Source organism: Balaenoptera musculus, chromosome 6, assembly GCF_009873245.2.
Source record: "Balaenoptera musculus isolate JJ_BM4_2016_0621 chromosome 6, mBalMus1.pri.v3, whole genome shotgun sequence".
Taxonomy (NCBI): Eukaryota; Metazoa; Chordata; class Mammalia; order Artiodactyla; family Balaenopteridae; genus Balaenoptera; species Balaenoptera musculus.
This window is the reverse complement of record NC_045790.1, coordinates 6,522,502-6,666,680: the sequence shown is the minus strand read 5'-3', so window position 1 is coordinate 6,666,680 and position 144,179 is coordinate 6,522,502. Positions and strand designations below refer to the sequence as shown.

At 38.2% G+C, this 144,179-nt stretch overlaps 2 protein-coding genes across 5 annotated transcripts; one reads left to right on the top strand and one right to left on the bottom strand.

Annotated features, from left to right (window-relative positions):
- Positions 1 to 36,595: 36,595 nt before the first annotated feature.
- Positions 36,596 to 58,409, bottom strand: CEP44 (centrosomal protein 44). 4 transcript variants are annotated; one of them, XM_036855748.1, is made up of 13 exons: positions 58,025 to 58,337; positions 56,710 to 56,818; positions 55,743 to 55,790; positions 50,876 to 51,014; positions 48,139 to 48,286; positions 46,790 to 46,936; positions 46,287 to 46,409; positions 44,142 to 44,303; positions 42,955 to 43,161; positions 42,392 to 42,467; positions 39,850 to 39,974; positions 39,558 to 39,595; positions 36,596 to 38,776 (listed from the first exon to the last, which is right to left on the bottom strand). In XM_036855748.1, exons 4-13 carry the CDS (start codon positions 50,962 to 50,964, stop codon positions 38,734 to 38,736), a joined length of 1,158 nt encoding a protein of 385 aa, XP_036711643.1. In that variant the 5' UTR covers positions 50,965 to 51,014; positions 55,743 to 55,790; positions 56,710 to 56,818; positions 58,025 to 58,337; the 3' UTR covers positions 36,596 to 38,733. The 4 variants fall into 4 exon arrangements, with proteins under 4 accessions (XP_036711643.1, XP_036711642.1, XP_036711645.1 ...); XM_036855747.1 differs by lacking the exon at positions 50,876 to 51,014; XM_036855750.1 differs by lacking the exons at positions 39,850 to 39,974; positions 50,876 to 51,014 and having other exon boundaries at positions 58,025 to 58,404.
- A 93-nt stretch (positions 58,410 to 58,502) lies between these two features.
- FBXO8 (F-box protein 8) lies at positions 58,503 to 95,405 on the top strand. Its single transcript, XM_036855751.1, has 6 exons — positions 58,503 to 58,768; positions 72,906 to 73,242; positions 75,551 to 75,677; positions 92,491 to 92,609; positions 93,259 to 93,455; positions 94,768 to 95,405. Exons 2-6 carry the CDS (start codon positions 72,914 to 72,916, stop codon positions 94,953 to 94,955), a joined length of 960 nt encoding a protein of 319 aa, XP_036711646.1. The 5' UTR covers positions 58,503 to 58,768; positions 72,906 to 72,913; the 3' UTR covers positions 94,956 to 95,405.
- The last annotated feature ends 48,774 nt before the right edge of the window (positions 95,406 to 144,179 follow it).

The following is a 144,179-nucleotide window of genomic DNA, read 5'->3' as shown; positions in this document are numbered from 1 at the left end:
AGCATAGGATCTCTCTCTCTCTCTCTTTTTTTTAAACCTAGAAAGCCTTTAATTAAAGACCAGGATGGACAGCTCAGGGGTCCCCTCTGCCCCCTCCTCCCCACGGCACTCCCCCATGTCTTGAAACTTGATATTAAGTCAATGTTTCAATTTGTCTCTAGCAAGTAAATTTCACAGAAAATCCAGCAAATGATATATTCTCTCAGCTTTATCAAGATGAAAAGATACTGAGTATTTTGAAATGTGATAACACAAAAACAGCAGAATTTTGTTCTTCTGCCTCATATGGCTTTAATCTGTAATCTAAAAAAGGAAGACTTTCCCAGTTTAGAAATGATGGGGCGGCAGGGTGGGGGGGGGTGGATAAATTAGGATTTTAGGATTAGCATACACGCACTGCTATATATAAAATAGATAATCAACAAGGACCTGCTGCAGAGCACAGGGAACTCTACTCAATGTTCTGTATAACCTAAATGGGAAAAGAATCTGAAAAAGAAGAAATGTATATATATGTACAACTGAATCACTTTGCTGTACACCTGAAATTAACACAACATTGTAAATCCACTATACTCCAATATAAAATAAAAATTTTAATGAATTAAATTAAAAAGAAATGAGCAGCTGAATTTTGTGTAGTTATTAGTAGGAAGAGGCAGAAATAAAAGAGTTGCTTAAAATTTCTGAAAGCCATTAAGATTTTGAACCAGGAAATCCCAATTGCCACTACAGAGCTCAATGCCAAACTTTTTTTTCTCTAAAATTGTTCATTTTCATCCAGACTGTTAGCCCAAGATTTATTTTACAAAGTATACTCTGCCCATCGTCTTTCACAGTGTGTGTTATTTATTGAAGGTTTTATTTATCTTACACCAACATTGATTTTTTTTTAAATGATTGTATTTGCAGCTTAAACCTTGCTAATCACCAGTAATGTCTCTCATTACAGATATTTTTTTTATTTGGTTCTGAGAGCAGAACCAAATTTGTCCCTTATTTTCTCAGCCTCCCCCATCCACCTCCCCCCCCCCAAAAAAAAAACAAACACCAAGTGAACAAAAATACGAACCTTTACTGCCATCCAGTGGTGGCTCTGAATTTTTTCAAATAAAACATCTCTGGTGCAGCAAGACATGACTAGCAGTTTAAAAAGATTCTTTCCCTTAAATTGTTAGAATGTTTTAGATATTTTAATCTGAAACAACTAGAGATAAAAACTTTAAAAAGCAAACTCTGCATGTCTATTATATGTACATTATTATCAACAATATCATGTTTACCACTGCAACAAGATAATGAATGCAGTGATGGCCCATTCCCATCTTACTATGTTGAACGTGTGGCTTCTTTAACTTTTTGTCATGGAATAGAGATTCACGTGAAGTTGCAATAATAGCATATAGATTCCCATGGAAAAACTGCCAAATTCTTTTCGGAGTGGTTGTACCATTTTAGATCCCTGCCATCAGTGTGTGAGAAATTCAGGTTCTCGGCATTCTGGCCAGCATTTGGTCTTAGTACTGTGTTTTATTTTACATACTGATAGGTGTATAGTGATGTCTCGTTGTGGCTTTAAGGTGCATTTCCCTAGTAGCTAACGATGCCAAATTTCTTTTCGTGTGCTTACATGCTATCTACATCTTCTCTTTGTGAAATATCTGTTTATATCTTTTGCCCATTTTCTAACTTTTTTTTTTTTTTTGCTGCTGACTTTTGAAAGTTCTTTGTATATTCTAGATGTAATTCCTTTGTCAGATATGCAGTTTGAAAATATTACCTACCAGTGTGTAGCTTGTCTTTTCATTCTGTTAACAGGGTCTTTCACCGAGCAAAAGATTTTTATTTTGATGAAGTCCAATTTCACAAATAGTTTTTATGTATCACGCTTTTGATGTCATGTCCAAGGGCCCTGCCCAGCCCTGTGTCCTGAAGATATTCCCCCTTGCTTTTGTTTCTAAATGTTTTATATTCTTACATTTTATATTTAAATCTCTGATCCATTTTGAGTTCATTTTTGAATAAGGCGTGAGGTTTAGGTTGAGCTTCACTTTTTAGGATGTTCGATTGCTCCAGCACCATTTGCTGAAAAGAATATCCTTCCTCCATGGAATTATTTCTGCACCTTTGTCAAAAGTCAGTCAGAGTGTTTGTGTATAACATAGGACTTTTATTTTGCTTTATAGTTAAATATATTACATGAGGACTCCCAAGCGCAATCTTTTGGTGAAACTAATACGAAAAAAATGAAAAGAGACAATTTGATAAAAATGAAAAGGGAAGCTCAATAACATTAAATGACCTTGGCTAGGAATACACAGAAAATTATTCAAGATGAGGAATGGAATCTTACATAATCTTAACCTCACCAGCTGAATTAAAACCTAATTTTCAATGAGAAGCTGTATAACAAAACAGCAGAGAGCAGGGCTTTGCAATGGCTTCCATAGTTTAAATCCTGGAGAGGCCCTTTATCAGCAACAGGACCCTGAGGCCCCAGCAAATAAACCTTTCAATTTCTGCATTTTTCATCTTTGAAATATAAGTAATAATCCACGTCTCTCCTTGTGCTGCTGTGAGGCTGAATTAATACATGTGAAACACTTAGAACAGCATTTGACATATGAGGAATGCAATCAATGTCAGCTATCATTAATCAGATCTGACATAAAAAGTGATTATTCCAGTGACGGCATGAGTCAAGTCTATCTTTCAGGATGAGCTGTATTAATCTTGAACCTAAAGCAGTTTCCCTACTCCAAGTTCATTTCTTCCTCGTAAAATGGGATGGTTGCAAGGAACAAATGAGCTAAAGTAGCAGGAGGTTGTATTACCATGGTCAGTTACTGCTTTAGTAAAGACTACTCCTAAGATTTAAAATACTGGTTATCACAATGAGGTATCACCTCACACCAGTCAGAATGGCCATCAGCAAAAAATCTACAAACAATAAATGCTGGAGAGGGTGTGGAGAAAAGGGAACCCTCTTGCACTGTTGGTGGGAATGTAAATGGATACAGCCACTATGGAAAACAGTAGAGAGGCTCCTTAAAAAACTAAAAATAGAACTACCATACGACCCAGCAATCCCACTACTGGGCATATACCCTGAGAAAACCATAATTCAAAAAGAGTCACATACCACAGTGTTCATTGCAGCTCTATTTACAATAGCCAGGACATGGAAGCAACCTACGTGTCCATCGATAGATGAATGGATAAAGAAGATGTGGCACATATATACAATGGAATATTACTCAGCCATAAAAAGAAACGAAATTGAGTTATTTGTAGTGAGGCAGACGGACCTAGAGACTGTCATACAGAGTGAAGTAAGTCAGAAATAGAAAAACAAATACCAGATGCTAACGCATATATATGGAATTTAAAAAAAAAAAAAGGTTCTGAAGAACCTGGGGGCAGGGCAGGAATAAAGATGCAGACAAAGAGAATGGACTTGAGGACACGGGGAGGGGGAAGGGTAAGCTGGGACGAAGTGAGAGAGTGGCATGGACATATATACACTACCAAATGTAAAATAGATAGCTAGTGGGAAGCAGCCGCATAGCACAGAGAGATCAGCTCGGTGCTTTGTGACCACCTAGAGGGGTGGGATAGGGAGGGTGGGAGGGAGACGCAAGAGGGAGGGTATATGGCGATATATGTATATGTATAACTGATTCACTTTGTTATACAGCAGAAACTAACACACCATTGTAAAGCAATTATACTCCAATAAAGATATTAAAAAATAAAATAATAAAATAAAATAAAATACTGGTTATCATCATTTACTGTTATCAATAATATCAAGTGTTTCTGGAGCCCTGATGTGTATAGAAAGTACTGTGGTGGCTACTAGGGTTAAAAAGCAATAAAAGCAGTCATTATGCTAGATTGCATCTTACAGTTCACAAGCAAAAGTAGGCCATTCAAAATAGAAAAGGGAGGGAAGCTACAGCTCCCAGAGGCTTATGAGACTGACCAGGTTCAGTATCCATCAAGCCCAAATGTGGCTGGAGGGCTGGGGAATTTCAACTCCAGCAACTCTATTGACCTAGTTTTTAAAGACAGGGCCAACTTTGTGCAAACTCATGCAAATGAAGTTTCTCTGCTCTCCTAAGAGAGAGAAACACAGATTAAGGATATCTCCAGCTACAGAAGCGCAGCAGAGTTTGATCAACTTAATTAGCATACATGAGAATTAATCATCGACAAAGAAAACTCTGTATGGTGCATTCAAGCACCGCGGATAGTTATTTCTCATGAAGATAATGACCTAATACATAATATTATTTTTTAAATATATCATTATTTTGAAAGAAAGGTAGCACAGGCTGCTTGTCTGCAAGTTCCTGGAACCTCTGGTAACATCCTAGGGTGAGCCAAATCACTGTTCCCACCACCGCTGCCTCCTGACAATGCACCAATTTTCAGCAGATAGAGAGTGACATCTTGTTGATTCAGCCCACCTCACTGATGGCAAATACCTCCCTGATGGCAAATACCTCCCTTGTCCAGAGAAGCAAGAGGACTCAGAGAAGCCAACTGAACTCATTGTAAGCAAAGCCATAGCCCGTTCAGGGGAGCAGTCGCTGCAACAAAAGCATAAGTGGCTTAGCAAGTTTAGATTGAAAAAAAAAAAAGTTGTTCATATTCTTGCAATAAGTAAGTAGATTCAACTTGGAAATCAACGTCTCCTCTTGACCTTATAACATCACTCTCTCCATCCTAGTCTATTAACTTTTTTTGAAAAATCATAATAACACTGTACTTTTTCCTATGGATTAATTTGTTGTGTATTTAGTATTTTGAAGACAAGAAGTTTTAGCATTGTTATTTATTTATTTATTTTCAGGATCATGTCCATGTCTTTTCAAAAGAAAGTCCCAGTAACATAGCCAAGACCAGAATGGCTCCCTGAAGCTGAACCATTTTCAGCATGGGAGCAGGAAAGAGAATTCACTCAGTGGTGCAGTGCAAACACTGAACTGTCCTGAAACACTTTGGGAGTGACCTGAAATGCCCGTGCATCTGTTTCCTTTGATCAGTCACAGCCTGTCTCTCTTTTTCCTTTCCACCTAAATATAGTTTATGGACCTGAGGAAGAGTGATCATGACCAATTTGGAGGGAGAAGGGATGTAGGAATTGGATCCAAGATTGCTGTTACCCTGTGGGATGAAGGGGTATTGTTTGTTTTTGGCATTTTGAAAGTAGCTCGTAAAGCCAGAGAAGGGACCAGCTTCAACCAAGGGCGTGTGGGTGTTTTACTGCAATATCATCACAGGACTGTCCACGGGTAAAGGTTGCTCATGACAGTAAGCAACTTACACTCTTGCAGCTGGCTCAGTCTGGAATTGCTCTGAATGTGAGCTTCTCCCACATGTCCAATTCTAATTACAAAGACTGTCAGAGAAGGAATCAGGAGCCTGGAGCAAAATTCAGCAGGGAGATCTCAGAGAAGAAGGGAGGAAAGCAGTTCTGTCTAAATAAAAGACAGAACATCACTGGATTCAGGAAGAAAAGTTTTCGCTGAATAAAATTTTTAAAAATGACAACACTTGACTTTATAGTTGAAGTGGCAAAGAACAGACCAGTGAATTATAACTTTAAAAATACCTGTGTGAGAATGCTGCAAAAATAGTTTTATAAGGCATCTCCATTTAAAGAATATTATATCATCGTGATCCCTGGTACAGCAATTTTACTTTTCTGTTCTGAAGACCATGTAGGCGAGAATCATAGATCCACAGGGATGTATTTGATTTAGGAAAGGTCAAGCTGAGGTAGTGTAGGTGAACAAAGAAGATCTGGAATACGATTGGTTTAGGTGGAAGGTTTTAAATTAGATGTTAAAAATAACTGCCCGGTAATGGAGCCAACTTCGAAACAATGTGAACTCTTTCCTGGTGTCTTTATAAATTGGTGTAAATCATGTGCCATATGGGAGTTCATCTGACGCTTGGTGAGCTGGGTAAACCTGGACTTGAACCCTACATTTCCACTTGTTGCAGAAGTCCAAAGTCATCCTATGACCGTTGGCGAATGTCTGGACATTTGCTCTCTCGTGGCTTCCTCTGTTTCCTGGGCTCTTGTTCCACACAGGCTGACTGGGTGTCCCCTCTTATTGACCTGGATATCAAACTGCTCCTGTATTGTCTGCCTCAAAATTTGAACCAAAGCATTTGTAAACGTGTGATTTTACTGATGATCGGAAAGGCTGGGGGACAAACACACATCACTTATTAGATTGCCCTGTTCTCCAGGTCCATCTTTACCGCTCAGCACCAGAAGTTTCTCTCCTGGCTTTTTCTCTGCAGCACCTGCTCCTCTGTTTTGCTGGCTTGTCTCTCCTCTTCTGCCCACCTCTTTACTCCCTCTCCCCCCGACCCTGTCCTTCTCGGTAGGAAACAGCACATTCTTCCCTTACCTCATGCACAGCGACCTCCCTGGCCTCTGAAGTCACCAGCCGGAGCACTCCCAGCATTTATGAACTTGTTTTCTGAGCAGAAAGGGCTCATAGAGAAGAATTCTGGACCAAATGTTGGGATAATATTTTCTAACTGTATCATGTTATGTCTGTATTTGAATGAAAGACGTTTGGTGTGGTGATGTTGAAAATCATTAGAATGGAACACATGACTTCTCGACAGTTTATCCCATTTAATCCTTAGCAAGTGTAGGGAAGGAAAAACTTTTCCTCTACCTTCCTGGGCTCAGTAACTGAGAACCTGTAGCGCACTTACTGGTTTAGACATATTCCACTACTGGACGGTAATCTTCTCGCACAATTGTTTTTTCAAAAAATATTTGTGGAATAATGAAGTAAGTAGCAATCTTATTTTAGTGAAATTACTACAGAAAGTTCCTCAGTTTTCCTCTATAGGCTTAATATCCAACCAAAGTGGTTGGTTGAATGAATCAGAATGAGTTGACCTTGAGTCCAAATGGGGTAGGATGTCTATCTCACAGTCTTACATTCATGTTTCATTAAGTGTTATCAACTTACCCCCAAGGAATGCGAACCCTCATTATTTAGTAATGATTTTTCCCTAAATTCTGTCATATGCTCCCATAGCCACAAAACCTGTCTGCGTTGGTTGGGTTAGACTAACTTGTTTTCACAATAATTTCCTTGATTGATGTGTAGCTCAGAGAAGTAAAGTGAGCTTCCTAGTTCATCACTATGATTATCAAAATAACGTTCAGCTTTTCTAGAAAGAGCATCCCTGGTGCCAGCTGGGGTACCTGGGACATAGCTGATGATTACTTAAAATGCGTTGAATGAATAAATGAACAAATTAAAGCACAAGGGGTTTAACTCCTAAAAATACAAACACTTTTTCATTCATTTAAGCCAATCTGGCCTCATTCTCCCTGAAACAGTGACAAGAATTAGTCAATCAGCATCAACCCCAAATCTCCAGCTATGCAGGAGAGGAATGGGCAGTTCTCCGAGTAACTTTTTTCTAAAACAAAGGCCAAAACAGACCGATTATCTACCTGGGTCTTTTTTTTTTTGTTTTTTTGGCTGCACCTCACAGCATGTAGGATCTTAGTTCCCTGACCAGGGATGGAGCTTTCAGCCCCCTGTAGTGGAAGCCCGGAGTCTTAACCACTGGCCCGCCAGGGAAGTCCCTAGCTTATCATTTTTAACTGTGGCCAGTTTCCTTAATTGTGACTCCAGACATCTCATCAGTGAACACTTGCCACTAGGTCTCCCTCGTGGGGAGGTTGTCCATCAGCGGAGGACGTGTACTTTCTCCGTCACGCTGCAGGGCACCGAACAACACCCGGGCCACCCCGATGCTTACAAAAAGATCACAAGGAGCTCTCTTATCCTCACCTGACTTTCTGAGCTAAACTGCAAGGGTTGCAGAGCAAGTGATGAAAACGGAGAAAGGCTGTTGATGAGAAACATTCAGCCCCACCTCACACACAGGAGGCAGAGCTCAGCCTGCTGCCAGCGCCACTGCCTTTTCCCCAGGGTGTGCGCTTTGTCTGGGGAGCGCGCCCCTCTCAGAGCACCACTGGGAGGAAACGAGTCAGAGCAGGATTCTGGGCTGACGTTCATCGCTGACTTTCATGACCTCTTTCCAAGGCTGGAAAAGACAGCCATGAACAAGGCTTCTCCGGGAGAAGAGAAGCTGCCGCCTTCTGTGCTTCCCATGCAGACCATCTTAGCCTAATTCCTACCTCTATTTTTTAAGGTTAGGAATGAGGCTGATTTTTCTCCTGCATCAGAATAATCATAACAGATACACCAGGGACTTCCCTGGTGGCACAGTGGTTAAGATTCTGCCTGGGGGCTTCCCTGGTGGCGCAGTGGTTGAGAGTCCGCCTGCCAATGCAGGGGACACGGGTTCGAGCCCTGGTCCCGGAGGCTCCCACGTGCCGCGGAGCGGCTGGGCCCGTGAGCCACAATTACTGAGCCTGCGCATCTGGAGCCTGTCCTCCGCAGCAGGGGAGGCCGCGATGGTGAGAGGCCCGCGCACCGCGATGAAGAGTGGCCCTCACTTGCCACAACTAGAGAAAGCCCTCACACAGGAACTAAGACCCAACACAGCCATAAATAAATAAATAAAAATTAAAAAAAAAAAAAAAAAGATTCTGCCTGCCAATGCAGGGGACACGGGTTCGAGCCCTGGTCTGGGAAGATCCCACATGCCGCGGAGCAACTAAGTCCATGCACCACAACTACTGAGTCTGCACTCTAGAGCCCGCGAGCCACAGCTACTGAGCCCGCATGCCACAACTACTAAAGCCCACGCACCTAGAGCCCGTGCTCCACAACGAGAAGCCACCGCAATGAGAAGCCCGCACACCGCAACGAAGACCCAAATACAGCCAAAAATGAATAAATAGGTAAATAAATTTTAAAAATTAAAAAAAAAAAAGATACACCAACAGAATAGGCAAAATTTGGGGCAAACATTTGGATCTGCTCAGAGAAGTCACATTTCTGATAACTGGTTAACAACTATTGGCCAGTGGGGGAGGCAAGGGACTCAAGTGAAGAGCCCTTGTGGGATGAGGTACTGTCTGCCTTTGCCAGACGGAAGAGGACGCTTCAGAGTCTGCCGGGAAAGAAGTACTGTGCTATCCGGCCTCGGGGGCCACCCTGGCAGGTCCAGACACATGAGCAGCTGACATTTGCTGTGGTGATCAGTACTGATCTTGATCAGTGCCTCCAGCTGTCTCCAAACGCGTCCTCTTCCCAGCTGCTGCGGCTCCAATAGCTTCGGTTTTATGTATTTCTTTATGAACAGATCCCCTGTTATTATCTTGAAACGGAACATCAGAAACACATCAGTTTTATGTCTCTCACTCATCTGGAGTTCAAAGTATTGCAACAGTTCTGTTTCTTTTCTGTAAGAAATCACGGCAGGTGACCCTGAGGTTTCCCAACTTGAAGTAAGTGCATTGAACAGTCAGGGGTTTCGAAGATTTAGCTCATGAATGAAAAGTCCACACTAACCATGTATCGGGTCGGAATGACTTGCTGTTGGAAAATAAACTGCTATAATAGCTCAGAGCGAACACTGAGTTTTGTCAAAAATCTGTCACTTTCAAGGACAGTGAAGATTGCATTTAAGGAGTCACTCTGCTTCTGCCTTTGCAGATGTGGTTTCCTACATATACTATAAAATGAATCTGTGGAAGTAATCAAGGAATATCCACGACCCAATGATGAAATAAAAAGATCACTCAAGAATTATTAGCTTATTTTTTTGTTAGATATTAATCAAAAAATTCCAACCTGCTTTATTGATAATTGATATCATCTATTTTGACTTAATTCTTTAATTTCATTTCTTGGAAACAAGGTACATGATTTTCTCTGTAAAAGTTCAATTACCAGTTGAAACTGCATTAAGTTTTTAAGCTACTGAATTAAATTAGGTGCTTTGATACAGTTATTGACTGAACAGTTTAACATCAAGCTATAAGAACACGGAGACATTTACAATGAATCAATAGTATCGGCAAAGCCACCTGCCAGCTGACCTGCAAATAGCAAATCTCAGCTCCCATTTTGTGAAAACTGATGTATTTTCACACCTAAAGTTGCCTCTTTTTTTTTTCTTTTTTCCCCAAATGTTCATCTTAAGGAATTAAATCTGAGAAAGGGGGGGAGGGTTGTGTTTTAAGGAAAGAGGTCACCAAACAGACTCCAAACCCTGAGGTGAGGCAGTAAGGCCTCCTTTGCTCAATTCCTTCTCTTCACCCACAGTGTCCCCTCACCTGAGAACAGAAATCAGATTTAAAACAAGAGAAAACACACAAACAAACAAAAAAAGCAGGCGAGGGAATTAAAATAGCTGCAGCTAAAGCAATAGGATTTTTGAACAGTAGAGAGAAATCACTGGGAAATATTATTATCCTTGTTGTCAGAAACTTGGTGTCACATAGGAAGTTGTATCAAGGGGCCTCTGGGATCCAGGGATAAAGCAGGACTAGAAAAAAACATTTGGCAAGAATGTGGGAGGAATCAGGCTGCCACTCAAAAAATTACTGTCCTTTTATTACTCAAGTGGCCCAAATAGGAAATGGATTCCTCTGATATGTGATAAAGACCTTTATAAGGTTGTAATAGTGGCCAGGTTTCTTGGTTACCATTACCATACCGAGTAGAAATATTTCATTTCAAAGATATTTTTCCGACTGTCTTAAATCCTGTGTGTAAAGAGGAAGCAAAAAAAGAAGAGAAAAACAGAAAACGGTAAGCTAGGCCACAAGGGTAAAAAAGACAAAAAAATATGGTCTGTGTATGTGTAGAGAACACATAGTCTTTGGAGGAAAATATTATAAAAATAAATTGAAATGTAACATGGTAAATGCTATTACAGAGATGCGGATGGAGGACAGGGAAAGGTCGGAATCCTCACGGCATTTGAGATGGGAATTGAAGAAATAACAGCAGTTTGCCAAGAAGCAAGAAAAATGCAAGTGTGGTACTCCAGTCAGGAAGAACAGTGCTGGAGCCTGGCATTTACAGGATGAGACAGTCAATGAGAGAAGAGTATACAGTGCATGGAAGATACAAACGCAAGAGAGGCTGCAAAGTCTGCGAGGAGCCAGAACAAAAGGCCCTTCTCCCAACCTGCCCAGGCAGTGCTTCTCCAGCTTTCACTTGAACCTGAATCACCTAGAGGAGGCCTTGATCCATCACAGGGCAGGGGAACTAAGAGTTTTGCTTTCAGTAGGTCGGTGGGAGAGGGGGGGGTTAGATGGGGCGTTTGGATTGGAGGTGATGATGGGGGTGAGGCAAGACTTTGCTAATTCTGCAGAGCCAGGGACCACCCTGCCAGGTAACACTGAGATAAGGTGCTCTGATTTCATCCTGAGGGCGATGGAGCGACCACAACGACAGACCATAGAGCACTATGAATGGAGAGACATGCGTATCATTGGCTTTGGTTTACAGAGGGGCGTATTACCCAAGTATGAAAGTCTGGTAATGGGAAAATCAATATGGGATTACTAAATATTCTAATTGAGAGATAAACAAAAATCTCAGTTCCCTGACCAGGGATTGAACCCGGCCATGGCAGCGATTGTGCTGAATCCTAACCACTAGATCACCAGGGAACTCCCGAGAGCTTCCTATCCTGGTAGAAACTGAAATAAAGAGGAATGGCAAAGAAATATGTCTTAGGTAGAAGCAATAGGATTGGGCATCCTCTTGGATTTGAGAGTCACCATAAAGAAAGAAATAAGGAAGGACAAAGTAAGTCTTAGCCCAGGAGAACAGGTGCATAATAGAGGCATTAACGGAAGCATAGAATATAAAACACTGGAGCAGGTCTCAAGAAGGTGGGGTACTGTGACTTCTATTTCCAGCAATATTGCTTTTTTTTAAAAGATATTTTTTGATGTGGACCATTTTTCCAGTCTTTATTGAATTTGTTACAATATTGCTTCTGTTTTGCGTTTTGTTTTTTTGGCTGTGAGGCATGTGGGATCTTAGCTGCCCAACCAGGGTTCAAACCCACACCCCCTGCATTGGAAGGCGAAGTCCCAACCACTGGACCACCAGGGAAGTCCCCCAGCAATATTGCTTTATAGATAATTTAAAAAACATCCTGTACAATGCTGGATTAACAAACAAATCCTTTTTAGGGCAGTGAAAATACCCTATATGATACTATAATGATGGATATGTTTCACTAGACATTTGTGCAACCCATAGAATGTACAACCCCCAGAGTGGATCCTAAGGTCAACTACGGACTTTGGGTGATTACGACATGTCCATGTAGGGTCGTCCTTGGTAAAATGTACCACATGGTGAAGGATGTTGATAACAGGGGAGACCGTGCATGTGTGGGGCAGGGGGTACATGGGAATCTCTGTACTTCCCTCTCAATTTTGCTGTAAGCCTTAAGCTGCTCTAAAAATATATATAAAGTCTTTTGAAAAAAACCAAATCTTTTTGACATTTAGGAAGGCACACAGTGTCTGATGCTGCTCAAAGATTAAATAGGACAAAAAAAAAAAAAAGATTAAATGGAATACAGAACAAATCTTTTCAGATTTGGCAGCCGGAGATCATTCATTATCTTCCTAGTGAAAGTAGTTTCCCTCAACAGGGAGAGAATAAGCCCAAGTGTAATCAGTTGAGGGGCGCGTGGAAGTTCAGAACGTGGGCACACCAAGTGTGACTGCGCTCCTGAGAAACGTGATAGTGAAGAGAAGGGAGGTTACACGAACTTGGTGGAATGTTTGGATCGAGAGAAATTGGTGGTGGTTGTTTAAGGATAAGAGGAATTTTTAGCCTGTTTGGAGGCAGTTGCCAATGGAAAGGAAAGATCCAAAATTCTTGAGATTGGCTATAACTGGTCAAGCAAGGCCCACAAGTAGGCAGGAAGTATTAAGAGATGTCAGCCAGAGGATGTTCCGTTTTCCTCTTTCTTCCATATCAGTAAGAGCTAAATAATTGTCACTGATGACACTTTGTGAGTAAGTATTGGATGTGAATCTCATGTTACCAGCTGAGTTGCACCTGCTCTATTTATTTTCATTATTTTTTTTTTATAAATCAACTTAATTTCAGTTTCCAAGGCCCACTGGGCTACTGTGAAACTTACCGGTCCTTCTGAGAGTCTTTCCCTGCCCCACCCAGAGTATTGCTCTGGTTCTGGGGTCACGTGAAATGATATTACAGGCTCTGGCCATCTGCGACCATCCTCCCAATGACAAGAGGGATCCCCTGAGCCTGTTGGTGTGGCTCCTTCAGCTTTGGCCGATCTTTACTATTCTTCCTTATCCTTAGGAGCCCACTGTGATCCTGTCCAGGCCCCCCTGCCTGAGGCTCTGTGATGACCCTCCTCTTGGGGGTCTTCCCAGCTTTTCAGGCTCTGCCCCAAAGCATGCAGACCCCTCTGCTCTCAGGATTCCCAGCCCCCTCCTCCTCTCCCTCTGCTTGGGGATCTTCTGTGTCCTCTGGAGGAGCATGTGTTCCTTTATGTTTTTTCAAGGCACTCTATCTCTGTCTTCAAATTACAACCTCCCCCCCACCCCACCCCCGACCTCACTTCCTGCTTCCTTCAAAACCTAAATTCTCGGAAGGTTTGAGCCTTTGAAAAATAAAAGAATGATTTTCAAGCCAGTTGCACTTTTCTGTCCTGCTCTAAATTGCTTGAAATGTTGGTGTGGTGGGCGGAGGACAGAAAGAAAGTAGAAGATACGGAGGGGAGATAGTCAAACACACGCAAGCACACACGCACATCATGTGCCAAACATTTACATGTTTGCCAAACACATATGCCAAACATTTTACATGTACTGGCGCATTTAAACCTCATACAACCACACGAGAGAGTATTATCTCCATTTTACAAGTGAGAAAACTGAGCCTTTGGGAGATTAAGTTATTTGTCCAGGTTTTAAAAACTAGTACATAATAAAAGTAAGAATTCAACTAAAAAACCTCAGCCCCAAATCCACCCAATTAATCACTTTACTAACCTCTGCCTAATGATAAGTTTTCTAAAGATAAAATAATATGGACCTTTACATAGATCTACTGAAACAGCAAGAGGCTTCAGAAAGGTCTGCCTTTTATTTATAGTTATGTAGAGTTTAAAGACATGATTAGCCCCATTTCCCAGAGAAATATATGAAAATGAACTTTAACATGGGTATAATAACACCAAATATTTATTTAAGACTTAGCCTTGACTTTAGACTTTTTAAGGACAGGGTAAACACTTCTATCTCCCCTCAAAATGCCTAACACATTCCCTATAAAGAGTAAATAATAAATAGTAATCTATATTCCCACCTATAAATAGATCTGGCAGTTGCTCAGTGAGGCTCATACAGGGCTCAGGGCAGAATAACTGTCCTGGGAAAGCAGATCTTTAGATACTAGATACTTACTGCCAGGAAACCTTGTGTTCATCTTGAGACCCGAGTGCTTTTTTATTTTAGGGGCCCTCTCAATTGTGTTATTGATTCATAGTATCGTAGGGTAGGCAGTCTGGTATCTACCCCAAGAAAATGCAGGGATAGAGTGGCAAGGTATAGAAAATTGTGACCACCCTTTAGAAAAGGGATTTAAATATATGTATCAGATTTTAAAAAAAAAAATTCCATTCCCTTTGACTCAGTCATTCTACTTCTGAAAATTTAACCCTGATCGTCTTTGGATGGGTCAACTTCGCTAAGCTACAGTCCCAGTTATTCATGAGCACTTATCTGCCATGAAGGTATTTTTTTTAGATGTGATTAAAGTAAAAACTCAATCGACTGTGAGTAAGAGATTATCCTAGATATCCTGAGTAGGCCTTATTCAATCAGCTAAAAGGCCTGAAATGCGGCTGAGGCTTCTCAGAAGAAGCCATTCTGCTTGTGGACGGACGGCAGTTTCAGGCCAGCCCAGAGGGCGCCAGCCCGCTCTTCCTAACGTCCTGCCCTGAGATTCCATGCTTGCCTCGCAGGCCTCCACGAGGTGAGCCAGCTCCTTGAACTCTATCTCTTAGCATACATCTCCTACCGCTTCTGCTTCCCTGGGGGAGCCCTGACTGATACTCGAAAAAGAAATAATCTGAAATTTGTGAAAGGTTCATGTAATGAGGTGACCACAAGAGCATTTGTAAAATAGCAAACTTAAACGTGCACTATTGTGAGTTCAACTAATGTAATTATGGCACAGTCACTGGTTAGATGTCTACACATGAAATTTTGGTAATAGTATAAGAAAAGCTTATGTTTAAGTTTAAAATGTAGGATAGATTACTCAGCCATAAAAAGAAACGAAATTGAGTTATTTGTAGTGAGGTGGATGGACCTAGAGTCTGTCATACAGAGTGAAGTACGTCAGAAAGAGAAAAACAAATACCGTATGCTAACGCATATATACGGAATCTAAAAAAAAAAAGAAATGGTCATGAAGAACCTAGGGGCAAGATGGGAATAAAGACACAGACCTGCTAGAGAATGGACTTGAGGACACGGGGAGGGGGAAGGGTAAGCTGGGACAAAGTGAGAGAGTGGCATGGACATATATACACTACCAAACGTAAAATAGATAGCTAGTGGGAAGCGGCCGCATAGCACAGGGAGATCAGCTCGGTGCTCTGTGACCACCTAGAGGGGTGGGATAGGGAGGGTGGGAGGGAGGCAGACGCCAGAGGGAAGAGATATGGGGATATATGTATATGTATACATATACATATGATTCACTTTGTTATAAAGCAGAAACTAACACACCATTGTAAAGCAATTATATTCCAATAAAGATGTTAAAAAAAAAAAAAGGAAGGATAGAAACTATAGAGAGTATGGTCCCAATTATGTAAAAGCGTATCCAAAAAAAAGCTTAGAAGGGAACTTGTATTAAAAGACATTGTCTTTGGGAGGTAGAACTATTTATTATATTTTAAGCTGAGAAAAAGCAAAGTAAATTTTAATACTTAAAAAAAAATCTAGCAGTTTATGTGGCACATTCTTTCAGAATTAAGGATATTTCCAAATATACATAATTTAAAAACTACTGCTTTTAAATTCATGGGCATTTTTCCAAGAAATCTGGTGCTTTAAGATTTTATGCAATGATAATATATTCTTACATAATACCTACACTTGAATAACTTTATTGCAAATCTGGTGAGCTGCTTGATTCTAGGTCCAATGGCATAAATAAGATGAAGCCAGGAATCATTGCGAAGGAAGGAATGAGCACTCTGAAGTTTCAAATACTTTGAATAACAGAGCAAAGCAAGTTTGAATAACTTGTTCTTATTCAAGTCACAAGTTGTGCTACATTCTGTACCGCGCTAGTAAAGGCTTACTATACCTAGCACAACCTGTCAGAAACTATGCACATAAAAAGTACAGATAAGATAGTTATTGTGATCCTGCTTGCTGAATAGTTGCCTGAAATTAGATTTTGAGCTGGACGTCTTTCTATCAAAACGAACTATAATTTTAGCAGTTGTTATAATAGGCATATATTTTAACACTTATATATCTGCTTCTATGCAAAAAAGAAAAATATGACGGATGCTTCTCACAAGCCCACGCTTCCTTCACCACCACCGCCCCCCCTTACCCCACCATCTGCGTGTGCACACGTGTCTGAACACATCTTTCCTGTCCTAAGGCACCTTTGAAAATCAACGGTTTTTGTCAGAAAAGGAGTCAGACAAAAGAGATAGATGGAATCAGGGCTATAGACCCATGAGATATTTTACGTAATTAAATCTGATGTGTGTGCAGAAATGAGGTATAAAGTGAATTTTCTGTCTTCTAGGATTTGTCCAATGAGGATAAAAACTCGGTAATATTCCTTAGTCCTAGCTGCCACATTCAGTAATTGACCGCCTAATCTATTATCACTTCTTTTTTTTTTTTAACATCTTTATTGGAGTAAAATTGCTTTACAATGGTGTGCTAGCTTCTGCTTTATAACAAAGTGAATCAGCTATAAATATACATATATCCCCATATCCCCTCCCTCTTGCGTCTCCCTCCCACCCTCCCTATCCCACCCCTCTAGGTGGACACAAAGCACTGAGCTGATCTCCCTGTGCTATGCAGCTGCTTCCCACTAGCTATCTATTTTACATTTGGTAGTATATGTAAGTCCATGCCACTCTCTCACTTCGTCCTATTATCACTTCTTAAACATATTTTGTACACACATTTAAACAGACTTTAAGTCTAAAGCAAATACCTCTAGAGCAGCAACTATTTTTTTACGTTATTTTGTATTTTATGGTGTGTAAGAACCCATCGTTTCTTATACAGGAGGACTATTGATATTTCAGTAGGTTACATTTGAAAATATATACTTTAAAGGCACAAGAATGTGGATACTAAATAGAGGGTCAGTGGGTTTCCTTTTCTGCTTGCCTTGTGTCTCTAGTTCTGGCGTGACTCCAGATTCTCAGATTTGAAAGAAGTCAAACTTTGGAGATTCTGAGATCATAAAGCAGGCTATAGGTTATGGACATCCTCCAATACCTGTGTGTGCTTCCCTCCCCCAGCACTCCTGGGGGTACCAACTTCTTTGAAAAAAACATCCTGGGGAGGCATGCTCTTTAGCCCAAAGTCCTGAACGCTATGAGATCATAATCATAATTTCATACAGAAATTTTGGAAGACGTCAATAAAGTTTGGCAATGTGCTGTGGGCATATGTGCTTGTTAGAGAAAACATGTAGTGACTGTGAAGAGTTGATGACAATTCTGGATCCTTTTCTTTGAAGCATCTGTTTTCATTTACATTCAGTTGTTCATCTGCTATTCATTCAGGAAGGATTTTTAGTAGCTTAGACATATATAAGCAGTTGAATAGTTGAATCTATATGGAAAGCTAATAATACAGTCAATGATGAGAAAAGGTTAACGCAGAGTTTATTATATGTGTGTGTGTGTGTATACAAATATATATATTTGGCAATTTCTCCTTTTACTTGTAGCCTAATCGCTTTTATTTGTACTAGAACTTATTATGAATGATAATGTTGTTAGTTGCTGAGGCAAGTGGCCATTCAGATCTCTGATTCTCAACCTAGAGTTCTTATGTTCTGAAGATGTGCAATTCTGTGCCACGGAATAAATGTGGGTTTCTATCCTGGAGCATTAGATAAGCCCTCTCTTATGTAAGGCATTATTTTTATGTGAAGGCAAGTAAGATTATTAAGTAGAATGCAAAATCCATTTATTTATTTATTTATTTATGGCTGCGTTGGGTCTTTGTTGCTGCGTGCGGGCTTTTCTCTAGTTGCGGTGAGCAGGGGCTACTCTTCATTGTGGTGCGTGGGCTTCTCGTTGCAGTGGCTTCTCTTGTTGCAGAGCACAGGCTCTAGGCGCGCAGGCTTCAGTAGTTGTGGCGCAAGGGCTTAGTCGCTCCACGGCACGTGGGATCTTCCCGGACCAGGGATCGAACCCGTGTCCCCTGCATTGGCAGGTGCATTCTTAACCACTGTGCCACCAGGGAAGTCCCCAAAATTCGTTTTTAAATAAAACACTTGGACCACCTCAAGCTATACCCTTAGACTTCTAGGGCTACACTTCTCATTCACACATTTTTAAACAGAACACCAAAGGCGCAAGACATGAAAAAAAAAATTAGACTTCATCAAAATGAAAAACGTTTGCTCTTTAAAAAAAAAAAAACAAAACGCCATTAAGAAAATAAAGGAAAGCCAAAAACTGGGAGAAAATATACATGACACATATGTCAGACGAAAAACTTGTATCCAGAATATAGAAAGAACTCTTATAATTTAATAACAAGAAGACAAACAACTCAAAAAATGCCAAACTGTTTCCCAAGGTGGTGTACAATGCCCCCCTGCAGTGTATGAAAGTCAAGTTACTTACTAACTTGTGTGATCTTTGGCAAGTCACGACACCTCTCTCAGACTCAGAAACAGCAGTAGAATGCAAAAATAGTCACAGTAAGCTCCTTCCAAGACGTGGAGTCTTTTCCCCCAAACTTTGAAACCTGGCAGGCCTTGTGACCTGCGCTGACCAACAGAATGCCCTAGAAATGAGGCTGAGCTAGTTCCAAGCCTGGGCCCCAGGAGGTCTTGGAATTTCCACTCTGCAGCTTTTGGAATCTGGAGGGCATCCCATGAACAAGCCTGGGTTTCTAGGCTAGAGAAGAGCCCTGTTGTCTCAGCTAAGGCCCTGCTAGACTAGGAAGCCTCAAAGTGACTTGAGATCTCAAGTTCACAGCTCTGCCAGATCACCTAGACCAGGTCAAGACCAAGAATCAGCCAGTGAAGCCCTGCCTAAATCACTATCCACAGAATCACATTCAGGGTTGATAGTTTCAGCCGATAATTTTGGAGGGAGTTTGTTAATCACAACAGATAATTGATAGAGATAGCTCACCAGTGAAATGGGATAACACAAGTTATCTACCTAATAGGACTATTGGGAGATTTATTTATTTTTATTAATGAATTTTTTTATTGGAGTTTAGTTGATTTACAATGTTGTGTTAGTTTCTGCTGTACAGCAAAGTGTGTCAGGTATACATACACATCTAGCCACTTTTTTAGATTCTATTCCCATACAGGTCATTACAGAGTAGTGAGTAGAGCTCCCCGTGCTATACAGTAAGTCCTTGTTAGTTATCTATTCTTGGGAGATTTAATGAGAAAATATATATAGTCCACTCTGGCCGGTCAGAGTGAGTACTCAGATAGGTTAGCCATGATTAGTTACTCTTATTATCATAATCTTTAGCTTGTGGGAGAGGGGACTTTTTCTAAAGTCTGACACTTCATGTGGCTAATATGTTATTTCATAGCCTATGAAACTTCCCACTTTGAAAAAATATTTACATCATGAGCTACAGTGTAGCCCTCCTACTACACTGGCTGAAAATTACCCTTCCTGACAAGAAAGGTGGAGGCGCTTGTCCAGACCATGGCTGTTAATGCAAATACGTTGCTGGTTCAGAGAGGAAGAAACTTGATGGTTCTTCTCCCTACTAATCTATCAGCTCCTGTTCTTCTATCAAATGACGTGAGCTTTTTGTCTTGTGTGGCGTCACGCTGGACCGATTAGGTGTAAGGGAGGGAGAGAGGAGAGCGTCCAAATACTATCAAAGAGACAGAGGTTCCAAGAGGACCACACAGAGCCACTTGAGTACAATAATCTCATCGACTGTTGCTTTGACATTAGCTGGGACGCTGAGCTCCATTCCATGAATATTACCACAAATGATGACGCTTGTCTGAATATAAGATTTAGGATTTTGTTCCAACGCGTGTTGTCTTCATGTTCCCAAGCCCCCAAGTATAAAAGATGTAAATATTTCTAAAAAACATATTCTAAAAAATATTCCTAAACCTACAGAGGCTGATCAAACACTAATCCTTTTTAATCTTCCCTTTAATTTTTCGGCATAATTTTCAAAAGTTTTACAAAATCTTTCTCAGAAGTATATTAACTGTTACGCTAACAAGTGTTAATGTAGTTCCTGTCTTTCCCCGAAAGGACTATAAAACTGCACGGCTTTTAGGATTTAAGGCACGGGATAGAAATACTCAATCCAGGTGTTTCTAAATCACCTTCCACAATCTCAAACGATGCTGTACTTGAATAACTCTGGCAAAATGTCTTAGGGCGTCGTCTGTGTTACGTAACATCAAGTTATGCCACATCCAGAATAAATGCATAAAATAAAGCAAAGCCTGCTGACATATTTATTTTCAGGACACTCTGTCACATGAATTTTATAATCATATTTGGAAAACCAGCTGTAAAGGTATGTGTACTAGATAAATGGTTATTGGACATTTGACAGACCACAAGATTGAACTGTACATAGTAAAGAAAAATTCTAAACCAATGTTGGAGCAATTCATCCTTTCAAGTTAAAATCTTCAATTAATCACCTAATTTCTGTCAGTAGCAATATAACAATCCTTTTTATGCCTATTAATAATGAAAAAAGATTACATTTTTCTGAAATCTCCCTAAAAGTGATTTCTGGCTTTTAAAAGTCTTGTCTTATCTAAAGTGTTTCTATAAATATAAATGTCCTCTGTGCCCAGTGTAATCAATTTTCCACTTTCAGTAAATTCCAGAGAACTCTGCCCTCTGCAGGAAGTGTTGGCTCGACATCCTGGTGGACTGCTTGTTTCTATTAGCGACCGTGTTCTTTAGAGAGGAATGTCTCCATGTGGGCTAGACTTCAGGTCCAGGAAGGCAACAGGTTCAAGCCTAAGCATTCTTTCTCTCCAATTAGGAACAAACTTGTGTTTATTACCCACAAAATACCTTGCTTGAGCCGGAATTTATGGATCTGCCTAACTGGAAGAATCTTTTTTTTTAGGCCGAGGCACTCTCTGATGGTAGCTCTATGCTTTGAGCAAACATCTGAACACGAACTCCAAGTGGTCGTGATTAACGCATACATCGCGGGAGATCCTTGGCAGTTCAAATGTGAAGCACGTAAAATCTCTGCCACTTTGAAACCCAAGACTGCTTGGGGAGATATTTGCTGTTTTAAAAATGGTCATAAAAATGAAAGTGAATTCTATTTGATGAAAATGATGTGAAAAAAAAATTATATGTTAGCTATTTGAGGAGTCAACAAAGGGGCTGAATGGAACCAAGGCCTATTACATGTGGTCTCTGGAAATGTGTTTACAAGATGCGGTTGATGCAATTAATAGAATGAATCGAGTGTTGCCAACGCTGCAGGCTCACACAACGGGCACATGCCACCCCCATTATTTTCCCTTCTTTCCTTTGCCACTGCTTTCTCCTGCTCCACTGAAACCAGTGACATGGTGCAGCTTAGAACATATAATCAACCCAGGAGTAGGGACCTTAGATACAGGAACCCAACTGTCTTCTCCTTGTTGCCCCAGCTTATGTGAACACTGTGCCCTTAGGCTACCAACCCTACAGAAAACTGTCCTATTTGCCCTGCCCAGCTCTTTCCCTAGTTTTCACTGTTGAGCTACGTCTTAATTCCTACCTCCTCAGCCCATGTTTGTCCCTTTCACTATTCTGGGTACGTAACACTTTACCTCTTTGTGGACTTCATGAGTGATGGGAGGAAAGTAGGGATGGGCTACTTTGGTACTTGGCGACATCTGAATATTTCTCTAGTGATCTTGCACTAATTTTGTACTTTTTTTTTCTAAAGTCAAGGAAAATATTTAAGTGAATGAAGCAGGTCTTCTATTTTCAGAAAGCACGTATTTTTCCACCCTCTATAGCCCCCATTTACCATGACAAAGGGATGTGAACGTTATAAACCCACATGAAGGGTATGGGCGAGGGGCTGTCAGCAGAGGCTTTTACAAACTGCTGGGAAATGGAAATCAGATGGACAAGTGCGATGCAGCAGGAAGGAAAAGCCGTGGATGGAGACCCACCCAGTGAGGGAGCTGCAGCTGGAGAGGAACTCTGGGTTTAGTGGAGGAGCTCCACTAAAACATCCGTGTGCAGCAAGGAAAGGGGGACAAGGGATCCCAGAAATGAAGACGGAACCCAGGAGAGGGGCCCAGGAGAGGCCAGGGCGAATGGGATGGAGCGGCCTAGAGCGCAGCCGGCCCGGGTGGGAACAAGAGGATGGGACACTCCACGTGGGAAGGTTCTAGAAAGAAAACACAACATGATAGAGTACAATAGTATATAAGCAGATTAGTAGGATGGGTACATAGGAGTTAGCGTGCTAGTTCTTCCTCTTTCATGACAGGTGGTCCAGAGATAATGCCTAAAATGGACCAAATAAAAAAAACTAACCATATTATTTAGAAATACACAGACACCGTAGAAACAGTTAAAATGGTCAAGATTTTTTCCTCTGGGGAGTGGGACTCAGGTGAAGAGCGGTGGGGATAAGAAACCTCAGCAATTGTCTTAATCTAACAACAAAAAATTAGTAATAAATACAATGATGAAATAATGTAGGTACAAGTTAGTAGAGATTTACAAAGTGACTATATTCAATTGTGGCAAGTGTATACTTAAAGACTCCTGTAGAAGACATAACTTTTGTGGACATAAAGTCAGAAATAGATACCAATTACCTTAATCACTGCATACCTGAAAAACATATCCTAAGGAAATAATACATATCATCAAAGATTTACATGTAGGAATGTTTATCATTGCGCTTTTTATATTTAGGAACTTTATAAACCAGTAAAATGCACAATAGAGAAATTATTTAAAAGATTATGGTGTTATGCCTGGCACATTGAAGAAGGTCAAATGATTATTAAACTTCTAGGAGAGAATAGTGTGTAGCTATTAAAATCCAGATTTTGCACTCGGAAACGTATATAATGATATGGAAAATGCTCGTGAGTTCCATGAAAAAATTAAAATTATGTCTAAAATATAATCTCCATTTTTTAATAACCCACACAACCCACTTAAATGTGCACGTAGATTGAAAAATAAAAAAGATAACACCAAAATATTAACAAAGTTTATTTCTGGGTGCAATGTGCTCTTTGTACTTTTAAAAAATTTCAAAATGAAACTAAAGTGGGCTTCCCTGGTGGCGCAGTGGTTGAGAGTCTGCCTGCCAATGCAGGGGACACGGGTTCGAGCCCTGGTCTGGGAAGATCCCACATGCCACGGAGCAACTGGGCCCGTGCACCGCAGCTGCTGGGCCTGCGCGTCTGGAGCTTGTGCTCCGCAACAAGAGAGGCCGTGACAGTGAGAGGCCTGTGCACTGCGATGAAGAGTGGCCCCCGCTCGCGGCAACTAGAGAAAGCCCTCGCACAGAAACGAAGACCCAACACAGCCAAAAATAAATAAATAAATAAATTTAAAAAACAAACAAACAAAAAAACCCACCAGCTTAAAAATAATGATAATAATAAAATAAATAAATTAAAAAAAAAATGAAACTAAAATGAACATGTGTTACTTTGAATATGTTAAAAAGGGAGAGTGGTATGTATTCAGAATAAAACCATAAAAGATTGTATATTCTTACACAGTCATTTTAATAGGAAGTATGAAAGTTGAAACTATAATAAGTATTCTTATCTAAAAAATTTGAGTTTACATATTCTTTTTGACCTCAGGGTAAAGGATGTTATTTGTAACTCCTCCAAACTCATCTTTTAAAATTTAACAAGACAGTTCAGTAGTCTATTTTTACCATAAATCTCTCTGGAGCAAGAATGCGGATAACCTGAAGGTTAACATATATTCATTAGCATTTTTTTTACTAAATCAGAGAACAACATAATCCAAACAGTCTTATCCTTTTTCAGAACCTAAAAAAAAAAAAGTCATGGACTACCTTTTGAACTTTTTCCCTTCAGTTTCTCATAACAGCCTTCGTTCCCATGAGTAAAGTACATTCTTAAAGCTATAAAGTGTGAGAACATTATCCTGGAAGCAAAATGTTATTGTTAAACTAACAAATATATTTTAACGCTGACTACTTTATAACTTTTATAGCTTTGAAGATACACCAAAAACAATTTAAAAACACACGGCTCCTTTAACTTTAGCTTTTACAACTTAAAAATCAACTAAAACTGTACTAAGAGGGGAAGAGGTAGCGACTTTTCTGAAAATTCTTATGACCAGCTCTTGTTAAAATGTAATTTTTTTGTGTTTGAGCAAAGTGATTTCCTGTGTATTTTCCTACTCATCCTGATTCACTTTCCTAATAAAACGGGAAAGTATAGTTGCCATTACTCTTTACATCCTAACCATTGGTGAGAATTGGTGGCACAGTGGTTAAGAATCTGCCTGCCAGTGCAGGGGACATGGGTTCGAGCCCTGGTCCGGGAAGATCCCACATGCTGCAGAGCAACTAAGCCTGTGCGCCACAACTACTGAGCCTGCGCTCTAGAGCCTGTGTGCCACAACTACTGAGCCCGCATGCCACAACTACTGAAGCCCACACGCCTAGAGCCTGTGCTTCTCAACAAGAGAAGCTACCGCAATGAGAAGCCCACGCACCGCAACCAAGATTAGCCCCTGCTCGCCACAACTAGAGAAAGCCCACATGCAGCAACGAAGACCCAATGCAGCCAAAAACAAATAAATAAAATAAATAAATTTATTTTTAAAAAAAAGAAATAAGTTTGATTTTTCCTGAGAATTACACACAATTTTCTGGGTACATCATTATACCCATAAAGTCTCTAATAATAATAGCAGTATACTGGGTCATGGAAATGAACAGTCCTCACGGGGACCTGGCTTTGGAAGAAGCTCCCACCAGATCCTAAACGCTGTCTTACCACGTACCTTCCTCCGTGGGTTCCACGAGGCAGCTTTCCACTTAGGCACAAACAAGTGTATCAACTCCGGAGCCACACCTTCACACGGCACTGGAAAGAGTAAGAGTCATTTCTGGTAGCTACAGTGGAAAGGGAAAGAAGCTTGTTTTCCCCAGAAGCTTGTCTGCTCATCTGTCAATCAGTGTCTGGGAATCAGTAGAATGAGTTATGAGTGGGCTCATACCTGAAGTCACTTCACTTGAAGCTACATGGCTCAGAGAGGGAAGGTATTGTTAACCACTAGAAATTTGGGTAAATTCCCCAAAGGGAGTGAAGTGTGAGAGCAGACAGCAAACATGTCTACTATCCCCATCATGATTAAGTAGATTATTCCACATCAATAATTGTTATTGTTCCTCACTTTTCAGAGAAAACAAACCAAACCAAAAAAACAAAAACAAAAACAAACAAAAACCAATTCTGTGATCTTTGATTCCAAAACCAAAATGAACAGTGTAATATGTTTTTGACTTGAAGATAGGCCCCTGTTGATGAATCCACACACAAAGGCTGCTTTTTGATATCATTGGGAGAACAGAGAAAACAGGGATGATCCCAGGCCATATCAGAGATCATCGTAGGTAGTACATATTAAGGAAAAGGGCTGTAGTTGAGTCTTTTAGAACTTCATAAAACTACTGCCAGAAAATTGATTGCTACTACGAAGCAACTAAACCATTGTTTGAGGTCGACGTTATACTAAATTCATATCAACCACATATAAACAAGTCCATCCAACAAGTCAATGTATTTATTTATCTGAAATTCTAGGTTGGAGGTTATTAATCCTGTTGGAACCATTTGAAGCTAGGGCTCTTTAAAGTGACTCCACGGGACTACTGTCAACGTCCTCTGGTGACTATCATCCATCCGAGACAGAAACATCCCTTCTTTCTCCTTTTCTATCCCCCCTTCGTCTCCAATGCTCTTTCTTTACCTTGAGCCTCGTTTCTCTCCTGGACCCTATGAGGTTCCCTAACCAGTCCCCCTCCCTCCAGCTTTGTCCTCTTCTACTTCCCCCTCTAAAACACCACCAGGGTAATCTTCATAAAATGGAATTCTGGTCTCCATGGCTTCCCAGTGTTTCACAAGGTAAAGCTCCTTAGGATGATATACAAGATTCTACCTCTTCAGCCTCAATTCTCACCAATGGTTACTGACAATTTTTGTTGGCAATTTCATGCAATGCTACTATAAACACTATGAATATTCTTGGGGTTTTTTAAAGATTTTTTTTGATGTGGATCATTTTTAAAGTCTTTATTGAATTTGTTCCAATATTGCTTCTACTTTATGTTTTGGGTTTTTTTTTGTTTTTTTTTTGTTTTGTTTGTTTTTAAACATCTTCATTGGAGTATAATTGCTTTACAATGGTGTGTTAGTTTCTGCTTTATAACAAGGTGAATCAGTTATACATATACATATGTTCCCATATCTCTTCCCTCTTGCGTCTCCCTCCCACCCTCCCTATCCCACCCCTCTAGGTGGTCACAAAGCACCGAGCTGATCTCCCTGTGCTATGCGGCTGCTTCCCACTAGCTATCTATTTTACGTTTGGTAGTGTATATATGTCCATGCCACTCTCTCACCCTGTCACATCTTACCCCTCCCTCCCCATATCCTCAAGTCCATTCTCTAGTAGGTCTGTGTCTTTATTCCTGTCTTGCCACTAGGTTCTTCATGACCTTTTTTTTTTTTCTCCTTAGATTCCATATATATGTGTTAGCATACTGTATTTGTTTTTCTCTTTCTGACTTACTTCACTCTGTATGACAGACTCTAACTCCATCCACCTCACTACAAATACCTCCATTTCATTTCTTTTTATGGCTGAGTAATATTCCATTGTATATATGTGCTACATCTTCTTTATCCATTCATCCGATGATGGGCACTTAGGTTGCTTCCATGTCCTGGCTATTGTAAATAGACCTGCAGTGAACATTTTGGTACATGACTCTTTTTGAATTATGGTTTTCTCAGGGTATATGCCCAGTAGTGGGATTGCTGGGTTGTATGGTAGTTCTATTTGTAGTTTTTTAAGGAACCTCCATACTGTTCTCCATAGTGGCTGTATCAATTTACTTTCCCACCAACAGTGCAAGAGTGTTCCCTTTTCTCCACACCCTCTCCAGCATTTATTGTTTGTAGATTTTTTGATGATGGCCATTCTGACTGGTGTGAGATGATATCTCATTGTAGTTTTGATTTGCATTTCTCTAATGATTAATGATGTTGAGCATTCTTTCATGTGTCTGTTGGCAATCTGTATATCTTCTTTGGAGAAATGTCTATTTAGGTCTTCTGCCCATTTTTGGATTGGGTTGTTTGTTTTTTTGTTATTGAGCTGCATGAGATGCTTGTAAATCTTGGAGATTAATCCTTTGTCAGTTGCTTCATTTGCAAATATTTTCTCCCATTCTGAGGGTTGTCTTTTGGTCTTGTTTATGGTTTCCTTTGCTGTGCAAAAGCTTTTAAGTTTCATTAGGTCCCATTTGTTTATTTGCGTTTTTATTTCTATTTCTCTAGGAGCTGGGTCTAAAAGGATCTTGCTGTGATTTATGTCATAGAGTGTTCTGCCTATGTTTTCCTCTAAGAGTTTGATAGTGTCTGGCCTTACACTTAGGTCTTTAATCCATTCTGAGTTTATTTTTGTGTATGGTGTCAGGGAGTGTTCTAATTTCATACTTTTACATGTACCTGTCCAGTTTTCCCAGCACCACGTATTGAAGAGGCTGTCTTTTCTCCACTGTATATGCTTGCCTCCTTTATCAAAGATAAGGTGACCATATGTGCCTGGGTTTATCTCTGGGCTTTCTATCCTGTTCCATTGATCTATGTTTCTGCTTTTGTGCCTATGTTTTGGTTTTTTATTGGCTCCGAGGCACGTGGGATCTTAGCTCTGCCACCAGGGATTGAACCCACACCCTTTGCACCGGAAGACGAAGTCTTAACCACTGGACCGTCGGGGAAGTCCCTATCAGTACTTGTGAGGGAATTTATCTAAGTGTGGCATTGCTACTTCTTAGGATATGCACATCTTACTAGATTTTTGCCAAACTATTTGCAAAGTCGTTGTACCGACTGCACTCCAGTCAGAAGTATTTAAGACTTCCTGTTGACTACAACCTTAACAAAACTTAATATTGACTTTTAAAATTTTGCACATCTAGTGGGTATGTCAACTGTATATTTTCATTGTATATTGCTTACTCAGGATGTCTTTTCTCAGTAACTTATTATCTTTTGTATTCTTTCTATTGGATTATTTATTTATAGATGCTCTTTTTATATTCTGAATACTAACTTGTTGGTTATTCCTATTGAAAAAAATTCTTTGTCTTCTCACATTTTCTTTTGATGGACTGAAATATTTTTTAAGGAATTCTCAAATTTTTATTTCAGAGATGAAATCACATGGGAATAAATCATATAAAAATAAAATTTACAAATGGAGAGTGAGGCATCAGCTGGGAGTCATGGGGGATGAATGCTCAGAGCCCCTAGGGTTCCTCTTAGAACTTCCATGCTTCCTACCTAAGCCCTCCAGTAAGTTCTGGAACCTCCAAAAGTTCCGTGGTGCCAAGTTTGAGGACCAGTGCCCTGGGCCAAACTTCCCTGCACAGGGGAAGAAACTAAGCTTAGAGGTTGAGCTACTTGTCCCCAAGAACCCTGGTGGCGGCCCCCTCCACCACTGCTATCAGGAAGGAAAGGATGGGGAAGTATTCTGGAGTGGCAGGGTGCTTGGATGGTGGCCTCGGTCTCAGAGGACTTGCTCTCCTTCTCCAGCACGGCCACTCCAGTTGTTTGGCTCCCAGATGTGCAAATTGAGGGTTTCAGCCAGTGCTACCCCAGAGCTGACCTTGCACCCTTGGCATCCAGGTGGCCAGCTCACCTTTGCAATCTCATTGGATCCACTGTGGACATTTTAAGTGACATCAAAGAAGAAACATGAGCACTGGAACCATTTACTTCACGTGCTCTGTTGGGGACAATCAGGACTCACAGAGTGGGCGGTGTGGATAAGGACAAAGTAGACAATATAGATGTGAAATGGCCATTCTCCATGACTGGCAGTTTGATCTCTCGCCGGTTGAGGTGGAAGAGGCTTTCCAGGTTGCAGGTGCATCTCCAGTTGGTATAAAGCAGCTGAACAGCTCCCTGGGGATGGAGGTCTGGCTTGACAGTCAAGGAACCACCAGCACTAACTCATGCCTCTTTGAACTCATCCTGTGTTTTGTCCGCATGAACATCGAAATCATCTTCTGAGACACACAGAGGGTGTTGGCTTTGGGGCCGTTAAACCCCTCTAATATTGACAACATTTCCTCAGACAGGTCTAGACAGTTGTTCCTCAGCACACCTACCTGGGCTTCGTGGGCAGACGTCCTGTGGGATGGTGGGGGTGGAGGGGAGGCAGTGAGGCAGTCACGAGCCCCAGCTGCATCTCCTTCTCACACACCGTGGATGCCCACGCTGGCCTGAGCCCCAGTGTCCGATTCTCATCCCCTTCTGGACTGGAATGGCTGCACGGCCACCGCTGTTTCCTCCTCCTTCTTGGTGAGATTTCTGGGCTCTGCCATGTCTACGGTTCCCTTTGCCCATCACACCGACGGGCCAGTAAATGTCTTTTCCTGCTTAAGCCGGTTTAAGTTAAGCCATCTGTGCAGGCGATGCAGGATGCTGGGGCTGTTCTCCAAGCACCTTCCAGCGGACGTATTCGCAGGGAGGGCTACCTTCTGCGTGAACAGCCAACCCTTCAGGAAGCCACCATCTTTCTAGCCAGTGATCCAAGTACGGTATGCCAAATTTATGTTTTCTTTCATGGCTTGTGCATTTTGAGTTGACAACTATTTCCCCAAAGATCATCTCCTTTACCAGTGTTCCCCCAGTGTTCGTATGCGTATTTTTTAATGCAGATTTAGCTCGTGGGTGATGCCGGTGCTGCGGCTCACAGACCTCACTTCCATTTCTATTTCCATATTTATGTCTTTAACCTACCTGTAAATGATTGAGTGGTGTAAAATAAGGCTCTAAGTTAATCCACCGCCCCCCCCCTTGACAGCCAGGTATTCCTAGAACTATTTACTGACTAATCCATCCTTTTCCCACTAGTCAGCAATGCAGTATTTGTCATACTTCTTATTCTATGTAGAGTCCGGTAGGAGGTTCTCTACTCTGCTCCAATAGCCTATTTGTCTGCCCTGCACTATTGCAACTGCTTGACAATTGTAATTACTGTTATATTACTACAGTTTTATAATAATTTCAAATATCTTATAGGAAACCTCTTTAAAAAAATAAAGGAATGTTTAAAGCAAAAATAATGACAATGTTTTGTGGAGCTATAACATACGTAGAAGTAAAATGCTTAACAAAAAAGTACACAGTTAGGGAAATGAATGGGAAGTCAGAGAGTGGGAGAAAATCTTTGCAAAACATGTATTCAACAAGGGACTCTTTCAACTCAGTAGGAAGACAAACAACCCAGATCACAAAAGAGGGAAGAGCACTGAACAAGCCTTCACCAAAGCAGATATACAGATAGCAAATAAGGACATGATGCTCAACATCGTAGAGAAATGTAAACTTACACCGCCATGAGATACCATTACACACTGTCACCTCCTATTCACTATTCACTGGTGAGGGGCAGAGTCCCACCGTCGGGTGATGGGGGTGGCTGAACACAGGACAGGTGAGGTCCTTGAACAGTTTGTAAGTTACGTGTACTCACCACCTGTGGGAGGACAGTGCTGCAGGGCAAGCAGGGCCATGTGGGAGTCGCACTTGGGCACAGTGGCCAGCTGGGGGCTGTAAGAAGCATGCTTTGTAGCAGTATGAGGGTGAGGTGACCCCTGGTTGCTGCAGGAAGATGTGATTGGTTTCTTTGAGTAACTCTGTGGCTGGCATGGAACTAAAAGCAGCCACTCAGGGACAAGCAGGAACTGTGCCTGCCCCCCTGATAAGGAGGCTCGTTTGGCTAGAGAACCTTTTCCGCGGTAGCAGAATGGGGAGGGGAACTTGTGGTGAGGCCGCGTGAGACCCTCCCAGTCTTACCAGGTGTCAAGGCAGCACATAATGTTAAGCCTTAACTTTCCGTCTTTCACCACACACACCCACTCAAAGACTGACAAAACCAAGTGTGGGTGAGCGTGCAGAGCAAGTGGACCTCTCAGATGACTGGTGGGGAAAGTAACAGGGCACAGGCGCTTTGGAAAAGTGTAGCAGCAGCTCCTTGTAGAGTTAAACACAACCTATCACATGACCCAGCCATTCCATTGCTAGGTATTTAATATTCACCCAAGAGAAGCAAAAGCGTCTGTTCAGATAGACTTGCATCCTAATGTCCACGGCAGCTTTCTTCATAACATTCCCAAATCAGAAATAACCCAATGTCCATCAACTGATGAGTCATAAAGAAATTGTGGTATTTCCACATAATGAAATATGGCTCAGCAATATAAAGGGATGAACTAATACAATGTGGGTGAATCTCAAAAGGAAGGTACGGTAGAGATTAAATTTACATGAAATTTTAGAAATGGCAACCTTAAAATGACAGCATGTAAATCAGTGGTTGTTAAGGGGCCAGGGATGGAGGGGGAGGACGGCTGCAGAGGGGCACGTTCTGGATCTTGATTAAGGAGGTCGTTCACATGAACGTATGTATTTGTAAAAACTCACTGAATTATGCACGTTAACTGGCGAATTTATTGTATGTAAATTATTCCACAATAAGGCTGAGGGAAAAGCATGAGGAAAAAACCCTCAAGGCCTTAGGTTCCTACTGTCAGCAAACTACCTCAGGGCAGCTGCAAGCTTAATACTTGGAATTCTGCTTCCTCTTCTTTTGGTCCTTAGGAATTTCTTTTAATTTCTTATGATAAGTATTTATTGTATTTCTTCCAGAATATTTGATGATTTGTTGACGGAGTTCTTAAAATTTTTTAATAGCCTGTCTGCCGTATTGCTGCAAGCAAAAATCTCATTTTCTGTAAAAATTCGCTGGCTTTTAGTGCTTTAAATGAGACCTAGGTAGTTTTGTGCAAACTTTTAAAAACATGGTAGTTCCTAAAAATTGCTCACCTTTTTTATTGGGAGAAACTTACTGTATTAAGGCTCAAAAATTATTGCTTAAAGTATGGGAAATTATGTTAAAAGTTACCAACTTAGAAATTAATGCTACATATTATTTTCCACATTTAAATCTATTACCAGATAGAGCAATGTGATATAACATCTAAATAAAGAGTTGATATTAATGAAATTAATTTAGGATGTCAGATTTAGAAATCAGTAAAAGTTGCCCCCAATTTCAAATTATATAAATATGGGGGAAGCGGTTAGAGGGGGTCTTAAAGTGTTCATCTATCAAACCAGAAAATGAATTGAGAATGTCCTATGTAGCAGGTGTTGTGCTGGGGATGGAGGACACATCAGTAAACAAAACTCACATCCCTTCTCACGTGAAACATAGCAGGGAGGAGAGACTCCATGCAGTAACTGCAAATAAGGGCTTCAATAATGTACAAATTCAAATGCAGGGGAATTACAGGGTGCTTTAACAGTATGTCATAGGGAGTCTAAAATATGCTGGGGGATTAGGGGATGTGACCGGAAGGAAGTTATGTTTGATCTGAAAGCCGTGGGATGAGGAGAAGTAAGCTAGACCTGGTGCAGAGGGCAGGAAACAGAGAGGGGGGTAAGGAGCATTTCAGGTGGACGGAACAGAATGGGTAAGGTCGTGGAAAGCCCAGCACAGTATGTGAAGAGGGAAAGTAGAAGAGAACACAGTGATTCAAGAAAGTTGCAAATTTGAGAAAAGAATAATGGAATACTGAGAAGCTTTCAAATTTTAAACACTCATTAAAGTCTTCAGCTGTGGTGTTCAATTTTCTAGTTTGAACATCAACTGACTTACCACTTAACAGAATTTGAAAACACAAATGAGATCCCAGACTAGTAAGAGGACACGGTAAAGTTGATGAACTCCTAGTGGCTTGCACCTTCCTTTCCTCTCCTCTCCTCAGACCCGATCCATCTATTGACACTGCTTCCTAAACATGTTTCTTAAATCTAAATCTGCACCTTGTTCCTCTCTCATTTTAACACTTCTCAAACTGGGCTGTACTTAATAAATTTTTTCTTTTTTTAAGCATTCGTAAGGGAATTCTCTGGCGTTCCAGTGGTTAGGACTCGGCACTCTCACTGCCAGAGGCCCAGGTTCGATCCCTGGTTGGGGAACTAAGATCCAGCAAGCCACGTGGCGCAGCCAAAAAAAAAAAATTCGTAAGACCATATATCACTGAATATAAATTTACGTGTAAAATATAGATCGCTAATAATCACTTTCCATGATTTCAAAAAGGTGACTCTGTGACATAATACTGAAAAGTTTCTACGTATGCAGAAGAAGATTGCCCATTACACTTTGGGCAACATAATTAAGGTAAAAAACTGGGAATTTCTCAGCATACATGCAGATATTTCAAACAGAAGATACTGGTATGTCTCACACATGCTTAGTGAGGGACCACTGCTGATGAGACACCAAACATTAATTTGTACAAAGTTTACACCTAATTTTAGAGAAAGGATGTCTTAACTCATAGTTATATGTAATTCAGCTGACTTTTAAAAAATCATTTCAATGAATGCGTTCAAAAGCCTAAAGCCATCCATTCAAACGGGAAAATGTCCAAGATACTGAACACGGTCTATAAAAGGTTGTGTTTAGATGAAAGCAACCCAAAAGAATCTGAATTTAAGGCTCAGACCAAATGTTGATTATGATAACGAAGCAAGAGCTTTGTAAATGTAAATTAGTGTTCCTCAAAGTTAAGGTCGCTACAAATTACTTTGGGTTCCCGGTGCAATGCAGAATTTGACTCAGTAGGTCAGAAGAGAGGCTGAAGATTTTGTATTTCTAATAAGATCGTAGATCCAGGACTAATTAGGCAAAGTATTAAGCTAAACATTAGCGTGGTGTCATCCCCCATCCCCCAATGCAGATACCAAATTGGATAGTCCTTAAATTGGACTTATTGAGCTTCTTATTTAAGACAGCCGTCAAGGGAAAAAATACATTCTCTCAAACCCCATTATGTCCCTCCATCTCTTCTGCCATCATAATTTGAGTCACGCTTACCATCTTTCTTAGATTACTGCAGTAGTCTCCTAAATGGTTCCTCTCCCTCTAGCCCTGCCACCTCTCATTCATTCTCCATACCAAAGCGCTAAATCAAATCCTTCAAAAACCCAACTCTGGTTGGTATTCTGCTGGGGCCTGGATAAACTGATCTTCAGCCGCTGTACCGCTGCCTCCCACACCTACGCACGCTCTGCATGTCAGCCCTAGTGAACTTCTTCCCAGTGGCCTTCCTCTCCAGCCTTTGAGTTTTTTCATGCTCGTCTTGCTGCTTACCCCTTCTTCCCTGGCTACCCGCCCCATCACTCATCCTTCAGGACTCAGGTTAACGCCACTTCCTCCACCCCAGATTCCTCAGATGCATGACAGTTCCCCTTTAGAACTTACTAGACACTGTTATTGCTTATCTGTCTCCCCTGCTCAGCTGTTAGTTCAGGAGAACAGGAATCACGCTTATACCTGTGCTCTGCTTATGGCCAGTGCCTGGAACCCTAACTAGCACCTAGTAAACACTTGAAGCGTCATTCTAAATGTATTCATCAGCATACATATAAGGTATGATAACCCTTGTCTAGAACGTGTACTGACTGTATCTCTCCTCTGTCAATACATTCCTTCCATAGAAAGGATGTAGCAGGACTGACCAGACCACAGCTTCAATCTGATAAAATCTTACTTATCAGGAAACCTTGATTATAATTTATAATTTCATTATAATTTGATATTAATTTGGCCACCAGATAAATATTAACTACCACTTTGAACAAATGCTAGGCACTAAGGGAAATAAACATTGGAAGGAAGATTGAAAACCAAAACCCTCAAAAACAGAAGTAATGGATATTAACTTCATATAAACAAGTAAGAGCTATGAAATTGGTGTAAAAATAAGAAATATAAACAAGGTACTATAAAGCAGCAAAGAGAGAGACTATAATAATCTGGCTTCTGTAATTGTGAGAAGTCGTTCCAAGGAAGGTACAGTGTCTTAGAGGATAAGCAGAAATTTTCCAGATGGAAGGGGAAGTCACTCTCAGCAAAAGAAAGTGTGCCAAAGCACAATTTAAGAGAGGCCAGGGCTTCCCTGATGGCGCAGTGGTTGAGAATCTGCCTGCCAATGCAGGGGACACGGGTTCGAGCCCTGGTCTGGGAAGATCCCACATGCCGCGGAGCAACTAGGCCCGTGAGCCACAATTACTGAGCCTGTGCGTCTGCCACAACAAGAGAGGCCGCGATAGTGAGAGGCCCGCGCACAGCGATGAAGAGTGGCCCTCACTTGCCACAACTAGAGAAAGCCCTCGCACAGAAACGAAGACCCAACACAGCAAAAATAAATAAATAAATAAATAAATAAATAAATAAATAAATAAATAAATAAAAAGAGAGGCCAATCCACAGAGACAATCAAGACACATGTCTTTCAGGATTTCAACACCAAACGAATTGAAGAGCTCTGCCCCATGATTTAATAAGTTGATTACACTCCAAGTACATAGCAATTTAAGTGAACTGAAGGATTATATCTACAAATTAGGACTTACTAGGTGCCAGTCAGTGTTCCAAAATATTCAGCCTCCTTATCACTCTAATCCCCGCCTTTCAACCTTCCTGGGTAACTAAAATTATGATTCTCTCCTTTTTCTTAACACCCATCTATAATGTATAACTCAAATAACTTACACATTTGGGATACTTATTGAATAAGTGCTCTGGTTCTTAATTTTAAAATGCTGAGTTGAATACTTTGCATTAAAAAATTTTTTTAATCGAATAATTTCTATTAGTGATTTAGTGGACTTCAGAGAAAAATAAGACATACATACTATACAGTACCCATTCCTACATGTATTAGAAATAAATAAAAACCACGATAAAATGAGTATGGATTTAAAAAAATCCCCTCCCACCCCAATACATCTGCACATTCTCAGTGTCGCTACTGCTTTCTTCACTCTTTGAGTGAGTAGTATAAACAACCTGACATTTTCACTAGGTGAACCTTGGGATTATTAAAAAGTAAAAATTAAATATATAATGTTATTGGAGCTCAAAAAGTGTTGTAGCTTGTAAAACTGACAGGGTTCTTTTGCTCTTTAATGCTTCCCCAAGTGCCTGTCAATGATGTAAAGCTATGAGGAATGAGTAGCGTGAAACGCAGCTCCAAAGGCTTGAAGTTTTATTTTTTAGGGAATGTATTACATGTTAAAACATTACATTACAAAGCGTTAAAGTAAAACAAACAAACAAATATAGAACTACTTTTTCCAACTTAATAGTCCTTGGCTTTGCCTAGAATTTTCATACAGTTGACTTTACTTCTTCTTACTTCACCTTACGCATTCTTAGTGTTTCTATTTGACCTCTGTGCAGTTGTATTCACAGCGCACAGTACAAGTAGGGCCGCACCAGCTGCTGACGCCTTTGTGGGCAGTATAATACATTACCTTTCATCCCACTTATGGGAGAATTAAGGGGATGGAGTTAGTGAAAATTCCAGTTAACTACGGGTTTAATTATGTAGCTCCAAATCTCTCCAGGACCCCCCTCCCTTACTTTCTCAAGACCTTCAAGTTAATCAAAAGGGGCTGGTCTGTGGTTACCAACTACTAATTACCTAAGAGGGATAATTTTTTCTACTATTTCTAAGAGAGTTAGAATAATAAATAATTGCTCTCTCTTCAACAACTTCAGTGAAGTCAAATTTGCTTTCTTTTTCCCCAAAGATTATGTTGTCAAAGTAGTACAGTGAGATTCTTTGTAAGTATAAATGTCTGGTGGTGTTATGTGTTGATGTCATTAGTTCCTGTTTAAGTTGTTAGATAAAAGTATGAAAAAAATTTGGATTCCAAATTTCCACTAGATAATATAAGACATCTTTTACTGTATTTTCAATAGAAACTTATACTTGGCACACTTAATGTATATCAGGAAATTTAAAATGTTTAAAATCATCTAATTGGTATATATGTACACTAACATAAAGGAAAAAGGAGAGGGAGGGGAAAAAGAGACCGTGAGAAAAGAAGATGATCTTTTCTTCTCTCTTGTACAAAAAAGAAAATTTCAAAACCACTTCTTTTTAAAATTGGAATTGAGTTTTTCAAAAGGGAAAATATGATCCTATGTTTTACGGGAAATCACATCTTAATAAAAGGTAAAATACTGGCATGTAAACCACAAGGTGGTGCTACAACTCCATGCTGATGCTGAAGTTTTAGAAGTTTAATTGACAAAGTAGTTTCTTTTGTAATCTCTTGATTTATAATTTTTTACAATTGGAAAAATAAAGCTAATTGGATTCATTAATTCTAGAAATGTTTACTGAAACTACTAAATTCAAAGCTGTATGCTAACTTCAAAAGTTCATAATTTTAAAGTATGACGACTACACATGTACCTGTAGTAGAATATTAAAAATGCCTTCTTAAAAGTTATCTCTACTTAGAATTTTAACTTACTATTAATGTTTCATAATTGACAAATATCAAATTACATTTATATAAACATAGGAATAAATAAAAGAATTTATCTAGTATTTTAAAATGAATTTCATTTTTCTCTTAATGTAACTTCCTCTAAGACTTCTTTCTCTCTCTAGAAAGACATATAACTTCCCATCATTTAAAAAAACAAGAAACAAAAAAACCCTCACGGTGTATCTTGTAACACAGGAATGGCCACCATCTGGGTCTGAGCTGCTGCTCTTCAAATGTGTTACGGAGTAGAGCACTAAAATACTCGGCCCATTTTCACCACTGTCCAGCCTGCTTTCAAATACAAAAGGAGAACCACGCCCTAACTTCCTCAACGTTAACTGCAAACGTGTTGCTGCCTTTTGACTGAGCGTGAAATAGCTGTATTTTCGCTGTATTTCAGTCTCAATGAGCATATTTAACTTTTCACTGCAAGATATTCGTCAGTACAGATGGCAAGATGGTATGTACGAGAGCCTCCTGGGGACAATATGCAAGTCCCAGGTGGAGTGTTTCCAACCGGATGTAAACCACGGTCCTCAAGCCTGTACTTTAAAAAACTACTTAGTACGCTGCCAAAAAATGTCAACACAAAAATACAGTGCTGGAATGACTTCACGCTGCAAAAGAAATGTACTGGCACCTAAGTTTTCCTAAGAACAGGAAAAGAGTAAAGCGGTACAATCACAGCACAAAAATATTTACGTATTTATTCAACACTGAATGAAAAAGCTAATATACCAAATGGAATTCAAACTCTAATAAAAATATTACAGTATACTAAAATTGCAGAGAGAACTCTTTAAGATATACAACATGTACAGGAGCCAAAATCCTAGAGAAGTTCATGCAGAAAATTCTATAATTAGTGATTTGGACATTTCAGTAACTCTGCAGTTTCTTCAAACCTGGAATATAATACGTAAATAATATATTAAGTAAATAACAAATTCATAGTGACGCATAGGAATTAGGTTGCTGCAGTTATGCTTTTGAGCCTTAAATAAATTTCACTGCTTATTTATAGGTAGTTACTGTTAATAAGTATACTATGGCCAGAAGGGGAGGAAAAACAACTAGAGTCAATTATGCGTCTTTAATTCTTGAAGCATAAGTTATTTCAGCACATCTCAAATTTCCAAAAAAAAAAAAATTATAGTCTTTTAAAGTAGCAGGCTGCATGATAATCTTACACAATTTCATTTCACATTTTCTTTCAACTGTTCTTTAAAAAAATCATGTAATTTCATATTTGTACTAGATAAAAGTATCATATTTAGTACTACCATACCAACAATTTTCTGAAAAGGACTAGCAATACTTTCACAATACTTAAAATGTCTCCAAACCATCCATCTACATACACAATTTAATATTTTGATAAAGTAGTTATCAAAAATAGATAACTTCTTGATTAACTATCAACCAAAAATATCACTGCACTCTTTAATCTGCAATTAATTCCATTAACAATGTTTTACATCACTTGCTGGAAACAAAAACAGTGACTCGTCTCACAAACACATAACTGGAGGTGGATTTATTATCCACTGGAGTCCTGAAGGAAATTCCACACCTGATTGAGAGGCCTTCAAGGTTTGAAACACACATGCACGTTCTTTATATATTGTAATCCAACACGATTCCCTATAGAGAAATGAACTTCTGGTGCCCCTTTCTGTTACTTACATTTTTTTCATCCTTTCCATTTTCTGGATTGTTGTTTCCTTTAATTTAAAAAGCAACAAATTTAGGCCATTTCTCAAAGTAAACCATAATCAAAGAAGGACCGTGAACATATAAAACACAGTCTAAAACATTGCATTAAGTACCGTTTATTTATCACAAAGAATTTTTATGAGATTAAGATTTACAGCTTCACTATTTTTCTTGCCCGTGGCTTCTACAACTAAATCTAATGCTTGCTCGTTCTCCTGACCTTACAAAGGAAATCACCTAAGTAGTTGTCAGTTCTTCTTACCTCCGAAATCTCTCTCAAACCACAGTAATTAACAGTTGAGGCTCTGGGAGTTGAATCGGATGATACCATACTATAACCAGAGGACAAAGGAATATTTGCTTGCCTTTCCTCTTTGCTTTTTCTATCTGTGGAGAAATTAATTTTTAGGTTACCATTTCCTTTCATACTAGAGTCAAATATCTAAAATTGTATGTATAGAGGGAAGAAATGTAAACATCTCAATATAAAATGCCTATGGTCTAGATGAGTTTTTAATGTTCTTTTAGGATAATGACCTGCATATGGAGATCTGGATGTTAAAAACTGGTCAATAAAAATCACAAAAAGTAATATTATCTTTATCATGATAGCAATCAATTGAATATGCAGGTTAATGTATTTTTACATAAGCTACTGATCCGTGTATATTCTTTTCTTAAAATGGTGGCAACTATTAGTAAAACTGACTATATGTACTTCCTAAAAATCAGGAAACATTCTACCCTGAGTTGATATGTATGGAAAAAAATTGCTTAAAATTCAGGTTCACAGATTTATTACTCTAAAGAACTGAACAACTTTCCATTTCCAGTATCCTGATGTTATTCAACAAAATGATGGCAAGCCTTTCCTACCATCGAATTGAATACAGAACATCACAGAGAAGACAAGTTCCTGTCCAAACAATCCCAAAAACCCTATGTTTTTAGTCCACAGTACATTTGGCTGCAAAAACAAGGCCAAAAAAAAAAAAAAAATCAGGTACCCATTTAAACTGGTTTACGTAGTTTAACTGTAAGCTTACACAGACAACCTCAGTCAGGGAACAAAGTGTTAGCACATGAGGACTCTGGTCTCTCATGGAGCCACAGTCTCTCCTGTCTCCTTCTCTTGCCTGTTTGGTCCATTCCTCTACTTACTAATGGGCATGAACTTCACCAAAAGCATTCCCAACTTAACATGATCCTCAGATCAGACTGGTGAACTGTTGCTCTCAACATCAAAAGGAATTCAAACCCTCTGCTTCCAGGTAGCATGGAGAGGTAAGGTGTAATGTGTCAGGCTTTATAAATTTGACTCAACTGATCAGGGTCAGATTATACATTTTTTGAGACTAGGTATTCAACTCATTCATAATCTATAATCCATTTCAGACAGTGGTCTATCTGCTCATCACTCTTAAGTCCTAGCATAGGACTAATGTGTTAAAAGTATGTTCTGTAACCTGTTATTTAAAAAGTACTAAGCCCAAACAGGTGAAATCGAACTTGGAAAAGGCAGTGTTTTGCAAATAGCAGGCTTCAGTATTCTTTCAATGCATAAAAACTTGATTTCTACCATATACAGATACATACTGGTGACAGAAGCACAGACATTATGCTAGACAGACCATAAGATAAAGTTCTTGCTCTCAAGGATCTTAGAGTTGAGCTTTGAAATTTGTTGAGTAATGAATGAAGGATAAATGGAAAAAAGTCAACTTTTACCAAATCTGATTTGTAGTCTATAATAAATCTACTGCCAGAGCAGCATCTCAAATAATTATATTTAATAACCTAATTATTGAACTTGTTTTCTGTGCAATGAAACTGGCACGTGCACTGAATATGTAGTGTTGAAGAGAAAACGTCAAAGCTAATTTGCCTCTTTTCAAACATGTCCCATCATTCAACAGCTGTGTGGCCTTTGGCAGTTATTTAATCTCTCTTCCTCATCTGTAAAATATGGATAATAATAGCACTTATCTTGCTTTGAGAAGTAAATGTTTTACTATCGCAGTTGGAACAGTGCAGGCCCGTAGTTACCACTACAATGTGTTGTTGTTAAATTGTTATACACATAGTAGCTGAAAGATTTAATGAGGTTAAACACCCACAGATTTTAAAATTTAGCTTCATTATGAATTCTCAACTGGACAAAATATCTCTTCTGCAAATATGATTTAATTACAAACACGACAAAATTTAGACCTTTGCCTTTTCGAAAAGTATAAGAATCAAAAAAATTAAAGCTTTAACTGAAAAGCAGCTCAGAAATCTTATCCCTGCTGCTCCGTCACAATGAAAATATCAGTAGCCTAGTGAGGTTAAGTGACACAGAGAAGATTTGTCTTAATTTTAGGTCCTTCTCATTTTATTACCATCAGTGAACTGTTGAAATGCAAGAGGTTTGTAACACTTTACAGGTTACTGACAAATGTGTTTTTTTTCTCTTACATATATTATTTACATATGCAAAAGTTACTACTTAAGTCTAAATTAGAAACTTTGGAGGTCCATTTATTATTCTAAAGCACTTTGCAATTAAAAGAGTAAAACATCTCTAAAAGTTTGCAATTTTGTACACTGGAATTTATTCAACTACTACATGTAAGACATGTAAGTTGGCTTTTCTAGCAATCCTTGACTTATAGTCTGTAAGTTTGATATTTTCTTTGTTTTTAGGAGCTTTGCAATTTCTAAAAAAATAAGGTTTGAGGATAATTAAAATGACCAAATACTATAAAACCGTTTTTGTGAAAACTCCTTACCGTATCACCAATTCCAGTACGCCAAGAACTTACCCGGACTGAGACTATCCATGTCGCTACTAGAAGCACAGTCTTCACTCATCTCATTAAACTCTATATATTCATCATTCTGGAATGATACAGTTTAGTATTTAGAATAAAATAAAAAGATATGTTCTCATTTTATGCTCTTACTGCTAAGCATAAAATATATAGATGACATAATAAATACTTACTTTTGATTATTTTATTCACAAGCAAAACATAAATATCCCTACATATAAAAAATGATCTTTTAAATGTGGAAGGAGAGAGAAAACTTGAATCTACTAACTTTCTAGGAAGGAGAGACAGACTAGGACCAGAAATGACGTAACTGTCTCTAAAAGCTCAGCTTACAAGTCTGTCAGACTATCTTATTTGATGAAGAGAAAAGCAATAGTCACAACAACCATCACCAAACAGGGTGTTCCTAAACAGGACTTCATCCCAACTGAGCACTTCCCATTACCTAAGTATTCTCTTATTTAACATTCCAAATAAGAGAATAATAATGAACAAAGGAATTACTTTATTGTATCTTGAGATATTCTATAAATGTAAAGGAAAGAAAATACCTTTTTAGATAAAAGCATTTCTGTTTCAAGAAGAGTGACACGACTTAGAAGATCAGCCCAGGTTTTTTCATTCACCATCACTTTCCCTTTCATTTTTTCTTCCAAAGATTCTAATCTACTTTCTATGCAAGTCAGTTTCTTCAGCTTTTCTTGGCATTCAGCAAGCACAGTCTGTAGTGCAATAATCTCAGGATTGACTTCTGTATCCTAGAATGATTAGAAAGATTAAAAATATTACGCAGATTAAAATTCCCATAATTCAGTGTATTCCCATTTCCACGTGTTGTTTCAATAGTTACAACAGGCAGGACAGCATGAGAGTTAAGAGTGCTACTTCTGGAGCAGGCACCTTGGACACTTAAACTAGCTCATGCAAGATGCCTGATGCCTCAATTTCCTTAAATAAAAAAAAAAAAAGATGACAAGAGTGCCAACTTCATTTGGGTCTTGTAAGATTAAGTGGATTAATTTGCATAAAGCTCTTAGAACAGTATCAGTTTGTACAATAAAACTGTAAGTAACTAGCTTCTTATAACTAGATCTAGCAGAAAGCTAAGAGGAAATGACCGAGAAATGAGATTGTTCCGTTTGCTATAAACAGGAAGTAAGCCTAATGGTCATCTGGTAGTTTTTAAATGCCAACTGTATACCAACATGTATAGAAGTCACAAGACATAGAAGACGGACAGAAAAAGAAGTTTTAACAGAAGCAGTAGAGACGAGACACTATAATGGGGTCTGTGGCAACAAAGTAATAGCAATGATATCCCGAGAGAGAGAGAGAGCAAAGGACAGCAAGGGCCCCAAAAGGAAAATGAAAAGGTGGTAATGCACCATTTTTTTCCATTCATCAATATGGGGAAGAGGTGATAAAGAACCTTCACTAAACAAAGTAGTATATCTCTATCTCTCACCAGACTGCCAATTCCTCGAAGCCAAGTCCTATGTCTTATTCATCTTTGCATTACCCATGACATCTCTCCTAGTACCCTAAACATAAGCAGCAAATAATACCTTTTGAATTATATTCAGTAAGACTTATTGATTCTTAAGTAATGGTAACAAAGGTAACATGTCATGATCAATAATTTAAAAGGCTAGAAATGTTCCAAAGATTAGATCTGAAATAATCGTGTATATCAAAGCAAGAAATATTGGCATCTGTTAAAGAAGTCCCAGATTCTTACTTGCTGCTCACACTTAATTTCAGTAACCTGTAATTCAGGAATCTTTATTTCAGCAGCCTTTAAGTCACAAATATCAAATGCTTCATTAACATCTGTTACTGTATCTTCAGGAATGTTAGCACCATCTTCATTGTACAGATGCCGGATCACCACAGCTTTCTTCTGCACAGAGAAAAACATGTCAGAGATGCTTCCGTGTTCTCCACCATTATTTTAAACATACACGTAGTAATTTTTCAAAAGAAACATCCTATCTTCCATTTAAGATTTACAGAAGTTTAAATTACCACATATGCATATACCAAATATTACAAACTTATTATTTTAGGTGTGATGATACAATTGTGGTCATGATTTTTAAAAAGCATTCTTATATTTTACAAAAATATTGAAATATTTATTCAATGATGTCTGAGACTTGTTTCAAATGGTTTCAGGTTTGGGAGAAAAGATGTTGGGAAAAGTGGTTACAATTAAGATGAAACAAGATTAGCAAAGAGTTGACAAATTGCTGAATCACAGAATGGATACTTTTGTACAGGTTTGAAATGTTCCATAAGAAGAAGTTATTTTTAAAAAGTTAACACACTATTCACAGGTAGATAATCAAGAACTGGCTTTATGAGTAGGACTCATTACAATTTTTTTTTTTTCTGTTAAACAAACCACAAAACATAAGACTGTCAATAACAATTCAAACTAAGGGAAAGTCCTGAGAGTAAAGGCACCAGGTCAAACCGCATTTACGTAGGACTCTTCTGCCTGCTTCCTTTTCTATGGGCAATCTGCGTATGAACATGAACTCAGCACATGTGACAAAGAAGTCACAACTACCACCCCAGAGAAGGCACTGGGGAGGAGACAACTTGCTTCAGTATTGACTCAGTTTTTCATGTAAACAAAGGAATGCACTTACTACTCCAACTTTTCTCAACTGGAATACTTTTAATAACTATTCAGATTTCTGAGAATTAAGAATTTGATGTAATTTACAAAATTTTGATGGATAACAAAGGAAACATTATTTTACGAAAATTAAAAAGTCTAATGTCTTCAAATTTTGTATCTTCCTTTGTTAGGACAATTTAGATCACCCCTCAGTCCCCATACTGAAATAGAAGATTGAAAAATGCATTCAGTTCTATCAACTCATACTTAGTAAGTCCTTACAATGGACCTAATCCTGTGCTAAGCACAAGGAATATAAAAAAAATCAGTATAAGAAAATCCCTGTTTAGATCAATTCTAGTTGGGAAAGGATACAAGACACTTACATTCCTTTTCATATTGCCCTCATCACCTGGAGCAAAACCAGCATATTTTTTTTTAAAGTTACTGACATAAGAGCTTTTTTCTTACAGTTAAATGTCACTACTTTTTATAATGGCATAAAGTATAAATATCTTCACAGATTCTGTTTATATAACTCATATTTTGAATTGGGGAAAAATAATTCCCTAGATTTTACTTCAGCCAAAAAATACTCACATTCCTTTATCTAATGACACATCAGTTATTCATCTGGTAGTCTATCCTTCAATCTCAAAGGGCTTGCCCAAGGTGGAAGACAGCTGAAAGTATATTTACCATTATAAAATAATATTTTGGCTTCATTTTCCCTTGGAGATGGAAAAACTATCCCTAAAGACATTGGACTCATTCAGCCACAGGTGCTTGAAGCAGACAAGAGCAGGGAAGATATCTACCACCAAAGAGAAAATATTCAAAACACTACCCCAAAACCCGATTATAGATTTAAGGAACTATCAATCATTGGATAATTCACGGTCCTGGTATAGAAATATGAATGTATGTAAATCATGACCTATCACTGTAAGTAAAGGGAGGGTCTTTAGGAAGACTAGATACGTAATTCAGTGCAAATGTTCATGACCGCAAGAGGCAGAATTAAAGATTAGAAATATAAAGAGAAAGCCTGTTCAATTGTACGTTTCTACTCTCTTCTCATAACTTTAGGAATGTTCCCAGATAATATATGATATGCACTGTTAAAGATCCTTACACTCTAATGTCTAAGCAGAATGTTTTACCAGATGCTAGTCAGAAAAGTGAACCTTCTACGTTGGATTGGCTAGGTAGGTAACTCTTAACACTACATGACACATTCTCTTTGTATTTTCCCACCTTTCCTGAAGTCATAAACCTGCCAGTGACGTCAATGCCCACAGGTTCAGCTGATGTCTTCTCAGCGCTTGAACAAGGTTCTGACTTAGCAGAACTGATTTTTTTCCTTTGTTGTGATGGAGTCTAAAAAAAAGGTATTAAGATGTCATAAATTGTGTGGGAAAGCATGATGTATATATTAAATTCCTCTATCACTTAAATTTTCATATGAAATGTGACTGCCAAATAATGCCGAGTCTAATGAGACGACACGTCTTTTGAAAATTACAAAGTGATGAAAATGTATTATGTTTGAACCATTAGTTTAGGACTAGTAGCTCCAAGTCACAAGTGTGCAAATACAAGTCACTAGTATTTAAAGCAAACATCAGGCATTGTAAGGTTACCCAAACCTGTGAATAGCGCAGTAATTGCACTATGCATTCATTTGCTGACTAGGGTATTGACTTTATACATTAAAATATAGCAGCTTAGCCTCAGTTAAAATCTATTAATAAAATTACCTTCTCAAGACCACTCAACTCCTTGTGCTTTTTCATCACACAATTCAAAATATCACATATAATTTGGATTTTCCATTCTGCAAATCCACACTGGAGAAACTGCTTTTTCGTCAAGATTGGTTTATAATTAAATTGATTACGAAGAAGCTGTAAAGAGGAAACAGATCAATGTAATAATTGGGAGCAATTTCTTTCAAAAATCCAAAATTATAAACGACCACCTGGTCAGGGATGTACTGCCATTTTTGAGAGGAGAGAGGAGAGGATTAAGCCCTTATATACCGGGCACTAAAGAACCTGTAGGGGTGCTGTGAGTCCTGACCAGGTAGGAGAACAGGTAGGAGACAGTTAGCTAGGGATGTACCAGAGTGTAGATAGCTGTCCAGAGAGACGGAAAAAGATATAAAAAGTTCAGATAGCCTCACAGGTACTAAAAAAAAAAAAAAAAAAAAAAACAACTCCTTAGCTCGCTGAACAAGATTACTATAGCAGATATCAGAAAACCACAGTTCTATTTGTTTATAGAAATCATGACTTGATTTTTAGACAAGCTGGTACGCTACTGAGTTTCGATTTCTCATGTATAAAATGAGAGATACAGATTAAACCAGTAATTTTCAAAACCTACTCTGTGGACCCTGGGATTTCCTAGAAGTGTCTCTCAGGCTTCCATGGAAGCTTTCTGAAGTGAGAGACAAAGAAAGGGAAGATTAAACACAGACTATATTTAAAGGCTACCATTTCATCAAACTCTACCTAAAAAAGACAAAAATCAAGATTTGATTTGATAAATGGACTTTACTATTTTTTTAAAAAGGTTAAGAAAACCACAGTACATGAGCAAAAATTAATGATACAAAGTAGGGTTCTGAAAAATCAAACATGAGATTAAGTTCAGGATACATATAGTACAAGTGCAGGTACTAGAGTAGATAATAAGACATGGTTTCAGACCTCAAGGAACACAAGTTGTTCCAACATAAGTTGTAGTTCCTTCTTATAAACAATTAAATTAACTCACAGTTTTCTGAACCACAAACGTTACTCACTAAAACCACATTTCTCTCTAACTTCTGCCAGTATACCAAATTTTACTAAAATTTGATATAAAAAAGGCAAATGATAACCAATGACAATTACCAGTCCTCATATTTATTAGAGTATGAAACATACAGCAAACTTGAATTGCATCTTGATTGTAACAGGGACTGCATTTACATGAGATAAATGCATCTGAAAATACTCTGTCAACTATGTATGTGGCATATATTTGAGTTATAATAACATTAACCTTAAGAAAACCATTCAGTGACTTCTAAAAGAATTATTGTTTCATAAATTCAAAATACCTTGTAGACGGTATCTATGAAGCGTAAGTCATTCTTTGCTATGAGCTCTACATTGGAGTCCACCAGAAGTTCTGCTACATAAGGTGAATATGAGGTAAGGGAATAGCTGATGATGGGCAGAGAGGCTGCTGTGTCTCCCTTTACCAAACTGTCAGGAAAAACAGAAAAAGATTTTTAATAAGCTTAATTCCACAAAGTTGGATAATCAGGGAAATAAAAGAAATGCTGTCAAAAACTCATAATTTAACACAATAGCCATAATAATTAGGTGATGCACAAGACCCTTTAGATTCCATCCCCTACTCTAAACCAGTGTAGGCAAATTAACTATGAAACAAAAACTCTTTAGTACCAACAGTCTATTTACCACAGTATTCACTGATTTTCCAAAGCTTAGCCTTACTCGATCTTGTCCATTTTCTCCTACTAATAAAGCAAATGTACGGCCTTACAGTACACAAGTAGGCTTTATGGTTTTGCAAACACTTCTCACATTACCTCACTTGCTCTTTATCACAAAGGCAAAGGGAAAATATTAGGAATTCTAAGCTACAGATGAGGAAAACAGGGCTGGAAAAGGTATCAACTGTGACTAAGCTGACCAGTTTACTATCTTCCCCTGACATCAGGCCCATTTGGAATCTACCTTATTAGCTTACGCTAATTCCTCCAGCCTAGAAAGGTATCTTACTCTTCTGTTATCTGTCATTCATTCTTTATGAATCATCAGTCAAATCTCAAGCCTCCCATGAAGCCATCTTTCTGATCCACAAGGATCTCTCTCAGAACGACTCCCCAGGTGTTCAGTATCTGACACCTGATGCTCTGCCTTGTACTGTTGTCTAATTGTCTCCACACACAGATCTTGTTTCTCAAGGAGAAGCGCCTTCACTGATTCTCTCACAAGGCACAGAAAGTATTTGTTCAACTGATGCGATAATGTACTTACTTAAAACATTTGTTTTCCACAAAATTCAAACATATACATAAATCTCCCCATCGCTGCCCAATTTTTTTCAATAAGGCAGGGAACAAATATGATAAGATTATATTTTGTTTTTTGCAGGACAAACATAAATTGTTTCTCTTTTATGTTTATGGGTAAAATTATAATTTACCCAATGAGAAAACTGCTCTAGCAACCTTGTCTCTCTGTAAGACAGTTCAAAACAGGAAATGAAAAAGTACTTTTTTAGAGCAAAATGTGTCCATTTTATCCACATTATGAATAGAAAACAGCCAGGTCTGTATTTAATACCTCTTATGTTAAACAATCTCAAAAATCTTGGTTACCTAGTTTCTAAGGACTTAGACCAGAAACAGTAAGAGAAACAGATATTATAAATTGACAGGCCAACACGAAAAACAGCAGATGTCAGGAAAAAATTTTAAAATGGCAAAAAGTATAAAGAATCAAAATACGCGGAGGGTGTATTTGTATGTGTACGTGTGCGTGTCGGATCGGGGAGAGCAATCTGAAGCAGCAGCAAGTAGCACTGCCCGTCTCAATAAACCCTGCAGACATTACTATCTTATAAGGTAATGTAAACTTGTTCTTAATGATACTCTTGGGTCAATAAGAAAATCAAATGTTTGAATGCTGTATTCAGAAGACAGGAGAATCATCAGTATATTTTAGAATTATTCCTATGCAAAATGTCTTTTAAAACGTTAATACTTAAAGTGGGAAGAAGAAAACTTGGCTACTCAAACTGATTCAGCCGCTGCCTGTCTGGATAGTAGAGATTTCCCTGTTTTGAGGAACCAATACATGACTGGTACACACTGTGGGAGCAGACTAGGGAATGCCTTCTGCTTCTCACATATGATGCTCGTAATAACAGTCATCAGAGCTAAACTTTCCCTAGTCTCCTCACTATCCATTCACTCGCAGCCTTCTCTTGGTTAGCTTTCCCTAGTTGACAAGACTATCTAGGATTCTACTGGGTTAAACCAACCCAGTTTCACTCACTACTTGAACATATGCCTAATCTGGACTTGTCCCTCGACACAGTCATTGAATAAATGTCTAATTAGCTTCTAAGATGTGCCAGGCAGTTCTAGATGTGGGCAGTTCTAGCCGCAGTGAACTAAACAAAAGCCCCAGATGTCAGGCTGCATTCTAGTGGGGGGAACATTTAACCAGTCAGCCATCCCAGGGAGGAAGAAAAAGAGGTATTAAACGATAAGAGGATGATGGGAGTACCGTATTAGGTTGGCAGAATTAGAGAAGAAATGTACCTTGCGACATTCTACAAAGGCGAATAAGTCACACTTGGAAAGTGGAAACTAAAGCGAAAGGTTTATGTGAGATAGCTTAATAACAATCTTCAAGCATGGTATAAATTGTCATAAGAAATCTATTAACTAGAATCTTCCAAATCAAAAAGGAATACCACCCAACTAAATGTGTGAGGGTGGTAAATTACAGAACTAATGAAATCCATTACACTTCCATGAGATTAAACGTTGTACAGAGGCCACACCTGATTCTAACAATATTGTGCTTCTACTTCTAAAAGTTGTTTTAAATCTCTTGAGTTGGAATTTTTCATTAATTCCTACTTAGAAACAAACTCCTTCCTAACTGCTTTCTAAAATACCTTAGTCATTTCAAGGAAAAAATTTAAAGGACCCAGATAAAATCTGGATTTTTATTTAGATACTCCCCTCATGTCAAGCATTACCTCACATCATTACTGAAAACAATACAAAGAAGTTTGATATTGTAGCTCACCCTATACAATCCACCTCTCTAGGATAATTTAGTGAGCGAAGCACTTGTTCTAGGTTCCGTAAGCTTCTTTTTAAGTCACCTGTTGCCATTATTTAACATTCGATTCAGCTCCAGCTTTGGAAATTATCTAATTTTTCACCTAAAAAAAAAAAAAATCCATGAAACACTGTTCAACTCTTTGTATTTTTGAAGCTTCTCTAATCTCTTTTGTTCAATCTCATACACACTTACCATATTTATCTTAGTTATTTCTCCCCTAATTTATCTTCCCTACTGGTCTAGTACTGTCTTGTATCGTCCATATATTCCTGAATGTCAGGTGCACTTTTCCCCTCAATATTTTTTCATTAAAAAAATAAGTTTGCCTTATGTTCATCTTCTAACAATGTGTCTGATATTATATGACACTCTCCCAAACACTTAATGGTACAACAAAGTACAATTCGGGAAGACATATCACCCTAAAATAATCTCCATCAATGGCTATTTTGGATGCTTATAAAGGGTACATAATAAAAATCAGTAAGAAATGGAGACAAAGAAATTTAGCACAGATTTGGTCAGTATTCCCAGGGTTCCGAACTTACATAGTTGTAAATCAGATCGTTTGCTTAAAAAATAAAAATAGATAAGTTAAAAAAAATTCAGAATTCAGCTGGTTAAATATGGCAGCTGGTTAAATGCATGTTACCTTCATTCCCTTTTCTAAACACCACTAAAATGAAAGTAAATGATTAGAAACCATGTATACTCATCAGGGTAAAGAAAACTAGAGGGGATTCCACATGACAAAGGATGTGTCTACAAAATTTTGGAAGATGGAAAACAGATGGATGAGTGATAACCAACCTAGCAGAGCAAAGGTAGGTCAATCCCATCCTCCTATTTAGGAGGAAGCCAACAACAGCAACAGCTTCAGAAATGAGGGGACCTGATACTTCTGAAGGGCTGAAGGGTAAGGCCAGGGCCTTGAAAGAAGAATGATTATTTGAAAGTCTGTATAAGAAGCTGCTGAACCCTGGATTTTCACTTTCCCTCTGCTTCCCCTCCCACCCCCCACCCCCAGACACATATAACTTGCTCAGCTAGGCAACTACCTCTGATTCCCCAGGTTTAGCATGAGTTTTTAGAAAATGTCACCACAACCCATAAAAAATTTGAGTTGGAATTCATTAAGATTAAACTTCTGTTCTACAAAATACACTGTTAAGAAAATGAAAAGACAGGCTGCAGACAGTATATTTATAAAACACATACTGGATAAAAGACTTGTTTCCAAAGTATACAAAGAATTCTTAAATGTTAAGAGTAAGAAAACAAACAACCCAATTTAAAAATGGGCAAAATATCTGAAAATCTCATTAAAGGAGATACACAGATGGCAAATAAGCATATAAGATGCTCAACATCAAATGTCTTTAAGTAATTACAAATTTAAAAAATGATACCACTGCATATCTATTACAATGGTTAGAATCCAAAAAACTGACAGTACCAAATGCTTATGAGCATACGGAGCAACAGGAACTCTCATTTTTGGTGGGTGGGAACGCGAATCGCATAGCCATTTTGGAAGACAGTTTGGCAGACTCTTACAAAGCTAAACACCATACAATCAGCAATCGTGCTTATAGCTATTTACCCAAGTGATTTGAAAATTTAATGTACATACAAGATACTGCACGCAAATGTTTACAGCAGCTCTGTTCCTAATCACCCAAAACTGCAAGCAATCAGGATGTCCTTCAATAGCCAAATGAATTTAAAAAACGAACACATCCATACAACACGACATTATTCAGCAATAAGGAAAGAGCTATAAAGCCACAAAAAGACATGAATGAACCTTAATGCATATTGCTAAGCAAAAGGAACCAGTCTGAAAAGGGTACATATTGTTTGGTTTCCATTTTACGATATTCTGGAAAAGGCAAAACTGTAGAGACAATAAAAACTACAGAGACAATAAAAACTATAGAGATCACGGCTGCAAGGATTCAGAGGTAAGAGGGAGGGTCACATACAGTTAATGTGCAAAGCTACCTCACAGAGGGGGTGGATGGAAAAGCTGCTAAGTAACTTTGGGAATGAGTGGAGCCTGTGAGACTAAAGGCAAAATGAGCTGCACAGAAACACCGTACTCTGGTGTATAAAGTTGTTTCCCATGTACGTATGGGTTAATTCTACATATATGCTGGAATTGAACAATTAAGTAAATGGATGGCTAAATAGTAGAAGCCAGGATTCTCACTGCTGGAGTGGGAATTTACAGACAAGCAAGGGGACGAGACTGGAATGAGCCATGCCTCATGGTTTAGAGTTAGACACGCAAGTATGAACTCATGTTTAGCTTAATATAGATGCAGAATATGTGTAATGCTGGCTCCCTGGAGAAATGGCCAATTCTAGGACTGGGGCAGGAAATATACGAGATGAGCCTGAGGCATTATATAATTCTAGAATGTAAGAAATTACACACAAAATAAACAAACCAATCCCACACGTATGTCATAGGGACACAGGAACCAAATGAAACAGCTTCCAGTGGTCAAAGCTGAAACAATTTGAACAGCAAAAACAAGAAAATCAGGCATTTGATAAAATTCAACATTTAGGATATAATTCTTAGGACATTAGGAACAGAAGGGAACTGCCTGCAGTCATCTACAGGATATCTACAAAAAATTTACTGCAAACATCATATGTAAAGGTGAAGTATTGAAAGCTTTCTTCCTGAGACCGGAAAAAGGCAAGCTTATCCACTCTCACCATTTCTATTCAATACTGTACTAGAGGTCTTAGACAGTACAAAAATACAAGAAAAGAAATAAAAGGAATAAAGACTAAAAAGGAAGAAATAAAAATGTCATTAGTCACAGACAACATAATTGTATTTGAAAAAATCCAAAAGAAATCAAATGAATTTAGCACGGTTGCTGGACAGCAGGCCAATATACAAGTATCAATTGTATTTCTCTGTATTACCCAAATAATTTCTAAATTATGTTTAAATATGTTAAAAAATATGTGTAAATAATTCACTAGCCTCCAATATCATAAACATGTGAATAAATCTAAAACGGATCTGTAAGACCTCAAAACAAAAAAAACAGAAAACTTCATTGAGATAAATTAAAGAAGGCCTAAATAAGAGGTCTACATCCTGAGCAAGGATTTAAAGACTCAGTAAGTCGATTCATAATTCAATGTATTCCCTCCATGCCATGCCTCCCCAAAACTCCCTGCAGTTTTTTAAAGGTGGAAATTGACAAGCTGATTCCAAAATTTGCATAGATATGCAAAAGATAAACAATAAATAACACAATGCTGAAGAAGACCTAAACTGGAAAATTCAACCACTGGATAATGAGACTCATTATAAAGTTAAATTTAGAATTATTGAAAATATCTACAAACAGAACAATGGAATGGAATAACGTACAGAAATAGACCGTGCATACATTGACACTAGACTTATGACAAAGTTGATGCAGAGTAGCCCTGGAAAACGGATGGTCTTTTTCAATAAATGGTACTGTGTCGACTGAATATCCAAATGGGATAAATAAATCTTGACCCCTTGATGTAAAGGGTACCTCACATCCTTCACAATTAATTCCAGGTTTGTTGTTGAAGATCTACATGTAAAATGTAAGACAAATAGGCTTTCTGGAGATCACAGAGTAGAATATCTTTATGATCTTCAGGTAGAAAAAGATTTCTTGTCTTATAACTGATAAAATGAACCACATTAAACTTACTAACTTCTGTTCATCAAAAGATACCCTTAAGAGAGTGGAAAGAAAAGCCACTGAGTGGAAGTTGATACTGTCAATATACATAACCAACAAAAAGATTCATAGCTAAAAGAAAACCCTATAAAGTAATACGAAAAAGAAAGACAACTCAATAGAAAAATGGTAAAGAGATCTGAACAGGAACTTTACAAAAGAGTAAATGTGAAAAGATACGCAACCTCATTAATCATTAGGAAATCACAAAGTAAATCCAAAATGTGAGGTTGCAGAGCATTTGAAACAAACCACAATGCTGTGAAAGGGTAAATTAGTACAATTACTTTGGGAAACTTATTAGTGATATCTACTCACATACTCAGGGCCCATGAAACAGCAATATGATGCCAATGAATACGAATAACAGAATACGTGTGTACATTTATGTGCACCAAAAGACATGAACGGTATTGGGGATTTTAAATTAAATGGTTCATTTTTTTAAATCTCAAAGAAAATGATACCATGGAATTATATTTTTTTTTTTTTTTTTTTGGCAGCAATCTTTTTTTTTTTTTTTTTAATTAATTTATTTATTTATTTATTTTTGGCTGTGTCGGGTCTTCGTTTCTGTGCGAGGGCTTTCTCTAGTTGTGGCAAGCGGGGGCCACTCTTCATCGCGGTGCGCGGGCCTCTCACTATCGCGGCCTCTCTCGTTGCGGAGCACAGGCTCCAGACGCGCAGGCTCAGCAACTGTGGCTCACGGGCCTAATCGCTCCGCGGCATGTGGGATCCTCCCAGACCAGGGCTCGAACCCGTGTCCCCTGCATTGGCAGGCAGAGTCCCAACCACTGCGCCACCAGGGAAGCCCCGGAATTATATTTTTAAATGACTCATTTTATTGCATCGGGTAGGGCTTTCACTAGATTCTCAAAGGAGGTTATTCCCAAGGGAGCTTCCTAAACTAAACAGGTAAATAAATGGTTAAGAACTTTTGCTAGAAAGAGACAAAGGGCGTCTAAACTGTAAGTCAATCAGCCAGTGAGGCAAAGCTCAATAACACACTTAAAAACAGCTAGTATTTGTAACTGTCCACGGACACTTCATAGACGGAGAATAATACATAACAATACCTTGAGTACTGAATCCTCTGGGAATGAAGCTCCTCTAAAATGAAGTCACTGACATTAAAAACAAAACAGAACAACCCATAAATCAGGTGAAGTAGTTAGTACGGTCATTTCCCCCTAGTCAACACCCCAGCAGCTGCCTAGGATACAAATCACCTTCTTACACACCTTCCTTATATCTATACATAACCAGAGGTGGGCTAGCAATTTGCAAAATTCTAAATTTAGTAAGCTTTCTATTTTAAGCCACTGGCCACCCAGCTCTGTACCCTTTCCTCCTCTTAAAGAACATAGAATCTTCCTGTTCCAAGCTTCCTCTCCTTTATCAACACGGTAAAGAACACGTTCTTGAATATACTTTTAAATGCTCACGCGTGGGTTTTAGTCAATATTTTTCAGCCAATCAATTACTTCAACTAAACACATTTTTAGGCAGAGGGAATTTCAAGTAGTGTCAAATGGGAGGGAACTAGAAAAAAGAGGAAGTGATGCTAAAAATCACATTCTACAATATACTGGCCAAGAAGGGTAAACCTTCTTTAACATCTTTTAGGATGACTGGGGGATTTATGTGCATATGGAAGCAGTTAAAGATGACTTCCCGAGACCAGCCTTTGAGACCAGCCTTTATTTTCCTGGGAAAGACTAAGTGGGAACTAATCTGGCTGTTGAATGCAAAAAACATATATTCTTGGGTGTTGCCCACGGCCAATATAGTAGGTGTTAGCTTCTTTTAAGTTCCAGACCCACGTATCGTAACAATTCTTCTAAGGGGACCTTTTCTCCTAAGACATTCTATAACTTTAATATAAATTTTATCTCTTCCCACAGACTTCCTTTAATCCTTTCAGATATATGTTCCATCTTTGTGGTACATGGAATTTTTGTTTTATTTAACACTTTACGGTATCTTTCCATCCTTCCTTTCTCTGAAGTCCTGTAACATATACCAATGTCTCATTATTTCTACCTTTGGTAACGGAATTTCTGACAACAAAGTATGTCCCTGGAACACATCCTCTTCAGTACCAGCAGAATAAATATTTTGAAGAAGAGTAAGATACAAGTACAGCTGGGATCTGTAGGTGAAGGAGATAAGTGATAAACAGGATAGAAAAAATAAAGGGGTTAAAAAATTTTTGAGTATTATAGAAAAAAATTACACCTACTGCTCTACATTTTTATAAAAGGCTTTACTGTTCTATTATAAAACTGAAAAAAACACTAGAAATTAAGACATTAAAAAAAAACAATTTAGGACTTGTGCACATTTTAACATAGTAGTTTCAGACATGAAAAGTAACTTTTTAAGAAATCGCTTAACATTTTTGCTTTATAACCCTTATAAAAAGAAATTAAAAGACAAAAGCATATATCACTCAGCTTGTAGCAGATTCAACCATTAAGATGGTCTCAATATTGCTTCCTAGCTTCCTCCAGAGAGTTCTCTGCTACTAGTTAGGTCTGCCCCACTTAATTTATTACAGGAGACATCGTGGAAATGGTATAAAATAGCATTTTTAAGATTTTTAATCTAGTTGAATCTCACTGCTGTTAGAGGTCATTAAATGATGCCTCCCAATAGAATGCAATTGAACTCAGTGATTTTTGTTCAGAATGAAGCAACTACACCGACTGGCGTAATGATGACGGTCGATGGCTAAGAGTTTGCGACAGCTCATAACGCTAAATATTATCTATCAAAAATAGAGGAGAAAACTGGGGAAAACGGGGAGTAAGGGTCAAGTATATAACTCTGTAGGATTGTTGTGTTTACATATAAAACCGTTAAAAGGTTTGTGGATAATTTTAGAAAAATAGTCTACTACAGCCCTAATTCCGGAATCCAAATTTCAAGATTGATTTTTTTTTTACAGTAAGGGAAAAATCTATAGTCCTGTAGGAAAGTGGAGAAACACTGAAACACTAGGGAAATGTAAAGCAAGGGAAACATCAACTATTCTCAGCTCTTCCTTCTCATCAGCCGGATTGCTCCTCAGCTCAGAGGCTCCAACAGCAGGAATCGGTCCGTCTAGGACTTCCCCACCCTAAGTCACAACCTGATCTGAGAAGATGAGCTCTTCCCACTTCGTCGTTATCAAAAGGATATCCCAGTCGGGTTCATGGGCAAGGCACGTCTAGCGCTCTCCTCCCCTGCACTTGATTTAAAAGGATGAAAAGGCAGCCCTGGTCACTCGCCCCAGCCGGGGCCTCGGTTACGGCAGCGGAGAGAGGCGACCCCGGCCTATCCCGGGGCGCAGCCCCGCCTGCTCCCTCGCGCTCACCTAGCAGCGGCCGAGCAAAGAACGGGCTCCAAAGGCCTCCGGCCCCGCACAAGGGGCAGAGGAGGTGGTAGCATGTGCAATCCGAGAGCCCCGGGAGCCCAGCCTCCAGCAACGACTCCCTGCGGCCCGACGCCGATGCCGGGGCGCGCTTCTCCCGCCGACCGTTTGTATTCGGAGCAGCGGGTGGAAGCCCGCCACGCACCGCGGCAGGACCTTCCAAGCTGCCGGCTCCCCTGCGCTCCTGAATTCCCCGCTGCAGATTCCACAGCACGTTCGTACAGAGCCCTAGGAAGACTGACCCTGCCGAGAGTCTTTTCTACGTCCAGTCCGATTCCAAGGTACAGATTCGAAGTCTGCCCGGTTCTGAGGCTCAGAGGGGCTCCGACTGCGAAGTGAGAGACCGGGACTCTGTAGCGAATCGTAGATCAAGGGGATTAAAAATACTTCTTCTTGAAGCACCCCCGAATCCGGACGTCACTTCCGGCAACAATAGGAAACGTCAAAACTCGGAGAGTCGGCCGCTCAGGCTGCTGCAGCCTGAGGCACGCTGAGTTCGGAGGGATCAGGTGCTGTTTCTGGGATTCTCCCCGACCTCACCTCCACCGGCGTGAACAAATAAAGTTTGAACCGGCTTCTCCATGGCCTGGGCACCCCTTCCCGGCTGAGCCATTTTCTTTTTGGCTGAAAGCCCCCGCCCAGAGGCCGATTCGTCGCGGCGGCGGTGGGGAATCGCAGGTCGCTCAGGTAAGGGTGTCACCCTAGATATTTCAGAGTTCTTGCCTCTCTTCCCTGTACACCCCTACTTTTCTTCTCGGGAATGATGACCACCGGTGCTCCAGTTGGCAGAAACTTGCCAACCAGCGAGACTTTGGGGCCAATGACTGTGCGAAGCACCTTGAGTGACAGCGGTACTGGCTAATTAAAATGAGGAATCCGTGTCAGGAGGCGGGAGTAGGTGTGCTTCTTGTGTTCCTGGGTCACTGGGGACCCCTAGGTCAGCTTGGGACCCCAAGTAGGACCCGGCTTCACTCTGAAATAAAGCCGGGAAACAGCAGAGGTTACGCTCTTCTAGCCCAGGTGTTGCTTTTCAAGTAGAGAGTGTTTTTGGTGCGTAGGCAGAGTTTTTGGCTCTTAACATACTTTTTACAGTAACATGAATGCAAACACATCCAGTTAAGGTCACGATGGACTGACAGTTGCTTCAGCTGTTAAACTTTGGTTATAAACTCGGCAGATTCTTAACTTGTCTCTTGCTTGTTTCTCTGTGACTAGGCTCCAGTTTCTTATATGGTGGGTGCTCACTTAATTATTATTAAAATTGGGAGAAATCAGAAATGGATCCCAATCCTCAGTCGTTTAAGGGTTTTATTTTTAGGTTCTGTAGGTATTTAGTAATTTAATAATTGAATCTACTTCTTTTAACAAGTGGAATCTTCATTTTCAAGGATCCCAGGTATTTCCATATCCTTATATTATGACCTTTATTACTGCAAAGTGAAGCTAATTTACGTTTTCCATTTCAGCTTTCCATATTTTTTCTTAATGTTGCAGCTGGTGACCATATTTCTGGGATAGGGAGGATTTTTACCCCCTAAGAAAATGGTTCACAAACTTGAGCAGATATCAGAATTAAGAATAAATTTTATTCTCTTTTCAGGTTGAGTAGGAAACTCGCCATTTTTATCCAGTTAACTTGACAGTTTGTCTGAGATACTGTATACAGTATGGCAGCTGACTTTCGCTCAAGTGAGCAATCCAAGAGAGAGCACCCAAGACTCTCTCTAGTCTTCTGTAAGCTAATCTCAGAAGTGGCATCCCATCACTACTGCCATATTCTGTTGATAGGAGTCAATAAATCCAACTCAATCACTGTGGAGAGGATTACACAAGGACGTGAATCCCAAGACGCAAGGGCCTATGGGAGCCATCTTAGAGGAGGCCTAACACAGACACCCTGGCAGATAACTTTTAGGAGTTAGTAGATAGAAATAACTGAGCAAAAATATGCCTGATTGTAATGAAATAGACAAACTTATACAAGGATTTTCTTTCTTGGAAAGTTTTTTGGTTTTTTTTTTCTGGGTGGTGGGGGGTCTTTTTTTTCTACTAAATACCTGAAGAGAGGCTTATTATTTTTCTTAGAAAGCTTTGCTTGAGGAATGACATGTGTGAGAGGAAGGTTTGTGTTTTTAAGGTGTACATGAACAGAGCATATCACAACTGGAGACTGTATTCCTTACCCATTGCCATTTTATATGGTTGAAATGGTTTCAAAATAAACATGAGCAAAGATAGCTTTTAAGGTGGAAAGAAGTTAGGAAAGGCTAGAGGTAAGCCTTTCTAGTGTAGAAAGAATGTGGCAGTCTCTACGTTGGTATGAGAGCAAACAGGGATGGGAGAGGCCTGTCTGAGAACAGAAATGTGTTTGTGTGTTTGTTTTTAAGCATTATTAGATGCCAGGTACCACCTTCTGTCAGGTACCTGATGTGCTGACGCACGTCACCAGCACAGCTTTTGTCAGTGAACCAAATGAACTTATTGGAAATGAAAGGTACGGGCTTCAGGGTTTATTGTGACACTGTTTTGGCCTTGACCCACTGTAAAATTGCCTGTGCTTCTTCCAGGTTTGAAAGATGTTGTCATCTTTTATACCTCAGGTGCTTAACGCCAGCCCGACTGTGTCAATCCTCAAATTGTAGATTTGGCTTTTAAATCGGTACTCCCTATCAGGTTAACATAGTTCATTTAGAGTAGGTTACAGCCAATTAACTAGTGTAGTTTTGGGCCCTTAGATGTCTGCTAAATTTAGTTTTGGCCCCTTAGATGTCTGCCAGATTTTAAACAGGTGCTTGCTAAAATAACACAATTGAAATACTTCATTCACAAAATATCTTATGGTAATAACTAGATAAGCTAAACCATGCCTTGTAATTTATTACACTTATTATCAGTTTAATAGGGAATGTTTTGTGTGTTTATTGTGCTTAGAATTGCATAAATTAAAAGATAGTTATTTTCCTTATTTCACAATATAAAAACATGAATTACCAAGAAATTACCTTTTCTTTGATCACAAAGCATTGAAATTAGTCATTCAAATTTATGATTTTATCGTTCATTACTTAACCAACTGCTATGTATTGATACAACTCTCTTTTTTTCCTACATTTTGATTCAGATTTGGAAACTGAGGCTAATCCATTGGCTGACCTATGATAATGTGTCAAAATCATTAACATGAAGTCTATGAATTATACATCTAACTCATGTTGCATTTCCATTGAACTATTTTACTTACTATTTTAAAACAACTTTAATGAAATACATCCACTTCTAGAAATTTATGTTCCCCATTTCTTTATTTTTTTCGCGTGGTTTTGTTTTTCTGACATTTATTGACATAGATTCTCCAGTGAAACTTGAATGAGTTTATATTCTATTTAGGGCAAGTGCTTTTGTGATGTAGATAGAGATGAGAAAAGATATTTGCTTTCAAGTTTAGGCTGTTTGGGAGTTTAGCTCTGTGATCAGCAGTTTGTGTATTCTGCAAGAACAGATTGCAGGGGATTTCATAAGCTATTTGAAAGAAGGAACAAGATTTTAGCAAGTGAGCCATGCTTGGAGAGCCCCTATCTGCTCATCCTGAGCAGTGATTTGTAGAAGTCATGGGCATGGGGGGAAAGAGATGGAAAGGACAGATGCTAAATACACATACACAGGCACACACACGTCCATCTCCATCATCTCTTCCTTTTACTTTAATTTTTTAGGATTTTCTCATTTTTATAGGATCATAGAATTTTATAGCAAAAAGAGAACTTGGGGATCATCAAGTTCAAAACCCGCTTTTTACCAGTGAGGACAGTGAGGCTTTGCGTGTTGTGCCCTCTACTCACAGCTAGTTGAAGGAGCCTGAACCAAGCGCATGTTTTGTGTCAGTCTGTTTTCATTGTTAGATGTTTTCTCACCTCACTTCTGACTTTCCTATTGGCTGCTGTCAATATTTATTTTATGTTAATACCTTGTCTTATTTGTGTAAAAGCAATTCAGTGAGAATTACAGTTTTTGTTTTGGTTTTTTTCCCCCATTTTTTTTTATTATGGTGAAATATGCATAACATAAAATCTACCATCTTAGCCATTTTTAAGTGTACAGTTCAGTGGCATTAATAAACACATCGTTCTGTTTTTTAATTCCACAGCTCTCATAGGAATGGCCTTGCAGTCAGTGGGCGTGGAGTGTGGTGTGCCCTGAGGAGGTGGGTTGGGATGTGCTGCCGTGACCACTGCTGACTGCAGTTGGGTTGAGTAAAGAGTGCAGTTAAAGGATCAGTGTAATTAAAAATAATGCCAGTGAGAAATTGAGTAAATTTATTTTATTTGAAGGTTAAAACAGACAGTGGAACATCTCTTGCAAAAGAAGCTGAAGAAATAAGTGAAATGAAATAAGCCCCCAATTCTCTGCTTTTTGGTTACATTTTAAATGACATCTTAATGTTTACATTTGTTTAGATGCCATTTGGTAACACTCATTACAGCATCAAATTAAAGAACAGGAAAAAAACCTTCAGAAAACAAAGTAATATTGTAAATCTTTTTTGAGTTAAAAAAAAAACCTACAAATGGTATGCTTTTTAGTAGCAAAAACTGCTCTTGCAGGACCAGATCTTTAAATTTAATGACTGGTTTTTTTGTTTGTTTGTTTGTTTTGTTTTTTTATGTGTTTAATGTACCTCTTAGTACTTAGCTATTTCCCTTTTCTCCTGAAAAAGACCTCCTTGTGGACTTACCCTTCCTTCATTTCTCTACAGTTGTTGCCTTTCAATGTTAGAAGTGTGATTGGTTATCAGGTTTTTTTCTTTTCATTTTTTCCCCTCTACTCAGTCTGTTCTAAACTACTTTGGTGGTCTGCTCTTTTGGAAGTAGAGAAGTAAATGTTGGGCTGCCAATTTGGTTATAAATGTATAAAATATTTTCTCACAGAATCTCCCATGTTCTTATGCCTTTGAGTAATATCACATGATAACACTTAAAAAGATTTTTAAAACCTAAAGTAACCAAAAATCTAGTTGTTACTTTCTCATTGGAAAAAAATTGAAAATCTCCAAGAAGATATAAATGAGTGAATTTCCTCATCTTTAAGGCAGTAGAATTTGCGTGTTAGAGATAACTCTTTTGGTACACATTTTAGATCTTTATCTGAGATAGGAAATTTCTTATTTGTAAACCCCACTATTTAGACACTTATGAAATATTGATGAAAACTAACCATTTATAATGAGTATTTAAAGTAGCTCATTCATGTCACTCATCACAAACCCGTGATTTAACACTGCTTGCTCAGGAAGAGACTTCATGGAATCTTGTTTGCTTCAAACAAAAGTGTCTAAAGCAGAATGCTTTCCTGAGACCTCCAGGCTACTTTGTGTTCTTCCCATCTTCCACTGCGTGTCATCCATCCATCTAAATGGTGCATAATCCACTCTTTATTACATATATTTGTTTCCACAGCATGTGCTATTTGAATGCTTAGTGCCATAAAATTGCTAAAAGCAGTGGTACAGTGTGTTCTTTTAGAATAGTACTTTATTTGATGTTTAACTTGTTACATAGGGATGTTTTGATTAAAGCTGCTTAATATATTTTAAAGATAATTTTATATTAGATATACCAACAGGTATTAGTGAAGTAATCTCTATCATTCTTTTGTGGAAATACTCTACTCTTGAAAAGAGAACAAGACATTACAGTAACAGAAAAGTATTGTTCTCATAAACGTTAATAATTAACTTGATAGAGTTCTTGGTAGTTAATCTAATCTATGCTGCGTCCTAAGTGGAAGTGCCTTTGTGTTATGTTACAACAGATTTGTTTAGACTACCACTGTATTTCTTTTTTAAAAAATGAGAAAAGTACATCCAAAATATGTCAGAAAAATATAGCTGTTTCTCAGATTTTTGCATTAGAAAAAAGGAAATGAGTCAGGGCGTGCATACTGCTTTGCCAATTAAAAGATGCTTTGATATGTTATCTCAATTAAGGCTCATAGCAATCCTGTAAAATAGATAGGAGCGATTTCCCCTATTTTGTAGGTAACCGAAGATCAGAAACCTCGTTTGAAATATCTGAGGTCATACAGCATATGGCATAACTGGAACTCCAACTTTAAATTCAGTCTCCAAAGTAGCAGTGTCAGGAAAACCTACACATTTCTCTCAAGCACACATCATAGAGCCCACATTCTCTAGTCTCAGCATAATAAAGCTAGATATTAATTTTAAAAACCAAAAGGCCTAAATACTTAGATTAAAAAAAACAGACTTCTACATTATCCAGTCAATGTGTAAAAAAAGTACTATTATTATTGTCACTGTTATTTTCATAGAAACAAGGATATCTAAGTAGTAAGGAGATTAAACAACTTACTGATTTTTAAAATATTTTTACCAAATTAGATCATTATTCCCACAAATCAGAAATATTATAAAATTTGAATTGAAGCAATCCAAATTAAATCACATTAGTTTATGTACTTTGATTTTTAATGAGTAGTTAAACCAATTTTGTTTAATGTATTTTGCATTTATGCTGGGTTTTGTTTTATTAGACCAAGTAACAGGCACACATCAGTCCTTTTGCATTTATACTGTTACTCAATTATTGATACTTCCTAGGTAAAGAGTCAGAACATTATTATAGATCTGTATCCTTAAGGATTCGTATTCCTTGATTCTGTGTTCTTTTAATCTATACAGTACATTCCACGAAGTCAGAGATGATTCATAGGTCATAGATTTTTAATAATTAGTTGGATAGCCTTAAATCTAAAATAGTTAACTATTTGTCATAGACACTAGACTTGCTGCATCCTTGGTCACCCTCTTTAGAGTGTTTATTAGAGTCTCTAGTTCTTTGAAGAACTATATTGTGGTATCATTTACATACCGTAAAATTCACCCATTTTAAGTGTACAATACTCTGTCCTTTTTTTTTTCCAGTTAATTGTAGATACACATGCAGTTGCAAGAAATATACCAAGAGATCTCTTGTACACTTTGCCTGGTTTCCCTAGGCAGTGACATATTGCATAACCATTATGTACTAGCACAACCAGGATATTGACATTAATACATTGCACCTATCTTATTCAGAATTCCCCAGTTTATTTTTGCTCAAATGTGTATCTGTGTGTATGAGATTCTGTGCAGATTCACATATCCAGCACCACAGTCAAGACACTGAACCGTTCAAACATCACCGGGATCCCTGGTGCTGCCCTTTTATAACTACACCCACCTCCCTCCTGGGTAATGATGCTGAACGTCTATCGTGATTGTGTACCATTTGTATGTCCTCTTTGGCGAAATATCTGTTCATGTCTTATGTTCATTTTTTCTTTTTTAACATCTTTATTGGAGTATAATTGCTTTACAATGGTGTGTTAGTTTCTGCTTTATAACAAAGTGAATCAGCTATACGTATACATATATCCGCATATCTCCTCCCTCTTGCATCTCCCTCCCACCCTCCCTATCCCACCCCTCTAGGTGGACACAAAGCACAGAGCTCATCTCCCTGTGCTATGCGGGTGCTTCCCACTATCTATTTTACATTTGGTAGTATATATAAGTCCATCCACTCTCTTACTTCGTCCCAGCTTACCCTTCCCCCCCCAACCCGTGTCCTCAAGTCCATTCTCTATGTCTTCATCTTTATTCCTGTCCTGCCCCTAGGTTCTTCAGAACCATTTTTTTTTTTTAGATTCCATATATGTGTTAGCATATGGTATTTGTTTTTCTCTTTCTGACTTACTTCACTCTGTATGACAGACTCTAGGTCCATCCACCTCACCACAAATAACTCAATTTCGTTTCTTTATATGGCTGAGTAATATTTCATTGTATATATGTGCCACATCTTCTTTATCCATTCATCTGTTGATGGACATTTAGGTTGCTTCCATGTCCTGGCTATTTTAAATATTATATTCATTTTTTAATTGAATTGTTTGATTTTTTTGCTGTTGAGTTCGAAAGTTGTTTATATATTCTTGATACTAGTCCTTTGTCAGATATGTGGTTTGGAAATATTTTCTCTCAGTCTGTAGCTTGTGTTTTTGTCTTCTTCACATGGGCTTTCAAAGAGCAAAAGTTTTAATATTGATGAGGTCGACTTTATCAACTTTTACTTTTATGGATCGTACTTTTGATGAACTCTCTTTGCCTAGACATAGATCCCTAAGATTTCCTTCTCTGTATTTTTCTAAAAGTTTTATTCTTTTATGCTTTACATTTAAGTCTATGATCCATTCTGATGATTTTTTGAAAGATGTGAAATTTAGGTCGAGGTTCATCTAATTCAGTTTTTCTTATTGTTTACCATTCATCCATTCTTGCAGTCAACAAATATTTACTGAGTGCTTTGTAGGTCTGAGGCACTGTGTTTGGCATTGGATTTTTCCATGTAGCCTATTGTGTTGAATCAGTCCCCCATCTCAGTACTTACAGGCAGTGCTTACTCTGCACAGTACCATGTAAACTGAAATGCATGAGTGTTAGGACTGTGACCTTGCTGTGCACAGTCCCATGGAACTGTCATCCAGTAGTTAGCCTGGTACTGTACAAGGCAAGGACTACCCGTATATATTTGTAAATTTTTATTGCTTTTAATAAACAATAATAAAGCACAGTATGATAGGTGAGTTCCAAAATTATTGTCATCTTAAGGAACATATGTAATTCGTATTTTATTTTATTTTTATTTTTTAAATTAATTAATTTATTTATTATTTATCTTTGGCTGCATTGGGTCTTTGTTGCTGTGCGTGGGCTTTCTCTAGTTGCGGCGAGTGGGGGCTACTCTTTGTTGTGGTGCGCGGGCTTCTCATTGTGATGGCTTCTCTTGTTGCGGAGCACAGGCTCTAGGCGCGCGGGCTTCAGTAGTTGTGGCACGCAGGCTCAGTAGTTGCGGCTGGTGGGCTCTAGAGCGCAGTCTCAGTAGTTGTGGCGCACAGGCTTAGTTGCTCCATGGCATGTGGGATCTTCCCAGACCAGGGCTCGAACCCGTGTCCCCTGCATTGGCAGGCAGATTCTTAACCACTGCGCCACCAGGGAAGCCCCTAATTCGTATTTTATAATCAAGAAATATGCTTTCAAAATATAGATCTCAACAGTTGTAACATTGATTTCAAAGATCCAAGAAATTGACACTCTATCCATAAAGCTCTTTATAATTCAAGTTCCTGGGGATGTGAAGATGTCATAAAGATCTAGAGTAGAACTTTCTTATTAATCGATTTATTTTGTGATACCGCCATAAGGACTCTTGATATGTTGAATCTTCCCATGAAGTCTTAACGTTTTCATTTCTAGAAACATGTCTATAGTGATTAAAGGTGATGGTAGTACTTACCTGCCAAAAAGGTATCTCTGTTATCACTGACTGATAACTAAATACTTGACCTTATTTGCCAAGCTAAGAGTGTCAGTCTAAGCAAAGTTAGTTTCTTCTAACTTTATATATTTACTAGTTGTTATTTTTTTCTCCTAGCAAAGGTAAATGGCATCTCCGAATTCACAGATCCTCAATTAATGGAATTTGGAACCACGATTATAACTACTCAGATCATTAGGTCCAGAATAATCAGGTGCACTCTGAAGTGGGAGAACCAAAATAAATAAGAGTTATCATTTAAAGGGGACTGAGTGGTGACTACAAAACCACCTGTTATGATAAATTCCCTATGGCTTAGGTTCTCTTAACCCCTCTAAGTTCCATGGGATAAGACTTATTCACTGTTTATCTGGTGAGGAAAATGAGTACCACAGACTATAAGCTAAACAGATTCTGTGTGGGAGTTTGAACTTTTTTCACATCCAAGTGTATGTGCTTTCCACAAGAACAGTAGCCTAAAGAGAGGCTGCAGCTGGGAGCAGCGTGGAGGTAATAAGCAGTGACAGAGGGAGAAGAGATGAGAGCTAGTGATGAAGAAGCAGGTGGTGGATCGTCTTTGCCAGTTCTGGGCATAAGGTTTGGTGGTTAAGACTAACCTTTGGACTCAGACAGACCTGAGATGGAATCCTAAGTTTTCCATTTGCCAGCTCTGAGATCTTGAGCAAAGTTGCTTAATCTCTCTGAGTCACTATTTCTTCAGCTATAAAATTAGAATACTATCTACCTATGAAGGTTGTTTTGAGGACAAAAATGAGATAATGTATTAAAACTTCCACAGTGCTTAGCATAGAGTAAGTACTAAATAAATTGTGGTTTAGAGTACAAAAACAGTATTATGGTTTAATATTTATTAAATATTATGTTAAAAAATACTGTGCACATAATATTATGTATGAAAGGAGGGAACACAGCCAGGAATTCCAAGCCTTAAATCTGCACACGCAAAGTTAAAGGGGTATTTTTTTTCCCCTACTTTCTTTAAAAATACTTCTTCAGCCTTTAAAAGAAAATTTTCTATCACAACTAGCAAGAATAATTCTTAGTATTTTGATGTTTGCCTTGACAGGGGTCTCCTACTACTCTTAAACTGTGATGCTGAGCATTTATCTCCTTAGTGATGGTTTTCAGTCTGTAAGACGCTAAGCTCGTAGAGCAGTAATTCTTATACTTAGAGCACATCAAACTCAGTTATTCTCAAATTTAACATGCTTGGATTCCTCAATCAGGAGATTTCTGTTTACAGAAAGGTTGTACGATTAATAAAAACAACTGGTGTGTACCTTTTACCCAGATTCACCAATTTTAAACATTTTGCAACATTGTGTTAACATTCTCTCTGTATAGAGACAGATGTTTCTGTTTTTCTGAACCATTTGAGACTAAGTTGTATACATTATGCCTTAATAATTCAATGTTTTTCCTAAAGAACAAGAATATACTCTGACAAAACCGCTGTACAGTTATCAAATTCAGAAAAGTTGACATTCATATAAGTATCTTTATCCAATCTACAGCCCGTATGTCTAGTTTTTCAGTTATCCCAATAATGTCCTTTCTAGCACTTTCTTTTCACTGTAAGATCCAGTCCACACACTGCATTTAGATGTCATGCTTTTCAGTCTCCTTTAATCTGGAATGATTCCTTTCTTTATCTTCACAGCATTGAAAATTTTGAAGGAAAAAAAAGATTATTTATAGACTCTTGGGTTTCTCTGATGTTCCTCATGATTAGATAAATGTTATACATTTTTGGCCGGAGTACTGTATAATTGTTATATACTTCTCAGGGTGTCATGTCCAGAGAGGCATATATGTCCATTTGTCTCTTATTGGTAAATGTTAAGTTTGAACACTTGGTTAAATATTGTCTGATTTCTTAATTTCTTTTTGTAATTAATGAGTAATATATGTGGGGAGGTACTTTGAGACTCTGTAAATCTTCCATTCTTTATCAAACTCCAGATTCAGCACCCACTGATAATTCTTGCCTTAAGAATTAGTTTTTCTACGATGGTAGTTAAATGATGATTTTTCTAACTCATTATTCAGAATTTTACTATAAGGAAGAGCTTTCCTTTCTTTATGTAATATTTAGTGATCACCAGTGTAGACTCACTCATGGATTTGTTTTTTTATGTGATAATTGAAGAATCATTCAATAAGTTTTACTGAAATGCTCATCATTTTCACTCTATGAAAATATGGTTTTGTCAAAACAAGTGAGCTAACATTTTATTATTAGCTGTGAAGTGCACTTTATATGTAATATTTAATACAACAGCCCTCTGAGCTATGTGTATTACCACTATATTATGTGCAAATTATCACCTTAAACATGAGGAAAGCAAAGCTTAGACTAGTCAAGTAAATTCCCTCATCAGTGAAGTCAGGACTTGAACTCAAGTCTGTTCAACTTCAGAGTCCACAGCACTATGCTCCCTCTGTGACTCGCTTCACAACTTCTGTAGTGGATCTCATGTCTTTTTGAGAGTTTTATCACTTTTCTGACAGTTCTATCCACATTCCACACCACTATTACCCTAAGGAAGACTGGGAGTGGGGTGGAACACTGTAGACGCCCTTTCCTTTCTCCGAAGGATAAATATATGATAGCAATCCTTCTCAAGTGATTTATCATACTGTGTTCTTGCTCCGTATCAAGAACTGCTTTAAAGGGAAAAAGACATCCCACAAGGGTAATTTGCAGTATTATTTAGCAGTAGAAGAATAGAGAATGCAGTTTTCTTTGTCTGAATCACGTGTAGATGAGCCTCAAACCTCCACCCTCCCCATCAACTTTTTTTAATCCTAAGAACCAGCTGTTGGCTTAACCTCTTTTCTACCTGCTGGATGCTTTCCGAATCACTTTATCCAGTGCTCTATTTAAGTGATCCCCATTAAAGTCCAGAGCCTGGGGAAATCACCCTGGTTCTGTGTTCCCTAGCAACATCCCTGAGAGTAATAACAGCTGCCTAACCATATGCCACTAGAAAGATGTTGTAGGGAAAGTACATACAAAATTGATGTTAAATGCCCTAAATCTTGAGGCTTCAGACATCACAGTCACCATGTTTGATTATTTACCTTTAGTGCTGCAAATGCAAAAGGGAAGAATAAATATAATTATCTAAAATGACAACAGATATACTGGATGAGCTTAGCAATCAGTTCAATTGCTAGATATTTTCTTGCTAAGATAAACAGAGAAATGGCTATGATAAAAATTTTTAAATGTTTATCAGTCTTTTGTGTCAAAATTAAGTTGTACTTATGTTGTAACATGACATAGCATATTTAAACATTAAGGAAACTTATAGCTCCTTACAAATTTTTGTTGATATTCTGTATTTTTTTCTGTGTTAATTTACTGTCTGTAGTTTTGCCTTTTCTGGAATGTCTTATAATTGGAATCACATATTACATAGCATTTTCAGATCAGCTGCTTTCACTTAGTAATATGCATTTAAGTTTCTTCCATATCTTTTCATGGCTTGATAGCTCATTTCTTTCTAGCACTAAACATTCCATTGTCTGGATGTACCACAGTAAATTATCCATTCACCTGCTGAAGGACAGCTTGATTGCTTATAAGTTTTGGTAATTATGACTAAAGCTGCAGGTTTGTGTGCAGGTTTTTGTGTGGACATGAGTTCCCAACTTATTTGGGTAGATACCAAGGAGCATAAATGCTGGACCATATGGTAAAAGTATGTTTATTTTTGTAAGAAACTGTCAAACTGTCTTCCAAAGTGACTGTACCATTTTGAATTCACTCATCCTTGCCAGCATTTGGTGTTGTCAGTTTGGGATTTCAATCATTCTAATAGAAAATAAGAATTTAATTATTAATAGCTTAACCACTACTTCAGGAACTGCTACCATTATGGTAGTATGTGTCGTAGGGAGGAAAACTTACTACCTTTTGTGGTTTCTTTGCAAAAACAAATTTCCCCACATTTAAAAATTATTAATATGTTCCTTCTCTCTGTATCCTCCCTCCCACATCTCTTTATAGCTTAAGCTTTTGGATTTCCAAGCAGTTCACAGTAAGGACAAAGAGTGAAAAATTATCCTGGACTGTTTTTTCTGTTTTAATCAACAAGTAGCCTGTTACAGTGGCCATTATCCAACTAATAGACAATAATTCAATAAATATACATGCCTTTTTAAATACTGAAAAAATAATCTGTGACATTCTTTGAAATTCTACTCAACTTTCAAATTATTCCTAATAATTTTCAGAATTTCTGGTCACCAGTGGGCTTGGGGAGGGGTTGCTTTTTTATTTTTTGATTATTACTCCTTATTGTAAGCAGCCGATTAAAACAATACCATATTTTAAGGTTAGGTCATGCTATGAAATTTATTTTAATGATTTTTGAACAAAAATCCATTTCTTCCTCCAAATTTTTAAAACACCCACGTCCCAGTAGTCAAGTTGGGCTTTTAAAACAAGAATATTTTGTTTGTAAAAGAGATCATGAAAATAATTATTTGTGTTAGTTAAAAGCTCTTCCTGATTTCATTTTTCTCAGTGAATTTATTTGCCCAGGAAAAGTTACTTATTTGCAAAACCAAGTGACATAGAAAGTCTAGGCCAATAGTCTTCTAAATATTTGTATATGAGGAAGTCTGATACTGTAAGAGATAACTGTAGAGCTACCTTGGTTGGAGGTCAAGTGGAGAGAGAAGAGACTACAGCACTCGCATCCCTTCTCCTGCCTTCTCCCAGGTACCTCTGAGGAGTCCATAGGGCTCCTGGAGAAGAACTGGAAAATTAGTCTAAATTATGATTTGTATTTAAAGCAGCAACAGAACCAAATAGTCACTACTGAGCTCTTTATCATGGAGTCCTACGTGTCTAATTTATAAGGTTTCTGAAGTAGACTTCAGGGCCTATGTTACATTTTATTACAGCCTACAACTTAAGAGCAGACTGGCAAGAATTAAACGAAAAGCCTGTTTCACAGCTGTTATGCATCTGGGAATTTGGTTAAAAGGGCCTAGCTTAGCTTAGCCTGGGTTGTGATAAAAAGCAGGGTGTACAGGTCTTTTAAGTGAAGTCCTGTGCTCTGATCAGAGTTGTATTTAATACTGGCCCATAAGTCCACATAATTATAATTTGTAAGAGTCTTTAAGACGTCAGTAACTTTTAAATCTTACCTTGTGAAAAATGATTATGTCACCTGTGGACTTTAAAAGTGGTTAGCAAACTGAGATAAAGGTGATAATCAAACTAAATAGTTCTCCATCCAAGTTTCATACTTACTGTGTTCCAACTATTCGTAATTTCCTACTCCATTTAATATGCTTTAATGAGCAGTGTTAATTCTGATAAATGAATGCTCCATGTAGACGTGTTGTACCGCAGGGAAAGGTGGATTACTTTTCTAATGTCGCCTTCTTACTCCATTCTGGCTTTCTCCCAGGCTCGCAGATGGGTCAGGGGCTGTGGAGAGTGGCCAGAAACCAGCAGCTACAGCAGCAAGGCTACAGTGAGCAAGGCTACCTCAGCAGAGAGCAGGGCAGGAGGATGGCTGCCAGCAGCATTGCCAACACCAGTCATCGCAAACAAGTCCAAGGGGGCATTGATATATATCATCTTTTGAAGACAAGGAAATCGAAAGAACAGGAAGGGTTCATTAATTTGGAAATGCTGCCTCCCGAGCTAAGCCTTACCATCTTGTCCTACCTGAATGCAACTGATCTCTGCTTAGCTTCCTGTGTTTGGCAGGACCTGGCCAATGACGAGCTTCTCTGGCAAGGGTAAGTTCAGCCCACCGTGTTTGATCCAGATAGCTCTAAGTAGAATCTTGCCTACAGGTTGTGGGTTTTTTGTTTTTTGTGTTTGTTTGTTTGTTTGTTTTGGGGGGGGGGTTGGTGCTGCTTGTTAGCATAAACTTTACCTGGTGAATATTTCATCTACTTTTTATATTTTCTAACCACTATTTGTTCAATGAATTAGGCAAATATTAGAAAGCAAAGAGATAATCTACTTGCTGAAGTGAAAGGAGACTGTAGAAATTTCAGCAGCTCTTTTACCAGTTTAAATTTAAGCTATAAATCTAAGAACTTTTGGTGCAATAGAATCTATGGAACCTAAGTTACTCCTTAATAGATAGTATACATGAGTCATGAAAATGAAAGAATCTTTGAATCTTGGGTTTTCCAGCATTCTTTACCAAAGTTTATTTGTCTCATTATTTTAAAATGAAACTTCTGAACAGAGTAAAACATGTCTAAAAACAAGTTTTCTGAGACTTTAAAACCATTTTTTTCAATGAAAATCTATGGAGAGAATCAATTATCTAAATAGCCAAACTTTAGTAAAAATGTATTACCAACAACGACATTTTTAACTCAGGCTTCCCGATGCTACAGAATTATAGTATTAATTATGTAGTTCATTTCTCAACCTTCAAATAACTAAAAATCATCAATATCATCTTGTTATTCTTCCCTTGTCTTGTCATAATGAAGTTACTGTGGAAGTGAGAGGAAATTCTATTAGTAATGTTTAAAGTGTAGTTATTAATTTTTAATTGTTCAGTGTAAGAGGAAAGAAAAGTACTTTAAAACTGGCTCACTTTTATTTATAACCTCTTTTCTACACTTCAGTATTCCCATCAAACTTAATTTATGATCCTATATTTGAATTTTGTAGAAGAGTTTATTTCTATGCTTATATGAACTCACTCAGAATGTAGTTTTCATTTGGGATTTAAATTTGGATTGTTCATTTTTAAAAGAAATGCTTCCTTTAGTGTTTACCACATAATTATGCCTATATATCTGACGCTTGGATTTTTTTTTTTTTCTTAGTGATATATTAAAGGCTAGCTTAGTTTTTTGTTTTTTTAATTTGGATGTTGAGAGGTTCTGTTGCTTTCATGTAGCTTAGTAATAAAATCAAAAGCTATGGGACTAGATTAAAGAGACTGCTAAAATAGTGATAATTTTCTAAACAAGTTACTGAACTCATTGTTATGAAATCAGTGATTTCATTTGGATGATAAAAATAATGCAAGGATATAAATTAACTATTAAGAAGATATTCCCATATAAAATTAGATATTTTACCCACTATCCTCAGAAATTTTGATGTTACAGGCTGAGTCGGTAACTTTCTGGTTTTCTTGTAAGCTGTGTGTGTGAGAAAAGAAGGAAGTTTGAGCCAGAAATCAATGATGAATATCAGAAAGTGAAAATATGGTGTACATCCAGAATTTCCAGGCATTGTAATAAGATGAAATGTTAGCTTTCAAATAACAACCAGGAGCTAATGCCTCAAACAGAGTTGGAAACAGGTATACCAATGTGTAGAAACAGTGTGTTTTGAGGTATGAACCATTAGCATTTTAAGTGTTACAGATTTTGTAAACAATCATATATAGCTGTGATAGTAAACAACCAGCGTTTTGAAGCAGTATCTTAAAAACTGCTAAGCTTAATGTTGCAACTTTTCATTTAAGTATTGAAGTTATAGCATTACAATTTCTCCCTCTGCCCAGCAACCTTCCTCCTTCCACCAATTCAGTTATATTTCTCAATAGAGCACATAGTTGCTTAATTCTGTTTAAACTCTTGGTTAAGATTGCAAACTCAGGAGTAAGCTCCTTGGATTCAGATCAAGCTGTGTTTCCCTGGGCAGCTTTTTTATGGTGTCTGTTTCTTTATCTGTAGCACCAAATCATGGGATTGTTGTAAAGACTGAGCAAGTTAATACTATTACAATTCTTTAAATAGTGCCTGGCATCTAGTAAGCACTTGGTAAATGTTGGCTATCATCATCATCATCATTATTTATGTTTAACTTCAGTAGGACTCACGAATATTACTAATCTTTGTAACTCACATTTGTTAAGTGCTGTCAAAATTGCTAAATTGAAGGCATTTGTCTATCTTACTCTGGTAAACAAGTAAAACAAGTATAAAAGTAAACATTTTATACTTTAGAGCTGTAAAATCCAATTTTATGTTATTTCATATCACTATTTTATCATACATATACACGTTTAACTTAGAAGAATCCAATATGGTCATGTTTTCTCATCCGATTTTATCTTACTTACAGGTTGTGTAAATCCACTTGGGGTCACTGTTCCATATACAATAAGAACCCACCTCTAGGATTTTCTTTTAGAAAATTGTACATGCAGCTGGATGAAGGCAGCCTCACCTTTAATGCCAACCCAGATGAGGTAAGTGAAGAATTTGAATATTTGTGACAGTTGAACTTTATTGTTATCTTGCGGCAGCTTTCCAACATAATAAACTTGCAAGTAAATTACAAGTCACTGAACATGACTTTTCAATCACTGCAAAGCCCGGTATTTGAAGTTATTGCTGTGTGACTTAGTCGTTTCTTTTTACCTTACCATGTCATGTTCTAACCTTGCTACCGGCTCACTTTGTATGGCAGCTTCCATGACATATATGCAGCCCTCCACTGGACTTGGTTGAGATACTACTACATCATAAGTCGAGAGCACAAAATGTGTTCATCAGACTTTGTCTGCAGCATTTACTTTGTTTCATCATGTCCATTTAGTAACAATGCTATTTTTATCAGAGATAATCACAAAGGACATTTTTCTAGCTTGTGACACATCAAAATGTCTTTAAATAATGCCTTTAACAATCTAATACATGATGGCATAGAAACAACTTATAGATTCTGTTATAAAACTGAATAATTTTGCCTTAATTCTTTAATTCTTTTTTTCTTAAGACAATAAGCAAACACAAATAGAGAGCAGAGAGAGTGGGAGAAGCAAAAAGAACTGTTTGAAATTAACTAATTATTTAATTATTTCTTAACATAACATATGAGTGATCAAAATGTGAAGACAGTTCTTTCTCTGATTCCCCCTCACCCCTGTTCTTATTTTAATATATTCTGGAAAGGTTCAGAGTTTCAGAAATGTTTAAGTATCTACTAGACGTATTCTTAGAAATCTAATAGAAATTATGTAACACTCAGAACTAATACTTATGGGTCGATCATTTTCTATGGAAAAATTTATCTGGCAGTTATTTTAATTTATTTAATTTTCAAAAACCAACTTTCTTCATTTGTTGTAGAGGTATTAAGGACTCCCTAGTTACCTTAATATTAATATTCTTTTATTAATATTAATTAATATTAAAGAGCTACTGATCTTATAAATATGCACATAATAATACAAATGACATTTTGAAATTAAATTGACTTTTGCTTATTATATATGATTTCTCTGTTAAATTTTTCTTGTACATGAATAAAAATATAACACTGCTACAAAGGTTTACTAATACATATACATCATCAGTTAAGTCTTAGCCCAAATACAGCAAAGTATATATGTTATAAAGCAAATATGTTATAAGTAACAAATATGTTATATTTGTTCTCTTTCACCAGTTTTTACTTTCAGTGAATAGAAGACTGATACTTTTAATGAAAGTAGAATGATTTATAAGAAGTTAAAGTTCAAATTACAGATTTGAAACCAATATAATATGGATGTTGCTAATTAAAACAGTTCATATGACTAGCAGTATAATAAGAAATATTTTGCATCAGTATCTTGAGTTAATTGAATGATGATTACTGGAGAAGAACTGGTGCAGGGTAATACAGTGTTTTACTCCAGATACGCAGGAATCAGGAAAGGCAGCTATTACATGCCCTGTCTTATGCCCAGTTTATCAAGGCATACTGGCTCCAGTCATGAATTAACACCAGTGTTGAGTAAAACTGTCATCTTCAATTCATATCACTTGCAAATGTTACGTTCTAAGGAAAGTGTAACTTGGTAAGTACTGAGTTATAGATTTTCAAAGTCAGACAAGTTGGATGTGATTGCTCATATTGATTATGGTAAGTAGTCATTCCTCACTAAAAGAGTACCAATTATTAAACAAGTTATAAAACATCCTTATTATGCAAAGATGAAACTGTAGATAGGCCCTTCTATACTAGAATATGATATGGGTAGTTTTAAATATCTAAATTGGAAAAGCTAGATGTCAAAATATGTTTCCATCTTTGCAGCTACATATATCAGACTATAGAGTTCTTGTTACACATCCTCGAGAGTGTTTGGGCGGGGGGGCCAGAAAAAAGAGGCAAAATTAAAGTCCTCTTTTTATCTGACAAAAAAATATTTAAAAATTTAAGTCAAATATTTACTTAAAGAGGGGATTCAAATTACTAATTAAAATAAGATTTTTAGATCTTCAGATTTTTACTTATCCATCCTACCTACCATTGTTATTGAGAGTTGGCTGTATTTTTTTCTTTACTCCCTGGCCTGATTCAGGGATATCCTGGAGCATTCCAGAAGTATTGAATTTACTGTTCTGAAAGGGGCACATACTGCTGCCAGGCGGCATGGAACTGAACCATTCAAAGTGACTTTTGGTTCCAGAATTCTGCTTCTATGCTTTTATGGACATAAGTAACTCAGCAAGCAGCTGTCGCCTAATAACAAAATAGAATTCTCTCTTTACCAGAATATACTTAGGACATAAATAAGCATGGAAGGACATTGAAGTACACGTGTAGGTGCAGGGAAATGAGGAGAAGTATTTTGATAACTATTCCACACTTGCTCTCATTGACTAATAAATAATCAGTATCAATTTGGTTGTTTACCCAACCAAAATATCATTGAAAGATTATTCTAATAGGTGTTTTTATATAGAACTTACCTACAATGAGTCATACTTTAGCCAGGTCTTAGAATGACTCTTGCCATGACTTTTTAGTGCTAGCAATCAGGAAGTACTTTATGGAGGTTGATTTTTTTTTCCCCCTTCACTGGAGCACTGTCATCAGATGTGTTATTTGGGTTCATTTAAGCCTGAGAAGTAAATTATTTTTGATGATATGTTTAAATGTAAGTGGTGTTTATTGTAAGTACCTGAGATTAAGATGTATATAATTGTTCAGCATTGTAACAAGTCTACTTTTCCATAATTTCTAGTTCTGTACTTAACATTTTGATAGCAAGCATCATTAAAATATTATAAAAATAAGAATACTTACAGCCACAGGGAACGAGATTCTCCAAAGGACATCGTTCATGTCACGGATATGGGTAACCAAACTCCACAGCAGCTGCTGGCAGTGGCTTATGGGGTGGGGGAGAACTTCCGCACAGTTTGTGGTACGATTGTCTAGCACGCTGCTGTTATATGCATGACATTGTGATCTCAGCTGTATGTAAAGTCTTGATCTTATGCATGAGCTTGTGTACTTGTGGCAGGTGACCACATTCTAGTAAAGGAATGTGCTAAAAACCATCTGTTTACATTAGGCTGTATTTCCCCTGCATGTACAAGTTACGTGTGTGATTTTATTCCACAGCAGTATTATAATAAAGTAATTTTACTTATCAGCCAGTAAGCTATATTCCCTGTGCTCCATTTAGTATTAAACTTTTTCTTGACATAGTTATTTTTAAAACTAGAGCTTCTGAAATTGGTAGTGAATGTGGTTTAACTTTATATTATAGGTTTATTTTTATTCATATTTCTATAAATATGTTTATAAATTTTAAAAATGATATCCTCATTGGGGTCAGGTAAAAGAAGTCTTTTTTAAAACTATGTAAGCACATTTTTCCTGTGTTCATATAGAAAGACCCGTATGCATTCTATTAGATTGATCTGGAATAGAATCTATTAGAAGAAACATTTTAAATTTGACCTAAACATATGTTTTAGATGGAAATGTATGCACGAACTATTTTTGAGTTATCATCTTCTTTTTGTTGTTGGACCAGCTAAAATATAAACAGGAAATTTGGAGTTCTCCATTATAGAAAAGAACTCAGGTGTTTATACTCAGATTTTACAATATCTCGTATATTAAATCTTACTTTTTGCTCCAGTATACAGCAGAAAAATGTTCATTGCCATTACTTCATAGCATAGAAACAATGATGAAAAATAACTTTCGTTCCTGGAGATACAAAACCCTGATATCATCAGAATTTACACATTTCCCAAATGTATTCTTTGTAATAATTATTCCACAGGATAATGGACCTAGTCAAAGGATTTCCCAAGTCTAATAAATTTGACCATGATAGGTTGTGATTAGTTGGCTTATTTACAGAGTAACTTGTCAAAGCCTGTAATATACTGATGCACATTGTGAATATCTAAGAGGAGGGTATTGTATGCAGTATTATGCAGTTTTATTTGACATAGTGTCTTTTTGGCAGGTGGGCGGGGTGGGGGGAGTATAAAGTAACATTCCAGGGAACACATTCTGAGATACACTAGTGTAGATTATCTGCAGTCTTTCTATGTGTAAATGAATATGTGTTCTTAAATGAATAGATACCTGGCTTGAATGATTGAAATATCCTGTTGTTCACTGACAGCTATCTGATGTTTATTTTACCTGTAATCTTCTTTTTATTGAAAGTCTATGGATCTATAATTATTTGTTCTCTTTCCTTTGGTCTGAGAGTATCAATTACAAAAAAATAAAATAAAACAGAGTTGAGTCTTGACAACCAAGACTCTTCTGTCTGTATTCTGTCTGTTCTGTATTTTGATTGTAGTCTAACATGTTAAGGAAAACGTTAGTTCGGAAAGTAAGAGTAGGATGACAAACCTGATAACAATATTGTATTCAAGTAACTACATGTAGACATTGATTAAGTATCTGTGTCAAATAACTTGGAACAGATCATTCATCATTATATCCTTGGTATCTCGTTCTCTACACTAACTCTATTAAGTCTCCTGCAACACAGGAGTATTCCCAGGGAAGGTTGACAGGCCGCTAGATGCTTTTTAGTTCGGCAAACGTACTGCCTTTTGAGGTTTTATCCTTAGTTCTACAGGTCTAGAAATTTGACTTTATCTTTCCACTGAAATTAGATCAGTCTCTCAGGAATAAACTTCAGCTGTAGATAGTAGAACCTGAGCCAGGTTGACAATAAAATGGGTATACTTTGAACAGTGCCTCATAGCATGAAGAAAGAGAGAATGCCTAAGTTCTTAGCTAATATTATAAACTAAAATATATCTAGGACCTAAATGTAAGGCCAGACATTATAAACTCCTGGAGGAAAACATAGGCAGAACACTCTATGACATAAATCACAGCAAGATCCTTTTTGACTCACCTCCTAGAGAAGTGGAAATAAAACCAAAAATAAACAAATGGGACCTAATCAAGCTTAAAAGCTTTTACACAGCAAAGGAAACCATAAACAAGATGAAAAGACAACACGCACAATGGGAGAAAATATTTGCAAATGAAGCAACTGACAAAGGATTAATCTCCAAAATATACAAGCAGCTCATGCAGCTCAATATCAAAAAAACAAACAACCCAATCCAAAAATGGGTAGAAGACCTAACTAGACATTTCTCCAAAGAAGATAAACAGATTGCCAACAAACACATGAAAGGATGCTCAACATCACTAATCATTAGAGAAATGCAAATCAAAACTACAATGAGGTATCACCTCACACCGGTCAGAATGGCCATCATCAAAAAATCTACAAACAATAAATGCTGGAAAGGGTGTGGAGAAAAGGGAACCCTCTTGGCACTGTTGGTGGGAATGTAAATTGATACAGCCACTATGGAGAACAGTATGGAGGTTCCTTACAAAACTAAAAATAGAACTACCATACGACCCAGCAATCCCACTACTGGGCATATACCCTGAGAAAACCATAATTCAAAAAGAGTCATGCACCACAGTGTTCATTGCAGCACTATTTACAATAGCCAGGACATAGAAGCAACCTAAGTGTCCATCGACAGATGAATGGATAAAGAAGATGTGGCACATATATACAATGGAATATTACTCAGCCATAAAAAGAAACGAAATTGAGTTATTTGTAGCAAGGTGGATGGACCTAGGGACTGTCATACAGAGTGAAGTAAATCAGAAAGAGAAAAACAAATACCATATGCTAAGACATATATATGGAATCTAAAAAAAAAAAGGTTCTGAAGAACTTAGGGACAGGACAAGAATAAAGACACAGACATAGAGAATGGACTTGAGGACACGGGGAGGGGGAAGGGTAAGCTGGAACGAAGTGAGAGAGTAGCAAGGACTTATTATATACACTACCAAATGTAAAATAGCTAGCTAGTGGGAAGCAGCCGCATAGCACAGGGAGATCAGCTTGGTGCTTTGTGTCCACCTAGAGGGGTGGGAGGGAGAGGCAAGAAGGAGATGTGGGGATGTATGTATATGTATATAACTGATTCACTTCGTTATACAGCAGAAACTAACACACCATTGTAAAGCAATTATACTCCAATAAAGATGTTTAAAAAATAAAAAGAAAATAAAGTACATATAGGAATAATTGGGTCCTCAGTGCCCTGCACTAGGTTGCTCCTTTCAGTATGATCTGCTGCTTATAGTGCCCACCTTCCCTGTATGTCTCATCTAGGGTGTTTTTGGCTTGAAAGAACAATGAACCTAATAATGGCTTAAACCATATAAATTTATTTACTTCAGAAGACACCCAGAATGGGTATCCCAGAGTTATTTCAGTGATACAGTGATCTCATCATGGGACCTCAGTGTGTTGACTTTTGCCCTCTCTTGATAACAAAGTAGCTGCCACTACTCAAGATATCACATTGTCATATGAAAGTACCCTCAGCACAAAGAAAGGGGGCAAACTCCCTCCTCAAATTCCTTATGCTTATTAGAGAGAAAAAATTCTTTTCGAGAGCCTTCAGTTCACGAGAACTGAATCACATGAACACCCGTAGACCAGTAGAGAACAGAATAGAAAGGGTTATGTGATTGGCTTAGACTTAACATGATTTAGCAACTGTGGCTGAGATGCTAGAAGCAGTAAAGGAGCTAAACGGCCTTTGGGAAGGCATCCAAGCATCTGCACCACTATTTTCACTAGTGAGCCACTTGAAAAATTTGTGATTTTGCTTCGCTTATTTCTGGGGCTCTGCTGGTGTAGAGACCTTAATACTCAAGGCAGGAATACTGACACCAGTCACAACAATTCAAACTGCTTGCGGAGGCTACCTTCTTGCCATTTTAGTCCTCCTGCCACTGAGGAAACAGACCAAAAGGAAAAAATTAAAAAGGTATGAGGGTAGATAATTATGTTGTGGTTGAAGTGACCGAGCCTGATTACCAGAAGGAAATAGTTACTGCTACCCAGTGTGGAAAAACAAAAGGATATAAGTGGAAATCAGGAGATGTCTAGAGTTCTTCTAATTCCATTATATTCAGTTGTGAAAGTTATTTTTGAAAAATCACAGTAGTCCTGTAGGGGCAGTGTTTAAATCCCATCACTTAACACTCCTCACTAGATAAAGAACCTCGACCAGCTGAGAGGCTGGCTTCATTCCTCAGGAGCTAAATATAGATTATCCCAAGCTAATCATGTTACTTCCATTCCCCTTGGCTTCCATGACATCCATGTAATCCAGTTCTGACCTATGACACAGACCCTGTGACAAAAGAGTACTGTATATGCACACGCACAGTTCTGGACATCGGTATATAAGGATGCGGTGACAGGAACACCTGCGGCCACCTTGAAGCCATGCAGGTTGTTAACAACACACCAAGAATAGCACATTGGAAGGAAAGAATTGGGTCCCGTGATGCCATGTGTGAACCTAAAAACCTGGAGCCTTAGTAGTTTGGGATTCCTTATACAAGGTAATAAATCCCTGTACTTTTTGTGAATGGAGGTTCCTATGTTTGTAATCAAGACATCCTAACGCTGCATCATCATATCATATCATCATCACTGCTGTTACCCAAACTCATAGGAGTTTGATGTGAAATCCTGAACAAAAATTTGTTCATAAAAATAAGCATTGCTAATTCTCATTAGCAAGTTAATTTTATCTCCAGTTTGTTGATGAGAGTTTAGAGTAAAAAGAGCTAGTTGACAATGAGAGGAGTCCCTCACCAAATATAGCTTCTCCTCTATAAAGATGATTTACCCCGAAGACCTAAAACACTCACGTTCATTGGCAAAGTCCCTTTACCTTGATCATCCTTAGCGTCAAAGGGCAAAATTATGCCTCTTAGACACTGAATATTGTACTCTCAATGAGTTAATAACCTTCAGCCAGGTACAGCTGGTCAAGTCATACTAAACTAGAGGCCATTAACTCTCTTCAGGGCAACATGATGTATGTGTGGGTATATATGGATGTATGTTTCTGTCTGTTTCAATCTGATCTGTCATGTGTTGGTTTTATGATTAAGAAGAAAACTTTCTCCTGTGTCTATGGGGTCAACTTTATTTTACACTCTGCCCTGACCATACTATATCTGTGGTCACCCTCCCTTACCCTTCCTTGTCTGCAAGAGGCATTCCAGCATGTGGTTTAGAATCAGTCCATAGAAAGACATTAGTAGACTCAGTATAAACCTTTCAGAAGCTTCAAAGAGAATCAGTTTCCCAGGCTGCTTGCTAGTCTGTATCGAATTGAAAAAGATTCAGGCCTGGAGTATTCCATAGTTTATTCATCACTCAAACCACCTGATGGGTTTTGGTTTTGTTTTCCTAAGTATGTTATAGGAAATACGAATCTGCTACCTCATTTAAGTGTAAATTGTCTGGGGTAAAAGCATAATGAAATTAGTGCACAATGTACTGATCTAGGACTTTGGACTAGAGGAAAGAATAAAATTAGAATATTTTAATTGTAATATCTTAGCACCACAACACTCATACTACAAATTTAAAAATGTGAAATGCTAAAATGAGCAAGATTTTTTCTTGTATGAATTTTGTTACAAATTTAGATAAGTGTACCTAGAGACTTTGCAGTATTGTATTAATATTTTAAGTACATTTCAAAGAAAAATCTGTTTGCCTTTTGTTTCCTTACCTTACCCTCTCTGACCACCTTGACACCTCTACCATGTTCTTCTTTATCTGATGTGACCACATTTTCAGTGAAACTTGACATCACTTTCTAGATTTAAGTTCTCAGCTTTAATGTCCAAGGTAGTTGTCTCTCCTACATCTCTTTCCTGAATTTGAAATTGCTGCTACCAGCGTCACAATGAGTGCTTTTTCAGTAATTGAAAAGACAATATTTCCTCAATTATTGGATGTCATCACTTGTACAGCATCCATCAATTTAATTACAGCTTTGAAATATGGAAGTTAGAAGGAAACACTACATTAAATGCAACTTTTTGACCAACTAATTGTAGTGTACATTTATCCATAAGGTTATGTAACCTTTTTTTCTTTCATATCAAAGTTTTTAGAGATGCCTTCTTTATAATCAAAGTCTTAACATCTTTCTGAATCACTTATTAGCAGTTAAATATATCATTAGAATGACATGTTGCTTTTTATTTTTGGAATGGTTACTTCGACCTTTGGGGGTTTATAATTTGAGGCATTTACAGTGTACTGGTCCAACTTATAGGTTTTTATGTTATTTTTTTCCTATGTTATTATTTTCTTTTTTTTCCCTTTTTGAATTATATAATCCTTACAAATTTACAGCTTCTCTTGAAAGTCATCTGGAAGCTTTATACAGAGAGATTCAAATATTCATTCAACAAATACTTATTAAGTATCTCTCCACTTGCTAGTTATATGACTTTGACCTTGGGCAAATTATTTACGCTCTCCGTGCTTCAGTTTCCCCATCTCTAAAATGGGGACAATAGGGGAATTCCCCGGCAGTCCAGTGGTTAGGACTCTGAGCTCTCACTGCCAAGAGCCCAGGTTCAATCCCTGGTCGGGAACTAAGATCCCACAAGCTGCACGGCGTGACCAAAAAAAAAAAAGGGGGGACAATAATAGTACCTATATCATGGTAGTGTTGTGAAAATTTAATGAAATTATATGTGTTAAATGCTTAGTGCTTCTAAGTGCTCACTAAAATGTAGTCTTATATTTATACTAGAAGTAGAGTTACACACACCACACACAGGAGAAGGCACTGCTCTAGGCTTGGAGGTTCTTCCTCTCCTGGAACTTTTGGATTGTAGTAAATAAATATTTGACACCTGAGTAATGGTCCTTCATGAAGTATGTATCAGTCACACCAATGTCTTCTAGCTTTAGATGGTGATACACTTTGCCTTGAATTTCATTTTCTGACATGTGATGAGCAATCTTTGCATATACAATAACTTTTTGGTTCAGTGGTACTGCTTGGTTTAATCTTTTTGAAGACATTTTAAGCAATAAATCGAGGTCCAAAATTATGTTCAAGTTAAAATGTGTCTTGGCTGAAATGGTGGTAGGATGAACAGATACTTTAATTACATGAAGAAGTATGCACATGTGTTGGCAGTGAAACTACCATTTAAATCCCAACTTCTCTGCTTGTCTACTCTTAAGGTTTGGGCTGTTAAAAATTTTTTTAATTTTAACCTCCTTTTGAAAGTATATGTTCTCAGGAGAACATTTAAAAAGTATTTTGTTTATTTAAAAATTGATTCAGAGCTGTTAAAACATACTTATAAATGTGCATTCTAGAATTTAGGTAATATGATAAAATTGTAATTTTTATTTATTTATCAAAGTAGAGTCAGTCATTTAAATAGCCATATATGTATGTATGTACGTGTATATCTATAAATGCACATATTGCAAATGCAATATTTGTGTGTGATTTTTATAAAGTGGGAATTCTAAACTAACATTAGTGCTCAAATGTGTCACTTTATCATTAGTTTGAAGTGTTATTTATCATACCTTAACCTAATAGAGTTTCATCTCCATATTTTGATTAGGATGCTGTGTTTTTCTAATTTACAGACAGATTAGAGATGGGGCTTTTTCTGGAAGCTTACATCACCTACCAGCAATTGTCAATACTAATTGCAGTAATGACTGCTATATTTAATTATTAGTAGTAATTTATCACAAGTAACATCATCTTCATGCAGTGATCTAGCCCAGTTATGGGTGTGACTTCTTGGAGACTGTTAGAACTCACAGACATGGCTCGTTTTCTGTTTGAGGCTATTAGAACCAATTAATAGGGACTTTTTATTGTTATTTGAAACCTTAGATTATGAAGTTCATGTTATTTTGTCTGATGTCGTTGCTTTCTCTCCTATGAAAAAGAAGCAGAAAGATCTGTCCCACGCCTCTCCTCCATTTTTCCTGGACTCCATTAGAGATGATTTTCCATTTTTCTTTTGATTTTTTATTTTTGAACTATCCCTCCTTTTTGTGAGTTTCCTGTTGACATCTTCTAGCTACAAATAATTTGGGGCGTATGTGTGACTGTTCTCAGCAATTCCTCAGCATTGTGCACTTTCACGTACGGACAGCCTTCCATAAATTGTTCTTGGAAGCTGAAAGCCTTGCCAATTCAAACAGGTCCATGAATAAGCTGACTTCAGTCCATACTCATGACTTTTCATTATCCTCCAGATAGAATGTGGTGTTCTGACCAATTTCAGTAACTGAACCAGAGGGAACTGGCCACATGGGCCCTCTCTCTTCTCTCCACAACTGTCACTTCTCCATGTAAGTGTGGACAGCGTGTGTGCGCTCTGTTCTTCCCAGGGAACTGACAAGACTGAAATCTGCAGCTCAGATTTGAAGCTGACATCAACATTATCTTTACGTATCTTTCCCAACGTTTATTACCCCCCTTTTCCTCTTAGTTATAAGTCACATAGAACCTTCCAGTGAATAGCCTAGTTGTGGGTACCTCAGTCAGAGGAAAGCATTACTTACTACTCTTATAAAATAATCTTTCTGTGTAGACAACTTAAAAAACTTGGGCATAGTTTTTGCTTTAGTTTTTTCAATCTAGTGACTAGATTAGGAATAATTAGAGTAAATTACCATGAATAAAATTACCACGAATAAAAGTATTGTGTGACATTTCTGAAGTTGTGTGCTGAAGGTCAGTGTTATATACATAGGAGAGTTGCATGGTAAAACTTAGTGGGCAGAATGAAATGAAATGACAGTGTAAAAACATAGATACCTAGTCTTAAACTTTCTCATTAAGTAATCTTCTGCATTTATTTCACTTCAGCTAAAAGGCAAGGTGTTGATTTTTTTTTAATTTGCAGAATACGTATCCCTAGGAGAATTTCATCTATTCAAGGTCTATGGGTTTTTTCCTTTAACTGTAGAGCACATGTTCTCTAATTACATAGGAAGAGTGAGAACTGCTGGACTGGATAAAAATTGATAGATTTTACATTTTCATTAGCAATTCTGCTAGCAGTATAAAAAGGAGAAATAGTATCTGAGATGTCATCTTAACCACTGCTGCTGCTATTTTCAGACAAGACAATGGGAATACTGACCTGTAGAGGCTGCACTCTGATGTGCTAACTTTTTAGAAATAATGAAGATTTTAAAATAAAAGCTTTCACAATATATATTGTATCTTATTTTTATAGTATTTTTAGTACAAAAATGTTACATTTCAATTGTTCATTTCACTGTGGTTAAAATATATACTTGAATATTAATAGATTGGAAATCTAGGTTGAAGTATTTTGTTTTATCAGTATTTATTGTTAAAATTTAAGGATAGTTATTCTAAAAGTTTTCAAATGTCCTTTTAAAAAGAAAATTAAGTGCAGTGTCCAGTTCGCTTTCTATTGTATAATGTTCAAAGGACAGATTTATTACCTGAACAGCAGTAGCCATGGTACTTAATGTTTACATTTTATACAACTGCAAATTTGAACAAAACCAGCTAAAGAAGAATTTTTTTTTAACTAAATTTCTTTCCTAAGTTGTTCTTTAGGGAAACAAATTAAGGGTACTCCCTAGCATGTCAGTTTTGTTTTATTAGTGATTTCTTTTATTGATACCAACTGTTACACAGTGTGTCTGCCAAGTGTCTGGGCCAGTTGCCAGTACTTTCAGTACTAGTAGTCAGCACTTTAAAAAAAAAAAAATTAAGACTTTTTTATTAAGAGCAGTTTTAACTTCACAGCAGAAGTCAGTACTTTGCATGCCTAGTTTACTAGAATTCACTTTGTCCCCAGATACATATTTTTTGGTTCTGAACATATATATGGTAGATTTTACTTTTGAAGCACACTGTGGATAATAATGATTTGATTCCAAAAAATAGGCTTTATTAAAAGATGAGAGAAAAACATGGGTATTTATATAATAAAAGAAAAGAAAGTAGATATATCTTAAAACCGGAATTGCTGTGTGAAAGGAGCCATTCTTATCGTAGTAAGCAAATGGAGAGATACATTAGGTAGGGGGCTAAGCTCCAACACATCCTTTTCTTCACTCTGAATTCCTTCTTAATATTGGCTTTAGCTATTTGCATATGTTTTCTTGAATTATTTGTGTTTGCCACCTAAATAAACATTGTGTCTAAACAGCTTACCACTCTAATTGGAGTGTTTAAGTCTTGGTGCTGTCATTTGCATAACAAATTTTAGTGACATAATCCATGGAGAATGCTTTACAGAATTTCTTGATTTTTTTTTTGTCTTTGAATCACTGACAGCATGTGTTCTATTAAAGAAAACCTTAGCATGAGATGAGATGAATTCACCTTAACTTCTCCTGGGTTTTCATTGCCGCTTGGCCCTCCTTTTCTTTATTCCTAGTGGATTCCCTGTTGTACCCTGCACCACTGTTGGTAGAAATCTTTACCATTTTGCCCAAGGAGCCAAGTCAGCTCTCTTTTTCAACTCTCTCCAGATGGCTTGTCCTCCATAAAAAGAAAACCAACAGGCACTCTGTTTTTGTCTTTTAACATTTTCTTCATGCACCTGTCTCCAAACCAGTACCGCTATCCTGTCTTCCAGGCTGAGAAAGCAGGTTAGACCCCACCTGTGTTTTCATTCCTTTCCCCTGCTCTCCTCTTCTCTACTTGCAGCTCCAATTATCTTCTCTTTCTTATCTTTTTGCCCTTTAATTTTGCCATTTTTTTCCTTCTATATACTAATACATTTTTCAAGTGAGTAGGCTGTGCTCAGTTTCCTTACCTTGCTCATCCCCTAGCTTTCTACTTGGACTTGAGTTCCCATAACTCTGTGGAAAGGGACCTCTTGAAAGACACTATTTTAAAATTTTCTTAAGGCAAAACTCTTATACTTGTGTCTATCACTGTAAACCTGGCAGTGTGCATTATTTGGGGAAGAAGTTCTATAGCTTTCATCAGCTTAAGGTCTTCACTCAAACCACACACAGTGTTTATTCCTTTTTCCTTGTGACACAGATGTCATAAGTCTTCATCTTTTCAGATGTCTTAATGCCTTAATCTTTTCTTCTTTTCTAAATAGCTTCATCTTTGGACCTAATATCCCTGTATCCCTCAACTCTTCCTTACATAACATGAAGTCTAGACCCTCCAATAATCCAATCAGGCCCTGGTTTCCTTTATTCAGATAGTTCTAATTTGTCAATATGCCCCACAAAATGTGACATCCAGCATTGGGCACTTTTTAGTGAATCATGTAGATGATAATGAGCTACAACCTTCCGTTTTCTGGAAACTATGTTAATATAGGCTAATATTAATTTTCATGATTTCCTCTCTGCCTGTGAGACACACGCGCGTGCACACACGTACACACACAGAAACACACACATATACTGCTGAGAGTTTCAGTCCTGATTAATAACTATAATTAATGCTATATGATCTAGGGATTCCTCTGTACCATTCTTGTAAAACATTATTAAAAATCAAAAATACTCATACATGTATTAAACAAATATGTAGTTATTCAACAGATCCCATGCTATGGTTTCTTTCGTACTTTATTGCTTACAAAACAAGATAGGAATTCGGATGGTTGCCAGCTTGCTTATTGAAGACAATTATAATCTGGTCCCATGTCCTTTTCTGTTTTGTCATCCCTTACTCTTCACTCTGAAAGCCCTGCTAAAGTAATCTTCCTTTCCAAAGGAATCCCGGGCTTGAAACTGGTGCTGTCTTTCCTCAAAACCAGCAGTGTTGGCTGATTTCAAGCCTGTGTAGCCGGTTTTCAGGACTGGGTTGAAAACCATCTGCTTACTCCTCTGCATCTGATTGATTTTGGAGAACTCAAGTGAGGTTACATATGAAATTCTCAAACATGTATTCCGTAAAAAAAAGGAAATGACCAACAATTGTATGATGCTTGCATAAGGCAAATGCCAGTGTTAATTTACAACTAAGGAGCATCAAACAACATTAACAATGGCATATATCATATAATTAGAGAATTACATGCTATTTAACAGATCACATTAGTGTTTTTTACATTTTGTAAATTTTTAAAAAGTAAATTAGAATTAGTTTTGTGTCTCTTAAATGCTGATTTACAAGTAAACATGAATAAAGAACCTATTAATTACTACTTAATTGACATTCCTTTGTCTTTGAATCACTTGGATTAAAATTAAGCACTGGAAATACTTCTAATATGTTGTTATGCTTTTTAAATGGAGGAGTTTTAGAAAAAAAAAATCAAAACCTGGCTTAATTTTGCAGAGTAGATCAATTAAATATACAGTCAACTCTCGATTGTTCAAACGAATGGAGGAAAGGATGGAACAAGCATTCCTGTTTCTCTCGTTCCTGCCCCCGCAGACAGTTGCTGAGAGCCTCATTCCAAACAAGTTCTTTGGCTTTCCATCTTGATCATGTTACGTGCTCTAGCCTTGTGTCCAGGGTGCAGTCTGAAATATGGCTTACCACTGAGTTGGCAAAGTTTGACGTTCTCACATTCTGCTCTTTATATGCTTTTTAAAATCAGTGCTTTAGGATTGTTTTTATCCTTTTCAAATTCTTATGAAAATTTGATAACGTTGCTAATAATTGCCTGTTATCCTCATAAAATTAGTTTTATATAAAAATCTTATCTTTGAATTACATTTTATAGATAATTATAACCTTTCAAAAGCATAACCTCATGGTACCAAATTGCTTAAAAAATGTAATATAAAAATTTTATGAGAGTTTTTCTCCTGAGAGTTTTTATAAAAATTCTTCCAATTTTTTGAATTCCTAATGTGTGCAATATTTCTGATCGCTATGTAAGTGTTTGTAAAGGGAAGAAATGCGGAAGGAATTTACGTGTGAAAACAGTATGTTGTGTGTATATGTCATTTTCTCTACCAATTAACTGCACACAGTGTGCTATTATCCAGACATGAGCATTCATGGGAATGCGTGTATCTGGATAACTGTGAGTTGAAATAAACACACCTGCTTTTATTTCAATAACTGCACATTCAAATCCACATAAGGCATTTATTTGAATGTGACCTTCATATACATGAGAGAACATTGGTTTCAGTGTTTGATATTTTTGTTGCTATTTTGTTGTTGGTGGTTTAAATCTAAAGTAGGGTACAACCTTACAGGTAATGCTTCTCTGGAAAACTTTGCATGCAGAGAAAAGGAAATTCAAAGGTAAACCCTATGAAAAACACTGAAATTGTTTTGTCTTATTATGTTTAACCTCAGTGTGTATTGGAGCTAAATTCTTACGGAATGTATCAATAGCAATGCTTGAAGCCAAACTGTATACAACCCATAAACCAGTCTGGAACTCTGCTCCTTTTACTTTAAGTAAATTTAATGATTACTCTTTCCAGAAAAAACCTGTTAGTCTTTGATTTGGAGAATCCTTTTTTCTCAAGAAGCTATTTCCTTGAAAAGTGTGTTAGAATATGTGTCTGAGCTTTAGGAAATCATGTTTTCCATTAGGCAATTGAAGTGTTTGTTGTAAGGCTTATTCTTAAAGTCTGTGTAATTGTTCTTCCCCACGCCCCCCACCCCCAATTTAGGTCATATTTCTGGATAGTTAGTTTTAACTGACCTGAGCCAGAAAATTGAATTAGGATGTCTTTAGAAGCCTTAACTTTGAATTTCCTACTTTTCATTGCATGTAAACTATCAACCACAAATAACAGTTTCAGTTCAAGTTCTAGCTTGTATTTTGCATGTTAAAGCTATAAACAGTCTATTAATGCTGGAAAGAATCTATAGCTATTGTTCTGCTATTGCCTAATTGTTAAATTTATGAAGGAAGACTGATTTTATTTATGTAGACTTGTCTTTCTGTCTTAGGGAGTGAACTACTTTATGTCCAAGGGCATCCTAGATGATTCACCAAAGGAAATAGCAAAGTTTATCTTCTGTACAAGAACACTAAATTGGAAAAAACTCAGAATATATCTTGATGAAAGGTAAAAAAAAAATTAATTTTTCATCAGACATGAGTTAAATAATGCTTTTAATGAGTTAAGTTTTACCTTAAAAACTGTATATCCATAAGATACGCTACTGTGGAGCCATTTAAATGAAAGAGTTAGATCTTTGTGTAAAGACACAGAAAGCTGCTCACAATATACTATATGAAACAAGCAAAAGCAAATTCTAGAACAATATAGGGTATATGTAGACACTTAAAAAAAGTCTACATAAACAATTGTTACCTCTGGTGATGTGGATTAGTATGGAAGGTGAAGATTCTCCTTATTTTCATGATTAAAAAAATAAAGAATTCTGTTTTTCATTTGTTTTTAGAAGATACTTGAAAAAAGTTGCCATTTTTAATACTGAAAAATTCATTTTTCCTTCATTTTATAGTTAGAATTTCTAGTTTCACCTTGTTTTGTTATTCTATTCATGAAAGATTTTTAAACTGCTTAATTTTATAAATAATCATACTTTGATGTTTTAAAATTTTAAGACACATATACTTTATAGGATTGCTGATGTGGTAATCAACAATAAAGTATTTTCATCCAAAAAATGAATAATCTGTGATTTTTCCCATCATTTTTTTAATAGAGAAAAGTTAACTAAAGCTGTACCTTCTTCTTTTTCTACTAGGAGAGATGTCTTGGATGACCTTGTAACACTGCATAATTTTAGAAATCAGTTCTTGCCCAATGCACTGAGAGAATTTTTTCGTCACATCCATGCCCCTGAAGAGCGCGGAGAGTATCTTGAAACACTTATAACAAAGTTCTCACATAGATTTTGTGCTTGTAACCCTGATTTAATGAGAGAACTTGGCCTTAGTCCTGGTAAGAATGTATATAGTGAATTCCTTCCTTCTCCCATTCCCATCTCTAGGTAAAAATAGTAGTAGATGAGACATTTTTCTCACTATGGGGAAAAATGCTTCCTGTAATTACAAATACTTGTCTTATTGCTTCTAGCAATAACTAGTTTGTCATAGCTATTACTTACATATAGTAAATATACTGTTTTAGGAGGAAAGTTAGACTTAGGTATATAAATTCTTTAAAATTCTTGTTTAAGCATTGGATATTTTTACTAGTCTAATCAAAAACTTGAGAAATTATTTTTAAAGCTTTTAATAATACACATATTACATAGGTAACACCTAGAATTTTTCTACTAAAATTTGTTTTTAATACAACTAGTTTTCACTGTTTGTGTGTATGTATATATGGGCATGGTATAGCCTGAGTCACCTATGTATTTTTTTCATGTGATAGAGATTTATTTCTCTCTTCATATCAAAAAAATCTTGTTGTGCTTATCTTACTACAGAGATTACAAAGCCTTTTCCTATCATATGAAATTTGTTGAGCATGCTTGTGCAAGACAATCTTTATTAAGATTAAGACTGCAATATTCTGAAAAATAAACACCATAGTAGTAGCAAGTAGTAGTAGCAAGTATCATGCGGTTTGCTACTGTTTTAACAGTAAACATCAACTATTGCCCTGAACAATATAAAGAAGAAAATTTTTTGTTGCGTGGGCTCAAGTTTAGCAATTTTTTCCCTAAAGATTTACTTTTGAGATTAATATGTAAATTCCATAGACCTTTTAAATACATATCTTAAATGACAAGGGTAATTTAATAGTCTTGTGAGATGTTTACGTTTTATTTTCTAGTACCAAGTTAATACATTTTCTTGTCATTAAAAATGCTTTCTAATTAAATTAGGTTTTTGTAAAAGCGTTTGAAAATAAATATCCGACTTTTTTTTAAATGGGAAGATATACTGACAGTACAAATGTATTTAATGGGTAGTTGAATGGGAATATCACATTTGAAAGCAAGAGGCAAATAAAGCCAACTCTGAAATTTTTAAATTTAGAATGACTTTTCACTATAAAGTCCTAAACTATTTGAAGAAAATACTCACTGAATTGGTGTTCATTTAGGATGATCGACATCCCTATTTGCCCAGGAGAGGAGTTTCCTAGGACACAAGACTTTCATCACCAAACTGGGGAAGGCCCAGGCGATTATGTTTAATTATAATCTAATCTTGAGCTTTAGAAATTGTGAACAGTTTTGCCTTTGAGACCACAGTTTAAAAACCAGCCAGTAATTCAAGGTGTTTCTTTTTCCTACCAGATGCTGTCTATGTACTGTGCTACTCTTTGATTCTACTTTCCATTGACCTCACTAGCCCTCATGTGAAGAATAAAATGTCAAAAAGAGAATTTATTCGAAATACCCGCCGTGCTGCTCAGAACATTAGTGAAGATTTTGTGGGGCACCTTTATGACAACATCTACCTTATTGGCCATGTGGCTGCGTAAGAGCACAGTTGCTAGGACTTCCACTTTTAACTTCAAACTAAAACTACCCAAGGACTTATTCAGCAGATATGGGGGTTACATTAGTGCTGGTCCTTCTAGCCTCTGCATACAATCAAGCTTGAGTGTACAACCTTTTTTTCTTTTACTCTTTTCTTTTTTAGTAATTTCCTTGGGGAACTAAAGAATTTTGCAGAATTTTTCTTAATTTTGCTTATCATGTTTTGCACAAAGCAGAGCCATTGTCTGACACAGCTGTTTAAGAATGTTAAACTGACATTATACTCTAAAAAAGATGGTATATTTGTGCATTAGATTTGCCTGAAAAACTTTATTCATTTCCATTCTTTTTTAAAATACCATGTAATGTGTACATATTTAACTAAAAAGATTTATAATCATAATTATTTTATTGTAAAGATTTTAACTAAAGCCTTTCCTTTTTCTCTCAAACTGAGTTCTGAAATTTATTTGATTCTGATATGAAATTATTACTGTCTTCATAAAAGTTGGATCTGACTTCAGTAGAAACCAATACCAGCTTCTCTTTCCTTTGAACTTTGAAAAGAGGATTGATTTGTTACTATGCAAAACAGGCACTTATTTTTATAACAGAAATTAATCACTTGACTTCATTTTTTAAATTTCTGCGTTAGTTAAGTCTCAAGTCCTTCAAACCATAGCAAAACACGTTAAAATCTGTTTCCACACATAAGAACAAATTGGCATTAGAACTTATATCTGAAGTAGTCAAACCTTACTATTCTCCTAATCTTTTTTCTTTTTTTTATAAATGTATTTTATTTATTTATTTTTGGCTGTGTTGGGTCTTTGTTGCTGTGCACAGGCTTTCTCCAGTTGCGGCAAGCGGGGGCTATTCTTCCTTGTGGTGCGCGGGCTTCTCACTGTGGTGGCCTCTCTTGTTGCAGAGCATGGGCTCTAGGCACACGGGCTTCAGTAGTTGCAGCACGCGGTCTCAGTAGTTGTGGCTCGCGGCCTCTAGAGCACAGGCTCAGTAGTTGTGGCACATGGGCTTAGTCGCTCCGCGGCATGTGGGATCTTCCCGGACCAGGGCTCGAACCCACGTCCCCTGCATTGACAGGCGGATTCTCAACCACTGCGCCACCAGGGAAGCCCTCTCCTAATCTTGATGATTTCTGTTCAGAATCAGTTGGGAAAAGAATATTGTGAATGATAGTAAACAGTCTGTATTCATTCATTCAGTTTATATTTATCAAGGGCCTTCCATGTGCTAAGCATTGTGCCAGGTACTAGTGATACCTGGACATGGGCCCTGCCTTCACAGAAGTTACATGGTTGGGTAATGAGAGGAAAACTACTGCTTAATGGAGAGCAAATGTATGATGTGTATCTTAACAGTTATTTAATCATTAAAACACTTAACATTGGAATGATAAAGAACAGTGTATTTATATGGTAAGTCACAAGTTCCTGGAAATGCCTCTAAGTGAAAAGCATCAGCTTTGGAATGATACACTAAGTGATGAGTGGAGCTGCTAGTTTAGGGGAAGGGAACTGGGGGAGGGGGAAGTCCTTGCTAGAGGTGTAGAATCCTGACTTCCAGATCTGGCCCTAATATTACAACTGAACGATGTACTACAGAATTTTCAAAGACAAGACATAAGATAACCAAAACAACTTTTGAAAGTCAAAGGGACTTTCAGACTGGTAGTAAACAATTTCTAAGATTCTGAAGCAGATATCTAAATATATTTCACATGTGCATAATTTTGAATTCTATGACAAAATAATTCTAATAAGTGTACTAATCATTGAGTCTTCATAAATGCATACACCTGTGTAAACCGAACCCATATCAAGATATGCAACCTTACACAATGTATATGCAGTTAACACTGTACCCCTTAATATAAAATATAAACTTTATAACCATAGAGGTGTATTTACCCTGTTGGTTATCTTACAGTTGTCATCTGTCTTATATATAGCCTATGTTATAAACTCCACAATATAATGGTACAATTTGCTTTGGACAGTCATATATATTTTAAATAAATTAAGAAAAAATGCTCTTTTGCATTTACCCACATTATCATTATATCTTAGATGATCAGTAGGGAGAGTTTAGAGAAAGTCAATGTCTCATTTCTCACTACAAAATTAAGTGTAGCCTCCCTAGTGTGGCATGTAAGACCCTTCACGAACTGGCCTCTGCTTACCTTTAAAGCCTCATCTCCAGCAACATTCCTCAAATGTGGTCTGGTCTGTCTTTGCCTTTTACACGCTGTTCTTTCTGTAGCATCCTCCTCTCCCTCCTGTATCTAAAGTCCCCCTGGGACTTCTCTGGTGGCGCAGTGGTTAAGACTCGCACTCCTGGAGGCTTAGGAGGCAGGGGGCCCCCCCAGGCAGGGGGCCCAGGTTCGATCCCTGGCCAGGGAACTAGATCCCACATGCATGCCACAACTAAGGAGCCAGTGAACTGCAACTAAGGAGCCCACCTGCCTCAACTAAGACCTGGTGGAACCAAATAAATATTTAAAGTCCCCCTACTAATCACCTAAGATCCACCTCAAATATAATTTCTTGGTCAAAGCTCTCAAAGACTGTCTCTATCATACATACCACTGGTGTTAATTAATTTTCTACATGTCCAACTTCTTTATCAAAATGTGATCTTTTTAAGGTCAAGGATTGCTCCCAGCCTGTCAGATTCTATTGTAAGGCCTGAACTAGGCAAGTGGCAGAGGATTTACAGAGGAGGAATGAATTTTTAAAAACAACTGAAAATTGATAGGATTTAGTGATTTGGGAGAAGGGTTTCTAATATGAGGATCTGGTTGTCCTATCATCAAAGGTAGCTACTAGGAGAAGCAACCAATGGGATGAAATAGAAAAGATGATGTTTCCAATTTTTGGATGTTTTGAATTTGAAAGAATCAACAGAACATTGCAGCTACAGAATAAGACTAGATATGTAAGTTTGGGGGTCATTAGAATTGGAGTACGTTATATGAGGTAAAGCATGGGAAAAGACACCTCCTCTAGGGAATATGTTGAGTAAAAAGAAATACTTGGGAAACACAGCATTTCAGGTTTGGTAGAGAAAAAGAAGAAAGAAAATGAGGGTTCGTTAAAACTGTAGAAGGACCAGAGAAGAATGGCATCCCGAGAGCTAGGGAAGGGGAGTTTCAAGAAGGATGCTGAGCTTTGCATGTGCCGCAGCCCAAGTAGATTGTTCCTTTCCCGTCTACACTCAGACCTTTTCGAGTCTACCTTTTCCACTTGGGGCTGAGTTCTTTGAGGCTAGAAAATCATAGTAGCGCTAACGGCTTTTATATCGTCTCTGCCCAAATACCTCCTTATTCAATGTGTAATCTGAGCTCTGCGGAAACCCACAAGAGTACTTATGGTCCACTGCAACACAGACCTGTCTACACCTTCCTTCCCGGTAAGGGCCGTGTTGTTTCAAGCCCAGAACACACCATACCAACTGCATGCTGCTAGTGCATCCTTTCTATACTTCATCATTACTTATGTTTTCAAAATACAGTACAGATTATATTTTTTTAAGAAAAGGAAAAGAGAAAATTCTCGAAAACTTTTACGAGTCCTCCAAATTGATCGTCAACAGGATTTTTTCTAAGCGCACTCTGTTCAAACTAACACTCTCTAATCTCATCTGTGGTGCTTTCTCTCTGGAAAGCTTGTAACCCCTCCGCCTCTTTACCTGTTGGAATGTTATTTGTCCTTCAAAGTCCCCTCAGACTCTTTCCCCTCCAGGGCAACTTTCTCAATTCTTGCAGGTGGAAATTTATGTCTCCCTCAGTACCTAACACAGACCTTGGCCCAAAGCAGTTTCTCAGTAAACCTAACTGAATTATTTTAGCCCTGGTTTAGTTTCTAATATATAAGTATATAGAAAGATGACTTTACTATTTGCATTTCAAAAAAATATAACCAGACTTTTCAAGTGTACACAATTTACAAATCAGAATGTTTAGAGTTAACTTAAAAAAACGAATACAGATTCAACCTATGTATTATTCTAGATGTAAATTCATTTCTCTGGGTCTTCTAATTTCAAATATTTGCATAAATTACTGCTACTTTGATTGTCTTTTTTTAATTTTGAGAGTTTAAGCCATTGATCTTGTTACGTCTCTAAACTGATCTTTTACATGATTGGCAATATTATTAATATGGTGCTCAATGAGAGCTTGTTCAGAAGTCTATATATTTAAAATAATAACCCATTTATTCTAATTGGAGTCTGTTTTACTGTGTTTAAAGTGAACTTTTTCTTAATTTATCACTATTAATAGCTGAACTGCCTACAGCTGTTTACAAGCATTTGTAAGTGAATTATGTCCACTTTGGGAAGCCATCCTAAGGAAACAATCCAAAATAGAGGAAAGGCAGTACGTACACTCTTAGTCACGTCATTGTTTTTAATTTCAAAAAAAGAAAAAGATAGAAACAACCAGAATGCCCAAAACCTGGGGCTCTTCTAAAAAATAACCAATATTTGAGTACACACGGGGTACCAGACAGCACGCTAAGCACTGGTCAAGTAGACCAGAACCCATCCTCATGACCTGTTATTATGATGCCATGATGTTTATGAATAATGTGAGTTAACAGTTATAAATAATGAAAAATATTAAAAAGAAGATTAAATTGCATATATACACACATTACGGTTACTATGTAAAACAAAGCAAAAACCTATGAATGGAAAGAACAGACTGGGATACAATATACCAAGATATTATGGATAATGGATTTTTTTTTTCTTATTTCTTCTTTCAAATGTTATTAAGGATGATGTATTTTAGAGAGAACAAAATAAATTCATTGAAGTACTCAGAAAATAAAGATAAATAGTGTTCCTAATTTAACTAGTATTGCTTCCCCTCAGAATGTTTCCAGGTATTTTTATTCAAAATTTGTTTCATTTTTAAAAGACACTTGGCTGATCTGTTAAATCATATCTGGACAAATGTTTTGTTTTCAGGCTTAGAGAAGTGGATTGTTTTATTTTATTTTTGTCTAATCAAATTAAAGACCAACAAGAGAAAGATACCAAATCTTTACAGAGGAAATTTTCATTTGTTTAAAAAAAAAAAATTGGCTTTCTTCTCGGCCTGGTTGTACAGGAGGGTTGGATTTAATTTAAAATGATTAATGAGATTTTGTCAGGCCCCTTGACTTTACTCCACTGCAGTTTGTCAATGCAACAACCTGGGAAGCCAGGACGCCACTCTGTCGCCCAAAAGTACTCTCTGGGGAAAAAATTTACTGGCAGAACTAGTGCCAGGTACATGTCAATGGCATTGTCTCTCGGGTATCGACAGTTTAAAAGTCTCAATCGGAAAATGTATGTTTTGGGAACGCACATACCTAGGATGTTTTCAGTCTCTTGCAAGTGGTTAATCACTTTTAAAATATTTAAGTTGTTGATGTTTTCCAAAAGAAACTATTTCAAGACAAAATCTTTACCAGTATGTCCCTTCTCCCTAAATTATTTTAAAAATTAAACAAGAAAGGAATTCTAAGATCTCCGCTCACTTGCTGTTTTTCTTTTTCTTTTTTTATTTAAAGATTTAAGGTGGAGCTTTTTTAAAAAAGTAAAATTATTTTTCACTTTCGAAAATACTTTTTTTTAACCATTAGCATGACCTAATTTTGTCATCAAGTTTTTAAAATAAGCTATAAATTTGTGATCTGACATAATACACTCTTCCGTACTTATGTACTTATATTTTAAAATGTTCAATATGATTAGCTAAAACAAAATTACTGAATGTAGCCAGTTGTCAGGTGTAAATATAATATGTATTTTTGCTTTGTTGCTTAATTAACCACATAAGGAAACAATACTAATGTAGGACTATCTTTGGAGAAATTTAACATAATGTATATTTGCCAATTTTTTTTTATCAAAGCAAAAAATTAGCAAAGAGTGCTTTCCTGTTAAACAATATCAGGATGGTGGTCTCTTCTGAGCTGTGTGCATGTACACAACCTGAAGAGAAAGACCCTCAGCCAGAGCCGGGCTTCCATTGACTGTCGGCTTCGTTCCTGTGGTAGGAAATCTGAGAAAAGCACAGAAAAGTGGAGAGGCCTAGAACAGTTGATCGAGGCTGCAGCTCTTACCGAGAAGACAACACAAGAAACAAAATAAGTCCCTGTGTGTATATACCAGCACCACTGTCACCGATCACATTGCCCTGCAGTGAGTTTCTTCCAGAGTATTTGCAATCTTGAGGCCAGCGAATAGTTTATTGCATTTCTAAAATTCTCAGAAACTATAGACACTATTTTCAAAGTGTGTGAATTTTCGTGTTATTGCAGTTTGGGTGCTGCATTGCATATGTCTTCCCTAATGTAGACAATTGCGTTTATGAAGGAATTCACAGTTATTTATTTTAGTTAACTTTGGAGATTTTTGTTCTTACTGACTTCATAAATCAAAAAAATATATATTTCTCTCCCTCCCTCAATTAATCTCCTTCCTTTTTTCTGGAACAAAGAAAATAATACATCCAAAAAAGATCATGGCCATTGTCAATAATGAAGCAGAGAAATGAGAAACTCTTGCGTGAGGCCCAGTTCCTGTTGCGTTAGGTGAAGCCCATGCAAACAGCTCTCGCAGGTGACGTTTATTACCAGGTTGAATTTGTATGTGTTCTTGGTCTGGTTACCCCCTCAGAAATCTGGTTTTATCGACTCACCTCAAGCAAATATATTTTTCATGGCATTGATTTTTTGTTTGTGTGATTTATTTTTTTCTCTCTCTCTTTTTCTTTTAATTTGGTTATTTGTGGCTTTGATTTTTAAATCCAGAACTAAAGGGAATGTTACTGTGCTGACTTACCAAATGTGATCAGTACATTCTCTGTACCAGCCTACAGAAAGCTGATTGATGATCATGGAATCAGAGCAAGGAAAGTCACCAGAATCAAATGCTTTGTGTTTTGCAACAGACCAAAATAGCCAACAGCATCTCTCTCTCTCAACAGAGATGATTTTTGCACAGTTGAAAGTTGAAAAAAAAATTAAATTAAAATTTAAAAATGAAAAATTGTAAGAAAGGTATAAAGGACATGACGGGGGGACCCTGTCGCCCCCATCCCCTCCCACTTCCGGGCCCCCATCATTAGCTGTTTGGAGCTAGTGGCCCTGCCTTTTTCAATGTGTGTATGTGTATAAATGCATGTATTTGTTCAAAGACTGGGACGCGGATATCATGGAGATGGCACACCAGGTAAACAGCAGCAGTTTCCTCCACTTTATACAAATACACTAATAAAATAATACACACGCATTATAATACCCCCAAAAGAAGTACCTCTCAGGCAGCTGGCAACCTGAGACGGGTATCATTGAAACTGAAACACAACTCCAACCCGTATCAGAATTGCATTTTGAATACCGTGGGTTTTGGGATAAGAATGGGATGGAGGGGGCCACAGGTGTTTTGGGAAGGGCAGCGAAGAGCAAGCTACACTAGTTCAGGTCAAACTTCCTTGGCTAGTGCTATAGACGGAGTGTGTCCCCCCCAAATTCACATGTTGAAACCTAATCCCCAGTGGGATGGTATTCAGAGGTAAGGTCTTTGGCAGGTGATTAGGTGTGAGGGTGGAGCCCTCCTGAATGGGATTACTGCCATAAATAAATAAATAGACACAAATACATAAATGCATAAATAAAATTTGATAACTGAAGTCAACTGGCTACCAGATATTGTCAATATTTGCTGCTGTGTGTCTCTTTATTTTATGCTGTTAAGTGGAACAGTGTTTTGACCTTCTCAGCAATTTCCCTTGTCATCGACTCAGAATGTCTCTAATTCTTTTGTTATTATTACATCAACTTATTTAAAACCTTACTACAGCCAATCACATTTCGGGCATGGCCTGCTCTCCTAAAGTTATTCTGATGCATTCTGTGCTTTTCTATTTCAGAGAAATCTCATTTCTCACATATTCAAGATCACTATAGCCGCCAAGTACCTATAATATGACATAAATTTAGGGCATTACATTTTACATGACAGTGAAGTTTTAACATAAATATCTAACTAAGCGTTCAAAGATGGCTCACTTTGTGCAAGGAAGGAGTTAACCAGGTGTGGTGAAAGAGAACAAAAATGAAAAAAACTGTGCCCTGTCCTCCAAGACTTCAGTGGGAGGAAGGCAACCGTAATCACATACAGTTCTATAATACTTTATATCTACCACGGCAACTTTGCAGAGGTCTGGAGATGCTATGTGAGCTTTAGAGGTTCACATGACCATTTATAGGGATGAGGGGAGGCAGACCCCCAAGTACATTTGGTGTATTACTAACCGTAATGTACAGCAGAAGAAGTGTGTTCAAAGAGCTTAAAACAAAACCAAACCTAGTATTTTAGGAAGAGAAGAGTGAGCAATTAGTACCAACCAGCTGAGTATAAAGGGGAGGAATGTGATTTCAGTAGGTGTCCTCCCGGGTAGGGCAATAGCATAATCAAAAGCCTGGAGACATACAAGTGTCTGAGGTCATGGAAGTGAATAATCTGCTGGAATTGGAGGGTAAGGTCTGAGCAATGATATAGTGGAAGAAAGGGCTGGAAAATATAGATTGGACAAAGAAGAAGCTAAAATGGAGAATTGGGACTTTTTATTTTTGTAGGCAATTGGAAATGTTCATGAACAAAGATGTCATTTCTGATCTGTGGTTTGGGAAGAACTTTCTAAAGCCAATCTAAAATGTCAAACAGAAATGCAACAGATTGTAGGATAAGGAAACCAGTGAAGAGGCTACTGGAATTATGCAAGTGAAATAAGGTGGAAATCTGAATTTTAGTATTGCTATTGGAGTGGAAACGATAGAGGAAAGATTTGAGAGGCATTTTGGAAGTAAACCCTCTTGGGGGAAGACTGAATGTTGGCCATAAAGATGTAACATAACTCCAGTTAAGTGTGATAAATTGGGAGATTGGGATTGACATATATACACTAATATGTATAAAATGGATAACTAATAAGAACCTGCTGTATAAAAAAATAGATAAAATAAAATTTAAAACACAAATGACTCCAAATGGTCTGAAGAAGGCGTTGCTGTTATAAACAGAGAGAACACAAGTGCAGGGCAAACTGACTTGGGTTGGAGGTAAGGTGGTGATGAGAGGGAGAGGCTGAATCTCCTTTAGGTCAGTAGATTTAAAGTGCAGACAGGACAGTTATGAGAAGGAATTCAGCAGGTAGTTTGAAATGTAATCTAGCGCAGAGATTGGAGATAAATGCTAAGTTTACATTTCGGGAGAGTCCTCTGCATACACATGACAGAAGAAACCACAGGAATAGATACATATACTGAGGTTGTCATGATCACTTCACACAGTGCATGGAAAATAGTATGGTCTAAATAACTATTTGTTGAATGAGCAAGTTGATATTGATAAGTGTTCTCAAATATCCAAAAATCTCAAAGTACTTTAATAACAAGCCTTGGATAGAGAAAGATAGCATCCTGTTGCAATGCAAAGAACCTTTCACTAAATCACCAAGGTCCTATCTATTCAGAAAAGTTTCCTCTTGCCAATCCATGTCCCTGCCAGGATATGAAGGGCTCTATTTATCAAATAGCCTTTTTTTTTTTTTTAATGGATAGACTGCAATTGGCCCTATAAATGGAGGACTCAAAACTAAAATGATACTAAACCAAGTTAAATCTTGCACTGATGATTAAGACCCATGCAAATCCATTACCCCACCCCCAACCTGAATATTTCTCAGAATCCTTAGAAACTCAGGTTGAGTTGCTTTCACAGCTCTCTGAGGTTCAGCGTTGCAAAGTACCTTCGGGTGATGTCTCATTGCCCTCACTTTCTTTGCCAGGGTGCTGTTCCTGATACAAGTGTAACTAAGCTCTAAAACAGCCAAAATGGGGACTTCCCTGGAGATCCAGTGGTTAAGCCTTCGCCTTCCAATGCAGGGGGTGCAGGTTTGATCCCCGGTCGGGAAGCTGAGATCCCACATGCCTCGAGGCCAAAAAACCAAAACATAAAACAAAAGCAATATTGTAACAAATTCAATAAAGACTTTAAAAAATGGTCCTCTTTAAAAATAAATAAATAAATAGCCAAAATGGTGCTCTTCCCTGCAGTTTCCTTGTCTTAGATTATGACGTGTTCTTAGCAGAAACAGGAAGAGAAACTCTCTCCTCACAGGCTTAGACATAATCTCTGAGGCCCTCCTGACTCTCCTCCACTGATTCTGCCTTCAGCCTCCAGCGTGTCAGTTTCCCCTCAAAGCCATTCTCTGCATGCAAATCGGCCAGACATCCCTGGGTCACCAGCCTCACCAATTTCTCCAACAGACCCACACTCGGCTTAGGACCACCCAGCACTGCTCAGCTTCTCCAGCCAGGCACCTGCCTCATAACCTGGGGGACTAGAGTTTATTGTCTACACCAGGACACTTCTGAGAGTGCTAAAATGCTAAACCAGATGGTACTCAAGACAACAGGTGTAAACTAGGAATTGTGGTCGCCCTACCCATGACTATAATACAATGTGATAAATGCAAAAATAAAAGTTTAAACACTTTGCAGGGGAACCATTTTAAATGTAATGCACCAATGGGTCCAAATTTGTTTCCAATCAAAAACACCTTTAAATTATTTTCCGGTCAGCATCCATGATAAAAACCATACCGTTAAGCCGGGGGTATTTGCACCAGGCTGCAGAGCAGAGCTCTGGCTCTGGAGGGAAATAATCTTTCAGCTTGTTGGAAATGCATTTTGTAACTTAGAATCCCTGTAGAGGAGCGCATTTTGTAGTTTGGTCAAAACCCTAAGGAACTGAGTCTCAGAAATCTCTGGAAAGATTATGGAGATATTTATTTGGCAATGATCTTAATAAAATCAAAATTACAGATAACGTTTCTCTGACTCCTTTAATCTTCACAAGTGCATGCTGAGAACATAAACGTGACTTTACTTAGAGGTCACAGGCTAGTGAGTTCTGGATATTGGCTATAGTGACATATTTGCATATCTGTATCTATCCAAATATATCCATCCATCCCTGAGCAGGTCTGGAAAAGGGTATGCCAAAGCAGAGGGAGCAGCAAATGCAAAGGCTGTGAGGCAAAAACAAGGTTGGTCCCTGTACCGTAGAATGGAAGCTTCAGGAAGGAAGATGACGTTTTATTCACTTTTCTATTCCAAGCACCTAAAAAAGTCACTGAAGCATAAGAAAAAGTCAGTAAACATTTAAGGAATGTATGAATGAATGAATGAATGAATAGGAGACCCCTTGGAGGGAAATGGTCTTAGGGATGAAGGCAGAGGTCATAGCTTGTGGATCTTGGTAGGCGGTAGTAAGACAATGGGGTTCTGTTCAAGTGCAGCGGGATGTTACAGCAGGATTTAGAAAGAGGAGTGATGTGATGTGATTTATGTTTTTAAAACAATCATTCTGACTGTTGTGTGAAGAATGGACAATAGGGTGGAAGAAGAACAAAAGTAAGGAGGCCAGTTATCAGGCTTTTGAGGTTGTTCAGATGGAAAGTCACAGAGGCTTGGAAAAGGGCAGTGGCCACAGAGATACAAAAAATTGAATGCTCCGAGATTTTTGGCTTTAAAAACTGGGTAGATGATGGTGCCATTTAGTATGATGAAGAATATGTTTAGGAAAGAAATTCAAGGGTGTTTAGCTACTAACCTAGAAAAATATAAAAACTAGTTAAGAATAGAGGGGACTGTTTATAATAAAATATTAAGTAAAAAAAAAAAAAACCTAGTCGGAATGTATACAATAATTACAATTATGAAGAGGATATATTTGTATATTGAAAAAGATAAGTTTAAAATATGGTTACATAAAGACGTTGATTTGTTGAGAATTTTGTGTTTTAAACATTTTCATTTGAAGTTTTACTCTTCGTGTTATAATATTGTTGGTGAAATATAAAAAGCAAAATTCTAGTAAAAGGCCGTAAGTCTATGAGAAAAGTCTAAAATGATTGCAATGCAGAATAAAATTTCATTCTAATAAATTCATTAAAGAATGTTGTAATGGAATTATTATGAAACCATTAAAAGCTGTATTCCCAGGTCTTGAGATCCAAAGCAGAATTAATGTGGACAGTTGGGGAGAGTGAGAAACAAAAGCAAAACAAAACAAAAAAGTCAAACCCAGATTATTGACATAAAATTTTACTGATAAAGTCCGCAAGAGAAGGAGAGTCTGTGAGCTCCCATCATAATCCATTCCATGACTTATAACCTTAATTTCTTTCTTTTTTTTTAAAAAAATTATTTTATTGAAGTATAGTTGATTTCCAATGTTGCATTAATTTCTGCCGTACAGTAAAGTGATTCAGTTATACATATATATACATTATAACCTTAATTTCTTTAGAATTTTTCCACCTTTTTCTAACATAAGGGCCCCAATCTCCCTATGTTTCACTTCGAGGCCTTTTCTTGTTTTGCGGTCAGTGGGAATGGATAACAACTCACCGTCAGCTTCAGTGAGGAGCACTTCATATACTTGAACACCTTTTAATTATTCCTTCTTTTGTTCAGACAGGTAAATCCTGTTACCATGCTAAGGCACGTTAAGAATAGATTGTTCAGTAGTAATACCACCCCACATCCTTGGCTTGGCTATATTGAGAGCTACAAATGGATTTTATACAAATGATTTCTGCATGAAATTATCATGATCAATAATGAACTTGTTTGGGCTTCCCTGGTGGCGCAGTGGTTGAGAATCTGCCTGCCAATGCAGGGCACACGGGTTCGAGCCCTGGTCTGGGAGGATCCCACATGCCGCGGAGCAACTAGGCCCGTGAGCCACAATTACTGAGCCTGCGCGTCTGGAGCCTGTGCTCCGCAACAAGAGAGGCCGCGATAGTGAGAGGCCCGCGCATCGTGATGAAGAGTGGCCCCCGCTCGCCGCAACTAGAGAAAGCCCTCGCACAGAAACGAAGACCCAACACAGCCAAAATAAATAAATAAATTAATTAAGTAATTAAAAATATAATAATAATAATGAAGTTGTTACAGTTCAACTTTCTGTGGGACCCCCAGGGAAGCAGAGCAGGTATAAATCGGTGCCTGGTGCGTATTGAAAGCCCTGAGCTTCACATACATGTTTTCACTTCCCTTTAAACAGCAGCTACCCTAGAACTCCACGAACTCAAAAACAACCACATCTGCCAGAAAACTTACCCACACTTCCAATTTCTGTATAAAATAAGATTTCCTTCTTATTCACAGCTGTTATCCAACCCGATGACCAGACTGATAAATTCTGCTGTGATCCATGCATTTCAAATGCATGAAGAACTCCCAAGGCCAAAGTGAAAATGCAAGGAGAAAATTTTCCGCAACACTTACTAAAATGTGAATGTTTTACTAATTCTGTCCTTAGGAAAAGAACACACAGACTTGTTGGAGAGAGCATTTTTCCACATAGACATGTTTATCTCTAACATTTCATTTTTAGATTGAAAGAACACTCATCTGGAAACAAAGATCCTGACTTCACCTAAGTACAAAAGCAGAGAAAAATCTCAAATTCTTCATTCAAACCCCTCTGCAAGTGTTTCTACATCCTGTATAAACCATTTTTTTAAGAACGGAAGATTCTTTAAACATGTCTTTGGAAGATCTAAAAATGAATGTAGATCTGATTTTATTTGGAACTAATACCTTCATTCTATCCCAAAGAAGAGATCTGATTAAATGAAGTAATTGTATTTCTTTAACGGAAGTGTGAGGTCTTACTTAAGGGGTCTCTGAATACAAAATCTATGCATGATTGCATGCGTATATGTATTAGCAAATGTGTTTGGTACTTGCCAGCATGAATGTTACGCTAAGATGTTAGTGTTTTCGACAGTAACTCCCCAAGTTAGCAAACTGAAGTCTAATGCCTGAATTTATCTATGTAAATTTGAATGAACTTGACCCAAGCTTTCGTGGGGCCCTAGGCAAAGCCAGATGTTCATGTCCTTAGGCACATTTCCATACCCCACACACCTGAAGGCACAGAGAAATATGGGAAGGAAAAGAGTAAAATTTCTTAAGACAAGCTTCGGGATCTTGCAGACGGGAGTCTGGGGAAAGCAGCTGGCAATGCTTTGTAAACTGAACACAAGATGTATTCTGACCATTAGCCGTTAACCGTGGTGCTCAAAACGAGACATTTTAAACAAAATATGAATGAGATTTTCAGAGAAATACTCTCTTCTTTGCACCAAATTTTGCTGCACGTTGCGGTCAGTTTCTCACATTTTGCCACCTAGTGGACAACCTGAAAACTACAAGATTCCCCTCCCCCCACCCAATGATTAATTTCCATACTCTCCAGGAAGAATTGCCCTGAGTCAACCTAGGGCAAGGATTTTGTTTGTTTTGTGCATTGGTGCTCCTGGAACAGTGCCTGGCACTTAGTAAGCCATCAGTAGTTAGCTGTTTAATGAAGGATCAGTTACCACTGGAGGTACACTCCACTTAAGGATTATTAGTATGGAGAATGTCATCGAAAATATAGCTACAGTATGGTATTGGCGAAATATGTTTCCTAACTGAAATAAAAGTTCCAAATTATTTCAAAAGTAAAGGGTGGTCTGTAGTCTCAGGTTAGAGAAATATCTACATAGCTCAGTAGGAACAGGAGATGTCTTCATTGCTCTGTGTAGACAGATCATCCAGATGTTTCAATCTGATATGAGCACCTACCTCTCCTTCACCCCAACTGCTCCAAATAAAACTAAGTTTACCCTGGAAAATGCCCTTTCTCCTTGGACTAAAAACCATGACTGGCTTTCTTCGTGCTTTAGGCTGTGATACTTCTCATTCCCTTTTTCTGTTACCAAAAATTATTAAATCCATTTAGCCCTCTTTTTATAAAAAGAATACATATGCATATGTATAAATATATGTTTTTCTTTTTCAAAATAACATTCCATGCTTCTACTTCAATGAGCCTAAAGTGTTAATGATTCTTAGACATATTTCTCCTGGCATAAAGATTGGTAATTTTAAAAAGCAGAATAATGATCATAACTTTTAGATTCAGTATTCCTCTAATGTCTTTTTGGTTTTTCAGACTGTCTTTTGAAAATATTTTAAAAAGCAAAACATATGACTATGTTTTAGTACCTCAACATTTAGGCTAAAAGAATTCATAGGTAATCCACCTCAAATTTCTTTCTCAGGAGAATTAATTTCCATTCTGAAATCAGCAAAATAAGTATACATATAACATATGCTAGTAGTTCATTAAAAGAACTTATTCTTTTTGTTTTCAAATCAGGCTGATCTTAGGTTGACAATATCCTAACATGTTTTCATAATATATTGTTGAGATACAAAGCTTGTTTCCTTTTTTAACTGAAAGCATGTATATTCATTATATAAAACTCATTTATGTTACATACTTTAAAAGTGGACGTTGCAATGCAACTGCTTCCTAAGGTGATTTTTGCCCCTCTGAAAACAAAAGGTTTAAGTAGTATTTTTATAAGTAAAATCATTTCTTACATATTTGGGTGACTGAGTATAACATTCAGATGTACATACAAAATAACATATGCAAGAAAAACAAAGTTTAGAATACCATTTTAATTATTTTTTAGTGTATGTGAAATAATTTGTTTTTCTCAACTCTGTCCCAGGGTCAAGGTCTATAGCATTTATTGGAACCAGCTATTTCTCTCATTTTCATAAGGTCCCAGGAGGCAATAGTCATACATTGTTACTTCAGCCTTCAAAGAGGCAAAGCAGTACAGAGCCCTGTACTGTAATAGACAACACAAAACAGTCCCAATTTCAGTTCCTGTTATACTGACAAGTCTCCTTCAGGTAAGAGATGGAAACATTCTTTTATCATTATAAGGTTAGTGACAATTTTAATGGAATAAAAAGATTATTCTTACTGCATCGGGGATAGAAGTTCGGGGTGTGGGTATGGGGGGGAAGATGTCTTTTCCCTTTTATGTTTGTGTTGTTCAGAAGTTCTCTTTAATTGGTTTAAAGCTAGCTCATAATCTCAACATTAATACTGACAATGAAAGCTATTGAGGACACATTATTTATAGAGCCTGACCAAAGAATTCAATGTACATATTTTTTTTCATTAAAAGAAGATAAGTAGTTGATTTTCTACCTGAGAGGTTTTGTCTCTTAACATCAATAATATAGTATTCCTTGCATTTGCTCCATCATTGTGACTAGAAATATTCTAAATTTAGTTTATTCGCCTCAAACACACAATGTGTAACATTTTTAAAACAAATAAGAGTTTCAAAATTAACTTTTCCTGACTGATATGCATGACTTATGTGGGAAAAGATAGTGAAGATCACACAAACACATATTCACATAGAGAAGTTATGGAAATTAGAGAGAAAGAGGGGAAAAAAACCCAACAAATACCTCTAAAGTTGTTGAAAGACTTTCAAATAGACAATTCCTTCAGATTTTATATTTTGATATAATTTGCTGTTTAAACAAAAAGACCTCTCATTTGGGAGAGGGTTTTTTTAAAGATAAAAATAAATCAAGGAAAGTAATAATACAACATGTGTTTAAACTAAACGGCTTCTGTTTTGTTGTAAAATACATATAACATAAGTGAATTATGTTTCATAAGAGTGTAAAATTTATAAATGACAGTTTCATATGGGCAGAGATGAAATGTATGTAAATTATGTTTTAATATGTTAATGTTTTATAATCTAGGAAGATTATACACCATTTTAATCTTGCTTTTTAATGATTTCTTACAAATATTCATTTATTACTTTTCAATCCACACCTAGGAATTAAGAAGAAAAACCTGTTGAAAGCAAAGAGTTAGTTGTTGTTTCTTGGTTTAAATGGGGCAAATTCTGATTTCATAGAGGAGAACTTATTATGACAATTTCTAAAACACAGTGACCGTGTTTTTAGTGTTTCATGTACGTGCCAGATAGTTAAAAAACATTTTGTTTCAAAATAACTGTGTATGTTTAAAAAGCCAAAGGTACTATTTTTTTTGCAAAGTCAAGTTTTATAATCGAAGAGCATCAGCTTAGAATGACTGTGGAAACGACTAAAAGAACTACATTTTACTAAATCAGAGATGTATTTTCTTCATTGTAACTGTTCTCATAAGAATTATGTGAGCATTTTGTATGCAGTTATCTTAAAATGTTACGTGCATCTTTTTAAACACTCTTTTAGTTCCCTTTCTCCTTTCACTTTAACTGTGTTCTGGCGCTTGAGGAGCATAAACCGTACCAGGTCCCTTTCAGCGGAGGCTCCAAACAGAATAAAAACCATTTAGGGCCTTTAATACATTTAGCGTAATCTTTATGAATGAAGGAGGGTTGTGTCCTTCTGAGCTTTGTCGCGTCGGACCATTCCCGAATCTTCTTATTAACAACTTCTGTGACCTCCACCAGAACTGGGCAAATCCTGTGGCCTTAGGAGAGTCTGATCGCCTGGGGGTGGCGGCGGTGGGGTGTGGGTGGGGATGGGGGAGGGAGTGTCTCTCCAGCCCCCTCTCCATCCACTTCTAGGTGTGTGTGTCGTGTGTGTGTGTGTGTGTGTGTGTGTGTGTGCGTGTGCTATAAACAAGAGGCACAGCAGGGAAGCAGGGCGCAACTCCTCCAAGATTTCAAACCTGATCCCGGAAGAGCCTTAAGGCCTGACTGTCGCATCCTGGTCTCTCCGTCTTCCCACCGGTGCCCGGAGATGCGCGCTTCTCCCGCATCCCTGCTTCCGGGGCGGGGTGGGGGTGGGGGATGGGGGTGGGTTCGAGATTCCACACCTGACCGAGGGACAGGAGCCGCACTTTCCGCCCTGTCTGGCTCCGGACCGTGTCCACGTCCCTCTCTGGAACCAAGTGGACCACAGAGCTGGAAGAAATAGGGCGACTCGTAAAGGAGGACGGCCCCTTGCCCCAGTCTCAAGGGAAAATCTCCCCGAAACGTGGGTGCCTGACTTCAGTTGAACTCTTGGCAACCTTAGTCGCACGCTTTTGTCCGGAGATGGTTATAAAATGAATTTTCGAACCCCTGGGTTGATAAAGGAACCGGGAAGGGTCAGGCCAGCATCCAAAGAAGTCATCAGGTGTCCCGCGGCCCCGCCGGAGGCCTGCCCGGCAGAGGCGTTCGCTTCGTGGTCCCGGGAGGCCGCCACCAGCCTCGGCGCTGCAGCTGCTGTGGACGGTGGACCGCGAGGGAAGCGCCGCCGTGTCCGGTGGCTGTAAAAAAAGAAAAAAACAAAAGCAGTATATTTGCAACCGGATGGAACAGTCTCGCTGCTTCACAGAGAGCGAGGTTTGGCCGCTTGCCTGGCGCTGGGGCTAAGGCCACAGCTGCTGCTGGGTTCCGCAGGAGTTCACATCTTAAAATGAATGATCAGGGATAGTTCTTCCCCTAGGCAAACGCTCCCCACTCGCCCTCCCCGCCCGCCATCATCAAGGCAATTGGCGTTGAACTCTAGGGCGACTGGTTCCCACCACCGGCGCGGGACCTGCATCCCGAGCTGGGTCCAGAGCCACGGGGCCCGCGGGCGACACGTCCAGAAGTGGAAATGCCTTCAGTTGACCGAGGGCTTTGACACTGAATCGAACGGAGCAGGAAGAGCTGCCGTCTCCGCGCCCTGGAGCTGTGAGCACGGGCGGGAAGGCCTGGGAGAGGCGTGCGGGTTGCAGGATCTCCGTCCGCGCTGCGCTGCGCGGTCCTGCCTTAACTCCGCGCATCCCCCAAGTACCGTCCAACCATCCACGTTCACGGCCAGCTTGTGTCACCGGCGCATATATCACTGTCAGCCCGGACAGAGCGGGCAGAGCGATCTCACTCGTCCTGGCCACGCCGGCTCTAGGCTGGTTCACTGCCCGGGCTCAGCGCGAAATGCCCCGACCCGCGGTATTTGCCCCCAGACTTCTCATCCGAGTCTCCTGGGCTGCAAATACGCGCTTGCACTTTATCGGACACGCAAAGGGCGCGGGGGAGATGGTTCTAGCAACCGACCGCCTCAGCACGCCAGGGCCTGACTGCTGTCCAGCAGAGAGTGCGAAAGCGCATCATCAGATATCGTTTTGTGCACGGGGAAGCCTGAGCCCATCAAGGTTAAAGTGACATTCTCAAGGTCACATAAAGCCCTAGGAAAACTGCTGCTTGGTCCTAAGTCCCTTGATTCCCGCTATCACTGCCTGGTCCCTCCACCGTCCAGCCTCTCAAGTTCATTGTTTCAGAGATAGCAGGATGTAAGGATGCTTGTAAGAGGGGAATCACTATTTGCTGTCATTGCAATGGATCAGTATAATTTTCAGTGTGACATTTCCAGTTACCGTCCCAGGAATGTACTTCAGATCTTTCCTCATTCTACGTCACAAATTCAGATACGAGGAATCTCCGGCGATCTTAGATATCAGGGTGCTAGACACCCAATTCACCTCCGCACCGCTTTGGCCCCCGGGCAGTGGGTTCCGGGCGCCCATCCAGGTCACGAAGAGGAATTCCGAGCAGAGCCAGAGGACTGGGGAGGTGGGCGACCAGGGGTGGGCGCGGGCGCAGAGAAATGCCGAGCGAGGCGAGTGGTCAGGCAGTCAGCTTTCACCTTCCCACAAGCTATTACGGAAGGGACTGGTTTTCGTCCAGCAAACTCTGCCCTTAGACGTTCTGGGCTTGACGCTCTCGTGACTATTTCTCCCTATTCGCATTAATTGTTTTAGCAAAGTACACATACACCCCTCCACACTTTGAGAAAGGCGAGCCATTTCAGATTCTTTGTCCCTGTGGCTTTATTTATTTATTCATCCATCCATTCATTCATTCATTTAAATCTGGGTTGAAAAGTTGGTAGTCCCCCAAAGCATTTATTTCTGAAGAGGCCACAGTGATGATCTCTTCCCTTTTATTCTCATTCAAATGACTCTCTCTCTCTCTCTCTCTCTCTCTCTCTCTCTGTTTTAGTCCAACAGTAGAAGAGAGAGAACCCCCAACCTTCAACTGTCAACTGTTTTCCAAACACGAGATTAATGTTCCCCAGGACTCAGTGGTAACGTGACCTTTCTGTTTTCAGATGTGTTTTTCAACATGTAATCGTTTGTTTGTTATGTCTCCCGGTGTGGACTCAGGAAAGCTGGGGGAAGGGCTGTGGCTCGCCAGGGGGGAAAATGGATTTGGAGCCTGTTTTTGTTCCCTCCTCAACACAGGAAAGTGCAGAGTATTTTATTTTTATTTTCCAGAAGATAATCCCCTAGAAAAAAAGAATCCACAATACTGGTACTGAAAAGAAATCTGAGCACGTGATGAGCAACTATTTAAAAATAGCATATCTCCAAACAAAAAGCTAAAATATTTTTCTTTTAAGTGAGGGAGACTTCTGGGATTTCCAGTAATCCTTTTCTTGATCTAGGTAGTTACATGAGGTGTATTGTTTTTAATAATTTATCAAGCTTTTTGCATATGACTCATGGCCCTTTTTGGATAGTTATACTTCAATTAAGTTTTAAACATCTAAGAAGTAGGAAACCTCTGGTATATGTGTATGTCACTAGACCTTCTAAAACTTATTTCTAATAAATTTCCAAACCAATATATTTGTTAAACTGTATTAAGACATTTACCAGTGACTTGATTTCTAAGTAACAGGTTCTAAATCAGATTGAGAACAATGTACTTGAATTAGTTATTGGAAAACCAGCATAAAAATTGGATGACTTTCTAATATAGTAAAATATCAAATAAGCAATGAGAGTTTAAAGCTTGTCTTAAGAAAATTCCTAAAGAAACAATATAGCTATTTGGTTTTAAAAAAACGACAACAACCAGACTTCATACTTTAAAACGGTATTTAATTGTTTGAGACCAACTCTTATTAGAAAATGCTTTATCCCAAAGGAGAATTTTAAGAAGCATCTCAGCTATACTCAAAAGTGAACTTCTGTCACTAGAGAGATGCCAGTTTGAAACGTATTTTCCCTCCATAAAATATTATTAGGCTGCTTTCATGGTGGGCGACTATTTCACCGAGAACCAAAGACTAAATTGCTCTCCCCACTTAATCAATAGCTGTTACTTCTGGCATCAACCCCACTTATGACCCAATGCTGCCCTCCACGCCTTATTTCTTCCTTACTCTCGTCATCCCTTTCCTACTCACCCTAAACTTTCTGCTACCCCGTTCAGTCAAAGAAAAAATCGTGATTCCCAATCTAGGAAGTGATTTTCCGACAAATGGCTTTGTTGCTGACTCCACGCCCCTCAAACCCCTTCTCTCTCTCTCTGTCTCTCTTTCTCTCTCTCTCTCTAATCGACCCTTCGTTTCCAGGAACGATGGCTGAGCCCGCCCTGCCCACACCGAGGCTTGCTGCTGCCTTACTTTACAGGCCCTTCCGCAGTTTTATGATTGGTTGCTGTGGTTAGAATGTTTATAGATAATAAGCAACGAATCCGTTTCTTGCCTAATGAATTGCCCCAACCGCGCACCAGCTGATCGCCCCTAACTAGCTCCAGGACCGAAACTACCCAACTTCGCCGCCGCTCAAAATCAGAGCCGAGTACCCCAAGGTCCGCAGAGGCGTGGTTCCCACTTCCCAGGTCCCCTGCCCCGCAGCCCCCCCTCCACGAGGGCTCTGCGCCACCCGTTCGTCTCCCCACCGGTGGACGGGATGAATTCCAATGAACGGAGGCTTTCTTGGCGTCTGAAAAGCTGGCCGCAGATCCAGGGCCTGGGCGCACGCACTCCGGGGACAGTGGCGCTGGGTCCGCAGCAGCTCTAACGTGGCCGCACCGGCCCCTCTGTCTTCGGGCGGCGCACAACCCACGGGCACTTCGAATCGTCCTGGGTCTGAAGGAGGTTGTGCCCGTGGGAGATGCAAAAGGCTGGCGTCGGCCGGGGCGCGCGCCCCCGCGCCCCCGCGCGACCGCGGCTGGAAGGAGGAGAGGGAGGGAGTAGGAAGGGCGCAAGCTAGTTAACACTTTGCGATCTAGTCTGAAGTCAAGAAAATGTCTGTTCAGACTCCCAAGAGACGCGGAAACCGTGGATGATCTGCCAAAAGCATCACAAGAACAGAGGAAACCAACCTCTGGGGTGAGATTCTTGTATACACGTTACGGCAGCTGCACGCGGCCTCGGTCAGCAGCTGGGGGCAGGGGCTGTGACGATGGCGACGGGGGGCCGGGAACCGAATCTGGCATCTCCGTTGGCCTTGCGTCGAGGGAGTAGACTGTCTAGTTTGGTCTCTGAGCGGCCGACAGGACACTGGTGTTGGCCACGGAGGATCCCCTTTCCGTAAGGACCCACGGGAGGGAAGCCGAGAAAGAGTCTAAACCGGAAGGTCCAAGATCAACAATTCTCTTACCAGAGCCGTTTCCAAAAGGCGGTTACCAGTTAGCTGTATTTTGAATGAATACACTTCCTTTACGTAGTAGTCTGAAAGGTCTGCAGTTTTGCGTTTATGCATTTGATGTTTATGCTGCCTTCCATCTGGGCCACCCTGTTCCCGGGATCGCTTTTCTCCAAGCATCCCCGGAAGCGTCGTTAGGAGCGCTCACTTCCCTCCCCACGCCACAGCCCCCAACCCACGTGTGATTTTGCTTCCCTTTATTGTAAAGAGTAGGCGAAGGTGTTGTTGAGTGGGGACCGCATCTTCCTGGGTGGCCGGTGCGTCCCCAAACTGTGGGTAGAGGGCACTTCAGTCCCAGTGTCTTCCTTCTTTCACTGGTTGTGCTTTGTAAATCCCATTGTTTCATGGCGGTGGGGAGGGAGGGGCACTTCTGCTGTTCTACCACTCAGTGAACAAATATGTATTGGAGGCCTACTGGTCCAGGTGTTCCGGACGCAGCAATTAAAAAGCAAAACAACAACAACAACAAAACCCTTTTCTAGAGCTTCCACTCTAGCGGGGAGGATCAGGTTTACATTAGGACTCACTTTGGGTTGGACACGGAGAGGATGTGCTTTTGAATAGCAGCATAAGGCACAGTCCTAGCCATCTGGTTGGAACCTCTCTCCTTGTCACCTAAGAGGTTTCTTTATTGTGTGCAGTCCTATTACATAATAAATCAAGTCACACTGCCTTTCTTTCCCCAGCCTTCCCACAACACGTACCTGCCGTGTTACAGAGCAGATAACAACACCCTCTACCCTTTTCCCCTCGGTAAGCCCACTTCCATCTGTGAGGCAGTGGGAGAAGGGTGTTGCTTCTCAACTAGTGTTGGTCTTGACTCGAGCCATGGAGTCAACAGTTCAATATTTTTAGTGACGTCTATGGAATCTTGGCCCCATGGACCTTCAGTGACGCCAGGCCAACTCCAAGACAAAAAGCAGGTCATGTCCCTCAGTGACAGAGGGGGTTTTCTCCCTCTACCTACCTGGGATCTCACTGCCTCTTCCTCTCTGGGGACAGAGGTGTTGCCTGGGGAAGACTTAGCATCTCCTCAAGGACAGCCAGGACTGACCAAGTTTCCAGGCAGTGTCTGATTTTGCTGGAAAGTCTTTCAATCCCTCTCTCTTTCTCCACTGAAAGCCTCCCCTGGGAAGTTGCCCATTTAGTACCAAGGCAAGGCAGCCTTCAGGGCCTGAGGGATTTTGCCTGAGCCTGGGGCTATGGCCTGCCCCCCTTCTGGGGGCAGGGATGCTGATTTAATTGCCCCTTGATGAAGAAGAGAGTTGAAAATGATCCACAAAGGAGAAGACTAAAAACAAAGGCAAAAAACCCTCCTCGAGCTGTGTGATTATTTTCTCTGTCTTTGCTGTTTGATTTGAACTTGCCTCATTAGAAATAAAAATAAATAAGAACACAAAACGTTGATTGGTTCTCCAGCACTGAATGTGTGTGTGCATGGTTGATACAGAGAGAAGAGAACATAAATCCTGGTTGCTTAATAAAAGGAAGAAGTAACTTATGTAAGTAGAGCTTTAGAAAAAGACACCCAGGACGTTCAGGAAGAGCCTGCCGGGAGCATCCTACCAACGGTCCCTGCACAGATGCCAGGGGACTGGGAGGCTGGGCACGAATGACCGGCAGGGCTCCTGGGATGTAGCCGCACATCAAACAGCGGCGAGGAACAGGACTTGATTTTATCTGATCATCAAAGGACTGGGTAAATCAACAAGGCATCACTGTCTGCGTCGTAGGTAACGCTGAGAGCTTTAGAGGGGTGTTTGGACTTCGGTGTGGCTTCTGAATGTGATGGACAGTAGACTTTGCAGAAGAGAGGGCTCTTACCTGCAGGAAGGTACAGCTGTTCCTTGGATCTTGACCATGCTACCTGCCGTAGAGACGGTGTGCACGCCAACACACGCACAGTCCTGGGCCCCGCGGACCTTGGGGCACTCCGGGTGGGTGTCCCTTCCCACAGGTGGTGCCTGAAGAAAGTTGAGGTCCGGAGGGCTCTTCTTTAGCCTCAAGTAGCATCCTGGATGACTCTTTGATGACAGCCTGCAGAAAAGGGAAAATGCATGTGAAAGCACTTCTTCAACTGTAAAGGACTAGGTGGCGATACTACTAGGTGTATCTGAAAATTTCATGTACAAATAATGGGGACAATTGGTAAGAAAATTCTCGGTAGAGTTCTGGTTCCATTTCATTCAAGTTCTTTGCAACCTCTCCTTCACTTCCACTCTCATCTGAAGTTGACTTTTACTGAAACTTTACACAGTCTTTGCAAAATACAATCCTGTTACCTTCTTCTTCCATTGTACAGTTAAGCTGCCTGCAAACTCGGCATTAGAATTAACCACAGCTCACCCTCAATTCAGAAGCACAACATTACTGTGTGTACAGGGGTATGCTTCAGGGAAACGTCCTCCAGTGCAGGCATGGAGATGTGGGATAGCAATTTGCAGGGAGTGAGTCATGGCTATAACTCAATTTTACTTATCACTTTAACGTAATGTAAAAACTAGACCCAGTAGGCTTTTCCTTCCTTCATTTTACAAATTGTGCAAGTTAAGTAAAGACTCTGCCCATACCTTGCTACAGGGAGAATGTAATTTAGGGAATTTATGGCATTACGTCTTACCTTTGTACCCTAGATGAGCATTTATCAGTCTCTTCCTGTGCAAAAATAGGGGCACTAAACATCAGTGTGTATAACAAACCTTGTGCATAGATCTGAGAACTTTTCTTGCCTGAATTTGGAGAAGAATAGACAAGCTTTATGAAAGTAACAGAATTCAAGGTGAATATGTATTAAGCATTATTATTGGTATTGGTGACAACAGAAGCCTTTTAGAATAAAATTCAATTAAAACAAAAATTTTTATAGTTGACACGATCAGAAGAATAAAGTACTTTTATCAGAGAAGAAAGGCTCTATTGATTTGGAGACAGGAGCTCCACTGACCAAGGCAGGGGTGGGGAGGTGGGGAAAGGAGGGGCAGGTGAAGACCACCCCCTTCCCTTACTAGCCATCAGCCTTCCACTCTCCTTGGCTCACAGATGTCAACTTTCACAGCCTAGGTTTCCTATCATAGTCCTCTATTGCTCAGGGTTCCAATCCTTTCCTTCTTTTCCCCTCCACCGAAACTTACCAGGTTTTCTCCAGACCCCATTAGGTCCCACGAATTAAGAAACAACCCTATACATATGAAAGTGCTAATGGATGACTTAATGTGTTCTCCTGGCCAATCTAGTCTAGTTCCCCTAAAACTGATGTTTTCGATGCCTTAAAAAAAAGGGTGGGCCTAGAAGTAGAGATTCTAATCAGTTTTGTCACAAGGGGAGATGTTCTGGGGGAGGTTGCTAATAAAGACCCTTTCAACGACAATGATATCTTGTCCATCTGCGGGCTGAACTGGCCCAAGGACACCTGTGGTAGTGAGTAAATTCAGTTACCTTCTAATTTAGTAGGGAAACCCCTTCTCCAAATGGAATTTTACTTAGAAGCTCAATACGTGAAATACATTCAAAAAGAACTGCCCTGGTTGACAGGGTGGTGCTGGACCCATAATCTGACAACTAGACTGGTAGCAGCCCATCACTCACAACTCTTCCACTTCTTCTCCCTGGGCTCTTGGGGAGTACAGTTTGAAAATGATTACTTTGCCTGAGGTGGATATGGAAGCTATAGACATAAGAAACAACTGGTTGGAAGGAGAGAGAAATCGTATAGTCAGAAGGATTATCAGCGACCATGAATGAGAACAATCCTATATGTGTACGTACTATGTATAGAATGAATAGGTTCCATAGTCATAGAGTCATAAATATACTTATAAACAACAATTACCGGAAAGGGTTCCCCTTTTTTTTTTTTAATTTTATTTTTAACATCTTTATTGGAGTATAATTGCTTTACAATGGTGTGTTAGTTTCTGCTTTATAACAAAGTGAATCAGTTATACATATACATATGTCCCCATATCTCTTCCCTCTTGCGTCTCCCTCCCTCCCACCCTCTCTATCCCACCCCTCTAGGTGGTCACAAAGCACCGAGCTGATCTCCCTGTGCTATGCGGCTGCTTCCCACTAGCTATCTATTTTACGTTTGGTAGTCTATATATGTACATGCCACTCTCTCACTTTGTCCCAGCTTACCCTTCCTCCTCCCCATGTCCTCAAGTCCATTCTCTAGTAGGTCTGTGTCTTTATTCCCATCTTGCCCCTAGGGTCTTCATGACCTTTTTTTTTTTTTTTCTTAGATTCCATATATATGTGTTAGCAAACGGTATTTGTTTTTCTCTTTCTGACTTACTTCACTCTGTATGACAGACTCTATGTCCATCCATCTCACTACAAATAACTCAATTTCGTTTCTTTTTATGGCTGAGTAATATTCCATTGTATATATGTGCCACATCTTCTTTATCCATTCATCTGTCAATGGACACTTAGGTTGTTTCCATGTCCTGGCTATTGTAAATAGAGCTGCAATGAACATTTTGGTACATGACTCTTTTTGAATTATGGTTTTCTCAGGGTATATGCCCAGTAGTGGGATTGCTGGGTCGTATGGTAATTCTATTTTTAGTTTTTTAAGGAACCTCCATGCTGTTCTCCATAGTGGCTGCACCAATTTACATTCCCACCAACAGTGCCAGAGGGTTCCCTTTTCTCCACACCCTCTCCAGCATTTATTGTTTGTAGAGTTTTTGATGATGGCCATTCTGACCAGTGTGAGATGATATCTCATTGTAGTTTTGATTTGTATTTCTCTAATGATTAATGATGTTGAGCATTCTTTCATGTGTTTGTTGGCAATCTGTATGTCTTCTTTGGAGAAATGTCTATTTAGGTCTTCTGCTCATTTTAGGGTTCAGTTTTATATTTTCCTTGAACCCAGGGTCTAGTATTGTCACCATCTGTGGTGAGGAATGAACATGAGAAAAGCACAACGCGCAGTCTGAGAAGAGAGCCACGGGAATGAAACGCTGTGAGAGTCACGGAGATGCTTTTCTCTGTTATCCCCATTCACAGCAGGTCAGACTGCACAGATGGCAGCTGCAGAAACAATTGGGGACCTTATTCATAAAATCAAAGGCATAATGCCGATGGCAAGCCACCAAAGGAAGGGAGGATGGAGAAGATTACAAAATGCTGGTGAAACAGGCAACGAGTCCTTTGAGAAATAAACATCCCTGTGTTTTCTGCTAAATGTAGAAATCAAATTTTTTGTGTGAGCAAAATCATGATAGAGTATCAAATAAAAACTGGAAGTGTTTGTTAATTACAAAGTTTATCTGGGGAGGAAAACAATTTTCTTAGTAGAAAGTTTGATGGGCTGTTTAGGGTCCTCTGTCGTTTTTCTTGTCTGTCTTCATAATCTCTATGTAATCCAGAAACAGCCAGTAAAAGAAGAGAATCTCTGCTCCTTTAATTACTTCCTGTAAATTTGACAACTACTACCTCAGTTTCATTGGCTATTTGACTTATAAATAGGCCACTCTTTCAAAGACAGCGTAATTATTTGGGGACACTCACTTCCCTAGCTATATATCATGCCTATCAAAGCTAAGTACTTCCAACTTACCTTCAGAGTGTCTTAACATCTCACTTGAGCATTATGTTCAATTGTTAAATGTTACTTCATTTCTTAGCTGGCAAAAGTCCTAAAATAAAACCCAAAACAAAATTTATCCAAGTTGAGGATAAAAAATAAACTCAATCTTTTTGAGGATGAATCAGAATTATTGAATCCCACTTAATCTCACTCACACCTGAGTATTTCATAACTTACTATGAATTTTATACTTAGGAGACTCTCCTAGGTAGAAGGTCCATAGGAATAAAAGCAAACTTATGAATATCTGTATGTATTTAGTTGGGAAGGACATATGCCATTAAGAAAAAAAACATGAACCAGAACTGTTACAATTAGGGTGATTTAATGTGATTTAATGAGTTACTAAAATTCTTAAGCCTGAGATGCTAGTGTTTTCCATAGAGTTCTGAGGAAAACAATTTCAAATTTTTCAAAGCATCAGTACTAGTATAGATAAAAATAATCTAGATTAATTTTTTAAACCTAGAATTTTGTTTATTGGTTCAAGGCACTTTTTTTCTAAGAAAAATTAGGACTTTATAATTAACACTTAAACCTTGGATATTGATTTAAATACAAGATTAATCAGAAAGAAATATCGTAATTCAAGGGACATGCGTGGGGTATACGTTAAGTTTCTGTTTGGTATGATGTGAACTAAAGTGAGTATCTGAAACTATCTATTCAGTTTGATCCATTAAAAGCAGCCAATTCCATAGTTAAAGACTCTTTACCTAATGGATTCTGAGGGATTCTGGCTTATCTGCTTTGTCTCCGTATTGACCAAACAAACCATTTGATTACAAACATGTACTTTCTTGTGTACCAGGTAATGCTTTAAATTAGTACTGCTAGGTACAATGTTTAGCTATGAATGAAACTTACTTTGATTCCAATGCTTGTCTCCTAGGTATTATTTTATAACTGTATTTTAAAAATTTGGGGGCTTTATCATTTCACAGTTTGGTGTAAATGTTTAGTATAATTATAGGAAACTGTAGGGCACTTAAGAAGCAGTAACAAGGTGGGTGGGCTTTCATGTCATTTCTCATATGTGCAACGTGAAATGGAGATGGACGCAATTCTGAAACAAAAATGTCAATGCAAACATACCTTTGGTGAACTCGGAATGCTGCAGGAATGAAAGATTTCTAAAATGAAACAGAATCACCCATTGCAAATCAGTGATTTTGTTAATCTTTGTATCAGCAGATGTATCAGAACCAAAGGAAATATGATAATATGTGCTTGTATCTGGAATGCATTAAACTATCGCAGTAAAACAATGCACATCTGCATATGTGATTAGTCATGCTTTAATTTTCCTTTAATGGCGGCAGATGGGGAGGAAGTGTTTAAAAAAACCCTACTGCTTACATTTTTATCCCTAATTGAGGAGGAGGTGGTGGAGATTCAGTCTTACCATTGAATACTCTACCCCAAACTTGAAAGAAAGAATTGCACAATCAAGGAATATTTGTGTGACAGATTTTTTTGTATAAAGACGCCAAGACACACAGTCTCCATAAGCGGGAAGATAATACGTAAGTAAATAAAATGTTAAATATCTATAAAAGGAGATAAGTAGATACATATTGTTTGGTACAAAATGCAAAACGTATTAAAAGGCAGTGAATTTTATTTGCTTCTAACAAAATATCTCGAGAAGGACACACAAGAAGCTGACAACACTGGTTACTTCCAGGAGGGAGCCTTGCTGGTTGAAGGTTGGGGATGAGAGAGAGAGGCATTTTGTTTTTTTTTTTTTTTTTTGGTATATGCTTGTGCACCTCTTGATTTTTGAACACCGAGAATGTATTACAAAAGTATTCCAAAACTAACAAAATAAAAGAAAATCAATATTTAAGTACATGGTTGGTTTCCAAAACAATGGTGCAAATGGACACCATTATACTTGAAATTTTTAAATTATGAACTCTTCTTAATGAAGAAATAGTAATCTGGACCGAATATTAAAAGATGGGTACTATTTGGATAGTCTGAAAGGAGGGGGAAGCATTCTGGATTCAACTGACATTAAGGGAAAGTCCTACAGAGGAAAATATAAGATATCTGTGGTCTTAGTAAGTAGACCCGGGTGACTATAAGTAATTTGGGTTGGAGAGATTAAGATACAGATTGTGAAGGGCCTTGAATGCCAGGATAAGGAATTTAGACTTAATAATACAAGCAGAGAGAAGCTTTGAAAATTTTGAACAGGGGAAATGTCTCCTAATAATGTTCAGTGTGGATTGACACGAGAGAGATTGGGGTCTAAGGCAACATCCCAGGCAAGGAGGTTGTGGTGGAAACGGTGGGGTGAGTTTGTAAAGTTCACTTTTTGAATTTTTTTGGCTGCGCCATGCGGTTTATGGGATCTTAGGTCCCTGACCAGGGATTGAACCTGGACCCTCAGCAGTGAAAGCGTGGATTCCTAACCACTGGACCGCCAGGGAATTCCCAGGGTTTGTAAAGTTTAGATGAAGGAGACAGAGATGAAGTCCCAGCGATTGGAATGCAAGGAGAGCCAGTGCACTGGAGGGTCCCCAGAGAGAATGCTCATCAGCCTCCGATTCTTGAGGGTCATAAAGAGTGAGGGCTGAGACAATGCTATTGTTTTTATTGATTTGTAAGTAACTGTTGAGAAAGTATAAACCATGTATTTTTTTTTTTAAACATGATTGCAACTTTTTTTTAAATTTTTTTTATTTTTGGCTGTGTTGGGTCTTCGTTTCTATGCCAGGGCTTTCTCTAATTGCGGCAAGCGGGGCCCACTCTTCATCGCGGTGCGCGGGCCTCTCACTATCGTGGCCTCTCTTATTGCGGAGCACAGGCTCCAGACGCGCAGGCTCAGCAGTTGTGGCGCACGGGCCTAGTTGCTCCGCGGCATGTGGGATCTTCTCAGACCAGGGCTCGAACCCGTGTCCCCTGCATTGGCAGGCAGATTCCCAACCACTGCGCCACCAGGGAAGCCCTAAACCATGTATTTTTGATGAGTGTACATTTTCATGTGAGTGGAGGGGTGGAAACCAGATTTTCAGGATTTACGGTGAAATTGGTAAGAGAAAAAAGAAGCACTTATTAAAATTAAATAATCCAAAATAATCAATGGTTTTTGAATGCTTACTATGTGCCAGAATCTGTATTAGGCATTGAGGGTATAGCCTGGAACAAGACAACTTAATCTCTGCCTTTACGGAGTTTCTAGATCTCTTGTGAAGATAGACAGGAAACCAGTCATTAATGACGTATAGATTATGTGCCATAGAAGAAGAATGAGTGCTTGGGAAGTTTATAGCAATGAAAAGGATAGAAATGGAAAAATTACTGGAGGAATGTGGTAGAAACACATGAAATAATTTTGTTTTTCCAGTTGGATCCATGTGTCTTGGAAGGCATGTTGGGAGGAGTCCGTGGGGAGGTCAAGGGCAGATAATTGATGGTGCAAAGTCCTCGGGGAGAAAAGAGAAGATGGAATTAAGCCCCGGTGGAGAGGTTTACTTGTGGAGAAGACGGACATTGATTTTTTGAGGCAAGGGGAAGAAAGCTATAGCATAGAGATAATGCTGTTCAGAGCTGGCAGGCCTCAAGACTGTGTGCCTCAGCCTTGGGGTAAAGTTGGGGCTTCGAGAATATGGGTTTGGAAAGCCCTTGGGGGAGCATGCTGGGACTAACTGGCCTTATTCTGATGCAAGGGTAAAGGCTGCACCGTCAAGCCCATGTCAGCTCGAGGTAGTGGGGAGACGAATGGTTCACAGAGCCTGGCGTGTGAAACACTCTGACATCCACCAGCACAAATCTCCCACAAAGCATGCCCTAAATGGAAACCGTTAAAATCCATAGAATGGAATCAAAGGCATTTTCTTTCTTTTTCATATTGTATGAAAATAGGATGCATTATTTACTGGTGTATGCAAAGGTCTCACATCGTCAGCAGTCCTTGCGTAGGAACGAAAAGGTAATAATTTTAAAATGGGTCGGTGAAATCAATAAAGAGATTTTCAGCTAGCTTAGGCATCTCCCTCCACGTGTGATATTAATATAATCCTCAGCTACCGGTGGCGTGACTCTCCTGATGAAAGGATATGATTAAGAGTGCATTCCGTGGCTTCTGTCTGAGGTGTTCTGGAAGGAAAAGAACACAGAAGATGGAGTAGTTTGGGGGCCTGAGTCCACAGGTCTCTATGCCCAACCCCAGGTTCAGATAAGAGCAACTGGAAAATGGGAAAAGTCTTTGTGACTGACGTTTCCCAGTGATGGACAAGGCGGAGGTGTCTGGAAGGGCCGTGCTCAGGAAGGAAAAGGGCAGAAAGCGGCCCGGTTACCCCGCTGTCTGCTGTTGGGGGCACCCCCTTCCTGAGCAGGGGAGCCCCCCTTCCTCTCCCCTGCAGCCAGAGAAGACAGCCCACCCCTCCACGGGCCTGGGAGGATGCAGCGTGCAATCCTCAAGCTGTGCAGCTGATAATCGGCATTTATACTAGTACACTGAACGCATTGAATAGTTCGGGGAGTGTAATCCAGATCTGAGTATCCAGCAAAAGGATAACGTCTGGCTGGAGACCGGACAGTATAAATCAAGCAGTTCACTGGAAATACAGTGTTGATAAGGTCGCGATAATTCATGAGTAGATACGCTAATGAGAAAAAACTACACGTTATGTTGTCATAACACTCCCTGCAAAAAATCTCTCTTTGCCATTTAGTCGTGAATGCATTTCCATTTTACCAAAATGTGTTGCCTATCATTTTATATCATGTGATAAATTGCAGCTAAGTTTAAAGCGTTATTGCCGTTTAAAAATAGATATAATTCCATTATTGCCACATTTTATAGGGCATCAGAAGTCAGTCTGCCCTTGTTTTTTTTTTTTTTTTAAATTAAATCTGTTTATCAGATAACCTAAGGCTTTAAAGCCATATATCCTATTTTAATTAAAAAAATTCTGGTTGTGATCATTGCATAGAATTAAAATCCCATGTAAAATATGGGAAGAAGGGAGGTAAGGGGAGGTCATATAGTGTTACCTGATAAAAGGAGACAGTAATATTTAAAATGAGGTAAGTGTTGCACGGATTTATGATGTATTTTATCTTCAGGAGAAACCATAGTTTATCGTGCTGTCATTCAGCTTGAATCGTCAGCTGTATATCTTTGACTTTTTGAATGTAACTGTTGAAAGGAAAAGACTTTCAGCCATGTGAGCTATGAGACAGATCAAAAGCTTAAAGCAATTTTGCTTTGCTCGTTCAAATATATTTTTATTGAAACATATTTTGTTGTCATGCACGCATAAATATTCCATGGCACCAGTTAAAGAAGGTGAGTCCCAGAGTTTCTGGGTGTTGTTAACAGAAAGGAAAGTAAGAATTAAAATATCCTTCTAACTTCTATCATCTCAGACTCCTTGCTCTATTTTTCTTTTTTTCTTAACATCTAATTTTTCAGTAGCCACACTTATCCACAGGGAATTCCTACTGAAGAAAAGAGAAATAAATTCATGACGTTAGATTCACAGACTCAATGTGACAGTAAATTTAAGGAACATAAATCCTTACGAAATAACAGTAAACGCTAATTAGAGTGTCTTAGGAAGTTGATTACAGTTCCACATTCTACATGAGCCCATAAACAAATCTGTTAGTTGTTGTTTATTAAATTTATTTTTTCTGTCATTATGTTTATATTTCTTTGTTGTTTTCAACTAGTAACACTGTAAATAGCCATGAAACAGTGAAAGCTTGTTAATAATCAATACTTTGATAATAACTTGTTCACTGGAGTTAGGTCCAGTTTTTTAGCTTCAGATTTTCTTACAATATTAACAATGCCTTCCCTAGGTATTTTTAGAAACCAAGAAAAATATTTTTTTCTTCAATTAGTGGACTAGATTTTTATAATTTTTAACGTTTTCTTTTTTAGGAGTTGGTTTTAGTTTGGAAGTGAATGATAAGAATAAGCTGTGAAAGAGTCATTAGGAATAGGGCTGAACTATTACTACAGTCTGAAGACAGGAAGGGGAATAAGTTCTTCAAACAGTCTTTGTGGGAATTAATCCCAAAGGATTTAAGTGATTTGATTCAGAAATATTCAGTAGAAAAGACAGGTGAGAACAAGAGGAGACAGTCTACTGTTTGTTCTGAGCTTTTAAAATCTAGTGTCTTTTCATTTTAGTTTTGGAAGACTACGGTTAATAAAGTAATCAGAGGTTAACTGGCTTTTCTGTGTCCCCTTAGGCACCTCTTTCTTAAGAATAAATGCCTAGAATGTGCTTGTGCCCATGCCATCTCCCTCAATAGAGCTTAAGACTTGAGGTTTTAGGAGGAAAAAAAAGAGAAAGAAATAGGGCTCATAAATTAAATGTACTGACCACCTTTCTCCAAAAAGCATCTTATAAAATGTAGATTCTTCACTGCTGTGTTCTCACCTCTCTGTAAAGTGGAAGAATAACAGGTTTCTTAAAAGGATTTTAAAAATGATAAAGCAGGCTAGTGTTTTGAGTTGGTGTAGCAATTTATACAAAGAACTTGGAGACTCTCGTATAATTCTTAGTATTATTTAAAGAACAGCAGCTTGAAGGGTTCTGATGCCTTGTATATCTTACCCAGAGTTTATTAGAATGTTTACAAAAGGACTCACTTCATAACTCACATCCTTTCTTAAAGCAGTAACTATAAAGCAGCAAACGTATGACAGATGTGTGTCTGTGTGTCTTTTCTGCCTTGTTCAGGCTTTATAGAAAGTTTCTTTTTTTTTTAAAGAAAATCATTAGTGAAGGATCATTTCACATTAACATGCACTTTTTGTATTCTTTTTAAAATCTTGCTTAAAAACTGTATTTTCATTAGGTCCATCAGAGAATATATTGTATAAGTTTCTGTATTTAATTTAGGTCACTCTATGCTAAATTCACATTTACTACACTCTATGGTAATAAAATACCTTTCAACATTTTCACCATATTTTATACTTTGCTTGTTCAAAGACTTTTTTTTTCAAAGTTTCTTTCCTTTTTTGTTGTGGGGGGGGTGTAGGTGGGGATACTTCAACTAGGTGAACATCTGATTGTATAGCTTTTTTAAAAATAAAAAAAATCTTATAAAAACTTTTGAACAGGAATTATCATAACTGATGCATATATCCAATATATATACTGAATGAAAACAATACATGAGGGAAGAGTAAGTGGCTCAACAAGTCCTGAATACTAGACTTTGTAAACAAACAAAAACCCATTTATTAAGAACAGATTTATTTATTTGTGATATTTTGTAAATAGTTGTTATGTGGCAGATGTTGCATTATGTATTTTAATTTTACAACCTAAACAACACTATCAAACTATTTTGATTTTTTGTTTTTCAGAAAGGAATTGAATATGCCACATATGATAAAATAGCGCTAATTCATATTCTACTCGTTTATCCAATGATTGGCAATTAGTTCGTTCCACTAATTAACACTTCTAGTGAAATTAGTAACAATTCAGAGCAAAATAAGTTTATTAAAATGATTAAAATAGTAAGAAAAAAACCCTTTATTTTATGAAAATGTTTGATTCCTAGTGCAAAGAAGGAAATAGAAATTTTTAAATGAGATGTTTCTACAGTGTGTTCTTGATGTTGGGCTATAGCACATATTCTTTCCCTGTAAAAGCTTTTCTGTTAGATTGGTTATGTGTTAAATTCTAATGGACTAAAATGTTTTATTATAGAATAATTATAGCATAGTATCATTATAATATTTCATTATATATTTCTAATTTTAATCTAATTAGATTTATTATATTTTGATATATCCTGTATTTTTGAATCATAAACAACCATTACTTAGAACATGGTATAATTTTGACTTAAGACATTTCAACTAGTGATTTTTGCTCTGCCTTTTTCTTCACCAACCCAATCATCTCCTTTTTATTTCTACATTCTCCATTTTCTATGAAATACAGTTTTCATCATCATGGTTTCATTTATGTCTTTTGCTTTTCAGATATATTTTAAAGTTTTCTTTCAGTAAATTCTTCCTGGATATAACAAGAAGAGTCAGTTCATATTTTTGGAGTTGCTTGATGGTTTAGGAGGGAGTTTTTCTAAATTTTTCCTAACAAGTTAATTAAGCACCTTCCAACTAACTGAGGCCTTCAGACTTTTGATAACCCTTTAGTAAAAGGGAATAGCATTTCCTGGATGAGCTCATTTAAAACAAACAAACAACACTTTAAATAGTGAACTTTGTTAATAAAAATAATAAGATGGTTACAATGATTGTAATGATCACAGTAATGTATTTCCTTGCTAATTTATAATTATTGCGTGAAGTATTTTTCTGAGAAATTTCCATTGCAGTTACTTGAGACATATAACTTAGCTATAGCATATGCACGAATACTGTAATTTGCTGAGGGTTTATGTGTAATTAAAGAAAAAAAATTCTATCAGCAAGTGATTTTTCATTTTCCCCGGGTGGATTATTTGTGAGTAATCAAAATTTTTAAAATCACAATAATATTATGAAACTGAAACAAAATGATGAATCTCCAAAGAATGTTTTTAAGCACATCTGATTCTGGAGAATATCCTCCAATACTTCTTTTGTTTAACAGTTTTAAAGTTTGTAGTCATTATATTCTAAAAATACAAAAAACAAACAAACAGACAAAAAACCCAACACTCCCATCTTTATCTATGGCTCTCACTTACTTATGTCTGTCTACTAATTCATCCATTCATCCATCTATCACCTGCCTTGCTATCTATCAAAATCAATCATTTGCTGATATGAAAAAACAATTCAAGTCTTTCAAATGTTATGAAACCTGACTATTATTTGCATTTTACTTCAGTAGTGCTACATTGGAGAGAAATGTCACTAGGCCCTCATAATTCAAACACATTAAAAAAAGTAAAAATTCTTCTATTTTAAATCATGTTAAAAAGATTGTTTTAAAATAATCATTATAAAAATACTCCAATTTAATTATTATTAAATGTATAGGTAGTACCAGATGTCAAAGTAAAATTTCAAGTCTAGATGGCATAAAAAGAAAAGTTGCCTAAAGCTAGCCAATTGATTATTATGGGACTTACTGTCTTTTCCTAGAAGCAGAAAGTCACCATGTTGACTGCATTATTTTCTTATTATGTATATTTTTCTAATCATTAAACATAGATGCTTTATAAGGAATGGCATTTTATGAATTGAAATAGGTCATTGGTAAAAGTGAAAGTTATCGTCAACTGTCAGTCTATTTAATAGCTGAGAACAATCGTAAAAAATGTATTACAATTTTGAAGTTTGATCATGGGCCTTTTGATCGCTATGAAAAAACTAAGCCTTTCTGCCTGTTACACTGTTACAATTCTTCCGAAGGAAGACAGGGCTGTGAAAATCTGCAATAGCCTTCAATGTGACTTGATGAATAGCAAGAGAGCTTAGTGGAGATGCTGAACTCCTTCATGATTAAAAAGCAAACCTTTAATGTAGTTTTTGTTTACCATGTCATAAGTGCAGCGTTGGAAGTTACTGCCAAAGAGTCATTGGAACAGGCATCAGTGAGACAATGTCAGCCAGCCAATGCTTTGAAAATGATTCAGTTCCTCTACCCTTATGACTAAAATAATATCCAGTGGCTCCAGCCCCAAGCCTGGTTAATGCATCTGTCCAGAACACATAATTACTCGGTCATAACATTCCCCCGGCCACCAGCCAACAAACCAATCAGCATTTCTTCCTAACTTACCAGAATTTTTGCAGTGTCAAACTGTTTGATCTCTAGGTAGTAAAAATGCAAAAAATGGAAGGACACTGCACTGGAAGGTTTTAATTTAGAATAGTTTCTCATGGAAATTAAATTTGAAGAGAAACATGTTTTTGTTGTCATGACTGAAGTTGAGATTTTAATTTGGGGTCCCTTTGCATACTGCGCCATTTATTTTTTCATCATAAGCTCACATTTTTAGTCCTTTTAGTGAGGAAATTTTCTAACAACAAAAGAAGAGCAAATGTATCTCCAGTGACTATTAAATATGATTTTGTTTCCAAAACATTAACAAATACAGTGGCAAAATTTTCTTTTTGGTTAACATTAATATTGTATGTGCCTATATTTATGTACATGTGCGTATACTGAATTCCTCATATCATCTTCAGAGAGAAATTATGAAAGTATATATATATTAATAGATGTGTGTGTGCATAGTCTAGGGGTTTTTTTGTTTTGTTTTGTTTTTGTTTTGCATTTGAATAAATGTTAATGGAATTGTTATAATTATTCTGGGGGGAGGGATAAATTGGGAGATTGGCACTGACATATACACACTACTATATATAAAATAGATAACTAATAAGAACCTGCTGTATAGCACAGGGAACTCTACTCAATACTCTGTAATGACCTATATGGGAAAAGAATCTAAAAAGAAAAAGAGTGGATCTTTGCATATGTATAACTGATTCACTTTGCTGTACAGCAGAAACTAACACAACATTGTAAATCAACTGTACCCCAATAAAAATTTTAAAAATAGATTAAATTAAATTTAAAAAATTATTCTGGATTGAAAGACATTATTTCTCCCTGTTTTCCACAGCCCTGTTTTGTTTTTTGTTTTCTTTTTTTTTTTTATAATCACTGGTTTGGGTAGACTCTTCCCTATCTGGTCAGATTTACTGAGAATATCAACATCTATTAGGGATCCTGGCAAGGGGGATTCTTTTTTTTTTTTAAGTAGTAATCTTTTTATTTATTTATTTATTTATTTATTTATGGCTGTGTTGGGTCTTCGTTTCTGTGCGAGGGCTTTCTCCAGTTGCGGCGAGCGGGGGCCACTCTTCATCGCCGTGCGCGGGCCTCTCACTATCGCGGCCTCTCTTGTTGCGGAGCACAGGCTCCAGACGCGCAGGCTCAGAAGTTGTGGCTCACGGGCCTAGTTGCTCCGCGGCACGTGGGATCTTCCCAGACCAGGGCTCGAACCCGTGTCCCCTGCATTGGCAGGCAGATTCTCAACCACTGCGCCACCAGGGAAGCCCCCCACAGCCCTGTTTTAAAATGGATTTCAAAAATCATTTTTTTATGAGGTGAAGGTTTACTGAGCCGTGAAGTTTGAGCTTCCTTATATGGAATAAATAGATGTAAGCCACCAGAGGAAGTGAGGAAGAACATTCCAGGTAGAGGGGAAAGCATGTGGGCAGGAGCTTCAGTGTGAAAGAAAATGGCACGCCCAGGAAAGTAGAAGAAAGTTGGCCTTTCTGGAGCTCAAAGGCGCGGGGGAGGGCGATGTGCGGTGAGGTCACCACAGCAGGAGTCAGGTTGTGAAGGACCTTAACATGCAAAGTAGAAGCACAGATATTAGGACTCGTAATCTGAAGCAATGACATTGGAATACTTCCAGGGGTTAATTTATGGGCACATGAAAATGTTTTCTCAATGACTTCTCTCCCTTCAACTTCTTCCTCTACCAGGTTTAGATGACGATGTGCCCATTGCATCGTCTCCCTGGCTTCAGGTTTGGTATGAATTGAAAGAAGCGCGGAACTACTTTGTTCCCACAAAGAGCTGGTAATAGCATCACTGCTTTATCTCGAGCACACACTGACCTCCGAGGGAACAGAGTCTGGAATGTAGATAAAAAAGATAACGTCAGCGTGACCGAGCTGCCTTTCAGACAGCTGATCACTGAGCACTCTGTGAGGAAGAACACATTCAACGTGCTTTCAAATTCAGGACGGGAGACTTGTGCATATACGTAATATACATACCCTTACGTATATATACGCACCTGGGGCTGCGTGCCTGGTTTCTCTGCGCAGGGCACACGCACAGTCACAGTTTATGGGCTGGTCTTCGTTTCTCATTTCATTTCCCATGTGCTGTTCACATGTCAAAACCTTGAAGTATTTACCAAGAGGCTGTAATAAATAAGAAACATGAACCATCCCTAAGTCATAACTGCTTTCCTTTTTTAGTGGTTGAATGTTTTATAATTCCAAAGGCGACTGGAGCTTCCACCAGTGTGGATATGGTTAACTCCCCCCAGGCACAGCGATTCAAGGGAGAGATTCTGTGGTGCTGGCGATGCACCGACCCCTGCAAATCTGCGTATTTGTGTACAACTATATCCTTACAAGCAAGCAGATCTAGTCTGTGAAGGACTCTTGTTTGAAGGACGGATGTAGCCCTTAAAGTGATAAATAAGTTTAAGAAACGACTTTATCTTAGAGAGGAGAAGTCATAGTGTTCATGAATTACTATGTCTCTGCTATGAATAAACTCCATACAGGGACTTCAGAGAGTAGATATCAGATAGGAAACTTTCCATTTGGAGGTAATGGAATTCATGCCCTCAGGCAGCATGGACCAACAAAAACACAATGAGAGTCATATATATCATTTTGAAATTTGTAGTGGTTTAATAGTCACATTAGAATAAGCAAAAAAAAAAACAAACAGTGAAATTAATTTCAATAACATTGTATTTAACCGAATAGATCCATAATATTATCCCAACGTTTAATCAATGTCAAATATTAATGATATATATATTTGAAAAAATTAAGTTCTCTAAATCCAGTGTGCATTTGATATTTACAACCTATCTGAATTTAGACTAACCATACGTGGCTAGTGGCCACTGTATTAGCAGTGTACTCAAGTGAGAGAGCAGAACTCATGATCACGTGTGCCAGCTTAGGCGCACAATGGAAACTGATATATGCTTCTAGCTTTTAGTTCTTGGAGAGCAGCAGCATAAAGACATTCACCGCAGAAGTCTTTGTTTTTTCTCTTGCATTTTTTAAAAATGTTTATTGGAGTATAGTTGATTTACAATGTTGTGTTAGTTTCTGCTGTACAACAAAGTGTATCAGTTATACATATACATATATCCACTCTTTTTTAGATTCTTTTCCCATATAGGTCATTGAGTATTGAGAAGAGCTCCCTGTGCAATACAGCAGGTCCTTATTAGTTATCTATTTTATATATAGTTGTGTGTATTTGTCAATCCCAGTCTCCCAGTTTATCTCTCCCCCATCCCTGCTTTCCCCCTTGATAACCATAAGTTTGTTTTCTACATCTGTGACTCTATTTCTGTTTTGTAAATAAGTTCATTTGTACCATTTTTTAAGATTCCACATATAAGCGATATCATATGATATTTGTCTTTCTCTGTCTGACTTATTTCACTCAGTATGACAATTGCTAGGTCCATCCATGTTACTGCAAAGGGCATTATTTCATTCTTTCTTATGGCTGAGTATCAGATGCTAAATTCATTTAGATTTATCCTTATATTTATTGGGTTGTAGTCTTTATTTCTTCTTGAATTTCTGAGTTTCCCTCAGAGATAAATTGTATTCAGCCTGAAAAAGATTTTAAATGTAAGTCTGCTGAAGATAAATTTTCTCAGTTTTTTTTTCTGAAAAATGTCCTAATTTCATCTTTATTTTTGGAAGGTATTTTTGTTATGCATATAATTTTAATTTAAACTAATTTTATCTAAATACTTTATAGCATTCTGGATTTTTGTTTATTTGTTTGCTTTTTTGTTTTTGCTTATATTGCTTCTGCTGAGAAGGCAGTTGTCAGATGTCAGTCCAATTGTTGCTTCCTTTTTCTTTTAATTGCTTTTAGGATTTCTCTTTGGATTGGTTCTCAACATCAGTTTTATCATGCTGTGAACAGATACTGATTTCTTTTCAGCTTTTTCTACTTGAGCTTTGTATGGCTTCTTGAATATGGGCTTGATTTATTCCATTAGTTTGGAAACATTCTCAGTCATTTTCTCTTTATATATAACTGCTGTTCCATTCTCGTTCTGTTCTTATTTGGGGACTTCCATTACATTTATGTTAGGCTTTTATACTATATCCCTTTATAATTCTTATTTTCTTTTTCTTATTTTTCATTCTTTAGTTTCTCCATGCTTCACTCTGAAAATTTTCTTCTGACCTACATCTCAGTTCACAAATTCTCTCTTCAATATCTTTAGTTTACTGTTTATAAAACCTGCCCACTGAAATTTTAACATTGGTAATTGTTTTGCTGTTGTTGTTTTGGAACTTCTATCTTAAAAAATTGATTTCAGTTTTCTGCTAAAATTCAAAGTCTTAATCTTTTATGTCTTTGAACAGAGTAAGCTTAACTCCAAATTTGGAGTTCCTGTGGGACTGTTTCTATTGTTTATTTTTGTTATTTTTCAGTAAAGTCACTTTTCTGTGTCTGTTCCCTGCATAACCTCTGCCCATAATGTTTATAGATTGCTTTTAAAATATTCTGGAAATGGGACTTCCCTGGTGATCCAGTGGTTAAGATTCCGTGCTTCCACTCCAGGGGAGCAGGTTTGGTCCCTGGTTAGGGAAGTTCCACATGCCTTGAGGTGCAGCCAAAAAAAAAAAAAAAAAAAAAAAATTCTGGAAAAGAAGATAATGTAATTTCCAGAGAGGATTTACTTTTCCCTCCAACAGGCATCCGGGATCACTGGTGAGGTGGGGATCATGTTAATCCAATTTCATGTATTGAGATGATTTTAAGCTGAGCTGTAGATCCAGCAAGTGCCACACCCCACACCTCACTCTTATCTTATTCTTCACCCTTATCACCTGAAGGTGTGGTCCTTCCAAACAAAAGGGACTGGATTCAACTGGGAACTCCCGTTGGCAGGCTCTGGACTGTCTCTGTTCTCTCTGTCAAAAGCACCTCTCACTCTCTCATTCTTCCTCTTTCAAATTAAGAAAAAAAAGGTGAAAAGTGGTCACAGAGCTGTGCTCACTTTTCTGATTCCCTTTTATACCTCAAGATCCTGAAGCAGTAACTTTTCACTAACATGTTAGCTCTCCCATGCCTTAAAGCAGATGTTTTGTATGTTTGGCCCAGCTTTCCTAATACATAGCAGAGAACTCCTCTAAATTATCTAGTCTACCACTTTCCCTTTAATCCTTTATAATTCCTAAAACTGATGTTATTTTTGTCCATTTTATGATCAAACTTACCTCGATAGAGTGGCAACTTATCTACCTTTGGTTGAAGCTGATCTAACAGAGTAAAGCAGAATCCCTCTGGGCTAAACATCATCTTTTAAAAATCTTCATGTTTTTCACCCTCCAGCTTCTCCTTGCATTCACATTTTAAAAACTTTTTAAATTTTTATTTTTTATTTATTTATTTTTACTGAAGTATAGTTGATTTACAATGTTGTGTTAATTTCTGCTGTACAGCAAAGTGATTCAGTTATATTTATATATATATGTATATATATATATACACACACACATATGTACGTTCTTTTTTTAGATTCTTTTCCATTATGGTGTATCATAGGATATTTAAAATAGTTCCCTGTGCTACACAGTAGGACCTTGTTATTGGCCCATTCTATATATGATAACTTACATCTGCTAGCCCCAAACTCCCACTCCATCCCTCCCCCATCCTTCCATTCAAATTTAACCAGAATACACCTCAAAATGTTCCCATCGTTTTACATTTTCTTTGTGGTAAAGTAGATATTCTTCAGTTATATGATACACCCCCAAATAGTTCTGGTTTACATCTTGGGATCATAGTATCTCAGTAAAATATGTGTCAAATATTAACTTGTATGGAAGGCTTAAATATACTTTTCTCTCTACACTTGATTTAATAGGAACAATTTTTAGCATCACTCTTGAAAAGAATAATTGACATGGTTTTTGTTCTTCACGTGTAACATATTTTCTAGCTGCGCGGCTATAGACCGTTTCAGCTAATTTGGTTTTGGTTTGTGTTTGACTTTTGGTTATTTTGCTCATTCACATGCCAGAGAATGAAGTGGCGTTTGAAAAGACTGAAGCTCAATTACAGTAGCAGATTTTTTTGGAGCCTAATGGAGATGCGCATATAGAGTCCACTGGTGTGTGCTTTAGATATTCAGAGAAAGCTGATCTACCCCAGGCCCAGACAATTTAGAAGAGAAAGAGACATGATTTGATTCATTTAGGAATTTTCAGCCCTAGCCCCTTAACTCTGAGCTGCCTGAGCTAGTTTGTGTATCAGTCAGCTTGTGCACGACTCTTGACAGGAGGGGCCCTGCTTTTCAGGCAAATAGACCTACAGTGGCAGCGGCTCCCTGCTTCCCCGTGTTGTTCATGGATGTGCCCCTAAAGCATCAGCTTGCCCTCCTTCCTCGTCTCCTCTTGCTCTATCCCTGTGGCTTCCCTGTTACTCAGAAGCAAGACACCAGTGCATCACTGGGAGCCCATGTATGTGCTACACATAAGTATCAATGACCTTGGGCAAATTTTGAACCATGGGAAGGTTAGTGGATACATGCTACTCTCTTCCTCCATCATAAAAAGACTGTGTAGACAAATGAACTTATCTACGAAACAGAAACAGACTCACAGACATAGAGAGCAGACTTGCGGTGGCCAAGGGGGAGGGCGGTGGGGAAGGGATGGATTGGGAGTCTGGGATTAGCAGATGCAAACTAGTATATATAGGATGGATAAACAACAGGGTCCTACTGTATAGCACAGGGAATTATATTCAACATCCTGTGACAAACCATAATGGAAAAGAATATGAAAAAGAATGTGTATATATATATATATATATATATGTATAAAGAATGTATATATATATGTATAAATGAATTACTTTGCTGTACAGCAGAAATTAATACAACACTGTAAATCAATTATACTTCAATAAAATAAATTAAAAAAAAAAAAGACTGAGTAGAGACTCAGTAGCTTTGTAAATGCCCACTGGAGATACCTTGTGAAAATGGGTGACTATCTCATGGTGAAGCTGTGTCCAGCATTGTTTGTATCTGATCTCCTCCACGCCTGCCTTTCTGGATTGCAGTCCTCAATAAACATCAGTACATCTGCTTTGGCCTGAGGCTCTGTTTCTGGGGAACTGGGATAAAATAGGGTGTATCAGCAATATCATGAATATTTATGACTGTGATATTGCTAACTTAGTAGATTCTTGGTAAACACGTGTGGAATATTTATTAAAGACTTACACTGGCCAGAAGAGATTTTGATTAAGATGTTTAGCCAATTGAAGTTTAAAATGGTAATGATAGCAAAGGTTTAGTGAGAATTTACTGTTTGCCAGATACTGTGATAAATGCTTTGCAAATGTTATCTCTTTTGGCTTTCCCAACTGGCTAATACTACTATTAACCCAATTTTTACATATGGAGAAAGTGAAGCTCCTAGTGGTTAAATAACTTTTCTAAGATCACAAGTTAGTGTCAGAACTGAATCCAAATTATACAATTCCAGAATTTACGTTCTTGACCACACATTATACGGCCTGTCCAAAGTTTTATTTTTGTTTGTATACTTCTATTTTGTTTTGCTTGTCATGTTATGGAAAGTTTAAAAAAATCTATACCATTTGACATATTGAACAGCTGTGAGATATCAAAAAATGGTAAATGTTGTTATCACAGTAAACGAATAAGACATCTGTTAATTCGGGACTTCCCTGGTGGTGCAGTGGTTAAGAATCCTCCTGCCAATGCAGGGGACACGGGTTCGAGTCCTGGTCCGAGCCCTGGTCCGGGAAGATCCCACATGCTGAGGAGCAACTAAGCCCGTGCACCACAACTACTGAGCCTGTGCTCCTGAGCCCGTGAGCCACAACTACTGAAGCCCGTGCGCCTAGAGCCCGTGCTCCACAACAAGAGAAGCCACCGCAATGAGAAGCCCGTGCACCGCAACGAAGAGTAGCCCCCGCTCGCCACAACTAGAGAAAGCCCGTGTGCAGCAACGAAGACCCAACACAGCCAAAAATAAAATATAAATAAATAAATAAATTTATATGAAAAGAAGACATCTGTTAATTCGTTAATTTGGGTTAATTCTCAAAATCAATAAACTGATGTTTTTCTAAGGGGGAAAATGTGAATACAAGTAGATAGTTAAAATAAATTCCTTGTTCAATGGTTTAATCATCCCAAGAACTAATATATTATTTCATTAGATTATCTAGGAGATCCAACCTGGTTTTCCTCCTCAAGTCACCTTGCTGAAACAGATTATTTTTTTAAAGTATTAGCAAATTTAAAAAATAATGTATTTGTTTGAAGCAATGAAAGCAGTACAGTCAAATGACTTTATATATTTTCTTTTAGTTAGAAATATGATTAAAAATAACATTATCTTTAGCAAAATGTCTCTAATTCAGGAAATGGATGATATTCAAATTATAAGTAGGGAATACTCTTGGGATCCATTTGACTTGAAAATGGATTCTAAGTAGGTAGGCATGCATCTCAGTAGGAAATCTGACAAATCAAGTATTTGCATAATTAAACTATAACATGCAGCACGTATCTATCTGTTAGGCACTATTTTATTTGCTAGGAATATGGAAGCGAAGAAGACTCAAAATCCCTGCCCTCATGAAGCCTACATTCTACTGAGGGAAATAAACAATAAAAAATGTCCTTTCAGATTGAGAAGATTACTACGAGAAATAATAAATCAGTGTGGGATGACAGCTTTTGATGAGGTGATGGTGATGGGAACCAGCCATTTTAGCCAAGGGGTCATTTTAAAGGGTCCAGATTCTCAGGTACAGACATTATTGATGCTGAGGGTCTGAAGATTTACTCATATGTGCCACAGACTTCTGCAGGTGTAGATCAGCATGGAATCACAGAGGCAGGAAGGTCTTCACCCGTACCTCATCTATCCCCTTCATTCTGTAGATCACATTGAGAATAGGAAATTGCAGTTGACTGTACCCTAGTTTACACAAATGGTCAGGAGCAATGCTGGCTCTCTAACCTGGTTTCCTAGTTTTCAGTCAAGTTTTTTTGCTTTTTTTTTTTTAAGACCGAATATCTTTATTTATTTATTTATTTATTTATTTATTTTTGTTTGTGTTGGGTCTTCGTTTCTGTGCGAGGGCTTTCTCTAGTTGCGGCAAGTGGGGGCCACTCTTCATCGTGGTGCACGGGCCTCTCACTGTCGCGGCCTCTCTTGTTGCGGAGCACAGGCTCCAGATGCACAGGCTCAGTAGTTGTGGCTCACGGGCCTAGTTGTTCCGCAGCATGTGGGATCTTCCCAGGCCAGGGCTCGAACCCGTGTCCCCTGCATTGGCAGGCAGATTCCCAACCACTGCGCCACCAGGGAAGCCCCAGTCAAGTATTTTTTAGCAACCTTTTATTCACTCTGTTTCTGCATGAATAAGAGAATGATACAACTCCAGATATTCAAAAAGTTTCTTCCAGTCTTACATTGTTCAGGCCTTATTCTAACTTCTCAGTCTTTCCCTGTCACTTTATCTCAAATTGCAACCCTTCATGTGTTGGGGCTGCCTTGGAGGACTGTCACCCTGTGCTATGTGACCTGCATAGGTTCCACTTGGAGAGCTCTGACCATTGCAAACAACATTTTCTTTCCAGGGGCAACACATGCACCACTGGGAGCAATACATACTTATTGTATGAAAGCCAGACATGAACTTGCTTCTCTCCTCCCAACATGGTAAGTTGCATCATCAGGGTGATCACAAGTGACCTTCAAGGGTTTGACGAAACACCACCAGTAGATTATGCAGCCGTCAGATGGGGGTGGGGGGCGGGGAAGATCTCTCCGAATGAGATGACTCTTTCTTGAAAGGTATCCTAAAGGGATGATTGACTTACAATGCACACACTGTGGGACGTTATCCCTGCCTTGGGAAAAATCCATTTAGAAAAGGTGGTATGGAAATTGGTGCCTAACTTTAAGTAAAGTGATCAATGACACCACCTTGGTCCCTTCTAGAAGACATTCAGGCCAGCCTCAACTCACTGATCAGGTGGTTATACTCTCAACTTCCTCTTTGTACCTGGATTAATGCCTTGGGTGAAGTGGAGAGCTCAACAGAGAACCTTTAGGAGAAAGTCACCTGCTTTTCCTGCATTGACCCTGATGGTTTATGGGATTTGTTCATATGGTTGGGTCTTGGGCCATGGGTGGCATGTTGAGGTCAAGGTTGGCCCCATCCTCCTTCTTCGCATTATGTTGGTAGTATAATAAAATGCTGTAGTGCAATAAAATGTTGATAGTGTAGAAAAAATGACTTAATAAAGAAAGAGAATTCAGGAAGTCCCTGGCGGTCCAGTGGTTAGGACTTTGCGCTTCTGCTGCAGCTGGCCCAGGGTCGATCCCTGGTGGGAGAAGTAAGATCCCACAAGCCTCACAGTGGGGCCAAAAAAAAAAACAATTCAAGCATGATAAGAGGCACCCTGAGGGTGAGTGGGAATGTAGTAGGTGGCAAGCAGGAAGCAGCTAGTATTAATAGGAGTAGACATCATTGGGAAGCTAAACTCACAAGGGCTGATCTCTTTTTCCTCTGTATCTTACCCCTGGGGGAGCTCACCCACTTTAACTTCTATGACCAGCACCTCTATGTTGGTGATCTCCCAGTCTACACCTCTAATGCTACCTCTCCTCTGAGGTGTAGTCCTGCTTAAACCTTAGCACTCTTCATGGATTTAACAAAGTTTTGAGCATCTACTCTGTGCCAAGATTGCAAAAGTGATGCAATGATGAATAAATCAATGCCCTCGAATTCAATATATTGATGGTAGGAGATACCATGATTAGCAGCATCATTTTAGAAGCACCAGGAAGGGCATTAATAGTACTATGGGAATACTAAGAATGGCCATGGAACTCAGTCTGGGGATGGAGTCAGGGAAGGATTCCCAGAGAAGGTGACCCTTCATCTGAGACGGAGCAATAGTAGGGGTGAAACAAGACGAGAGGGGGTGTCCTAAGGCCCACTGCCCAAATGTCATGACTTTTTTTATTCCATCTCAGTTGGATAGTATCAGTCCTTCCTTGGACCCTCATCTCCAACCCCAAAACTCTCTACTTATAATTTCTTTCCTCTCTTAGCAGAGACATCTTATACTACAATATATCATAGTCATTGCTGTACTTCTCTCTCTACCAGATTGTAATGGAGGGTCTATGACTTGCTCCTATTTGCATTCGCCATGTATGCAAATTGTGCTTGTTTATGGAATCAAATCCTACAATGAAGTAGGTTAATGAACTAAATGGAAAGTGAAAAATTATCGTGTATTTTTGACTTGCTTGTGTCAAGGTCCAAATGTGCTGAAATGAAAGGAATCTTATTTAATGCAGACAAGGACGTAAGTTGGTTTCCAGGAATCCCAAGCAAAGACTTTTCCATTTTCTCTTCTCTCAGTTCAGCCTCCTCAGACATCCCATCACCACATACCCAAGGAAACTACTCTT

Bases quoted from the DNA above. Each gene is read 5' to 3' on its own strand.
- CEP44 (XM_036855747.1), bottom strand. From the start codon at position 56,756: ATGTGTTCCAGGGACATACTTTGTTGTCAGAAATTCCGTTACCAAAG. The intron at 46,937-48,138 runs GTATTTTGAATT...TCCTCTTTACAG, and splicing joins TCATAGATACCGTCTACAAG to CTTCTTCGTAATCAATTTAA. The intron at 39,975-42,391 runs GTAAGTTCTTGG...ATTTCTCCACAG, and splicing joins CATGGATAGTCTCAGTCCGG to ATAGAAAAAGCAAAGAGGAA.
- FBXO8 (XM_036855751.1), top strand. From the start codon at position 72,914: ATGGGTCAGGGGCTGTGGAGAGTGGCCAGAAACCAGCAGCTACAGCAG. The intron at 73,243-75,550 runs GTAAGTTCAGCC...TCTTACTTACAG, and splicing joins GACGAGCTTCTCTGGCAAGG to GTTGTGTAAATCCACTTGGG. The intron at 93,456-94,767 runs GTAAGAATGTAT...TTTTCCTACCAG, and splicing joins AGAACTTGGCCTTAGTCCTG to ATGCTGTCTATGTACTGTGC.